Source organism: Podarcis muralis, chromosome 5 (genome assembly GCF_964188315.1).
Source record: "Podarcis muralis chromosome 5, rPodMur119.hap1.1, whole genome shotgun sequence".
NCBI classification, from domain to species: Eukaryota; Metazoa; Chordata; class Lepidosauria; order Squamata; family Lacertidae; genus Podarcis; species Podarcis muralis.
In genome coordinates this window covers 28605030-28726925 of record NC_135659.1, presented here as the reverse complement: position 1 = coordinate 28726925, position 121896 = coordinate 28605030, and the positions used below count along the sequence as shown (strand labels likewise).

At 44.5% G+C, this 121896-nt stretch overlaps 1 protein-coding gene across 2 annotated transcripts; it reads right to left on the bottom strand.

Moving 5' to 3' along the window:
- Window positions 1-14883: 14883 nt before the first annotated feature.
- On the bottom strand, window positions 14884-72936 carry SNX7 (sorting nexin 7). 2 transcript variants are annotated; one of them, XM_028732758.2, is made up of 9 exons: window positions 72689-72936; window positions 54922-55104; window positions 52378-52488; window positions 51690-51854; window positions 50194-50398; window positions 49378-49577; window positions 41391-41477; window positions 33627-33779; window positions 14884-14991 (listed from the first exon to the last, which is right to left on the bottom strand). In XM_028732758.2, exons 1-9 carry the CDS (start codon window positions 72872-72874, stop codon window positions 14938-14940), a joined length of 1344 nt encoding a protein of 447 aa, XP_028588591.2. In that variant the 5' UTR covers window positions 72875-72936; the 3' UTR covers window positions 14884-14937. The 2 variants fall into 2 exon arrangements, with proteins under 2 accessions (XP_028588591.2, XP_028588592.2); XM_028732759.2 differs by lacking the exon at window positions 14884-14991 and adding an exon at window positions 20202-20951 and having other exon boundaries at window positions 72689-72925.
- Window positions 72937-121896: the final 48960 nt, after the last annotated feature.

The window sequence follows — 121896 nt, the reverse complement described above, 5'->3', positions numbered from 1 at the left end:
TAGCATGTCAGACTGCACTTTATGGCCAAGCTGACAGATTTTGGCAGATAATGTTTCCTATTATGTTAATTACAGCCTAAACAATCCATGATTAGTGCTGGAGAATGAATTTTGGTTGTGAAATCTCCTCCTGCCTGAAATGTTTAGAAGCATATTTGATTGCTATACAACTCATTTTCCTAATTATCGCGTGCATCTCAAAACGCAGGCTTATGCCCGACTTCCATTCCAGCTGCCTTTACGACACGAAATGTGACAGCTATTTTTTCCTCAATGTCAGGTAAATTGCTAAAGTTTCTAAGCTTTTTCTAAGGTTTAATCTTGTCTGCTTTTTCTTATGTCTTCATTTATGCTGCAGAATCATTGATACCCCCCCCCCCCGATTTTACTGACTTCCAATTACAGAGGTTTCTGAACATAAACTTTGATTAATTTGTAGCAGTAACGAGAAATGCTATATCAAAAGACACCCACCTGCTTACTGACAAATATTGCAGTTCATTCGTGGTGCTTTTTCAGGAATCACCTGCTGTTTGGAGTTATCCATGACTAATGATCAAAATAAGATTTAATAGCAGGAACCAGTGAACGGGTCATGCAAAAGTACTGTGTGATTTAATAAATGATGCTCTTAAAAATGCACCAGCCATTTGAACCTAACATAAACATGTGGAACTTTTTTCAGATTGATGGTCACATTCCTGTGGGAGAGCTTTAGATGCATATTTTGCTAGTTAATATATGAAGGAGTTAAGGATCACAGAGTTCTAATTGCTAGAGTTGGTTCAGTTGGTTAAGCTCCACCCCCACCCCAGTGAGGGAGGAAGTGATTTTTTCTTATCTTCCTTTCCTCACTCTCTTTCTTTATGATGTAGCCATGGGGGGGGAGATGCACCTCTCAATAGCTCCCAGATTCAGACACATGTCTGAAGCTATCTTGCTGCATCTCTTGTATTAAGCTGCTGTGGGGCATGGCCTAGAGCCGTGGTTCCCAACATGGGGCACATGCCCCACAGGGGGACAATTTGATTTTTAAGGTGGGCAATTTGAGAATGACTTAGGAACAGTGAATGACCTTTTAGGCTTCTTCTACGTGAATAGGAGTTAACCTTTTGAATAATAAGAATTATATGTCGCAGGGGGCGGGCATCAGGATTTTAGAGATACTTAGGTGGGGCATGGCCCAAAAAAAAGGTTGGGAACCACTGGCCTAGAAAGAGGGTGGAAAGAGTCTCAAGGGCCAGCTAGAGGGCTACATTTGATCCCTGAACCAGAGATTCCCCACTCCTGCTGTTTTAACAGTCTTGGTTTGTAGAAGAAGAAGAAGAAGAAGATGATGATGAAGAAGAAGATGGTAATAGCAATAATACCCTACCCATCTGCCTGGGTTTCCCCAACCACTCTGGGTGGCTTACAGCATATAGAAAACATAGTAAAATATCAAACATAAAAAAACTTCCTGATACAGGGCTGCCTTCAGATGTCTTCTAAAAGTTATGTAGTCCTTTATCTCCTTGACATCTGATGGGAGGGCCTTCCACAGGGTGGGCGCCACTATTGAAAAGGCCTTCTGCCTGGTTCCCTGTAACTTCACTTCTCACAAGGAGGGCCCCAGAAGAAGACCCTCGGAGGAGGACCTCAGTGTCTGGGCTGAGCGATAGGGGTGGAGACCCTCCTTCAGGTATACTGGGCTGAGGCCGTTTAGGGCTTTAAAGGTCAGCACTAAAGGTATGCAAAGGTAGCTTTGCATGCACAGAACAAGATGAGTGCTCTAAATGTAATTGTACACGAAATATCACAATGTAACACATACTAATACTCTGATCGGCATGAGCTTAAACAACATTGTCTCTGGTCAGTCTTGAAGTGATATATACAAATGACTTTCAATGTCTCCATGTCCAAAAGTTCAACTATATTGTACTGAAGTCCAGAGTGCAGATTCTCTGTATTAAATCTTGTAGTTGAAAAACGGTGTACGAGGACTCTGATAACGAGACATCTAGGTAAAATCTCTGTTTCATCACCCTTCACCAGGTCAGCATTTCACCAGGAGCTGAGTGCGCTTGCAAGGCAGGAACTGACCTAATAGTTGAGCATTAAGTTGCCTGTATATGTAAGTGTAATATTTTAATATTTTTGATTATATTAGGTGGCATTTTGCATATAGGATTGTATTATATGAGTCATTAACAGCATGTCATGTATCATATAGCAATGTACTTGGACCGACCTGATGAAGGGTGACAGGCCTTTACAACAGGAATTTAATCCAATCAGTATTTGTTGATGTTTTCTGGACATTTTTAATGGTTATCTTTGTGGAATTTATTTGTACATGTTGCATTCAGCCTTGCTATATTTTTATGAAAGTGCAAATTATAAATTCATAAGTAAATAAGTAAACAAACTCCAATTTCCCTCAATGTTTAAGTAAAACAATGGCATTGATAGTTCTGTGATATGCCAATTTATTTATTCCATTGTACAGCAGATAAGACAAGGAATTGACTAAAGTTGTTGATTTGTGGTGTCACTGTTGAAAGCATAAAGGATGTAATTCTGTTGCAAGATGATGTTGATGGGACTTTAGCCATTGACTTCTTCCAAAGGTCACTGTAACTTGAAAGGATTATACATGACAGCATTTTAAACACCAGGATTTATAGGTTTATGCCTACAACTCAGAACCCGTCAAATTCTCAGTGATGCGTTGAGTTAAATAAGCTAACATTTGGCAAGGGAGTCCAAGAGCTGTACTTGAGGCTTGTGGGAGATTTCATGTCGCATGAATGCTGGAAAAGTTTCATAAATATCATGAAATTGTAAGGTGTGCTCTTGGAAAGGAGCAGGTGGGATTCATGACCCTTGAATAGCCTCAGTAAGCCAAGTAAATAAACCAAGGTACTATTGTCATTAGGGAAGCGGGTGGTGCTGTGGATTAAACCACAGAGCCTAGGACTTGCTGATAAGAAGGTCGGCGGTTCGAATCCCCGTGACGGGGTGAGCTCCCGTTGCTCGGTCCCTGCTCCTGCCAACTTAGCAGTTCGAAAGCACGTCAAAGTGCAAGTAGATAAATAGGCACCGCTCCGACGGGAAGGTAAACGGCATTTCCGTGCACTACTCTGGTTCGCCAGAAGCGGCTTAGTCATGCTGGCCACATGATAGCTGTACGCCGGGTCCCTCGGCCAATAAAGCGAGATGAGCGCCGAAACCCCAGAGTCGTCTGCGACTGGACTTAATGGTCAGGGGTCCTTTTACCTTTTTACAACCTGAGCATGAGATGGCAGGGCTCACAGCATTACCTTTACCTTACTATTGTCATTGTATACCCCCACTTGACTCTTTTTCTTCTAGGTCTGCCTATTTGCATGTTGAATGGAATTTAAGATGCTATCCTTTCAAATCTGCACTCCTGTGAATTTTGTGATAGGGTAAAAAACAACAACAAACATGAATTTAGGCAAAAATGCATCTCTTAGTTAGGGGGAAATGTGCAAATAATTCATATATTAATAGAAAACTACATGCAAAAAATACATGACTAAATCGCCTGGAGACATATGTGCAAAAGGCAATTTATAAATCCACAAACCAACAAATATTAGAGGAACTTGTTTGCTATAACATCCATATCAAGCAAAACTGCATACAAGCGGGTGTATCAGGTGAAATGCAGACTAAAATGCATTTTTGTGAGGACCTTGTTCAAACAAAATTTGCAAACTAACATGGAAATGTGGATAACTTTTATTAATTTCAACATACCAATTATTATACATTCCACAGAACTTCACGTCTTATACAATATTTTTGGACTTCCATCAGCACCTCTGATGATCCACCATTTTTATCATTTCTTCTGCATTTCTTAAATTCCTATTGCCTTTAATTATCTTAACTCACAATCCATATATATATATATATATATATATATATATATATATATATGGAAATGTGGATAACTTAAAATTGGAAAAATGAGAAACGGAGAGAAACCAAAACTGATTGATTGATTCAGCCAGCACTACCTGCAATTAATGATGCTAAACCACAGAAAGAGAGTAGTCTATGCAGGTGTTCTGCACTAAAAACAGGCCCCAGCATTTCTACTTCTTCTGCATGTATCTGGGCTGATCAGGTGAAACTACAGGATGGGGAGATGAATGTGAAGGTGAAGGTGAGAGATGTGAGAGACTTGGTGGAACCAAGAGAAGCCCAAGGGAAGAGTGCCAGTAGTGAAATGAAGCTGAAAAGGCTGAGATGTTGCTGATCCCGGGAGCCTGAGTGGGCTGAATGCAGAGACACTGCCTAAAGTTTGGGATTTCAATACTGCTTGATGAACAGCTACTGCAAAAAGTGGAGGAGAGAAGCGGGGTGGGGGTAGGGAGCTGGACAGAAAATTATATCGTTCCCCAATAAAGGCTCCCTCATCCAAAGGAGGTGTGTGAGAACCTCTCATGCCCAAGCTACTAAGCATTAGGAATTTTGTCATTGGGCCAACATTCAAGCCCGTTGGAGCCACATTCTTGGAGAAGGTTCTTGAGTCGACACTCTTGGGGGAAGCTGGTTTTCTAGATCCATTTCAGTTGGCATTTAGGCTTCATCCAGTTAAGAGCCAAAAGTAAGGGTCAATGGCATTGGTTGCCCTGTATGATGAGCTCTGTTGGGAGAGAGACAGGTGGAATATGTCCTTGTTAACTCTACTTGACCTCCCAGTGGCTTTTGATACCATCAACCATTATATCCTCCTGGAGCAGCTGTCCAACTTATTTTTTTTAATTAAGAATAATTTTTTATTAACTGACCAATCACATCAAATCAAACCAAATTACATAAATTCCAAATTACACAGCTGAATTTTAAATTTTTGTTGGGGGTACCCATATTTCAAGTTCCAAAGGGGATCCAATCAACTTCTTGCTTCTTACTGCTGTTTTAATGTCCACAAATCTAACCTTATGATGTTCACAGTACTATCCAGTCCTTTCTTATTGTTTTTCCACATCTCTTGTTGTTATTTTCATATATTTTTCATTTCTCTTTGTGACCTCTGATAGTCTCCGCAAGCTGGTTAGAACAGTTTGTAATCCTGCGTGGATATTTTTTTTTTATCCAGTAGCCATATCCAGACGTTTTCCATATAACATCACTTCCATACATCAAAACAGTCTTAGCGTCATTAATCTTCACCAATCTGCCTCCTTTCTCAAAACATCTGAGGAGATTCACCAGGAATGCAGTCTGAAAACAAGTCCGTTCCTCCTCTGGCTATAAATCCTTTGGCAAGATGACGACTCTGAATTAATTGCTGCGCCATTCCAAAAGCTCTGATTGCTTCCCGATCTTCATAAAGCATACTTTTGGTTAAAGTTTATCTCCACACAGACCTTAATCATCCTGCTTGGGTCAGTTCAACCGACGATTCTAATGAGGGGGGTTTCTTGTAAATCACATAGAAGGAAAGTAAAAAAGTCCCCCCCATTCAGTCCCGTTGTCAACATACCCAGCCTTTGGCGTATCTTCATCGTAAAATATTCCTGTTTCTCCAACCCGTCATCTTCTTTCTCAGAGGTCACTTAAATTAGCAGACTTCACTCCCCTTCTTCACTTGAAATATGTGCATTTGCTTCTTTTGTAATTAATTATTCCAAATTGCTGCAGCTAGTGCGCGATCAGAGACAGAGTCCAGGAGAGCCGAGGTCCACACGGGGGCATTCTGCCTAGGGCCCTCACCCCCTTCTTTCGAATTAGGGGATGATTTATGGGCACAGCAGGCAAGGGCAGTGTTCCCCATTTCCTTGGGGCAACAAGGGAGGCTGCCTACTCCCATAACAGCCTCTTAATTACCCCGTGTGGGTCGGAGAGATGGGATTGTCGGCCATCTTCCAATGCACCCCTAGTGGGCCCCCCCGTCCGACTTAGAGGTGAGTGGCACTGCTTTGCGGTGCTTCCAGTCCTACTTGGGTGTTTGCTTCTAGAAGATGATGCTTGTAGAGTGCTCTTCAGCCCTGGAGCCTTCAATGTGGGGTTCCTCAGGCTTCAGATTTATCCCCCCATGCTGTTCAGCATCTACATGAAACCACTGAGTGAACCCAGAACAAATGAAGGCCACACAATTTTTCTCCCAGCAGAGAAGCCAGTGTGAGGGCAGGGAGCCCTTCTGAACCATAGGGATATGCTTTTCGGTTGGGGGATAAGTATTTGTGAAACTGCAACGCTTTGGTGTCTTCAGTTTCTTTGCATGGAAGAAGGATGGGGAGAAAAGCAAAACAACTGGCTACAAACGATGACCTCTCATTTGCCACGCACCCCCATGACTTCCTAGCAGTCCTGCCAGGTTTCTTGGGCACCACTGCACATGGACAAATGAGAGCCAAATTACTTCTAATTCTTTTATGCAGGTGCAAATTGCTGGTGTTACTTTTCACCAGATTGGGAGCTTAATGGAACAATCCGTCAGATGCAAATCCATCCAGAGGCAACAGCACAGTTGGGGTGGCACTGCTTTTAGCCTAACCCACGTTATAGGAAATGCTAGGCTGCTATTAGTTTTGTATTCTACCTATAATACAAAACTAAAAGTTGTCATCCCTGCAGTGTGCTAAAATCAAGCTACCATCCCCATGCATTTTTTAAAAAGTACAAGAGATCTAGTTCAGATGTGCACACAATAATGCACCAGTTTTATTGACTCAATGGAGCAAAGCCGCAGATCAGAAGCGGACCAGAGCTTATTACACATTGTATGTCTAATGATTAGGTTTGGAAGATAGCATTTGGAAGCAACAAGTTCAGGAGAGTAATTTTGTTCTCACATGGCATTAAACTACCCAAAAGGGAAAATGCAGTGGAAGGGGAGAGCAAAGCATTTCCCCACAAACAATGAAATCAAATGATTTCTAATCTCCTGCCCCACTTTTTAGCATCCGGGGGGATTTCAGAAAATCGCCCAAATGTTCGGGATTTTGAGGTTTATTGCCTAAGAAAAGCTCAACAACTTTGAGTTTCCTTAAAAAAAAAAAAAAAAAAAAAGCCCAACACATTTTGCGTCCTGAATTTTACTTCTAAAAACATGGCAACCCTAACCCAGAGGTGCAAAGATCAGCATCCTGACCCAAATATGTACACCTAAGCTGGTATAGGCATACATAAATACTACCTGTTGAATTGAGAGCCTCCATTTCTGTGTTGTTGTTGTTATTATTATTATTATTATTATTATTATTATTGGAGCAAACAAGAATTAAGCCACATTATGTTGGATGAGACTTACTCCCAGGTAAGTGAGTACAGGATTTCAGCATGAATGACTTTTTAGAATACTACATTGACAGGGGGGCAACTTCTGTGCAACCAGCTGGGAAGATGATGGACAGTGACTGGGTCTATCCTTGTAAGGAAAAGAGCCCAGATGGGGAGCGGTTCTGTGCCATACAGCAGTTCCAGCTGTCACCTCTTCCCTCTCCCTTCTAGTTTATAGCATTGATGAATTAGCCCATTAATGAAAAGCAAATGTTAAAAACCCATGTAGCACTTAGCAAGCACCTCCAAGGGACACGGCTGGCCAACTCTCTCTCTCTCTCTCTCTCTCTCTCTCTCTCTCTCTCTCTCTCTCTCTCCTCTCATATTGGCATTTAAAATCACTTAGACAGATAAGACAGAAGCACCTAATAAAACGTGACATTTCATTTTATTATCTATATTTGTTAAGCAAGTTCTTAACAATCCATCTCGTTGCCGTCAGTGCTGCAAAACACTCCGATTCTGACAGGCGGCAGTTGGTACCAGCCCAAGATGATTTCCATGGGTCAAAAGTGGGAACTGAGGACAGATAAGTATTAATTGCAACCGTGTAACTAGGTTCTGTAGGATGTAAGAAGAGAGCATGTCATGAAAACTCAACCACAAAAATCCTAGCATGGGGATGACTCACTCTTGCCAAATTTATATCTAATCCAATGGAGTAAAAATCATTTTCATGTCTATGTTCTTGCTCATGCTGGTGAATTCGACTTTCCATGAGAGAGAGAGAGAGAGAGAGAGAGAGAGAGAGAGAGAGAAAGAAAGAAAGAAAGAAAGAAAGAAAGAAAGAAAGAAAGAAAGAAAGAAAGAAAGAAAGTATCGGGGGGGGGGGGAGGGAACTGAGGTTAAATCCTTGCTCAGATGTGATGAGTTTACTGGGTGAACATGAGCAAAGTCTCAGAAAAACAGGAATGTTAGGAGGAATGAATGAAACAATCACACATACACACGTCCTGTGTTTGTAAAAGGAAGGATCTGGGTAGGTAAAAATGTAAGCTGCCTTGATGACCTTAAGATGCGTATAAATGCTTTTAAATCAGGGTTTCCCAAACTTGGCTCACCAGCTGTTTTTGGACCACAACTCCCATCATTCCTAGATAGCAGAACCAGTGGTTAAGATGGTGGATGGGATTTGTAGTTCTAAAACAGCTGGAGTCCCAAGTTTGGGAAACCTGCTTTAAATCAATATAAACCATAACAGCACTAGCTTAGTTTCTCTGGCCCTTCCATGCAGTGATGATGTTGGAGAGAAATGCAGATGCTGGGGTGGTGGTGGGGGGTGGAGATCTTTCTTCCCACCACAGGGCTCAGCTTACATATCAGAGGTGTGGGCAATTAGATTGAGAAGCGCTCTATTCCCAATTTTGAAGATCTGGATATGCATGCTTGTTAGGCAGGAATTAGCCAGCAGTAGATAACACAAAGTAAGTGAAGTTAAATCTTCATTAGAAGAAAATCAGGAGCTGCACAGGAGTGCAGCACAGCATCTTTTCTTTGATAGGTCTTTATGGTGATAAAGCATTTACAGAGACTGGAGGTTCCTGCCTTGCTACAGCTGCTTGTCCCATCTGCTCCAGGCTTCTCTGCCCCCCAGCAATCTGAGACTGTGTCTGTGTGATGCTAACTACTCCCTTGCCCTCTTCATGCCTCTCCTGATTCTGGGGAGGGGAGCTTGTCACAGTGGGAGGGGGAGACACCTGTGACTCTTAACCTAGGGTTACCAGATGTCCCTGTTTCCGGGGGAAAGTCCCCAGATTTGCGAATAAGTCCCCGGACAAATTCCATCCCCAGAATGTCCCCGGATTTCATCTAATGTCCCGCAGCAGTGGCAGTCTCAGCAGCCTGGAGCAGTTGGCTCTGGCTGGCTTCAGGAGCTGCTCAGAAGTCCCCATATGAATGGAGGTTCAGGGGCTCTAAGATGCAGCTTCCGGTCTACCTCCACCTTCCCTGACCCCAGCAACTAAGCTGTGAAGGGAGGCTTCATGCTGCTTATCGGAGCAGCCTCCCAACTCCTACTTGCATGCAAGCAGGAGCGGGGCAGGGATCTCTCCCTTCCCAGCTGAGGGATCCCTGCCCCCTCCTGCTTGCACGCAAGTAGGAATGGGATTGGGAATGCTCCGATGGCCTCACCAACGCTGCTTGCGGCCCTCCTTCTCCGCCTTCCATGCCTGACCCACTGTGCACCGCTTCACCACCACCACTGAAGAACCAACAAGTCAGGGGCTGCCCAGGCTCATGGAGAAAGGAGATAGAAGCCTCGGAGGAAGGGGAAACATGGCAGTTGAGGTCAAGGCGGCAGCTGCCCCTCTGCCACTACCATCGCTGCAGCATCAACGTCCCGAACGTGTAGTATTTATTTATTTATTTAAAGTGTCCCCGGATTCATTGGAAAAAATCTGGTAACTTTATCTTAACCAGCCCGACTCAACTCTGCCTCTTGGCCTCCCTCATTCCACACTCCAGCCTCTGCCTCTGATTTTAAACTTCTCTCTGCCACAGAATCTCCCTGCTCACTAAGCCCTGTTTCCTCTTCAGCTTCTGATACCTCCTTGTCGACGTTTTCTCTTTTTGACCACTCGTTGTTGTCCCACCAGCTATCTCCGGGCTCTGAGCCTTCTTACCTTGGGGGTTCCCCAGCTGGTTTCTCCCACCTTTCCTCTGCGACCAACCAGTTCCTGACATCATATCAGAGAAGCATCTGTAGATGTTGGAACAATTGGTTTTGGAGGAATTTGCTGCCATCTCTAGTTTAATACAGGGACCAAAACTCTAAGAGAAGACTCTGTCGGAAGTTTGGCAGCCTACCTCTTTTAATTTATTAAGGAGAGGCTAAAACCTGATGCTAAAGCTCTGAAAATAGCAACACGTTTTTAAAACCAAAAAAGAAAATGAACATTTTAGCAGGGCACCCTGAAAGCATAATTGCTAGCATTGGTCAGGCTATACTTCTCTAAAGAAAACTGACTGTTAAGTGTCCGCCTTTTCTTTTCCCAGATCAGTCATGGCTGTGTTAGGCAGCAATCAAACCACTTAGCATTCATTTATGAGCTAAATTGGGAAAGTGGGAGCACCATGTCATTAGCCTTTTAATAGGAAACTAAATTGAAATCTGCCCGTCCAGTGCTTGAAATGTTACACAAAACATAGTTCAGATTAGGCAAGGATCCCTTCTGATGGAGGGTGAATGTGTGAAACCAAGTTAGAGGGGATATCAAGCATTACCTGGTGTTACGTAATACATTCACAGCCTGTCTGAAACTGTATTCTTGATGATTTCAGTTTTACTAGTTACAGATACACCTTCCCTTTTTCCTTAAGAAAACTGGGAGCTTGCAAGAAGGGAAAGTAGAGCTGATCTTACAAATCCTGTTTTTGCAGAATTTTGTCCATACATTTGCTGCACAGATAAGTCTTCAAATATTGCCTGAGTATGGGGTGCATTCAGGTGTGGGGAATATTGTGCTACTTTTCCTGATTGCAGTGTCTCATTTTCTCATGTCCCTTTCACACTGCTGTACCTGTTGCACTGTGGAACTAAGGCCTTTTGACTGACAAACTGGCATGTCTGCTAAAGTTCATTCATACCAGTGAGTGCCATATGGCGCAACAACGAACATCATTGGACAACGTTGCTACTCCCCCACCCTTTCTGCACATGTGTGCTTCTGTTTCCCCATGAGTCACCCATGAAATTGGCAGGAGAGAATTATATGCTGGTACGTCACCCCCAAAGTTGTGACATTACACTAACTTGCGCTAGACTCTACTAGATTTCCAGAAGTGGCTTTATGTTGCGTGAAAGCACAAATATAATGTGGAAAATTTCAGTTACAGTATACGAAACAAACTGCCATGTGAATGTAGCTTGAGTGCATTTGCCCCTGAAATATTATTATTATTACCTTGGAGATTAAAAAGAACTGCTAAGAACATAGGGGAAAATCATTTAAAAGCTCAAATATTGATAGAGTTAAATCATTGCATTTTGGAAGGCAATGATGCATTGGATAAAGCGTGTTCTCCCTGAAATGAGAGCATGTGTTGCGGTGGGGTCTGCCAAGCCAACCCTCTGTTGCCAGGCAGGTAAAAGTGAGCTGGCCTGGGGCAACGATTGGATGGCCGGGTTGCTGGGGTAAATTGCATGTTGCAATGTGGTGGGTGGGACCAAAGGTTTTAAATATTGGGGCACTCAGTTTTTGCTTTCTCTTTCGCTGAGTGCATCGGATTACCAGGCCGCCCGCCCTGAGTTCTGGTTGATCTTGCTATGGGGTCATCTGCTATTGGGGCAGGGGCCTAGTAGGAATTTTGTCCATTTGGCTGATTGGCTGCTGCCATTTGGTTTTTGCCTACTACTTAGCAATTCGTCACAACTTGTAAGGTTGCGGTTAGGCATTGGTTATAAAAATTGGTTGGAGGAGGGGTAAGGATAGGCTGGGCCTGCCCCTCCAATGGTGGTGTGGAAGGGAATTCCATTCAAGGAATCCAGGGGCTTGCCACAATTTCGTCCAATCCCTGAAATGGGACCAGGGCCGGCAAGCCCTGGGGAGCAGGTTGGGTGAGCGGTGAGGGCCTGTGACTCAGCTCCATTGCTCCCTAATATTGTTTTCCCTTCACTGGCTTCCGAGGGAGTTCGGAAGTCAGTTCTGCCCCAGGCGGGGGGACAGATAGTCTTAACCAATGCCTAAGCAACCACTCACAGATTATGTATTTTAATAAAGTTGTGGCCAAAATTACGCCAAAAACCTTAAACAAAAATTATGTGTGAATTGTGAATTATTTTGAGGGGTGGCTTGGGGACCTTGACACGCAAAACCCTGCATATAGAAATACAGATATCAAGGGAAATCCTTCTCCCTGACAAGCTGGTTTTCTATTTGCAGGGAGACCAGTCTGGAACATTCCAGATGCAGGCTTACCACCTGACTGAGCAGATACTAGGCTCCCGTCATTTGCTAGGAGGCTCTGTGCAGAAAAAGTTTCCAGGCCTGCCAACGAACTGTCAAACCTGGGACATGGAACGATAAATGAACCGCGTCTTTGCTATTACACAATGCCGCGTTCAACAAAACTGTTATGTAGCAGCAGCCAATGACAGTGGAAGAGGCTTAGGAAGAGATGGGAAATAGCAGTCATTTTGCAGCCCTGTCCTGTCTACGCTTCATCAAGCTAACAGCCGCGCAACATGTCAAGCGAATCCCCAAGAGAGTGGTGCTGTCTGTAGGATCCAGAACAGTCATTCAGCAGCACTGACAGGAAAAACTTCACCAAATGGAAAAGGGAAAGGGGAAAAAACAACCCACCAGCCAATCTAAGTTTGGATTTGATGCTCACATTGCATGCTGAGAAATTCAGTATCCATTCAGAAATGTCATTTTCATTTCATTTCTCACCGCCAGCATTTAGAGGTTGGGGTTTAATAACTACACTCTCTCCTGGCAGACTTTAAAATTGCTCACATTTCCCTCCCCTTTTTTATCCAGTTGGAGGTCAGAATTGAAACTGCCGTACATAACTTCTCCCTCTTCCTTCTGGATTGACTTGCTGGGGTGGATGGAGGGAGAGAAGGAGTTGAGATCATCATCCTAATTATAGGAATTTGGCCTTCTTTATAAACTGGAAGTTTTAAGTCGGTTTACAAGATCACAGTCTAAAATGTCATTCAGAAAACGAAAACAAGAAAACTTTGTGACCCTTGATGTTGAAAAGGGGTCTATAAATGTTGCGAAGAAATACCGGAAGCAAATACTACATGTTGTTTGCTTTTCTGCCAAGAACACTCACTGTTTCTTAGATTCTTTATGGGTCGCATTGATTTGGCCTGTGGTTTTTGTGGCTGGGACACTGAACAGGAACATTCTGTAGGGCGACATGTTGTCACCAAAATATATTATAAAAAATATAAAAAAAATTGTCCAGTAGCACCTTAGAGACCAACTAAGTTTGTTCTTGCTATAAGCTTTCGTGTGCACTTCTTCAGATACCTGCATGCACACGAATTGCATGCCATTGGTCCCATCACCTCCTGGCAAATAGAAGGGGAAGAAATGGAGGCAGTGAGAGATTTTACTTTCTTGGGCTCCATGATCACTGCAGATGGTAACAGCAGCCACGAAATTAAAAGACGCCTGCTTCTTGGGAGAAAAGCAATGACAAACCTAGACAGCATCTTAAAAAGCATAGACATCACCTTGCCAACAAAGGTCCATATAGTTAAAGCTATGGTTTTCCCAGGAGTGATGTATGGAAGTGAGAGCTGGACCATAAAAAAGGCTGATCGCCAAAGAATTGATGCTTTTGAATTATGGTGCTGGAGGAGACTCTTGAGAGTCCCATGGACTGCAAGAAGACCAAACCTTTCAATTCTTAAGGAAGTCAGCCCTGAGTGCTCACTGGAAGGACAGATCGTGAAGCTGAGGCTCCAATACTTTGGCCACCTCACGAGAAGAGAAGACTCCCTGGGAAAGACCCTGATGTTGGGAAAGATGGAGGGCACAAGGAGAAGGGGACGACAGAGGACGAGATAGTTGGACAGTGTTCTCGAAGCTACCAGCATGAGTTTGACCAAACTGCGGGAGGCAATGGAAGACAGGAGTGCCTGGCGTGCTCTGGTCCATGGGGTCATGAAGAGTCGGCACGACTAAACAACAACAACAACAAAGGTTGCTACTGGACAATTTTTTTTATCTTTTATATATATTTCAACTGTCAGGCCAACACGGCTACTTACCTGAATGTTGTCACTGGTCCCACTCGTGTGAACTTACCCCCAGTCGTAGTCAGAGGATCCATGTATTAAATAGAATGCTTGTTTTTGGACTTTTGTGAAATGTGCAAACTATTCCTTTGGTTCCCATCTGCAGAAGCGATGACTTCCAAGTTGCAGAAAAGTCAAAAGCATCACACAGCTCTTGACACTTTAGCTCGGAGGCGTTCTTTTGTACCCTTGCCCTGGTGGGGCTTCTGGCAACACAGTCCTCTCATTATAAGATTGCGGAGAAGAACTAATTGCGTGTGCAGCTCAAATCCATGTTGCCTCCGAGCCAAACACACAAGACTCTTGAAAATCTACATATCTTTCAACAAATCTACCACTGCCGGATGTTAGATCAATATTGAAAAGGACGCGTTTAAAGAACTTGAGCTGTAAATTGCAGGGACGCATGTCTCTCCTGGTTTCAGCACATGCGGGAAGGTCATAGTACTAAGCTGGCTGTACAAACCAATCATTTTCATCATCTGGTGCGAACCGCAAGCTCCAGCTCCCTGAGGGAATGGAACAGGAGAATTCCCATAGCAACCTTTGCATCACAAGACAAAATAGAACGAGAGACACAATATCCTTATATGAAGTAATTCAAACAAAAAGGATTCGGATGATTAAGTGGTAAGAGATCTTGACAAATACAAATTCAACTGGGAAGGAAATATTGGTTTTAAAACGAAAGGCTCCTAAATGGAATATTTGCATTAACTCTTTATTTATTTAAGCTGTCTTCAAACGCATTTCTTCAGAAGCAGTAAATACCGTTGCACCTTTAGGATACGATCATTTAGAAAGAAAAACACACACAATCCTGTGATTTCTGACTTCTTCAAGATGAAGATTCGGCCAATGCAGTAGGTGTTTTGCATTTATTTTGATCTGCTAACCTTTGGCCAACTTGTTCCTTTTGTACTTTGTAAACCCTGGAATTGCAAAGCATATGCACAAAGGAACATTTAAAAAACAAACAACTGTTTATCTCCCACGGCTCCCCCTCTCCTTTCCTCCTCTCCAGAAGCATCACTAACAAATATAGACAGATGGTTTAGCTGCTAGGGCTCAGTTCTGGTCCCAGGCCCAGCGAGTGACAAAGGGAGAGGAAGGAAGTGGGATCGTGTGGGTTTGTGGTGTGGGTGTCAGAACCAGCAAGGCCAGAGAATCACTATGCCTTTTATATGTTTCCATGGAGCAATTTGCCAAAATACATGGTAACAAGCGCATCGCTCAAGCTCCCTTCCTTCTGAGCCCTTCAAAGCACTGCTGTTTGCCGAAATCTTTGGAACAAAGAAAGCGGTGATCAGTTCGGGAAAATGATATCACATCTTTGAGCTGCAATTACCTGTGCAGTTTCTGTATGCCGTGAATTTGTTTTCATTTTTCCTCAAAGAAACACTGTCTGTTCCCTCATCTTGGGTGATGGCCAGCGAAACCCACACTGAAAGGATTCAATCACCTAGCTGATACCCATACCTAGCACACAGGGCTGGCTCACCTATGAGGCAAGGTGAGGTGAGCACCTCAGGCGGCAGGATCCAAAAGGGCAGCAGATCCGGCCTTCAAGGAGGTAAGGAAGAGGTACAGTAAAGGTAAAGGTAAGGGTACCCCTGCCCGTACGGGCCAGTCTTGCCAGACTCTAGGGTTGTGCACTCATCTCACTCTATAGGCCGGGAGCCAGCGCTGTCCGCAGACACTTCCGGGTCACGTGGCTAGCGTGACAAGCTGCATCTGGCGAGCCAGCACAGCACACGGAATGCCGTTTACCTTCCCGCTGGTAAGCGGTCCCTATTTATCTACTTGCACCCGGGGGTGCTTTCGAACTGCTAGGTTGGCAGGCGCTGGGACTGAACGACGGGAGCGCACCCCGCCGCGGGGATTCGAACCGCCGACCATGCAATCGGCAAGTCCTAGGCACTGAGGTTTTACCCACGGCGCCACCTGCGTCCCTAGGAAGAGGTACAGGGCTTCATACAAATAACACTAGCTGCTTCAGGAGTGGAGATGTTGCTCCAAATGTTGCTGGACTACACTGTCCCATCATTCTTGACCATGGGTAGGCAAACTAAGGCCCGGGGGCCGGATCCGGCCCAATTGCCTTCTAAATCCAGCCTGCGGACGGTCTGGGAATCAGCGTGTTTTTACATGAGTAGAATGTGTCCTTTAATTTAAAATGCATCTCTGGGTTATTTGTGGGGCATAGGTATTCGTTCATTTCCCGCCCCAAAAATATAGTCCGGCCCCCCACAAGGTCTGAGGGACAGTGGACCGGCCCCCTGCTGAAAAAGTTTGCTGACCCCTGTTCTTGACCACTGTTAGCTGGGGGTTGATGGGAACTGGAGTCCACCAATATCCAGAGGGCCACAGCTTCCCCATCCCTGATTTAAAGATTTGGGATTTTGAACAGCATAAGACTGGGGAAAGATAGAGGTGGTAATGAGACATGTTGGTCCCCCGTGTCACTTTCGAAATCTCCAGAAGCTTTGGAGTGGGTGGCTCCAGGACGATAGAAGCAGAGGGGAAGGAACTTTCTGAGAACTTATTTCATTTACCTTATGATCCAAGACTAATTTTAGACAATTCCTTCCTCTTTCAGCACCACCCTCGCTGCCATGCACCAATCCGCATTTCAAGGTTTGCAGTTCTTTATGCAATTATGCACACAGCCACATCAAAATTACTTTTTTTGTTTTTACGGAGTTTTATCAATGCACAAATGCAGATAAAAAATTTACAGCAGAGATAGAAAACCTTTAAGCAAATAGAAGGAGGTGAAAGATCGGGTGAGTGCTGCATGCTTTGTAAACATGCTCACATTTCATTGGATGCAGGATTGGACACACATCCTACCTTCTGTTCTGGAAGCTTCTAGAAGTGAATGTGATGGTGGCGGATGCAGGTGCCTTTCCCCCATTGACAAGGGGGGGATTTCTGTACCATTTTCTTTCCCTGTACTTTTCAATGTGTCGATATTCTATGTTAAGTTACAGCCCCATGGAAGCCATGTTCTGTCACACCCCAAGGCAACCATTTTGTGTCACGCCACAACTCCGCAGTCACCATTTTGTGACTGGCATCCATGGCACTTTCTTGATTCCAAATGGGCTCACTGTCCCCAAAATGTTGGCAAGCTCTACCTTATTGTAATGGAATTTCATTAAAATTTGCTTTTGGCATTTTATATCTTTTTTAAAAAAAAGTGTGTGGAGGTGGAACGATCACAGCCAAACATTCCCATCTGTGTCTCAGCTTCTTCTGCAACTGAGTGTTGGCATGCCTTGGGTTTCAAGGGAGAGGGGGGGAAATGTCCTGTTTTCATGTTTTTATAGTAATGAGCTGTGCAATATACACCATCCAATTACAGCTGTGTTTTGTGGAAGTACTTCAGCAAGTACTTCCACACTAGTCTGAAGCATCTTCATATAGACATAAGATGAACTTGCAGGATCAGGCCAATGCCTCATCTAGTCCAGCATTCTATTTTCCCAGTGGTCAGTCACAAGCCCGAAAGCAGTATCTGAGTGCAACAACATTGAAAGTTCCAAACTGTGGCAACTTTACATTTTATTTCCCACTATTGTCTTATCTGTGTTTCCTGGACCAGTATCTTCCTTTTTTTCTTTTTTCTTTTTTGAGAAATTGTGTAGCCATTTTATAACAGAAATGTTTTTCACTTTCTACTATGAGAAAATAAAAATAACTACCTCCAAAATGAAGGGTGTCGAAAGAAAGAAAGAAAGAAAGAAAGAAAGAAAGAAAGAAAGAAAGAAAGAAAGAAAAGACACAAGTGCTGTCTCTCTCTCTCTCCTGCCCTGCCCTAAGCAAGGCCTTTTTTTTTTTTTAGGAGTGAGGGTATTGGAAGTGACATACAGTGGTACCTCGGGTTACAGACGCTTCAGGTTACAGACTCCGCTAACCCAGAAATAGTACCTCCAGTTAAGAACTTTGCTTCAGGGTGAGAACAGAAATCGCGCTGTGGCAGCAGCGGGAGGCCCCATTAGCTAAAGTGGTGCTTCAGGTTAAGAACAGTTTCAGGTTAAGAACGGACCTCCGGAATGAATTAAGTTCTTAACCCGAGGTACCACTGTAGTTGCAACATCCTGTATTTTTCCCACTTGAAGAAACAGACCGTGTTTCAGTGTCTTTCCTCTCTCTGTGGTTTTCCTCCATCCCACAATAGGCAGTTTTAAAGTGTGTTGATAAAAGGCCAGAGTATTTTATTCAAACTTTTCTGGTAGCTACATAGCTTGTTTTTGTTCCTTGTGTTTCAGGCATAATTCTGATCATTCCAGCTGTACATATAATACCAATGGCACATTGGGAACCATCCCATCTTGTAGCCTCGACTGTACATTTCTATGCATGTTTACACAGAAATAAGGGTGGGCTCTTGTGATTTCTTATTCTTCCAATCTCAAATCAGTTCTCCACATTTCCACATCAGTAATGTGATACCTTGCTTTTAAAGTCCTCCCGAAAATTTATCCTAATATACAGGTTTGTGTGCAATATTGCTCACTATCCACAATTTTGGGAAAGCCTGTTTCTACTAAGACTTGTATATCCCCTAACATAAGGCATTTTTGTGTACAATATATGCATTTTTACCCTACCATATGCATTTTATTTTTATTTTTTACGTGTGACTTTAAAAAGTGTGACTTTAAAAGGATTGTGTTTTCAATCTGCGTATTGCTTCGGAAAGTGCAAATTTGCCTTTAAACCAAATCAAACTTATTCCCCATCCCTACTCAGAAGTAACTTCCACTTTGTTCAGTGAGGCCTGCTTCCAGGAAAGATTGCAGACGTCCTTCTGCTTCTGCCTCGTTTAAATAAAAATAAAAATAATTAAAACGGTTCACCTGCAGTCATCTAAAGAAAACAGGTAAAGCGTAAGGACATTTCCAGTCAAATAAGTAGGTGGCTGAGATGTTAACAGAGCACTTGGGATGCATGAGCTGTGGCCTGAGGGAAAACAAATGTTGACAACCAAGAATACTTAAAGAAATGAATCCCCTGAGACGGGGCTCAATGGGTGATAAATTGCCAGAAAGATTCCTCCTGAAAAGTAATATAAAGTATATAACCACATAATATGTATTGGGCGGGGTTAGTGGCATTTTGATGCCTCCATATAGTAAAACTATAAATGAATTATTGAAACAAGAAGTGTTTGGCAGACTTAACATAAGAGTATTAGAAGAAGGAAGATCATAGAATGGACAATATTGTGATGTGAAGGAGCTTTGTGTTCATGGGCTACTTGTGAGATTCTTCCTTCCATAATTTTCAGCTCGGTTGGATAAGGAAAGCAGAAGTACGAATTTTAAAAATGTAACACAAAAGGGACACCTCACTAGTGGGAGGATTAAAGCAAATGTGAAATGTGCTATGATGTAATCAACAAAAATGGCCATCTGCTCTTAGAAAACTACCATCGCCCATCACCTCCCAGATTTGTGCAACACACTAGGAAAACACCCCCCCCCCTTTTTAAAAAGGGAAAGAGTGTGTTCTTAACTTGCAGATTCAGAAGCGGTTTTCCTGGTGGGCTAGAGCCACAATGCCTAGCATCCCGGCAGCAGGTGGGAGGAAGAGGTGTGAGGGGGCTACCAGGGTCATCTAGTCCAACCCCCGGCAAGGCAGGAAGCTTTGTCCAATATGGGGCTCAAATCTATGAGATACAGAGTCTCATGCTTTACCAACCGAGCTAAGCTAGTGTTGCGGTTCCTACCCACCGGGAGAGAAGCTTCTGTGCAGATTAAAATTTACCATCAATTAATCACCACTTTAATTGGCTGATCTAGCAATAATGAAAGTGTACGAGCCTTGTTTATATTGATTAATATAGAATAACATCATTTGTTTCTGCGTGTGAGCATGCAAACACACACACACACACACACACAGAGTAGTCTGACAATCTAAAAATAAAAATAAAAAATTCCTGGTGTCAGACACGTTAGACTAATTGGTGTTGAATCTGCCGTTAGCGGCATCCGCATTCCATCTAGCGAAAGCTTGGCTGCAATGCATTTACCAAGAAAAGATTTCATTCAGTGATTGTTCTGAAGTTTTATAAATACCCAGAGCCAGTTAAACAGGCTGCACCAATGAGCATAAAGAGAGAGAGAGAAAATCCTCTTAATTTTTATTTATTAAAATGGAGCTATTTTTACATATTTAAAATATTTTATATCCAAATTACAGGGTATTTAAAAAGAAAAACCAGATAAATGCACAAAACTGGTAAAAATAAAAACAGATCTCTCTCTCTAACTCAGTTTGGATCCAGTGCTAAACCATGATTTGGTGTTATGCGTGTTAGAAGGTTTGCATTCTTCTTCCTCCAGCACAGCCATGAAGGAGAGTTTGGGCATTTTTGTTCCATTTTTGATTAACTGCGGCTTATCATCCAAACCCAACAAACCGTGTTGAATCTTAACTATGGTTAGCTGAAACAGACCAACTTCAAACCATGGTTTAATAACCAAATGATGCTTTTAACAAACCTTAGTTTAGGGTTATGGCATAATGTGGTTGATCAAAACCTTCCAATGTCTTCCAAGATCTCATCCTCATAACATTAACCATGGCTTAGCAATACATTCTAAACACTATCCTCACCTCCTCTATAGACCATGATTCAAAATATAGTCCAGGACTGTAGAATACCTGAGACTTCAATAGGTTTGTTTTCTACACGTTACAGAATCTTAACATGGAAAAATGGATTTGATCTCATAGGCAGATAACTTCTTTGGCTAGACATATTTCGGAAGAAGATTAAGGAACAGGTCCTTGCTGGCGGAAGTCAATGCTGATCTTCAGGTTCTTCCAAGCGAATGTCTGTTTGAGATGTCAAGAAGGACTCCCAGGTAGCAAGGCACTTAAAACAAGAGGGAGGAAATTAAATTGAAGTCTCGCAAACCTGTTCAAATGTCTTGATGTGCGTGTAATATAAAACAAGCAGTAGGGTGAAATGTTAGGACCCATTAATTTTCCTAAGAATAGCAATAATTTACGTCCATTTAAAAACCACGAGGAATGATGAGCAGGGCCACAGCTTATTCTGACAAGTAGCTGTTTTGCCCGTGTTCAGGAAATCGATTCCTGGTAACTGACTGCTTATTTTAGGTACTTTTAACTTGAAAAGGTCTGCACTGATTATTACAGTCTTGATCACACTACAATAAAAGGTCAACGAATACTGGCTCTATGGATGGCAGCTCTTTAGGCAAAGGATATACCGTATTTTTCGCTCTATAGGACGCACTTTTCCCCCTCCAAAAATGAAGGGGAAATGTGTGTGCGTCCTATGGGGCGAATGCAGGCTTTCGCTGAAGCCTGGAGAGCGAGAGGGGTCGGTGCGCACCGAACCCTCTCGCTCTCCAGGCTTCAGGAAGCTATCCGCAAGCCTTGCGAGCCTGGCAGGAGTTCCCGCGGGCTCGCACGGCTTGCGGGCAGCAGCCTGCAGCCCGAAGCACGGGGCGCCCTCCAGAGGGTGCCCCGTGCTTCGCGCAGGTGTCCGCAAGCCTTGCGAGCCTGGCAGGAGTTGCCGCTGGGCTCGCAAGACTTGCGGATAGCAGCCTGTTCTGGGGGCTGGGGTCAGGGGAAGCTTGGGCTTCCCCCGCCCTAGCCCCGCAGCTGGGGGGGGGGGGGAAATAAATTTATTTTATTCATTCCCCCCCCCAAAACGAGGTGCGCCCTATGGGCCAGTGCGCCCTATAGGGCGAAAAATACGGTAAAAAGGTCAGCTTGCCTTCCTCTCAAAAGCACAGGGGCCTACCACTTATTTATTTACAGGTTTTACACATTGCTCTTTAGTCATGAGGCACACAGGCTCATTCACAGATCTGCTTGCCTTGTACCTAGAAAGCACGGGTTCAAGCAGTTTTGTGCCTGTCCCGTGCTTTCTAGACACAGATCTGAGAGGTTTTGCCCTTTCCCCTCTGCTTTTACCCAGAAAATCTGCTCTCTAGTGCTAAATCAGAACAAACAGCAACTCATGGGAAATCCTATTGCTGTTTGTTCTGATTCAGTGCTAAACTGCGGGCTTTCCTGTTTGAATCTTTGAGCATCAATTGTGTGCAAGAAAAGGAGAATCGGCTAGGCAGGGAAATTGCTATTAATCTTGAATTGTTTTGAAGCTAGATGAAAGAAGATACTGGGGGATATTTAGTAAGCAGGAAAATTAGTCAAAATCTTAATAAAGAAGGACACTGAAAAATGATCAGGACTTTTTTTCAGCTGGAATTCAGTTCCAGCGCCTCTCAGATGGGAGCCATTGCCATTGTAAGAGAACAAGGGAGATGTTCATGGTGAGTTCCAATGCCACTATTTCTAGAAAAATAGTACTGGAAATGATTCTATGTAACCACATGGTATTATGATGAGGGCTGATCTGAAGATCTAAATAATTTTGATTGGTTCAGGATAATGATGTTGGGTTTCAATGGCTAAGATTGGTGAGCAAAAATCACGTGTCTAATAAGAAGCATTGCTTTCACTTGAAGCCGGCATTGCTTTCTTTTGGGATTATGGGAGGGATGTCTCCAGTGTAGGAACCCCTTTTAAATTTATCCAACAGTACAAGGTGCACTTGTACAAGGAACGTGGGTGGCGCTGTGGGTAAAACCTCAGCGCCTAGGACTTGCCGATCGTAGGGACGCGGGTGGTGCTGTGGGTAAAACCTCAGTGCCTAGGACTTGCCGATCGCATGGTAAGCGGTTTGAATCCCTACGGCGGGGTGAGCTCCCGTCGTTCGGTCCCAGCTCCTGCCCACCTAGCAGTTCGAAAGCACCCCGAAGTGCAAGTAGATAAATAGGTACTGCTTACTAGCGGGAAGGTAAACGGCGTTTCCGTGTGCGGCTCTGGCTCACCAGAGCTGCGATGTCACGCTGGCCACGTGACCCGGAAGTGTCTCCGGACAGCGCTGGCCCCCGGCCTCTTAAGTGAGATGGGCGCACAACCCTAGAGTTGGACATGACTAGCCCATACGGGCAGGGGTACCTTTACCTTTTACAAGGTGCACAGTTCAGCTTCTCATGAAACTGTTTCTAAATTAAAGACCAAGTTGGTTCCTAGCCCCGGTGGTTGTGAATACAGTGGAACCTCGGTTGTTGAACGCTTTGGAAGCTGAACAATTCGGAACCCAAACGCTGACAACCCAGAAGTGAATACTTCCATTTTCGAACGTGCCTCGGAAGTCAAACAGCTTCTGAGGCACGTTTCTCCATTTTTTAAAAGGAATTTGCCAACCAGCAATTGTGCCTTGGTTGTCGAACGTTTCAGAAGTCAAATGGTCTTCCGGAACGGATTACGTTCGACAACCGAGGTTTCACTGTACAGGATTTCAAGGTATTGCTAAGCAGATTGCCCTGTCTGCCCACCCCCCATGGGCAATGATTCTGTGCTAATGATTTTGAATACAGAAACAGAGGTGGCAGCAACTAAGAAATATACAACAGTGTGATCTTCCATGCATATAGTGGAGGTCCCAGCTGGACTACAGCCTCCAGTCCATCTGACTGTAAAGACAGACTGTGGATCAATTTTACAGTAGCCACAACTGTGGAAAGGGCTGCAATGTTGTCATGTAACACTGGCTAAGGGAACACTTTACTGCTCTCCAGCCAACAGAATGGAGCGAAAATGCACTGCACTGGATCAGAAACTACTTCACATTTGTAAATACTTCATAGAACTTGCTGATGCACCAGACAGGATTATGGTGTAATTATTGCAGTTGCTAATGATCTTTAGGCACAGCTGCACGCAAAATTAAAACACTTTCTGGGTTTCCCCCTATAGCTGATGTTCTGGTTTATATGTTGTAACTTGCAATGATATTCCCATGCAATATGTCATTCCAGGTAAGCTTCTTCCATTTCGCTTTGTGGTCGTTATCCTTTCCCTGTGACCCAGAACAGTTTTATGAGTAATTAGATCCGTAAATTACAAATCCAATCCCACACGTTGAAATTAAACTCCGTCTTAACATTTTACACTCCTTTGGTGAGTTTGTGCTAAAGGTCCTTTATCTGGAATCAACCACCTCCCCGTTCCGTGCTAAGGGAGCGGAATGGAATAATTTCAGAGTAGCTCAAATGAATGCCTCAAAAGTAATGTCACTTTTGCAGCTGATGTTTTTGCAGAAGAAAAGGCCTGGAGAGCCCGAGGCACAGAGACCTACTTTTGTATTCGTATGGTTAATTATATATCTTGTCAGCTGGAGCAGAGCTCTGATCTCCGACAACAAAATAAGCCACAGAAGGATCTGAATTTTGGAACACACATTTGGTTACATAAATGTGGATAAGCTTTAAAAATTGAATAACTTATGTAAGTAAAAGAGGCTCTAAATCTTTGTGTTGAAAGGCAGTGCTACACTGTTGCTTCAAAGGCGAGTCACTTACTGTGATTTTAATTTTAAAATGTCTTGCTTTGTCAGTTATAAACAAGAGCTGTTTTAATGTGCTTCTTCGAACCAATTCGGCTTCATACTTAAGCTGATGTCTACATGGTGTTCATCCTTGGTATTGCTTGTTCTTACAATGGTGCACCTGATTACTGCAATGGTTCCATATATTGCTGGATACCTACCTACCTACCTCCCTACCTATCTATCTAGGGACAGGTGGCACTGTGGGTTAAACCACAGAGCCTAGGACTTGCCGATCAGAAGATCAGCAGTTCGAATCCCCAAGACGGGGTGAGCTCCCGTTGCTCGGTCCCTGCTCCTGCCAACCTAGCAGTTCAAAAGCACGTCAAAGTGCAAGTAGATAAATAGGTACCGCTCCGGCGGGAAGGTAAACGGCGTTTCCGTGCGCTGCTCTGGTTTGCCAGAAGTGGCTTAGTCATGCTGGCCACATGACCTGGAAGTTGTACGCTGGCTCCCTCGGCCAATAAAGCGAGATGAGCGCCACAACTCTAGAGTCGGCCATGACTGGACCTAATGGTCAGGGGTCCCTTTACCTTATCTATCTATCATCTATCTATCTATCTATCTATCATCCATCTATCTATCTATCTATCTATCTATCTATCTATCTATCTATCTATCTATCTATCATCTATCTATCTATCTATCTATCTATCTATCTATCTATCATCTATCTATCATCTATCTCTATCTATCTATCTATCTATCTATCTATCATCTATCTATCTATCTATCTATCATCTATCTATCTATCTATCTTCTATATTGCTGGAGATATTGCATAGTACCTCCTGATCACTTGTCTCCTGGCTTGGAAGTTTCTGCCCAGAGCTTCCATCCTGTGGTCATGGAGAGCTGGCAGTCCCACAATCCTGACTTAGAAGATATAATAAACAAGGAGACAATGTCTGCCTCTGAGTATTCCTTAAGCTTTGACCCTTGAACAGTTAAGAATTATATGACCATTATATATTGTCTTAACTCTAAGGGAAGGGTGTAGAACTTTACTCCGCCCGAGGAATGCAATCCTTCTTGTCTAACCCTTTAGGGCCTACATGCCAGCGGTGGATATAGCCAAGGGAAGCGGGTGGCGCTGTGGTCTAAACCACTGAGCCTCTTGGGTTTGCCAATCGGAAGGTCGGTGGTTCAAATCCCCATGATGGAGTGAGCTCCTGCTGCCCTGTCTCAGCTTCTGTCAACCGAGCAGTTTGAAAGCACACCAGCGTAAGTAGATAAAAAGGTACTGCTGTGGCGGGAAGCTAAACAGCGTTTCCGTGCACTCTGGTTTCTGTCACGGTGTCCCGTTGCACCAGAAGTGGTTTATTCATGCTGGCCAGGTGACCCGGAAAGCTGTCTGTGGACAAACGTTGGCTGAAAGCGAGGTGAGTGTTACAACCCCATAGTCACCTTTGATTGGACTTAACCAGCTAGGGGTCCTTTACCATTACTTTACCTTATAGCCAAGGAGAAATGGATGTGGCTACCACCTCCTGCATATACAGGAGCCTCCCCACTCACATGCGATCAGCCCACACACGACTGCTGATGTGTGTGCGCTGGTTTTGGTGCTGAAAGGAGACAGGGCAGGAGTGGAGCAGGCTGGAACTGACTTGCTTGTGTCCCACTGTCGCACATGGCGACCCGGAACAGAACATCCATGTATACAAGGATTCCCATGTACTCACATGATTACATATAGCGGCCACTACCACAAAACTGCCCCCACATATTTTCTTCTTGAAGTCATGCTCTCCCTGCCCCCCCCCCCCCACTGTCCTGAGCTATTTTGCACCCGGACAAAGGAGAGCTTGATCTCTGCTCAGCTGTGAAGACTCAACAGGTACCAGTCACTTTCATTCAGCCTAACAATCCTCACAGGGTTGCTGTGAAGAGGAAGTGGGATAACCCTGTGTAGGCCACTCAGATGAAGGGCAGGTTATAAACCTTTTTATTTAAAAGAACAATTGGGTTAAATCCGATTTCTGCATGTGCAAGGTGAAGTATGAGGACTCTAAAACGAAGCTGTAGATAGGGGGCACTGTTTAAAAATCAGAAGGAACCAGAAGCACAAATCCCCCATTGGGTATTACTTCTAAAGTTATTGCTACCCCACCCCTAATAATAATAATAAAAAAAATTATTTATACCCCACCTTCCCCAGCCAAGACCAGGCTCAGGGCGGCTAACACCAAGTATAAAACAATTGGTTAAAATACAACTTAAAAACAAGATTAAAATACAACATTAAAATGTGGCCTCATTTCAGTAGAAACTCAAATAAAAAACTTTTTGGGGATGAAAACGTCAAATCTTCACCAAGGCCAACTATCCAGACTGGTCCTACGTGGGCCAGAAAAAAGCCAGGGAAGTCCCCAAATAGGAGTTCCATCAGAGAAGGAGAAAGGAAAAAGGAAAGAGGGGAAGGGGATCAAGTTGATTCCAAGCGAAAGGCCAGGCAGAACAACTCTGTCTTACAGGCCCTGCAGAAAGAAATCAGATCCTGCAGGGCCCTGGTCTCATGAGACAGAGTGTTCCACCAGGCTGGAACCAGTGTTGAAAAGGCCCTGGCTTTGGTTGAGGCTAATCTGACTTCCTTAGGGCCCGGGACCTCTAGGGTGTTGCTATTTATGGACCTTAAGGTCCTCTGCGGGTCATACCGGGAGAGCTGTTCCGTTCATGGGGTGTGGCTGCTGTCACATCCTGACAGCTTCTAGGAGCCACAGGTGAGAGCTGAGTGCAGGGTTGACACCAAAGGTGGACAAACTATCTCAGAAGCAGCATGAAGAAACCACCAGAGAAACTACCCCTCCTTTAACACCCCATACACAGGCTGGTGAGGGTAGCCAATGGGGTCTCAGACCCTCAGTGAGTTAGGGACTTCCCCTCCATGTGAAGACAGGCTCTGGCAGGTTGAGTGGGCGAGTGGTCAAGAAGGCAGGTTCTGCATGTGCTGTAGAGGGAGGTGAGGGGCAGAAGGGGCTCATCAACATGGGAAGGGAGCTCATCTAGGAGAAAGAAAACTCTGGTCCCAAACTTCCACTGCCTTGTGGGAGAAGAAGAGGCTAAGGAGTAAACCCTACACAAATCCGGAGTGGAGCTCCTAAAATGGTGACATGGCTCCTTGCATGCCTCCTTTGGCAACTCTTGCAGCCAAGCTGGTGCCAAATGTATTGCTCTCATTTCCTTTGGACCGCATCAGCGAGGCTAAGGGGGAGTCTTGTCATCTGGGCAGCCTGGGATCTCCATACACACTTCTGGGCTCACACCCTAGGGAGGTCACTTCAGTGACGCTAACACAGCAGTTTGACTTCACCCCCGGAGGCTCACTGTTGTGTTTTTTTTGAGACAGACAAATGCCAACAACCCCCAGGGCTGTGTACTCTCTCCTGTGCAAACTCCTCATTCTACAACATTCATCCCAGGCTATCATCTCTCCATGAAATGAGCAGTATATACAGGTAAGCCTTGCTTTTGAGTGCTACTGATTTCATCTCGACTTAAAACTGCTTGACACGTTTTTCTGGACGTACACCCCTTCCAGCAAGATGCTGCAATGGCTAATGAAGCTATCTCCCCCCAAAATGATGAATTAAACATTATAGATATGGAGCGCTATGGAGAACAGCAGAAAACTCATCTGTTCTTGTCGCAGGGGAAGCCCTGCTGATATGTGACAGTACAAACACAATAGTGGTGGTTACCTGCTGGTTTGTGAACAGCGTGCTGTTCTTTTGATTGTCAAGCAGGCTGCACTTGTGCATCCATGTTGTTTTTTTTATAATACCCACCATGGTGTGGGATTTGTGTGTGTGTCACGCACACGCACACACATTTAAAAGACACCTGCTACACAGCCTCCGAGGGATGCAGGCACAGCATTTGATTTCTCATTGTATGATTACTCCACACTTGGCAACTGGCAGCTGAATATCTGACTGATTACAATGAAAGGCATTGTGCTCCGCGAGGATACTGAAGTTCTGCCTGCGATGGTTCATTCATTGGTACATACAGGTTGCTGCTGTGTCGCAAACCAGTCTGTGGCCTAGCTGCCTTTTTCACTGAGCCAGAGGGGCAAATTCTCGATTGCCTCTGGATGGGTGCAATTGATACTGATCAGCAGTTGGCTTCTTCTGCAAATATATATCAAGTCAGTCTGCGTGTTTTCAATCTTTGCTTAGGGAAATGTCCACAATGCTAACGGTCTAAGTGGAGAATCATGCTCCTTACTCAGACATAAACAGGATTGTCGGCAATGTGAGAAGGGCCAGCACACCGTTCCCCCAAACTTGTGTCCCCAGCTGTTTTAGGACTACAGTTCCCATCATCTCTGATCACTGGGGTGCAATGGTGTCCACCTGAGAGGTGTCAGAACTGAGTTTCAGTGATTTCCGGCGGAGGGAGGGGAAGCCTGGGTTGTACTGATAGCAAAGGTAAAGGGACCCCTGACCATTAGGTCCAGTCGTGACCGACTCTGGGGCTGCGGCGCTTATCTCACTTTATTGGCCGAGGGAGCCAGCGTACAGCTTCCAGGTCATGTGGCCTGCATGACTGAACCACTTCTGGCGAACCAGAGCAGCGCATGGAAATGCCGTTTACCTTCCCGCTGGAGCGGTACCTATTTATCTACTTGCACTTTGATGTGCTTTCGAACTGCTAGGTTGGCAGGAGCAGGGACCGAACAACGGGAGCTCACCCCATTGCGGGGATTCGAACTGCTGACCTTCTGATCGGCAAGTCCTAGGCTTCGTGGTTTAACCCATAGCGCCACCCGCGTCCCTGGGGTTGTACTGCTAATCATTTAAAAAAATCTTATTGCTTGATAGTGCTAGTTGAAACCAGTGGGGCATTCGCCACACAGTCCAACAAAATGTTGATAGCATTCTGTATTGCTAGACCAGCTTTAGGCACCCAGAATAGAATTCCACTACATGGCAAAAAGAAAGCTTAGGTATCAATAGTTATGCATAGGAGGCGGACTTTTATCAAATCATTGGTCCTTCCAACTTAGTATTGTCCACACTCTCCAGTATTTCAGACAGGGGACATTTCCAGCTCTGGCTGGCGATGCCAGGACTGCTACAGTGTCAACAAAGCCCTGCAACTCATTGTAAGTCATTTCGCTCTGTGCAGATCAGTTTGCAGGTACGCTCTGTTGTTGAAGTACTTCATGCAGTGACAGCATTAATCTGGCTTAAGGAGGATAAGACGTGTTCTTCCATACTAGCTAAATGGGTCTCGACAGACTGACAGCAAAAATCCTCAGGCAAACGTACCTAAGAAAGCATGTGGAACAACTCTGAGGTCACATCTTCACCCCAGACTTAACAAAGGGGAAACAACGTTTCAGAAATACTTGTGTGAGATGATGGAATCCAAGGCAATAAAAGGAACAAAACACAAAGCAAAGGGGCCATTACAACCTCTTTGAACATCTCAGTGGGTTTGTGCCAAAGACACCCTTTAAAAAAAAATCTGTTTAATGTTTTACTGTGCTTATTGCTCTTAAATGTTCTTTGGATACCTTTAATTGCATTTAAATGCTTTAAACAGCATTTGTTTTTTCACTGGTGTGTTTGCCACCCTAGAGTCCTTTGAGAGGAAGGGCAGGATATAAATTTAATAAATGAAAATGTAATAAAAGGGGGAGGAGTGTCATCACCCAGAATACATGCCATGATTTTTGCATGCATTTGATACCAGCAGGTAAATGGAAGTGCAACATAGTGGCTAGGAGAATGAACCCTGAGTCACTGAATCACTGGTTCAAATCTCAGTCTACCTAAGAGGTCACTAGGTTTCTGTAGGCAAGGCTCAGCTCCCCATCTACACAAAGGGCACAATAAATTATGGTATACATGAGAAGGTTGATGGAGGGTTATGGAGACATCACTTCTGTGAGACGCAGGGATGGGCAAGCCTGCTGAGGCTCTCCTCAGATTGGTGCAGGAGCCCTCCAAAGTTTCCTGGAAATAAATGGTGGAATCACAAATAAATTTCCCCAGCCGTTCCTAAACTGTCTTGGAAAAGTGTCGCTCTATCCCCATGCCAGCACCCCACCGCTGCCCGGGCACACGCTTTTCATCTTCCCTTCCTCTAGCATCACTGGCAACCTGGAAGAAAAGCAAAAGAGAGCATTCCCCCCCTCCTTCTTTGTCACCCTGGTGAGATTCTGTGGGAGTATAGGTGACCCATCAAAAGCAGGAGGTGGTGGGGAAGCCAGAAATTCCATTCCAGCTTGGATTTTGATCTAAGCCAAAGAAAAATGTCAAGGCGTGTAGCATTCTCTCCTCTGTTTGAAGACAGTTCCCTGAGGCCCTGAAGTCTGACAATCTTTCCTGGCATGTCTAATGTGACAAACCTTTTAAAGGCAAAACTGGAGAACCTCTTTTTGGCCTGAGCAGTGGGTGTGGCCCAGAGTCGATGCCTCTCATGCATACCATATATATATATATATATGCGCGCGCGCGCACACACACACACACACACACACACACACACGCCCCCTTCCTTGCACATCCATGCAGATCAGCTGAGGAAGGGAGAGGGGATTAATATGCCTTAGCTCCTTCTCAAGTTATCAGTCTGATAGCCCAGTTCTGAGCAGTTGCACCTGCATATAAATGCTGGGGATGGGTTAGAGCAGATGTTGTTGGGACTCCAGCTCCCATTAGCTCCAGCCAGCATGGCCAATGGTTGGCGGTGATGGGAGCTGCCATATAACAACATCTGGAGAACCACAGGTTAGCCACCTTCAAATATCTTGAGAGCTGTGCACTGGCACTGCATCGTAATCATACTGGAGAGTTGGTGCAATGGTGGGCATTGAAAGGAGGCCACTGTCAGAATTCACAGAGATACTCAAAAGCAAATGCTTATGTTTGGGTTGCAGATCCTTTTTTCCTCCTACAAAAAACCCAAACTGCCTCAAGACAAGTCTGTGAACAGTCTAATAATTTTAGAGCACAACATTTGTATGACTAGCTTTGGGGCATGCATCTCTGATAGGAAAATCAAAAAGTCATGAGTGGATAGGAGGAAGCTAAGGAAATGTCAAGAAGCAGCAAAGCTTCAGATACGAGGAAGTGTTTTGATCTTAATTTATAGGAGCAGATTGCCAATGCCTCTCTTAGACAAATTTAAACAGACCTGATAATCAAGAGCTCTCTCTTTCTAATTACATTATGTTGAAAGCATTTGTAAATTCAGCACTGAGAGGTCAGATGAAAGCCATTCATATTAGGGAAAACCCATATTAGAATACAACAAGGTATAGAGAGTCTCTCTGTCTTTTTAAAGGAACTAATTAATATGGTGTTCTCAGTCAGAAAATATAGCATGGCTCCTTTTCAAGGTTGTTAAGGGGGAGAAAAAAAGAGTTGTGCCTTGTATGGCAATTTCATTTGTTCAAAGGCTCCATTCAATTGGTTTTATTCACAAAGAAAACTAGTTAAACTTACTTATTTCTGCAAAAAGCTTTTAGATGGCAAGGGGGTGCTACATTAAGGTTTCCTGTTGATCAGGTCCATAGCATTTTGCAGCAAACATTAGACATCCATGTAAGACATTCATAGTTAGATATCTTTTATGATATACTCCTTATTGCAGTGGTCACATCTGACCATCACACTAAACCACGGTTTACTGTGACCTGCAGGAGCAGAGACAAGCTACAACAAGCCTTGAGCTTTCATGCTCCTCTCTCCTCGTGTATGGCTGGTTGGAGGATCTCAGACGCTTTTAATTTCACTTTTGGTTAATCTAGTTTGCCGTGTTGCCTGGTATGACAAATTGTGGCTAATGTAAACATCTGGTCAGTTTCCAACAAGCCTACTCCAAACTGAAGCTGGCTTGTTAAAACTAATTCATACCTAAGGTGAACCGTAATTCCAGGAGCAAATGGCACGGCAAACTTTAGTCAACTAAAAGTGGAAGCAAAGGTTTTCACGCTCCTCCTCTTGGCTGCATGGGAAGAAGAGAGGGGAGATGAGGAGCATGCGAGTTCGAGGCTTCCTGCAATTTGTCCCTGCTCATATATGTCACGCAGAACCATAGTTTAGTGTGATGTGCGAATGCAGCCAATGGCTTTAAGAAAATAAAACAAGTGTGACCCTCTATCAGTCTATCCCCTCTTGACCTACCCCAGTGTCTTTAAAACAGTTTGACATTCAGAAGTTTAACAGGCAAAACTTTTTTTATTGTATGGAGATAAGAGATAGGACCCTTGTACCTACGGGACTGCCTCTCCCGGTATGCCCCACGGAGAGCCTCAAGGTCCATAAACACCCTAGTGGTCCCAGGCCCTAAGGAAGTTAGATTGGCTTCAACCAGAGCCAGGGCCTTTTCAACACTGGCTCTGACCTGGTGGAACGCTCTGCCTAATGAGACCAGGGCCCTGCAGGATCTGATTTCTTTCCGCAGGGCCTGTAAGACAGAGTTGTTCCGCCTGGCCTTTGGCTTGGAGTCAATTTGATTCCCTCCCCCTCTTTCTTTTTTCCTTTCTCCTCCTGTGATGAGGCTGCATTTTAATGTTTTGATGTTGCATTTTAATCTTGTTTTTTAAGTTGTATTTATTCAACTTGTTTTTATTATTGGTTGTTAGCCGCCCTGAGCCCGGCCTTGGCTGGAGAAGGCGGGGAATAAATAAAATTTATTATTGTTTATTATAGCTTAACTTGCTTGATCTCTTCGTGCTGGGTTGCTGTTTAAGGAAAAGGAACAGGTCCAATAAAAGAGGTGGCAGCTCTGCCTTGAAGCTGACACTAATTTCCATCTCAGCCACACCAATTTAAAATTGGCCTACTGATTAATCAACTAAAGCGCTCAGTGATGGATCTACTATTCAAACCTTGCCGTCTTCTTCTACACAGCCCCGGAAGGCAAAGTTTCCCTGTCTCAAACGCTTGCAGCTCTCTTGAAGCAAGATGCTTCCGTCCTTACACTTTGTAAAACAAGACTGCCCTCTGTTGACCGTCAACTCAGAAGCAGTTGGAGCTCACAGCAGCTAACTGAAAGGCTTATGTTGGAATATAAAGCTGCATTGCAAATGGTTTCTTTTCTTAGTGAACTGTACAGAGGAAGCAAACAATCCCACAACGCTTTTCTAAAAGTGCATCTTACCTGTTCATAATAGTGGATATTATTTTCTGCAACATCGCTAAAAGCCAGTTTCATATCAAGACGCATACTTTCTTTCCATCTATCCCAGTCAGCTTTCAGAGCATTATTGGCGCACTCTACTTTATCTTCAAGTTTTCCAATCTCTTCTGATAGCTAGACCAAGCAAACAAACAAAATCAGACTAAGTAACAGAGGGTGAAATCCCAATCAAGAACTCGGTAATGGAAACTTTGTTAGCATCAAAGCAAGGGCTTTCTTGCGTTTCTAGAATGCAGATGCAGGCAAGAGACCTTTTCTCTTGGCTGCAATTTTAAAAAACCCAACCTATTTTCCAGCAAACTCAGGTTCTTTGGAAGGTCAGTGATGGCTGACAAGTTTCCCTGAAGAACTGCTTGCCTATTGCATTCATGAATGAATTTCATGTCATTCGTAGCTGTGGTATAATGAGTTAGCTTTGTTCCCTTCTTACCAGGTAACACAAAGCAACTTATACGCCAAAATAATAAAAACCTAAGAACACAGCAATGCAGGAAGAAAGAGAGATAAAAACATAGCTAAACCAAAAGGCAGGACCAAATTTCCTGTCCCACTAAATGAGGAAGTGCCACTTTTCATGTTGTTGTTGTTTAGTCGTTTAGTCGTGTCCGACTCTTCGTGACCCCATGGACCAGAGAACGCCAGGCACTTCTGTCTTCCACTGCCTCCCGCAGTTTGGTCAGACTCATGTTCATAGCTTCGAAGACACTATCCAACCATCTCGTCCTCTGTTGTCCCCTTCTCCTTGTGCCCTCCATCTTTCCCAACATCAGGGTCTTTTCCAGGGAGTCTTCTCTTCTCATGAGGTGGCCAAAGTATTGGAGCCTCAGCTTCAGGATCTGTCCTTCCAGTGAGCACTCAGGGCTGATTTCCTTAAGAATGGATAGGTTTGATCTTCTTGCAGTCCATGGGACTCTCAAGAGTCTCCTCCAGCACCATAATTCAAAAGCATCAATTCTTCGGCGATCAGCCTTCTTTATGGTCCAGCTCTCACTTCCATACATCACTACTGGGAAAACCATAGCTTTTACTATACGGACCTTTGTTGGCAAGGTGAGTAGCCATCATTCTTCCCTCAACTTTTCCCTTTCTCTTCCAGACTGTGGCACTAACTGGAAGAGAGAAAAGGGTCACGTTCTCTGAGCAGGGTTCAGTCACATGGCCATTTTCAAAGTATTTCGCAGCTGAGCAAGTTTTTTCTTTTTTTTTAAAAAAGAAATAAATGAACAGGACACCTGTGCCACCTCCTCTCATTCCAAAATAAAGAACACAACCCACATCCTTGCCCCAAACAAAAACTTTTCACCCTAAGATCTTGAGGGGAGGCTTTCCTGCCCCAACGCAGAATGTTCACTAGACTTCTTATCGTTTTCTCTCGCCCTCCCTCTTCTTTCCTCCTCCTTACCTTTTCCCCCTTTCCTCTATGTTTTTATTTTATTTAGATTAACGTTGGATAAGAAAGATATCTGGTATTAAGTTTTATATCTATCTCTCTTTATAAGCGCTAATAAAATTTATTCAAAAAAAGAGAATGTTCACTACAGACTAATATGCACGCAAACAAACTTCTTTCTTTCTCTGACTGCTTCAGTAAGAGTGGAAACCAAAGAGATGTTGACACCTTCAAACAATTCTGGAATGGAGCTAAAGCAACTTGTGCATCCCTAAGATTTCTGGCTGTTGAAGGGAAAAAAGCTGACGACTCATGTTGGCCTCAGGTTTCCATGACAGGGATATATATCCTTGGAAGCTTATAGTGGTCATTGGGAGTAACAATCATTACATTTTTGCAGCGCTGACTTCCTGGTGGTTACCATAGTAACCACCTTGCTGCACCCGCTGCAGACAAGCTGCAATTACTTCCTGGTCGATTCTTGTTTACTGCCATGTAAGTTGACCAGGGCTCAGGTACCGTTAGCAGGGATGTGTAAGAGGCATTTTTTGGGCAGGCGACACTTGTTGTGTCATAAAGCCACTGAGATGAAGTGCACCTGCCAAAATGCTGTCTTCTCCACAGCTGTTCAAGGTATGAAAGCCCAGTTCCCATTCCTATTCTACCCAATTGCTTTATTACAGTGTCAGGTTGTATCTATCTATTTATCTATAATATATATCTATAATTTTTATTAAATTTTCTGTTTTACAATTTAAAATATTCATTTAAACATCCTTAAAAATATCAAGGACTTCCTTTCTTCTCTTTCCATGGTTCATTTTGCATATCATAAATCCCTGCATACTTTACAAAAACTAAACCATTCAGTATTCCATTACTGCATCATCAAAACTTATTTACATTGTTGTATTTATCTTAATGCTGCCAATGTTTTCAGGTATACATATTTCCCCCCCATATATTCAATAAACGTTTTCCAATCTTCTCTAAATGTTATGTTCTGCTTGTTCTCTTATTCTATATGTTAAGTCTGCAAACTGTGCATATTCTGTCAGCTTAAGTTGCCATTCTTCTTTAGTTGGGACCTCACTCGTTTTCCATTTTGGGGTTAACAAAACATGGGCTGCAGTAGTAGCATACATAAATAACCTTTTTTGACACATGGGAATTTCAGTCTTAATTATCCCCAACAAAAAGGACTCTGTTTTTTTTTTTGGGGGGGGGGGACTTTTAAACATTTTTTTTTACAATTCATTATGGATTATTTCCCAATACCCTTTTACCCTTTTACAAGTCCAGGGTTTTGTATCTGCCTCTTAGGTTGATGGGACTTGGGAGTTCCACATCTGGAGGGCCACAGGTTGCCCATCTTTGGTATGCACCAATGTTTCCCAAACTTGGGTCTCCAGCTGTTTTTGAACTACAGTTCCCATCATCCCTGACCACTGGTCCTGGTAGTTAAGGATGATGGGAGTTGTAGTCAAAAACAACAACTGGAAACCCAAGTTTGGGAAACACTGGTATACCCAATACTGAGCCAATTGAGGGGCCAACTGCGTATAAAGCAGCTTCATCGGTTCCTCCTTAGTTGGACCCCTTCAGTTCTGTCTTCATGTAACCCTGAGAGGTAGGTTGGGCTGAGAGAACGGGTCTAATCCAGGATTTCCTATTGACCTTCTTGGCTGAGTAGGACTGTGGACCCGGATCTTTATGGTCCAAGTCCCACGTTCTTTCTGAACTTGCAAACGTGCTCTTAAAGGAACCGATTGCAACGAAGGGTCAGCAAAGGGGCAATTCACAGCTGGCCCAAATTATGTGCTTCAGCTTGGAAGCTATTGCTATTTATCACACGGCCTATCGGATGAGATCCATTTTTCAGTCTTAGAAACGACTGCCAAAACTGTTCCCGGTCCCAATCTCCTCCCTCTTATCAGGCGTCACAGCTGACTTCCCTGCAGGAACGAATCGATGTCCCCTATAAAGACCAAGCGTTCTAGCCTTTTGTCAGCGCTAATGACCTGTTTGTGATTCCATTTCTCTGGCACAACTACTCTTCGCATTACATTCACGCTCATGCCACTCACTGTCAACATAATTTCTGGGTATCCGCTTTCAAAGGCAAGCTCAACCGGACAGTTGTGTTGTGCTCATTAAGGTCGATGAAAGCGCTGCCTACGAGAGAGAAAAGGGTGGGGGGTTGCTGAAGAGAGCCAGATTCCGTTCTGCACAGCAACCAAGATCTACAGAACCGGTTTTTGTGTACCCCAAACAAAGTCTTTCCTCGTCATGCGACTGTGCTATGGATTGGGAAGTCGCTGCCACAAATTTATTAGGAGGCCGTTCACAGCCTCAGCTCCCCATCCGCAAATTCATGGATAAGAAGAATCATTTTTATATGCAGTGCTTTTTTTCCTAAAAAAAATAATGTTTAGGGGTACTCTCATTTTTCTGTTTGTTTGTTTGGTCGTGTCTGAGTCTTCGTGACCCCATGGACCAGAGCACGCCAGGCACTCCTGTCTTCCACTGCCTCCTGCAGCTTGGTCAAACTCATGTTCGTAGCTTTGACAACACTGTCCAACCATCTCGTCCTCTGTCATCCCCTTCTCCTTGTGCCTTCAATCTTTCCCAACATCAGGGTCTTTCCCAGGGAGTCTTCTCTTCTCATGAGGTGGCCAAAGTACTGGAGCCTCAGCTTCAGGATCTGTCCTTCCAGTGAGCACTCAGGGCTGATTTCCTTCAGAATGGATAGGTCTGATTTTCTTGCAGTCCATGGGACTCTCCTCCAGCACCTACTCATATTGAAATACTGCCCCTCAATGAGGCCAAACTTAGATTCACAAAATGTTTAGGGGTATGCGTACCCCCAGAAAAAAAGCACTGTTTATATGATTTCTTTTTTGTTGGGGGCAGGAGTGAAAAAAAAGATGTCCCATATTCTGAATACTTGAAAGACAGATAGGCAACACAGAATTATAGAACTGTAGAGTTGGAAGGGACCCAAGGGTTATCTAGTCCAACCCCCTGCAATGCATGTGGTTCTCCAGATTTTGTTGGACTCCAGTTCTCATCAGCCCTATCCATCATGGCCAGAGAGGGCATGTCGGAGACTGGCTGGATGAGGAGGAGTGGTGGAAGCCGCCTGGCTGAAAGCTCCATGAGGCTGCCTCCCAGGAAGAACTTGGAGAGTAGTTTGATCCCAGCCACTGGCCAGACAAGAAGCAATTGCACAAGGCTTTGTTTTCTCCTCAGAAAAGAACACACAGATGCCACAACACTAAAAGCACCCTCCAGTCCTAGCATGCTTTGCTGCAGAGGCAAAGCTTCTAAAAGTGGCACAATTTGGAAGAAGATTGGAAGAAATTTAAAGAATATTTACAGAAATATTGTAAAATTAATGAATGTTAGAATGATGTTGGATGAAAAGTTATGTGGTTTTTAGCTATAATGCTATAAGGAGTATGAAAAAAAAGGACTATTAATAGACAAAAATTTAATGTTACATTATTTTAAGATTAAAGATTAGGATAAACAAAGAGGGGGAGGATTTGCTGAACTAAGAAATTGAACTGGAATACAAAAAGGGAGGTGTGAGGGGGTCCGGGAAATAAGCAAATGAAAGAAAGTGATGGAAAGATGGAATTGTTTTTTATCTATTTTTACTTTGTATTTTTCTTTTTTCTTTTTTCATTTTGTAAAATTCTAATAAATATCTTAAAAAAAAAAGTGGCACAATTTGGCCTCTGCTATCAGAGAAGAGACCAAAGGCTGCAGGAACAACAACAACAACAACAACAACAACAACAACAACAACAACAACAACAATTTATTTATACCCCGCCAATCTGGCTGGGTTTCCCCAGCCACTCTGGGGAACACAATATTAAAATACAGTGATGCATAAAACATTAAAAGCTTCCCTAAACAGGGCTGCCTTTAGAGGTCTTCTAAAAGTCTGGTAGTTGTTGTTCTCTTTGACATCTGGTGGGAGGGCGTTCCACAGGGCGGGTGCCACCACCGAGAAGGCCCTCTGCCTGGTTCCCTGTAACTTGGCTTCTCACAGTGAGGGAACTGCCAGAAGGCCCTCGGCACTGGACCTCAGTGTCCGGGTAGAACGATGGGGGTGGAGACACTCTTTCAGTGCCTTCCGGGAAGAATGCCATGGCAAGCAGGAGACCAACCTGGCTCCAGCCATTGTCTTGAAAATGAATGGCGCAGGGAATTTCCTTTCCTCATCCCAGCCAGCTCCAACCACCCTCTTCCACAAATCTAAGTGACCGAGGTGGGATTTAGGAAAGACGTGGTTTTGTCATTGCTCCAGAACCATACAGAGCTTCGTACACAAAGCGGTAAAGCAATTAGAAAGAAATCAGCAGCCTACTTGTGGACAGAAGAATAGGCATCTGATTGGCTACTGTGTGAACAGAACGCTGGACTTAGATAGGCTTTGGATTCTGATGTTCTTGTATGGTCATCACACCTAACGTGAGCAAGATGTGTTCTGCTTTTTTAACCGATTGAAGCTCTGCTGTCTAATGACTGTGTGACAGGCAGGTGTTGACAGGTGAAGCTTGTACTCACTGGAGAATGACTGTCCCTCAACTACTCTGTGATTGTGAGTTCCATTGCACGCTATCATGGTTAAGGCAATTTGGTGGTTTTGTGGAGCTTGATCATGGATCGCTCGTTTCACTCTGCTCCCATCTCTGCATTCCCTGAGAAATTTTGCAAGTCACAACAAAACTCTTTTACATTCCCCCTTATTCCTCAGATGTCTGGCCTGAGCAGCAACCTGCAGATTCATGACACGATTTCGATTTAGACAAATGCCAGCGACAACTCAGGGCTACAATGGAACACCCTTGAAGAAATGATACTTGTTTTTACCTGAACTCATTTTGCTTCCCTTGCCACTTTTCAGATGTTTTGTCCAAGCAGGAATCTCCAAACTTCCTTAGGACAAATCGGATGACAATTCTATCAGAAAGTGTTTTGTGTGTGTGCGCACGCTCAAGATAAAAATCTGAGATACAAGACCAGTACTGTGACATCATCTCTCTTTTGAGCACAGACTAGCAAACTGTACCTCCTGAATTGTTTTCCCCACAATAAAAGATGTAGTTGCTGGAGTGTGGAACTTAATTGGAAGCCAAGGTTCAAATCCATTGTTCCTGAAATGTGATTAGCTTGCAAACATGCGGGGAGGAAGAGGGATGGCAGCTAAGAGGGGAAGTTTGCATTCTTTTTCCAGACACCATCTGTAGATGGGAGGGGCAGTTTCCAACGATGCGCTTTTACATCCTTCCACAAAATTTGACTTAACAGATATCATCATTCAAGAGGTTTGTAAGATGTCATGGTGAAAGGAGAAAGTGGTCTGCTAAGTATGTTCAAGATCAGCACACCAAATACCTACAGTGGTACCTTGGTTCTTAAATGCCTTGGTACTCAAACAACTTGGAACCCAAACACTGCAAAGCTGGAAGTAAGTGTTCCGGTGTGCGAACTTTTTTCAGAAGCCGAATGTGCTCCATTTTGAGTGTTGTGCTTCCGTTTTGAGTGCCACACTTCCATTTTGAGTGCCACACTTCCGTTTTGAGTGTTACTCTGTCTGTCTGTTTTTGCTCTTTATTTTGCATTTTTGTTTGTGCGGCTCTTTTTTGTTTTGTTTTTGTGACTGTGTGGAACCCAGTTCAGCTACTGATTGATTGTGTGACTGCAGTACGTTGTGTATTGCTTTTGTTTTATGGATCAATGGTCTCGTTAGATAGTAACATTCATGTTAAATTGCTGTTTTAGGGGTTTGTTTTTAAAAGTCTGGAATGGATTAATCCATTTTGGATTACTTTCTATGGGAAAGCGCGCCTTGGTTTTGGAACGCTTTGCTTTTGGAACAGATTTCTGGAACGGATTAAGTTTGAGAACCAAGGTACCACTGTAAAGACACCACAATTTCTTCTCAACCCCATTCCAAGAAAACTAAACACTGGAACCCCTAGAGTCTTTCACCACTCAGAGATAGGAGTGCTTACAACAGCATAAGGGAAGGATAGAGTGTTGGGGCAGGAGCTGTAGATCAGTAGGCTCAATCCCTAGCTATTTCCAGTTTAAAGAGTCATTGTAGGAAAGATCTCCGTCAGTGATCCTTGAAGACCTCTAGCAGTAAAATTCGACAGTATACTGAGCTAGAGGGATGCATCCCAGGAAGGCTGAGCCCTGGTGCAAGCCCTTTGCCATCATGTTTCATTAGCACAGTTATGTGATGCGACTGCATCAATTTTTTAATTACAGCAAGAAGTACCCCATTATTATTTAGCAATGGTTGGCATACTCACCAGATCATTTTCTGCCTTTTTATTATATAGAGCGTCCACTTTGGAATCCAGCTCTGCTTGTATGTGGTCTCTTCTTTTCAAAACCCCCTGAATTGCAAAGCAGGAGAGAGAGAAAGAGAGTGAGAGAGAGAAAGAATGAGAGAGAGAGAGAGAGATAGCGAGCGAGAGAGAGAGATAGCAATACATATAACGGAGCAATGTTTCGTCCAGTTAAATAACTTATGAAAGGGAGCTCCCAACAAATATTTTCATTAGAAACTTGGAAGAAGAGACATTTCCGTCTCTTGTCCTATGAAATTGGCAGATTCACTACAGATAAAGGAAAGTACACAATGCATATTTAATTTAAGAAATCTGCTGCCAAAATAAATAATAATGTGATAATGGCTGCTAACTTGAACTTTTAAAAATGAGCACTAGACAAATCCGTTGAGGATACATCACATGGCAGCATACTCTGTCTCCATCAATTGGACAGGGGACTAAAAGCTACTGTGAGGCTGCCTGTGGGAGTCATATAGCCATGGTAAAGGCTTGTAATATTGCAGGGTGCCCCCTGACCTCGGCTGACCAGCACTCTGAGCTTTACAATGCATTGGAATGCATTGACCTTATAAGGAGTTATGTTCCCCCCCCCTCTGGGCAGTGTAACCCTATATCGTTTGTGGGTGGGTTAAAGCTTGACCGGATGAGGTAACGTGAGACTTTGGAATGCAGCCATGCGGCTGGACAGAACAAAGGATAATAAAAAGTGATCGGAGGAGAGGAGAAGTCTCAATGAGCTCTCTCTCTTATTATGGAATATTACTCGCTCTCTATGTCTTTATTTTATATTAAAGAAGTGCCACTTGTAACGGCTGGCCCGACAAGTGGTGCCCCGTGTGAGGCTGAATAATAATAAATATGACTGAGGTTTTTAAAAGAGAAAAAAAGAAGCAACTTAAGCAAACAGTCTGAGGCAGACTAAGAGGATTCTAACAGAAACTGTGAGAGGATTTTCGATCCAAGCAGTGGATATCATCGGCCCCCTACGTCCGGCAAGGATTGCAAAGCGCTGAAGCATCTTAAAAAAGATCCCAGGGTGAGTCCGATCCCTTTTCTTCTTTTTTTTATCAAGATTTTAGAGACATGGGTAGCTCCCTATCTTCTCCACAACAGAAATTTTTAAAAGACTTAAAATTTCTCCTCTCCTCCAACAAATTGGAAGTTCCTGATGGTGATGTGATACAGCTCATTCTGGCTATTGATGAACATTGTCCCTGTTTCCCTTTGAATGGAACATGGGAAATAAAACATTGGGACAAGATTGGTGAACATTTTCATGGGCTCCCCAGCAGTAGTGCTCGGATTTTAAATGCTTGGTGCAAGGTTCGATATGCTATGGGCTCTTTATCACCAAAAAATACCTCCCTGGCTGCATTGCCAACACAACCTTCAGCTTCTTTAATTCAGCCTGCTGTGCTGGCATCTGTTCCAATACTGGCTTTGCCTGCAGCCCCAGATCCCAAACCTCCGGACTACAGTTCCTCACCAGAGGACCCAATCCTGCAAAAATACAGTGGTCTGGCTGGAAATGACCCTGCTCTTTCTGCAGCAGGACCAGCTAGCCCTTTTCAACGTGCAGTCCTTGCCTGCTCCTTATCTCAGGATACCATGGCTTTCCCTGTTATTGTGCCCCCTGCTGGTGCTCCAGCAGGAACTCAAGCCCAACTGTTGGTTCCAGATGACATCAAGCTTTTGGCACGTACAGTTTTGCCCCCATCAGCTGGTGTATTGTTTGCTTATGAATGGGAAATCGCCTGTGGTTCTTATGCTCCTGCATTATTACAGCAACAAGCAAGAGGGAATAATCCTAATCTTACCCTCGCAGATGTGATGGATGCTATGATGGGGCATGGCCCCTTTGCTCAGGCTTCAGTACAAGCCACACTGCTGCAGATCTTATTGAGGGATACTGCTCTTGCTGCTCAACAAGCAATGAGAAAAATCCCGGAACCCACCAGTATCCAGTCTAGGTGGGGTTCAATCAGACAAGAACGGTGGCCTCCACCAAAAGAAAAATCCGCAGCACCAGCTTGTTTCTGAACAGCTTATTTCTGAACAATTGACTTTCGGCCACATTGAACCGTCTTCATCCCACTGGCACCAGCAGACAGGAACGGTTTGCTTTTATATTGCCAATATAACAATTTGCAGCCCAACCAGCGATGTCAGTGGATTGTCCTGCCTCACAGCATGTGGAACTCCCCTACACTTTGTCAGCATTTTATGGATGAAGCATCGAAACCTTTCCGCATGCGCCACCTAGAGGTGCTGAACACCAGCTGCATCTGACAGTATTTGCTACACCATTGTTGCCAACAGGAATTTGGCAAGAAGAAGACTATCTGCATTATAGAATGGTTACATCTACCACATACCCCTCCAAAAAACATTTATTCCGTAATTGAATCCACATCAGACATTATGATCAAAGGACGTCCACGTGCTATAGCTTTGAGCGGTTTTGATGTTGCATCAATTTATTTGCCTTTTTCACAGACTGAACAGCAGCATTTATTGATCACAAATGCTGCCGTGCAAATTGCCTTGGCAGATTTTATAGGTGTCATCAATTTTAACCCTCCAAAGGATGACCGTTTGACATTTTTGACACAGGTCATCTATGTTTTGGCTATCCCCTTGTCTCTCACACCTCTCCCCTCTGCACTAACCCTCTTCACGGATGGAACGAAAAGTAGGGGGGTGGTGACGTGGGAGGAGGGAGGAAAATGGAAATGTTATTTACCCCTGCACAGTCTTCTGCCCAGCGAGCTGAACTAGAGGCTGTGATTCTTGCCTTTCAATCCCTTCCTACTCAAACATTCAATCTTATTGTGGATACTCAGTATGTATATCGCCTTTTTGCTATTTTACCAGTATCTTATATAACTCCTTCCTTAGATTCTGACTTGTTTTCCTTGTTTCTTGCCCTGCAAGCCTTACTTCAGCACAGAGAGTTCCCTTATTATGTTGCACATCTTCGCTCCCACACATCGCACCCAGGGTATTTAGCAGAGGGTAATGCAAGAGCAGATGCAGCCTTGAAGAACATTTCTGCCTTTTCTCTCTTTTCTGATCCTATACTATGTCATAACACCTTTCATCTCCCTGCGAAAGCATTGGCTAAGCAGTTTTCTATTCCTTTGGCCCAAGCTAGGGATATTGTGTCCCAAGGTGCTTCCTGTTCCCAAGGATGGCGTGCGGCCGTGGCGAGCATCTTCAACCGCGGAAGCGCCTTCCTAACCATTTGCCTTGCCATCCTTTGCTGCACCGTTATACAAGGAAGAGAAGCAGACGATCTAGTCCAGTTGAAACCACCATATTTCACCTTATCAGCTGGCAAGCCGCTGTCATCAGAATCCTACTCTGGCTGGCAGCATCCACGGCTCAGCCACTCTCGAACTAGAAGAACAGTGTTGTTGAATAAGACTTTTAGGGGTGAAAATTATCATAAGATATGGAGGGATAATATTTTTGTACAAGATATGATTAAGTTTACCAGCTTATTGCATGCTTCTAAGTGTTGGGTGTTTATGCCTGCCTCCGTTTGTTTTCAAATTAAAGAGGGGAAAGAATCATGGGGCATATATCCAAACTGTCAATATACTTTGAAATTCATGTTTAATAGCTCTTGTTCTCTTACAGCGATACCAGTGCATGGTTATAAGCCAGAAAGGAAGCCTACCATGCAGCTTGTAATCAGAATTCTTATATTCTTGGCTTCCGGATGGAAGTTGGCTTTGACATTTATTGATTATAGTGATTATTATAGTAGTTATTTGCATTATTTTGTGTTGCTATATACAATGTATTCCTTCTTTAATTTCTGTATGTACTGCATGGTTCTCCAGTCCGCGGCCCGCTTCCGGTCTCACAAGAGTCGCCTATCGCTCTCGACATAACCATTGGTACTGATATATATGGCTCTGATTAAAATATAAAGAAAGAGGGCATGTGGGAGTCATATAGCCATGGTAAAGGCTTGTAATATTGCAGGGTGCCCCCTGACCTCGGCTGACCAGCACTCTGAGCTTTACAATGCATTGGAATGCATTGACCTTATAAGGAGTTATGTTCCCCCCCCCCTCTGGGCAGTGTAACCCTATATCGTTTGTGGGTGGGTTAAAGCTTGACCGGATGAGGTAACGTGAGACTTTGGAATGCAGCCATGCGGCTGGACAGAACAAAGGATAATAAAAAGTGATCGGAGGAGAGGAGAAGTCTCAATGAGCTCTCTCTCTTATTATGGAATATTACTCGCTCTCTATGTCTTTATTTTATATTAAAGAAGTGCCACTTGTAACGGCTGGCCCGACAGCTGCCTCCCAGGTGAAACAGTGGAGAGCAGCTTGATCCCAGCCACTGAACAGACAAGAAGCCATTTCACAAAGCTTCCCCCAACCCCGTCAGAAGAAAACAACAGCCAGCTCCAACCATCAGCTTCCCAGGGAGTGTGAAGCTGAAGGGAAGCACATTTTGGCCTCTGCCGTCAGAGAAGAGACCGAAGGCCACAGAGAAGCTGCACCCAAAGTCTCCCAGGAAGACTGCCATGGCAAGCAGGAGACCAACCTGGCTCCAGCCATCATCTTGAAAATGCAGAAATGGCGCAAGGAGTTTCCTCCCCTCATCCCTTCAAGAAAGAACATGCAGCTCCAACCTTTGTTTTCCTCTCCCCTCCTCATCCCCTTTCCCTTACCTATCACATTCATTAGACTGTAAGCACATGGGTTGTGACTGCCTTATTTTTAATCTCTGCAGAGTGCTTATACTTTGAGGCACTTTAGGGGCTAACTTGGGGCAAAATCCAAACCAGCAGGGCTGTACGGAGCGGCAGAGCCTTCCCCTGATATCCACAGTTCCCAGACATGTACAGTGGAACCTCAGGTTAAGTACTTAATTCGTTCCGGAGGTCCGTACTTAACCTGAAATAGTTCTTAACCTGAAGCACCACTTTAGCTAATGGGGCCTCCTGCTGCCGCCGCACCACCGGAGCACGATTTCTGTTCTCATCCTGAAGCAAAGTTCTTAACCTGAAGCACTATTTCTGGGTTAGCGGAGTCTGTAACCTGAAGCGTATGTAACCTGAGGTACCACTGTATAAGGAGAGTTTGTGTAACAGCAGCAGAGCTGCTTCAAAGCAAACACCCCCCCCCCCCCTATGCCTAAAATGGCTATTCAGGGCTACATTCTTGAGTGAATCCTGCCAAGTTGTGTACAGATGCCAGATATTTTGAGCAATTTTTCCTCTACTGCTGTGGAGGCTTCTACCTCCAATTTTCCTTTGATAGCTGCACAATCAGATTGGCCACAAGAATATACAGTACACAACACACACACACACACACACACACACACACACACACACACACACACAATTGCAGGCAGAATGGAGCTTTTCAAATTGCCCCCTTTGCTTTGAAAACGCTATGCCATTCCTGGTAAGTACCCTATAAGTAGAGGGGGTTCAGTTGTGATGAAAGCATATTGGATGTGATTCAGAGAAAAACAGACACATCAAAGTTCTCTTCATGCCACTGGAGTTTAAGCGCGTTTTACTCTGAGCTGCAGACCCACAAGCTCTGGCCCACCTTCCAAATAATCTTTTGCTTCTGATTTTCTCTCGCTAGAAAACAGTTATTGTGCATTGCTGCTCAAGAGAAATTGTACATCAGAGGTGGTGTTGAGGCCGGCAACCTTTAAGAGGTGAGAAAGTGAGGAGCGGAAGACAGTTTTCCACTCAAGATGCTGACTACGCTGACAGAAAACAGCACCCTTGAAACAAAGGTAAGGATTTTGCTCAGAGGAAACTTGAAGATACAGACAACCAGGGCTTTTTTTCAGCCATAAGTCACCAGAATTCGGTTCCGGCACCTCTCAGGTGGGGACCATTGCCATTGTAAGAGAACAAGGAAGGCGTTTATGATGACTTGTTGTCGTTGTTGTTGCTGTGATGATGACGATGATGATTAAACAACAACAATATTTTTTATTATTTATATCCCACCCATCTGGCTGGGTATCCCTAGCCACTCTGGGCGACTTACAGCATATATGGTTGACTTGTAAAGGGGACCCCTGACCATTAGGTCTAGTGGTGACCGACTCTAGGGTTGCGGCGCTCATCTCACTTTACTAGCCGAGGGAGCCGGAGTACAGCTTCCAGGTCATGCGGCCAGCATTCTGGCGAACCAGGGCAGTGCACGGAAACACCATTTACCTTCCCGCCGGAGCGATACCTATTTATCTACTTGCACTTTGACGTGCTTTCGAACTGCTAAGTTGGCAGGAGCAGGGACCAAGCAACGGGAGCTTACCCCGTCACGGGGATTTGAACCGCCGACCTTCTGATCGGCAAGTCCTAGGCTCTGTAGTTTAACCCACAGCGCCACCCGTGTCCCATGGTTGGCTTACAGCACATAATTAGTTAAATTTATATACTACCCTCAAGGTGGTTCTCAGGACAAAAACTCTAGCACTGCAGACAATGCAATGCTGGACTCACTGGATACTGACAACTCATCAGCACCCTATTACCTATAAAGTTTGCTTTCAGAGCTCAGAACCACTCAGGACTGGGAGGTGGTCTGGATAATATCCATGGACCCCAACCAATCCTGTGATTGTAGTAGAGGGACTGGTCAAACCAGCCTCTCCATAAGATAATGGCCTTAGCTGGCCCAGCTAAGTACCCCATTAGCATCTTGAAGAGTGGGCCATGTTGCCACAGAGACAAATGTGTGGGGCTTCCCCACTCACCTAGCTGAATGCCAGGTCATCAAAGAGTTGGAAAGCCAATAGACTAAAGCTGAAGAGACACAGTTGCTTGCCTCGGTTTGGCTTTAGGGAACTGCCTGGAAACTTAATGGGGAAGCAAGATCTGTTGAAGGGCTAATGCTGTGAGCCCTGCCATCTCATGCTCAGGTTGTAAAAAGGTGAAAGGACCCCTGACCATTAGGTCCAGTCGCGGACGACTCTGGGGTTGCGGCACTCATTTCGCTTTATTGGCTGAGGGAGCCGGCGTACAGCTTCCGGGTCATGTGGCCAGCATGACTAAGCTGCTTCTGGCGAACCAGAGCAGTGCAAGGAAACACCATTTATCTTCCTGCCGGAGTGGTACCTATTTATCTATTTGCACTTTGACATGCTTTCAAACTGCTAGGTTGGCAGGAGCAGGGACAATGAAACGGGAGCTCACCCCGTCGCGGGGATTCAAACCGCCGACCTTCTGATTGGCAAGCCTTAGGCTCTGTGGTTTAACCCACAGCGCCACCTGCGTCCCATCAAGGACATTAGGCCCACCCTAAACGGTTCCAGCCCTGTACACCTGAAGGAGCATCTCCACCCTTGTGATTCAGTTGAGATCCAGCACCTCTGAGGGTCTTCTGGCAGTTCCCTCACTGCAAGAAATAAAGTTACAGTGGCCTTCTTGGTAGTGGCACCTGCCCTGTGGAACGCCCTCCAGATGTCAAGGGAATAAAGACCCTCCATATGAAGGCAGTCCTCTATGTTTAACATTTGATGCTTTACTGTGTGGTGTTTTAATTTGTTGGAAGCTGCCCAGAGTGGCAGGGGCAACCCAGTCAGATAGGAGGCATATTGTTTTGATGATGATGATGATGATGCAGAATAAAAAGGCCAGATGCTCAGTCTCTTAAGCCAGGGGGTGGCCAGATCTTCAGGTATTGTTGGACTTCCAGCTCTCACCAACCCCAGGCAGCATGGCCAGTGGCAAGGGCTGACGGGAACTAATAGTCCAGCAACACCTAGAGAGCACCAGGCTGGCTGCCCTTACCCAAAGTATTGCATTGCCAACACCAGCTAAGAAAACACACTGACTGCAGTCATCTAACAGGCCGCTTACACTACAGCAATGCAATCAGAGGGAAGGGTGTTGAAAACAAGAGTCCATGACAGATGAATCCATGCAGTGCCTGTTCCATCTTACCGTTAATATTTCACTGTACAGCACATATTCATGCAGAGTAGGGAAGAGGCTTTCGGAGAGCCCTGCCATCTGTTTCTCAGTCGCCTTGCAGCACTTGTCGATGCAGCCTGCCACCCCTTTCAGCGTGTCCGCCAGGTCTACTTCGGATGCGGACCAAAGCGTGTGGATGGGGCCAAACTCCTTCAGCTCACAAAAATAGTCTTTAAAACGGGGAGAATGAGAGAGGAGAAGGGATTGGCATTTAAATTCCGTTTCTAAAATAAGAACCAGAATATTTTTTAAAATGTCTGTGACCAGGTCAGTCCCATTTGACAGGTGAGGAACACATAATTAGCTCAAGATATGGTCTTGAGTTCATGGCAGATAGTTCTTTAATTTCTATTTGGGACAAGTGGGGTCTGCAGCAAAATGTTGCAGTGTGACGTCTCACTGATCAGAATTCCAGCTACTCCGGTTCCATCACCCTCCCACCAGGTTTACGATTTACCCACCCTCAATAGTTAGTCAGCATTCTGAAAGCACTGAGCATGCTCGGTCCTCGTTGGACCGATTCTGCCTCCTCAACCCTAGGCTTTCTAAATATGTGTACTACTTTTCCAAAACTTGTGGCTCCTTCTTGTGTGACTAGTACCATTTTGATTACTTAAACATCCCTACTCAGAAAATGGAGATCATATTGGTATACATGAAGTTTAGAGAGGGAACAGAGGCCGGATTCTAATTTGCCCTACTGTGGGGATTCTGAAACCAGAAAGGAGGAAGAAACTGGAAGCCCACCAGAAATATACAAGAAAGTTGGCTTTCTTTTCCACCAACCTCTCTCTTCCCTGTAGACTCGGTGGGAGATTTTATCCAACAGATTGATTTTCTGGCTAAACACCTCCACGTGGTCCATCATTTCTGTAAATGCTTCTGGGCGGTTCTTCACGGGCGCTCCTCGCATCGACGACGCGACTGCTTTGACTGTTTGTCCCATTCTGCTGAGCAGACCAGGCCCCTGCTTCTTGTGAGATGAAAGTTCCTAAAAATTAAGGGATGAAATCAAGCTTTGACTTGGGTGAGTTGTTGTTTACGTACTTAAAAAAAACGATGTAGTAAAAACCCAAGTTCACATCACAGTCCATATGAAACATGACCAACCTTTGTTCCCACCGCTGATGCCAAAATTGATCTGCTAACTCACACTCTACTAAGGTATAACCTCTGGCGGTTCCTGCATTGTGAAAAGTGAGGTTGAAGGGAACCAGGCAAAGGGCCTTCTCAGTGGTCGCGCCTGCCCTGTGGAACACCCTCCCACCAGATGTCAAGGAAATAAACAACTATCTGACATCTGAAGGCAGCCCTGTATAGGGAGGTTTTGAATGTTTGACATCTTACTGTGTTTTAATTTGTTGGCAGCCTCCCAGTGTGGCTTGGGTAACCCAATCAGATGAGAAGCATATAACTATTACCTATTACAGTCATACCTCTGGTTGCGAATGTGATCCGTGCGGGAGGCATGTTCGCAACCCACAACGTTTGCAGTCTGAAGCGCTGTGTCTACGCACGTGTGTGACGCGATTCGGCGCTTCTGCGCATGCACAAGCGCCGAAAACGAGAAGTAACCCGTTCCGGTACTTCCAGGTTTGGTGCGGTTCGCAACCCAAAAACGGACAACCCGCAGCATTCGTAACCCAAGGTATGACTGTAATAATAATAATAATAATAATAATAATAATAATAATAATAATAATTCTCATGTCTTTTTCCTCTTGTGTTCCTTGTTTTGTCCAGTGCTTTCAATGACTTCTTTAAAAGCATGGCTTTGTCTATAACCCCCACTTAAGTAAAAATAAACTGGTGCCTATAAATATTCAAAGGCATTCCCATAACGCAATTCCCATTTGATACTCCAACTAAGCTTTCTGAGAAGATGTGTTGTTTCATAGTGGCTTTCCTAAGGTCCTAGGCTCTTTCCCTGACTATTCCATAAAAAACGAAAACACAGGGTAGACGCAACAGGGTATTTTTGATCTGGACTGTATCCGGACAGAAGCAAGGAGGAGATCTTTTGCTCTGAATGAGCAAACAGGGAGTTCTCTCTGTCTGCTTTCTCTCAGTTTTGGTCTGCAGAGAACGTGGAAGGGTGCAGGAGAAGAAAAGAGGTGTCTGAAGTTAGTGCACAACCTCTCCCCAATTACAATCCTGGGGGAAAGGAGGAGGAATAGTCTGAACTCATCCTAACCCAGTTAGATAGGTACCTATTTCAGTCAGACTTGACAAATCTTACTTTTATGATAACCACCACAACAATATAAAATAAGAATCTTTACCCAGGCTTGTGCAGTAAGAAAAATTTTGAGGTCCTCATTAAAAGTTAAAGTGGGATGATCAGCAATCCGGTTTAAAAATTTATGCAGTGCTTTCTTTCTCCTTTCAATGAATTCTTCATTAAATCGTTCCACAACTCCTTTCATTATGAATTTTTCAGGCAATGGCTAAGGCAGAAAGATAATGGAAGGGAAAACACAGTTTTATAAGTGCATGTATATGTAAACAGCCATTCTAAAAATATTGGTCTGCTTTGGATGTAACCCGAAACCATAGTTTATAGTGTCACAAGAATGAGGCTAGGTGATTCAATGGGCTCACATTCTCCTCCTCCTCCTCTGGCATGGCTTGCTTTCATTTAAGATTTGGGCTTTTTGCATTATTCTAACTGTGATTCATCTAAAATAAAAGCAGAGGCTCAAAGGGTGAGAGGAGGGGGGTAGCCCAAGGCTCACTTAGGCTTATCTTCAAAACATTAGAACATGGTTTAGTGTTACATGCGAACCAAGTCAAAATAAAATATGCAGTGGTTTCATTATTAGAACAAATATGAGGGAGAGGACACACTGCAGAAAAAGAACAGTTACCACTTATCACTCTTAAGAAATCAGTTTAGCCCATCCAATGTGCTTTTTCTCTTCTTTCAATCTCAGCTTTCTGCCTAACAAAACAAGAGTTGATGAGACCTACAGGAACGATGAGAGTTGGGTGTGCTTCCTCAAGCCTTCCCTTTAACCAAAGGAAATCTTGATAGCGTCGTCTAACTTCATACTCACTGGAGTCGAATTCACCACGCATTGTCTAGAAAACATACAGAAGACAGTCAAATGATGCATATGTCAAAAAGGCCTTCAGGCACTCATGGTGTATAATGGCTATTTGGCGGAGAGAATGAGTGTTTTAAAAGCAAACAGTGCATGATTATTGAGTAGCCACTATGAATGGGACTTCCGCTTCGGCACAGAGGTCCTTTTGTATCCGAAGAACTGCACACAGCCAGATCAGAACTACAATTCCTGACTCTGAGCATGAGCTAGGTTCATGAGATCATTCAGTCTTACTGAAGCACGGATTAGCACAGATTGTATTTACAGCATGCTCTGAAGACGTCTAAGCTTTAAGCAGCCTTTTGAGAAGAACCTGCAGAGAAGAATCTAAAATGGGTGGCATCTTCTTGTGCACCGGGGAACAAGCTCATCCCTGTCCCCCTTGAATACAACTGGACTGACTTCCAAGCAAATATGCGTAAGATCAAGCTGCCTATCCTCGCCTTCACTTAGACTAGATGATCCTCGAGGTCCCTTCCAACTCTATGATCTAAGCTGGTCCTTAGAAACTCAGCACTTCTCAGGGAGACTTCAAAACTGACTGGTTGTATGGGTTTTTTTTAATTTAAAAAATGGGCAAAGTACATTTCAGTGCAGCCACAAATATATTCCTATATTCATCACCCCTCGTTTTAAGATTGTCATGTAACTGCCAGACAAACGTGTGTCTGTATGTGTATAGGAGAAATATCTGTGAAAGGTTATAAAGCATAATCACAAGGCAGGAATATGTGTGTGTAGAACTGTAGATATAGATGTAGGGGTGTGCGTTTGTGTGTATGTATGTATGCAGAAGGTAACTATCATAAACTGGCAGGCAGCCTTGCCAAACCACTTCCTTGTTATCTTTCCATTCATATGAATAGCTTTGGCCAGGACACCCCATGGGATTTCTGACTATTTATTTATTCATTTTTCTTTTTCATTCATTACACACATCTCAATTTCTTAACATTTATTATATATTCCTCCCTTCCAGGGCTTCCCCCAACTTCTGCTTCCGGTTTGTTTCTCTTTTCACCCACTTTGCCATCTCCTAACAGAAAAAGTTATTAATAACATAACATCAAGCCTAAAAACTTAAAAATAAAATTAAATACACTATAATATTTCACTATTTTCTAAACATTTTCTAATACTAATAATCTGAATGTTTATTTAAATCCTGCCATCAAGTCTATTGACATTCTTTGTTTCTGCAAATATAATATAAATGGTTCCCATTCTTTTTCAAAGTCACTGTTGTCTTTTTCTCTAAATCTATCTGTCATTTTTGCCAGTTCTGCATAGTTCATCAACTTCTCTTGCCATTGTTCTTTAGTTGGTATTTCTCCAGTCTTCCAATTTTGTGCAATCAACATTCTTGCTGACCGTTCCCTACCCCCCCCCCCAGCAGAATCGCATGCTATATCACACACAGCTTTTGAAACCCCCCTTATTTGGGGGTAAAAAAACCCCCTTCAACATTATTCTTATTTCAAAAAGTCTGTCACATGGCTGTTGGAAAAGCCCAAGCCCAAAGCCCTCTCAGGTAGGAGTAGCTGCCCCCCAGGTAAAGTCTTGGATTCCCATCAGTCCCAGTGGTGAGGGATGATGGGAGCTATAGTCTGACAACATCTGGCTTCCTCTAAGGCAGGGGTAGGTATCCTAAGGCCCATGGGCAACAAGCAGCCCACAGGGGTCATTTAACCAGCCCACGAGCTGCTCCTGAACCAAGTCGCCCGCTCAGTGAGTCCCTGTGAGCTGCGCTAAACTGGCGTGGGGACTCACTCCCGTGGTGCCGGAAATTGCGTCTACATATATGCAGATGCCGGAAATCACGTCTGCGCAGATGCAGATGCTGGAAATCTGCACAGAGGCCGGAAATCGCGTGCGCACTCAGGCACGCAATCCAGCCCACACAGAGATCTCTGCTGGAGTGAACCGGCGCATGCGAGGTAAACCTTGCCAACCCCTGCTCTAAGGCAAGCGGAACAGACATGCTTCTTTCTCGCCAAGTACCACACAGTGGGTTAAACCACAGAGCCTAGAACTTGCCGATCAGAAGGTCGGCAGTTCGAATCCCTGTGACGGGGTGAGCTCCCGTTGCTCGGTCCCTGCTCCTGCCAAACTAGCAGTTCAAAAGCATGTCAAAGTGCAAGTAGATAAATAGGTACCTCTCCGGCGGGAGGGTAAATGGCATTTCCGTGCGCTGCTCTGGTTCGCCAGAAGCGGCTTAGTCTTGCTGGTCAGTAAAGCGAGATGAGCACCGCAACCCCAGAGTCAGTCATGACTGGACCTAATGGTCAGGGGTCCCTTTACCCTTTACCTTACGTTACCTTACCACATAACACCTGCGACATCGGTACCAGCTGCAAAGTTTAATTTAAATGGCCAAAGCGGAAATTTGCGGCAATAGGAAACTAACCTTTGTAACAACTCTGTAAGTGATGAACGTCTCTAGGGCAGTGATGTGGCTTTCTGGATCGTCAACTGTAACGAAAAGATCCTTTAATTCCGGTTCATCGTCAAATTTGTACTGGTTGATCATCGAAGACGGGGATGTGGGCATCAAGGGACTGAATGAATTGACCTCGGTGAGGGAGGCATCCTGTGGACAAAACAAGGCATTTTAAAGAATTGCCACTTACACCAAAAAGATACAACTTGCTTGTTGTCATCAGAGCTCGTAGTGACTCCTATATTATATCATTGATTTATTATGACAAATCAATGATATAATATAGGTGTCACTACTAGCTCTGATGACAACAAGTAAGTTGTATGACAACTTGTTTTACAACAAGTAAGTTGTATCTAGTTTGTGAGGCTAAAATATAGCCAAGGGTTGTACCTCATCTGTGGGACTTTCACCATAATCCAAAGGAATGTATCATAATCACGACACTACCAGTCTTCAGGACTGTGAGGAAAAGGGAGCATTGACAAGTACTAACCAGAACCATTCCTACCTTAGGCAGCTATTTTTGAATGTCATGGAAAGTAAGCAAATGGTGAATTATCTCGGCCTGAATCCAAGCAGTGCAAGGGTTTACAATATTAATAGAAAAGGCCATTGCACATTGAGAAGAGGCTGTAACTGCTGCTTCTCGCTCACCTCAGGGTTTAACAGAGGCCCCTGTGGAGAGGTGACAGTTGGAGGAGGGAGGAACCACCGCTGGGAACTGGATGATGGCAGAGGTAGTTTTAGGGTAGTGCGACCAACTGGGTGCCCCACTGCGGGGGGGGGGGGGTCCACAAGAATGCTGCAGAATGGGGTGGGGTGTGGAATGCTAGATTTTAGCATCAAACAGGGCGCCGCTGAAATTTGAGAGCCCAAAGTCTGCCACCGATGATGATGCAACGCAGGTCTGTGGAACCTTTGGCCTTCCAGATGTTACTAAACTACAACTCCCATCTTCCTTGGCCATTTGCCATGCTTGATGGGAGCTGTAGTTCAGCAACAGTTGCAGGAGCAAGGATTCTCCAGCCTGGGTCTTGTATGGCACTGTAAGATGGCTCAATGTGCGATTTAATGGCTCCTAATGGGAACCATTGGGGATGCGGGTGGCGCTGTGGGTAAAAGCCTCAGCGCCTAGGGCTTGCCGATCGAAAGGTCGGCAGTTCGAACCCCCGCAGTAGGGTGCGCTCCTGTTGCTCGGTCCCAGCGCCTGCCAACCTAGCAGTTCGAAAGCACCCCCAGGTGCAAGTAGATAAATAGGGACCACTTACTAGCAGGAAGGTAAACGGCGTTTCCGTGTGCGGCTCTGGCTCGCCAGAGCAGCGATGTCACGCTGGCCACGTGACCCGGAAGTGTCTCCGGACAGCGCTGGCCCCCGGCCTATAGAGTGAGATGAGCGCACAACCTTAGAGTCTGTCAAGACTGGCCCGTACGGGCAGGGGTACCTTTACCTTACCTTTACCTTTAATGGGAACCATTAACACTTGAAGATTAAATTATTGACTCACTTCTCTCTGCTTAACTGCTTTTTCCATATATAATAAAATATTTTTTCTCAGGCTTTCTCAAAACACTTCTCCAGCATTGCATCCCTGCCCCCTGCGCTGGCACACCAGTCTCAAGTAGCTGTTTTTTTATTGTCAGGCAACACCCAGATCCACAATGGCAATCGCCTTGAAAACTGGCTACTCAGTTATCAATGAAGCAGCAAAAGGGGGGGGGGGACATATCAATCAAGCAGCAAGGCACAATAGCTTTTATTGCCGTGAAAATGCCCTTCAAGTCTGGGATGACTGTGGTGCTTTCCCTGATTTCCAAAGGTCATGCATCTCTGCCTTTTTGTTTCTTTTCGAGCAACAGAACCCCTTTGTACAAAGGAAGCTTAACTTTGCACTGGAAACCACATTTTTACAATGGCTAAAGTGCCAGTATTCCATGCTTCTTTTCCTGGCAGATCATTAAAAGATATAAATTGCTAAGTCACACAAAAAGGTGACTTTGCATCCCGAAAAACTCTCTGAGCTGCCATGGGAGCCTTTCTTTGCATTGAATACTGAGTGGTTGTTTTTAACTTTTCTGTCCCATAAACACAAATCACTGCCTCTCTAGGATTAGATTTAGATAACCAATGTGGCTAAGGGAATGATCCATAGATTCGGAAGTCCCTGGTGCAGTTCTTCACCTTTGCCACAAACCACATGGGATGTACTTCAACAAACTACCTTCTCTCATGTCATATGCAACATGGATAAAATAAGGGTCACACTAGGTAAAGGTAAAGGTACCCCTGCCCGTACGGGCCAGTCTTGACAGACTCTAGGGTTGTGCGCCCATCTCACTCAAGAGGCCGGGGGCCAGCGCTGTCCGGAGACACTTCCGGGTCACGTGGCCAGCGAGCCAGAGCCGCACACGGAAACGCCGTTTACCTTCCCGCTAGTAAGCGGTCCCTATTTATCTACTTGCACCCGGGAGTGCTTTCGAACTGCTAGGTTGGCAGGCGCTGGGACCGAACAACGGAAGCGCACCCCGCCACGGGGATTTGAACCACTGACCTTTCGATCGGCAAGCCCTAGGCGCTGAGGCTTTTACCCACAGCGCCACCCGCGTCCCACTAAGGGTCACACTAGATGTGACTTTATGCATGTCATCCAGAATAATGCTTAGGCAGATCACATCTTTTTTCTTTATAAAGTGCAGCCACAAGGCCCATTCCCAAACTTGATCAGGACCAAAATACTTCAATCTTTTCCCCATGTCAGTTTCTCACCAGAAACCCTCCTTCCAAAGCTGTATCTTAATATATGGATGCTCACTCCCCAATATGTATCGTGATGCTTATCTGAGCCCAATTGAACTGGTAGGATGTTTTTGCTGTGTTTTTTAGAAATGTAGATTGAGATGTGCATAATCTTCTAGGTGTTAAGTACAATTAGTTGACTGGCAAAACAGTTGGGCTGGGTATATATTTTATTATGTCTATATCCCATCTTTCTTCCATCATGGAACCACATCTTGCATTACAATATCTCAAAAAGGTCTATCCAGCCCTAGTGAAAGCACAAATCTGAATGCTATTCCATCTTGCAAGTTCTGGTTGTTTCACAGAGTACTCGCCTTCTGCTTTTGGTACATTTGATCCGCCATAAATGGCTTCAAGGGTTTTTCAATGTATTTTTCAACATCATTTTCTCTTGTTATAGATAATGTAGTTTGTTTGTGCCTCTCTTCAAGTACTTTTTAAAAAATGCTCTTTCCTTTTGTCTCTGTGTGTAGACTTTTGCCCTGTCTTTGGCCTCATATGCAGTATACATTTAAAGCAGTATTCTAACACTGCATACATTTAAATGGTTTATCCCCTGTGTGAGCCCATTGATGCTTTCTATGGGTTTCTCACTGAAGGTCCTTCCACATTGCAAACGTTTATCTGGTTTCTCCCCTGTGTGAGTTCATTGATGGTAAGTAAGGGAAATACAAAAAAACAAAACAAAAAACACTTCTCTTTCTGTTTGTCTCTGTATGAGTTTGTAGACGTACAGTAAGTTCTGACTCCTGAAGCTCTTTGCATATTTGATGCATCTAAATGGTTTATCCCATATGCAAGTTTGTTGATGTGAAGAAGCCAACCCTGACTGAAACCCTTTCAGCCTTCCATTCATCTAAATAGTTTGTCCTGTGTGAGTCTGTTGATGTTTCTTAAGTGTTCTACTCTCACTCTTTCCATGCTCCATACATTTAAATGGTTTCTCCTGTGTGTGGTGGTTTCTCTTTGTCGATGTGAAGTTAGTTGTGCACACTGACTGTAGCAGATTCCACATTCCAGACATTTAAGTGGTTTGTTATTCCGAATAAAACTACACATGGCCCCCCACAATTCCGGCCGTCTTCTCCATTGTCTGCTTTCAATTTCTCCTGGGCAACCAACATCTCTGTATTTATATTTTTCAAGCAAGCAAATGAGCTCAGACTTGGGTATCAGAGTCTCTCCAGATGTCTCTAAGGCTCCTGGGTGTGAAATCTCAGAGGTTGTGGAGAGGGGCCCAGTTAACAGCCTGACTGGGTCAACCATCCACCTTCCTCCTTCCATTCAGATTCAGCCTCATCTTTCCTGAGGAGCAAAGAATCTAAAACAAGTTGTAGATTCCCAGGTGGACCCATGGCTGGACTCCACATAAGGCAGTGTCCTGTGTTTGGATCCTTCAACCTCCAATGCAGCAGCAGCAGTTTCAGCTTGCCCTGGGCATGGTGAGGGGGGTGGAATTTAGCTTCCAGGGAAGAACAGAGGCTGGGAGGAATTGAAACTCCCCCTTTTTAGGGGTCCCTCTCCAGGATGAGTCACAGATTCCTGAGAAGATGGGAGAAGCCAAGCCAGCCTGGGAGCCCCTCCAGAGATTTTCCTACCAGCACCCCAGATGGAGAGATTCCCCAAAAAGCCACACCTCTCTCCCCACCCCTGCCTAGCTGGGATTCTCTCCCTGGGGATCCACTCAGCCCCCTCAGAGTCTGACCTACGCCCAATGGCCCCATTTGGCACAGCTCACCCCTCAATTATTTTAAGTTTTGATGCCTGCCTTCCTACTTAAACCTCTCTGCTGTGCCTTAACTGTCCTCACTGCCATGATACCTCCCTCTCATCATTCAGATCACTTACTCCTTTGTACCACTCCATTCACCAGCTTTCTCCTGCTTGTCAACTTCGCACTAAGCTTCTTATGCTTACTTTCAAGTATTTCCGTGGTCTTCCTTATCTAGATCTAGGGTCTTGTCTTTCTTTGTCTGCTGCTGCATGACACTTGTACAGCAAAGCTTCCAATCTAAAACCTAAACCTCACAGAACCCTTTATATTTCGCAGTGGGAGCACAGCTTGGAAATTTAGATATCTATACCAAAAGTGGGTTTGAAACCATTAAACAAAATTTTTTGGCAACACTTTTAGTTATGTTCCAGTATTTATAATGTCGTATGTTAGCCCTGGACTCTTTTGGGAGAAAAGGTAGAATCTAAATCAAACGGGTAATAAATCATCATCTATTTACCCTGGAATTTTCTTACTAGCCTTCAGTCTCTTTCCCCACCCTTTATTTTTCTGTCCTGCTCCCCTGGCACTGTGTCTTTAAACTGTAAGCCTACAGGTGGATCTGCTTAATTTTAATATTACTTAAAAGTGATTTGCTCTTTCACTAGTAATTTGCCGCAGTTTATCAAACCCATCAGCTTGCATGTGTCTTCTGCTATCACACAAATGGGGGGTGGGTAATGGAATAGAAACTTAAATATTTTTATTGGCTCAACTTCAGTGATGCTTCACATAATAATAATAATAATAATAATAATAATAATAATAATAATAATAATTTATTTATTTATACCCTACCATCTGGCTGGGTTTCCCCAGCCACTCTGGGCGGCTCCCAACAGAATATTAAAAACACGATAAAACATCAAACAGGGTTGCCTTCAGATGTCTTCTAAAAGTCAGATAGTTGTTTATTTCCTTGACATCTGATGGGAGGGACTTCTCGCAGTGAGGGAACCACCAGAACGGCCCTTGGAGCTGGACCTCAGTGTCCGGGCTGAACGATGGGGGTGGAGACGCTCCTTCAGGTATACTGGACCGAGGCCGTTTAGGGCTTTAAAGGTCAGCACCAACACTTTGAATTGCGCTTGGAAACATCCTGGGAGCCAATGTAGGTCTCAAGACCGGTGTTATATGGTCTCGGCAGCCACTCCCAGTCACCAGTCTGGCTGCTGCATTTTGGATTAGTTGTAGTTTCTGGGTCACCTTCAAAGGTGACCCACGTAGAGCACATTGTAGTAGTCCATGCAGGAGATAACTAGAGCATGCACCACTGTGGAGAGACAGTCTGCAGGCAGGTAGGGTCTCAGCCTGCGTACCAGATGGAGCTGGTAGACAGCCTCCCCGGACACAGAATTAACCTGCGCCTCCATGGACAGCTGTGAGTCCAAAATGGCTGAATACCTGGCCCTTCAGGGGCACAGTTACCCCATTCAGGACATGGATATAACACATTTTGGGCACAATCCTCTGATCCCTGAGATGGCATTCCAAAGGCCATAGGAGATTGTGGATCTCCCTCTCTGTGGGTGGAAAGGGAGGCCCATCCCAGACACACGGAAAGAACCACCCACATTGCTCCTCTGCTATCAGCCCTCCAATGGTAGAGAGGAAATGTGAGGGCAGTTCTGAGAGTTGGGGTGGCTTTGCATCCTCCTGTTCCCCCGACCTGCTTCCAGAACGAACCCTGGAACTGGCATGCTTCGTCCCCTTCCAGCTCTTCTACCTTCCAACCTGACGTACGCAAAACCAGCAGGGCTTCTGGCCGTTCCTGTGCCACAAATAATCTCTGAACCACCCTCATGACTTCCTTCTGCCCGAGGGCACACTGACACCATGCTTTTCGAGCACATGGCTTCCTCCAAAGAAGCTTGGGAACTGTAGTTTAAGGATGCTGGAAAATGGGACTCAGATATGCATGCCTTGAGTGCTTCACCATCAAACTCCTTACTGCCTTTAATCAGGTCTTTTTTCAACCGGAACTCGCCGGAACTTAGTTCCGGCGCCTGTCAGGTGGGTGCCATTGCCACTGTAAGAGAAACAAGGGGGGCATTCATGGTGAGTTCCGGCACCTCTTTTTCTAGAAAAACAGCACTGCCTTTAAATATATAAGTTTCATATACAGTGGTACCTCAGGTTAAGAACTTAATTCGTTCTGGAGGTCCGTTCTTAACCTGAAACTGTTCTTAACCTGAGGTACTACTATAGCTAATGGGGCCTCCCGCTGCCGCCACACGATTTCTGTTCTCATCCTGAAGCAAAGTTCTTAACCTGAGGTACTATTTATGGGTTAGCGGAGTCTGTAACCTGAAGCGTCTGTAACCCAAGGTACCACTGTACTCATATCCTACAGATGGGTGATCTAAGTCTGAAAGAACTGCTGAAAGCCACACAGCAAAGTGAGTTTATGGCAGAGGTGAAATTTAAACTGGTAACTTTAAATTTCATAATATATACTCTTAGCTGCAGAGCCACACTGGCTCCAAAGGCAGAAAAGGGATAAATTGGCATAAGTTGTTCCCCGGTGCCAGCTAGATTTCAAAGCAGATGTCTGACACAGATAAACCATAAAAGCAGCCCTCTGCAGAGCAGTTTTGTAACCTTTTAAAACATATTAGTCAAAGTTCTTTATACAGAATATAAAAGTCTGGGGATCTAATGCCTATCAGGAATGATGACAAAGGGTGATGGCCTACATTATTATCTTCCAAGGCACCTTCCAAGCTTTCTAAACACCAGGGGCACCATTAGGCCACACAGCCAGGTAGTTGCTAAAATCACATGTGCTTTATGTTTATGCTTTGAGTAATAATCTGGATTATTACACTTGACAGTTTTAAGATTCTCATTTTTCACCATTTAGGGAGCTGTTTTATTTCCATTGTGCAAGCTGCGAAAAATGATATATGAAGTCAATTTAGCTCCAGGTACTCATGCACTAGAAAAAATAATGTTTTGGTTAGGCAGCAAACTTTGCAGATGAATACATAGAGGGGGCATGGAAGCGGAGGAATTTCCTTCATATTAATATTGATTTCATAGGAAATCTTTTAATAATGTTCGTAAAAACCGGTTTATGGAAATAAAATAAAAAGTAAATACTGACCAGGAAACAATGAGAAGGCTGCTTCCCATTCAATATCGCTATACCACAGTGTACCAATATCAGAAAATGGTATTTTGACGCAGGAATGGCTAAAAATCATAGTGAAGACTTAGTGAAGATGGGAAGCTAGCGACTCCCATCAGCCTCAGTGAGCATGGTCAACGGTTAAGGATGATGGGTATTGTAGTCAGTGTTAGAAACTCAGATATATAAGCTAGGTGCCAAATGGCTCCTTAAACAGGGTTATAGTAGAAAAAGAAGAAGAAGAAGAGGAGGAGGAGGAGGAAGAAGAGTTTGGATTTGATATCCCGCCTTTCACTCCCTTTAAGGAGTCTCAAAGCAGCTAACAATTTCCTTTCCCTTCCTCCCCCACAACAAACACTCTGTGAGGTGAGTGGGGCTGAGAGACTTTAGAGAAGTGTGAGTAGCCCAAGGTCACCCAGCAGCTGCATGTGGAGGAGTGGGGACGCGAACCCGGTTACCCAGATTACGAGCCTACCGCTCTTAACCACTACACCACACTGGCTCTCATAGTAGCCAAAATAGTAGCCACATAGTAGCCAAAAAGGATTGCTTAGTTGGCATTTGGGGGCCAGGCAGCTCGAAAGTTGCAATTTTCAATACGACGTTTTGGTTCCTGAAATTCATTCCAATTGTGCAGATAAAAGATAACTGATAGAATTCCACAGGCTGTGGTATTAGTGTGTGAAAACGGTCAAGATCCAAGGATGTACCGTGCCATATTAGAAGAAAAAAAAGTTGTTTTGATGAATTGGAAGAGCCGCAAAAAGATCCCATTGAGCACATGGGTTGACAACATGGACAGACTAGTTACATATGAATGAATTGCATATCAACGCAAATTAAGAATGGATAAATATGAAGAAATCTGGAAGAAATACTTAAGTGATAAGGCGGACAGTGGTGGGAAGTAGGGGGAGAAGAGGGGGAAAAATATTGTTAAAAGGGTGTAATTATAGGTATATCAGTACAGTGGTACCTCAGGTTAAGTACTTAATTCGTTCCGAAGGTCTGTACGTAACCTGAAACTGTTCTTAACCTGAAGCACCACTTTAGCTAATGGGGCCTCCCGCTGCTGCCGCACCGCCGGAGCACGATTTCTGTTCTCATCCTGAAGCAAAGTTCTTAACCTGAAGCACTATTTCTGGGTTAGCGGAGTCTGTAACCTGAAGCGTATGTAACCTGAGGTACCACTGTACTCAAATCTGAATTGTTAAATTGTATTATTAGTGTTGTTGTGGTTTTTGTTGTATGTGTTTTTTGTGGTTGCTGTCGGTATTAAAAAAAGAATAAATACATTTTTTTAAAAAAAGATCCAAGGATCCCCAAGCATGCACCTCCAGATGGTGGAGATGTCAGGCGCCATCCTAGCACCTGGACATTTTCACTTGCTTGTAAGTGGCTGATAACCAGGGCAAAATGCACCTGGAGTCTGCCAAATTTTGGGTGCTGGCTGTAGTCTCATGCATCTGGAGAATGCCAAGATGGGGAAGGTTCCTATTAATTTCTATGGAGGCTCTCACAATCTGGGACTCCTTGCGTGCAACACACAAATTTGTTCAAAGTGTGGGGAAGGGTGTGATTTGCAGAGGGATGGCTAAGGAGAAGAAATGAAGCTCTCTCTCTCCTCTCTCTCTCTCTCTCTCACACACACACACACACACACACACCTATTTCAGCCCATCCACTTCCCCCAAATTCACTTGACAGAATCTGCTCCTGTTCTGAAGGACTTTGGAATCAGCATATTCAAGTATTAAATTGTTGCCTTCCAGTGTTTACCCCATCGCCACCCAAAGAGGATTCTGTACACAGAGCAGAAGCAGAAATATTATTTCAGCATTAGCCGGATGTATTTTTAAACATTAGGAGAAGTGTACAATTCATAAATGATTCATTAATGCCTCTTAGGCGTCTATTCAGGAGCAAATCTAGCAGTCAAATCTAAGATGCTGACATTTGGATTTTTCACTCCATAAATTTCTGTCATAAACAGATCTGTGAACACGGGTTTTCAAGAATGAAAAATGTGTGTCGTCTCCTACAGCTGCTCTGTGAATGCTCTTCTGCTTAATTTGGAGATAGGCAGCAGGGGTTGAATGTTTGCCATTTCAAACAGCTGGTTTTGAACCAGTAACTGGCGAAGTACCGTAGCCTGGAACAGTTTTACCTCACAGATTGATCATGGAAGTAACATAATTCTTTTGTGTTCCAAGGTGCCACCTTCTGATTGCCAAATTCTCTCATGCCCCAAATGGCTTTAATTCTGGCCATACGAACAGTCTTCTACAAACTTCCTGCCTCAGGACAGCCATCGGTCATAAATATCCTGCTCATGATTTCAAATTTCCTCTGCCACATGGCTCTTTAGGGTTTTGTTTTTGCTCCTTTCCCAACTGACAGGCTTGCCTTTACACTCTTTTCTCAATATTTCCCATTCTTCTGCCCTGAAGCATAGACAATTACTTGGACAACCAAGGTTAACATGACCCTACACAAATACACACAACTGTGCAAGGGGGTTGTGGGTAATGTGAACTAATCCCACCACACATACCAATGCGCCTGGTCACTACACACACGCCTGCCATCCACAGGTTTGGAGCACACTGAAAGGGACTTGAATTATTGCGCACACAGCTCTTCCACACAAAGGAACACTCTGGCCTCATCTAGATTCCCCTTTAAAGCCCTAAATGGCCTCGGCCCTGTATACTTGAAGGAGCGTCTCCACTCCCATCCTTGAGCCTGGACACTGAGGTCCAGCTCCGAGGACCTTCTGGAGGTTCCCTCATTGCGAGAAGGAAGTTACAGGGAACCAGGCAGAGGGCCTTCTCGGCAGTGGTGCCCTCCCCTCAGATGTCAAAGAGATAAATAACTATGCAGCTTTAAGAAGACATCTGAAGGCACTTTTTAATGTTTTATTATGCCTTAAATTTGCTGGAAAAAGGGACGTGGGTGGCACTGTGGGTTAAACCACAGAGCCTAGGACTTGCCGATCAGAAGGTCGGCGGTATGAATCCCAGCGACGGGGTGAGCTCCCATTGCTCGGTCCCTGCTCCTGCCAACCTAGAAGTTCGAAAGCACATCAAAGTGCAAGTAGATAAATAGGTACCACTCCAGCGGGAAGGTAAACAGCATTTCCGTAGGCTGCTCTGGTTCGCCAGAAACTGCTTAGTCATGCTGGCCACATGACCCAGAAACTGTACGCCGGCTCCCTCGGCCAATAAAGCGAGATGAGCGCCACAACCCCAGAGTCGGCCATGACTGGACCTAATGGTCAGGGGTTCCTTTACCTTTACCTAAATTTGTTGGAAGCCACCCAGAGTGCCTGGGGCAACCCAGTCAAATGGGTGGGGTACAAATAAAATAATAACAACAACAATAATAATAATAGCCTGCACTAGATGACGCTTGTGGTTCCTTCCAATTTTACAACTCTATGATTCTATGTTCTTTTAATGCATGAGGGGTTGCCAGGAAAACCCCTCCATGACTTCTCTTTGGCCTATTTGAGCATGGCAGTGTTCAGATGCTAACAACCAGTAGCCTGCCTGCTCACTAAACCTATGTGCACATTATCAGCTGAACACACAGCGAGATCGTCCCCAGGCCCTTCTCCATCTCAAGTCACACTTGCACATTGCTGTGCATAGCAGGGATGCATTCACTGAATACACACGTTGGCTGCTTGGCTTCTTCACCTCCGCAACTCACCTCGACTCATATGCACGAAGCTGTCATACGTGCATGTGCAAAGTCTGCCTCAAATGTATACACCTCAAAGTGAATGTGCCCTATACCTTCAAATCAGATGGAAACTGGCCTAAGGGAAAATGCACAAGATAGCAGTGTTTATCAAGGAACTACGACAGGCTTCCTCAAACTCAGCCCTCCAGATGTTTTGAGACTACAGTTCCCATCATCCCTGACCACTGGTCCTGCTAGCTAGGGATCATGGGAGTTGTGGGCCAAAAACAGCTGGAGGGCCAAGGTTGAGGAAGCCTGAACTACGAGATATAGATGTGGATTGTGGCTAGTATCATGGCTTCAAATACCAGAGGTGGGAGTGCACTGGAGCCAGAATAAAACAGAAACATGTACACAGCCTAAGAGCTTCTAGGGAAGTTCTCCTTTGCGTCTCTTCAATATCTGAATTTCACTTAGTTTGGATATAGGAGATGGCCTTCTCAGTGGCTTGGGAATTCTCTCCCTAGGAAGACCTGTCTCACTTGCTTCTAAAGACCTTCTGAAGACCAAAGTACAGCTTTCTCTTCTATCAGGCAATTTTTTTCTGCCAATTTGTGAAATATTCTACATTTCCAGTTTTCTTTACTTGATTCATATCTGTCTGCTGTTTTATCTTAAACTTGTTTCTGGGCTTTATATTTTTTTAATTGTATATCATGAAGCTGTACCTAAATCTATTTGTAAGCCAGCTCAGTTTCTTCTTTTAATGGAAAGGAAGGGTAGAAATAGTTTAACATATAAATAATAACAATAAAATAGTTACAGACTGACCTGACTTGACCCAGGCTAGTGCCGCAGGCATTCCTACCTAGTGGCAGGGCTCCTGACGTTTGGATCAGAGAAAGAGATTCAAATGCACATGCTGCCATTTAACAAACTCGAGAAATACAAAACGACTGTTAGACACTAATTTCTTCATAATGAAATATGCCATGATTCATTTAGGCCATGAGCCTTTCAAACCAAACTCTGACCTTAAAAACTAAAATCTTTGCCTGAGAATATATAACAGTGGTGGTTACCACTTTAGAATGTACAAAGCACCCTTAAATGTGCTGTGGGAGGGGGATTATTGGTTTGTTATTGTTCTTACTTTTACTATGTATTCTGAGGTTCTTTTTTGTAATTTTATACTGAGATCTGCGGATGGAGGGCAGTACAGTGGTACCTTGGTTCTCAAACACCTTGGTATTCAAACAACTTGGAACCCAAACACTGCAAACCTAGAAGTAAGTGTTCCAGTTTGCAAACTTTTTTCGTAGGCCGAGTGTGCTCCATTTTGAGTGCCACACTTCTGTTTTGAATGCCACACTTCCGTTTTGAGTGTTACACTGGGGTCTGTCTGTTTTTGCTATTTATTTTGCGTTTTTGTATTTGTGGCTCTTTTGTTTTGTTTTAGTGACTGTGGAACCCGGTTCAGCTACTGATTGATTGATTGTGTGACTGCAGTACATTGTTTATTGCTTTCATTTTATGGATTGATGGTCTCGTTAGAGAGTAAATTCATGTTAAATTGCTGTTTTAGGGGTTGTTTTTAAAAGTCTGGAACGGATTAATCCATTTTGCATGACTTTGTATGGGAAAGTGCACCTTGGTTTCGGAATGCTTTGGTTTTGGAACGGACTTCCGGAACAGATTAAGTTTGAGAACCAAGATATCACTGTATACAAATTTCTGAGATCTGCAGATGAAGGCTGGTATATAATTTCACTTACTGACTAAAGAAGTATCAACAACAACAATAATACAAAGCACCAGGCTATAACCCTTAGGAAGGAACACAGTCAGGCCACTGGTCCATCAAGTTCAGTATTGTCTACAGTGGTACCTCAGGTTACATACGCTTCAGGTTACATATGCTTCAGGTTACAGACTCCGCTAACCCAGAAATATTACCTCGGGTTAAGAACTTAGCTTCAGGATGAGAACAGAAACCGTGCTCTGGCAGCGCGGCAGCAGCAGGAGGCCCCATTAGCTCAAGTGGTGCTTCAGGTTAAGAACAGTTTCAGGTTAAGAACGGACCTCCAGAACGAATTAAGTACTTAACCCGAGGTACCACTGTACTTGGATTGGCAGCCACTCTCCAGAATTTCAGTTAGGGAATCTCCCTCAGAGCTACCTAACATGGAGGTTAGATTGTATCAAGTCATCAATGTGCATTCCTCCTTATTTGTTTGTGGGGAGGTTATATGCTATCTGCATTTGTCCTTCCTCATTCGCCAGCAGGGCGTTTATACACCCTCCTGTTAATTGTGGCATTTGGCCCAGAAATAGAGGCAACGACCAATTTATGCACGTCTAATTGACGTGCGACCGCCTCATTGCACTGAACCCGGAAGCAAGTTTTAAAATGGCAAAATAGCCCAGAAAGGGCAAGAAAGGCACATAAACAGTGCCTAGCAATCTCCCCAGCCTTTGCAAGTGCAATCCCAGGAGCCCTTCAACCAATTGTTGAGGCCTGTGGAGAGTTTGAGTTTGAGCAAAGAGGTTTGGAGGGAACGATTGCCAGTATTTGTGCCCGGCTGGTAAGTGCTGCTGGTTTTTAAGGGGTTTTTCAAGGGTTTCCAAAGGGTGTTTGCAGGATCTGCCAATGGTGTTTCACTGCATGTGTGGTGCCTCAGAACATAACCCCCGCATGAGATGGGAGTTGCCTGTTCCTCGCTTAGTCTTCTTCAGATCCACATGCAACAGCTCCCTTTCCGTGCAACATTAGAGACCCCCATCACTCAAGTCCTATTGTGGAGCAGGGAGTCTATTTCATCACTATGGTCAATGGAGCAGGCAGAAGCCACTCCAAGACTATCCCCTCTTCCAAGTGGCAGTGCATGAAATAAACCCTTTCCTAAACTGCAAGAAGGAGGGAAGGTAGGTGCTTCGTGAAGTTGTGCTTAGCCATCAAGTAGGTGGGAGCTTTTATATCCCTGTTGTCTTTGTCCATGGAGTTTTCTTGGCAGGGATACTGGAGTGGCTTGCCGGTTCCTGCTCCAGGTGGATCACGATTGGTCAAAACTCTCCACTATGACCTGTCCATCTCGGGTGGCCCTGCACGGCATAGCTCATAGCTTCTCTGAGTTATTTAAGCCCCTTTGCCATGGCAAGGCAGTGATCCACGAAGGGGAAGTGAGAGCTGGACCATAAAGAAGGCTGATCGCCGAAGAATTGATGCTTTTGAATTATGGTGCTGGAGGAGACTCTTGAAAGTTCCATGGACTGCAAGAAGATCAAACCTATCCATTCTGAAGGAAATCAGCCCTGAGTGCTCACTGGAAGGACAGATCCTGAAGCTGAGACTCTAATACTTTGGCCACCTCATGAGAAGAGAAGACTCCCTGGAAAAGACCCTGAAGTTGGGAAAGATAGAGGGCACAAGGAGAAGGGGACGACAGAGGACAAGATGGTTGGACGGTGTTCTCTAAGCTACCAGCATGAATTTGACCAAACTGCACGAGGCAGTGGAAGACAGGAGTGCCTGGCGTGCTCTGGTCCATAGGGTCACGAAGAGTCGGACATGACTAAACGACTAAACAACAGGTGGGAGCAGCACAAGAGATTTGTAATTGCTTCTGCTTGCTTCAAAGCCCAGAGCACGATGGAGCATCCTTCCTGTACCCCATATTTTTGGCTGCAAACCAGACTTGGGAGAGAGAAGCAGTCAGTGGTGGCCACAAATTACAGCTGATTAGTGAACCAAAAGGCAAGATTTGTGGATCCTTGCTAGAACACTTGGAGCTATGCAGAATGGTGGGATGTGGATTGGGAAGAGGTGGGTTCTAATCCTGGAATAAGCTCATAAAGATCACTCAATGGTCTTGGGCAGACATAGGCAAACTCGGCCCTCCAGATGTTCTGGGACTACAACTCCCATCATCCCTGACCACTGGCCCTGTTAGCTAGGGATGATGGGAGTTGTAGTCCCAAAACATCTGGAGGGCCGAGTTTGCCTATGCCTGGTCTTGGGTAAGTCACTCATCCCTTTCACGAGAATAACTTGCACCAGAAAAAAATAAATGGAATAATCCCATTTCTTCCACACTTAACTTCTGGGAAAGACCATGAGTTTTCAGAAGTCCTAAACGGCCTTGGCTCTGTATACCTGAAGGAGCGTCTCCACCCCCATCATTCAGCCCGGAGATTGAGGTCCAGCTCCGAGGGCCTTCTGGCAGCTCCCACACTGCAAAAAGTGAGGTTACAGGGAACCCGAGAGGGGGCCTTCTCAGTGGTGGCGCCCATCCTGTGGAATGCCCTCGCATCAAATGTTAATGAGATGAGTAATTATATAATGTTCAGGAAACATCCGAAGGCAGCCCAGTATAGGGAAGCTTTTTAATGTTTGATGTTTTATTTTGTTTTTATATGTTCCGGTAGCTGCACAGAGTGGCTGGGTCAACCCTGTCAGATGGGTGAGATTATTATTATTATTATTATTTACAAAGTATGATTATTTGAAAGAACTCATGGCGTAAATTAGGGACACTGCAGAGTCTCCACACCCTCCTCTCATGTCTACTAGATATGGAGAAAGAACATGATGCTCCTGATCCAATGTGATACGCACCACCAATTATTAAAGCAAGGAGAAAATTAGTCATCACAAGAAGTCTGCTTCCCACAGTCTCATGGCAAGTATAAAGTATCCTTCAAAGCCCCTCCTGACCTATGTTGTTTGCAGGTATCTTTTGCAACATGTAACTGACACAACAATAGTGCACACTAGTGGTGGATTTATACTGGGTCATCCACACATCATTTCATTTTATTAGTTGTTCTGAATGCTTTCTCAGTGTTATCACATCATTGCCATCTGGTGGGGCATTCCTGCACTATAGCACAGCAAAAGCAAGGGGAAAATAAAAAATAAAACCGGAACATTTGTGGTATAAAAAGTTATGGGATGTACACTGATTGGAAATGAAACTATAACCACATTGGCATCATACATTTAAAGCGCTAAAGCACTTTAAGCAATCATGGCTTCCTGCAAGGAATTCTGGGAAATGTAGTTTGTAAAGGGAGAAGAGGGTTGTTACAACACCCCTAATGCCCTCCCAGAGCTGCAATTCCCAGAGTTCTGTGGCAAGAGAAACTGACAGCTAAACTGTAGCTCTGCAGTTGAGGGCAGGGGAGAATAGGAGCCTTCTCAGCACCCTTAACAAACTACACTTCCCAGAATTCTTTGGGGACTGTTGAAAGTGGTACCATAGCACTATAAAGGTATGATGTGAATGTGGCCTATATCCTCCCTGAAAAGTTTGCAGGCACAAACAAGTGTCAGAAGCAGGGTTGCATGCAACTGCCCTGATAACCATCATGAGCACCAATCTTCACGAACAGGCCAGAAAAGGGACACTCGACACCTCACCACTTCCATGGGCTGCGATGGCTGAGCAGTCTTAGGAAGGGTAATCAGGGCAACATGAATTTTTGTTCCGAAAAGGATGCCTGAAGTTTGCTTGGGTCCAAATTCATTTGCAGAGTTCTGTGGCATTAAAAAGAACCCCCCACATCAGGGACGGGGTGGGGTGGGGTGGGAAATCTCCTATGGCCATCCTTGTGCTTCTGATCTCCGATGACCCTCAGCCACACCTAGCATGGCCAATCAGGGATCCTGGGGACACCAGTTCCTCATCCCTGTGGGTTGGGAAAATCAAAGGCATAGGTCACCCTTTATGCCAGCAGCAGACTCAGCGATGCCCTGCACCAGGAGGGAACCTGCACACCCAACCTTGAAACCTAGAGTTGGAAGGGACCCCCTGCGAGGCAGGAACCTTTCTCCCGACGTAGGAATCGAACCCACGACCGTGAGAGGAAGAGCCTCATGGTTCCGTGGGCGGCGCTGTCTCCCCGCCCCTTTCTCGCCTTCCTGCCAAGGGCGGGGATGCTAACCTTCCCTGCTGATGCGGGCGGACCGGAGGAGCGCTTGGCAAAACTTCTCGGAGTCCCCCAGCCTTCCACCGACAAGGAGGGCGCGAGGCAGAGAGGGGCCCGGACGGGGCGAGTCGCCTACCCTTCTTGTCCCGGTCCCCTCATCACAAGCCTGTTGGTCGGGTTGTGGGGGTGGATGCGGGAAAAATAAAGAGAAAGAGAACTTTTTCTTCCCAGCCGGCCAACTTCAGGGCAAAGGGCGGCGGGATCTGGGTGGAGCGCCTTGCGCTTGGAGGTGGGGAGGAGAGCGGGGGCGTCCCGTCGGGGGACGGCTCCGCTTGCCTCCACCCCCAGGGAAGCCAAGGGGGCTGGCAGGCTCCCCGGGAGCCCCGGGGAAAGAGGGATTCCCCCTTCCTTCTACCTTGCTGAACACTTCCAGGTCCTCGTCGTCGTCGAACTCCAGCAGCTCCGCGGGCACGGGGCGATCCGGGTCCGGGGGCCACGTCGGCGGCTCGGTAGGGGCGGCAGCCTGCCCGCCGCCAGGGGGAAGGCAGGAGGAGGCGATCGGCGGCGGAGGCGAGCCGGGCGCGCAGCGATCAGCCTCCATCCCTCCCTCCCTCCGTCCCTCTCCGGCTGGTGTGCGCGCCCCGCCCGGGAGGCGGGCACGATCCCCGGCGGGCGCCCCTCCTCTCGGCGCCGCAATTGGTCGCCGGAGCGCTTCTCCAGCCCTTTCCTGCCACTGCGCAGGACTGGAGGAGGGCGCGGGGCGGCCGGGAAGGAGCCCGAGGGGTCCCCGTGGAAGGGATCCACGCAGAACGCGAGACGAGATCAGCCCCGGCACCTATTCTCCGTGCCCGGCGCGCGCCCAGCCTTACACCTTAAGGAGGGTGGGAGAGGAAATAGGCGGGGGCAGCTATACCCGGATTGCGCCTGGCTGGGTTTCAGGGTTTCGCGCACGCACCTCTCTGACTCTCTCTCTCTCTCTCTCTCTCTCTCTCTCTCTCTCTCTCTCTCTCTCTCTCTCTTTCTGTGTGTGTGTGTGAGAGAGAGAGAGAGGGGGGGGGCAGAGCAGCAGTCAGTAGTTCAACAGGTGAAGGCTGGCTGTCACGCGGCAGTTAAAGCACACGAGAGATGATTGGGAAGAAGGGAATGCCAAGGTCTTGGGCTGGCAGAGGAACAGCAAAGGCGTTTTGGGTTATGTGGCTCTGTCAAACTTTTGAGTCCCCTCCCTCCAGTGCATGTCCTAGGAAACACCAGTTTGATGCCTTGTAGGATAAAAACTGCAACGACCTGCAACTTTTATTCATTTTAGCTTTTAATTAATGAAGCCCAAAATAATGAAAATGATAGATATAGATATAGGTACAGTGGTATCTCAGGTTACATACGCTTCAGGTTACAGACTCCGCTAACCCAGAAATAGTGCTTCAGGTTAAGAACTTTGCTTCAGGATGAGAACAGAAATCGTGCTCTGGCAGCACGGCAGCAGCAGGAGGCCCCATTAGCTAAAGTGGTGCTTCAGGTTAAGAACAGTTTCAGGTTAAGAACAGACCTCCGGATCGAATTAGGTACTTAACCCGAGGTACCACTGTATATTGATGCTTTTGAATTACGGTGTTGGAGGAGACTCTTGAGGGTCCCATGGACTGCAAAAAGATCAAACCTCTCCACTCTGAAGGAAATCAGCCCTGAGGACAGATCCTGAAGCTGAGGCTCCAATACTTTGGCCACCTCATGAGAAGAGAAGACTCCCTGGAAAAGACCCTGATGTTGGGAAAGATGGAGGGCACAAGGAGAAGGGGACGACAGAAGACGAGATGGTTGGACAGTGTTCTTGAAGCTACCAGCATGAGTTTGACCAAACTGCAGGAGGCAGTGGAAGACAGGAGTGCCTGGCGTGCTCTGGTCCATGGGGTCACAAAGAGTCGGACACAACTAAACTACTAAACAACAACAACAACATTGTGTGTGTGTACACAATGTTGCTTTTCAAGACCAATACATAATCACTACACACAAACACAGTTTTACAGGGAAAACAGAATTAAAAACAGTTTTACTCTGCCCCACAAACCTGATTTGAAAGATGTGTCTTCACACTGTATCTTTAGGCCAGGGGTTGGGACCATTTGGGGCTCCGGTGGGTCTGATCCCTGCCCACCCCTAATGGGCCAACTTGGACAAGTGGGGGGGGGGTTGTTAGGTTGTTCTTGTTCTTATTTTTATTATGTATTTTGTGGTTTTATCTTGTGAACCGCCCTGAGACCTGCGGGTTTAGGGCAGTATACAAATTTAATACATAATAAGAATACTAATAATAACGTGGGCAGGACCATTCACCCATCAATCATCTGATGTCAGAAGCACTTCCCAAACGCTCAGCAATCAGATGCTTGTCAGGCGCTTGCACTTAAGAGTCCTGAGTCTAGAAGGGAGTTCCATAAAGGAAGCAACTCTTCCCTGTGCCACCACCACACACCCCATGCTTGGGAGCCTCCCCAGCAGTGTCTATTATTATTATTATTATTATTATTATTATTATTATTATTATTATATTAGTTGACAAAGTCAGGGACGCGGGCGGCGCTGTGGTCTAAATCACTGAGCCTCTTGGGCTTGCCGATCAGAAGGTTGGCAGGTCGAATCCCCGCGTTTGAAACCATGCCAGTGCAAGTAGATAAATAGGTATTGGAGAATAGATGCTGGGGAAGGTAAACAGCATTTCTGCGCTCTCTGGCTTCCGTCACAGTGTCCCATTGCACCAGAGGCAGTTTAGTCATGCCGGCCACATGATCCAGAAAGCTGTTTGTGGACAAATGCCGGCTCCCTCAGCCTGAAAGCGAGATGAGCACTGCAAGCCCATAGTCGCCTTTGGCTGGATGTAACCGTCCAGGGGTCCTATTACTACTACTACTAGTACTATTACTACTATTTTAAGGAGCCTGGGGTGGCAAGACACAGGCTGGCAGATAATCAAAGAGTTGCTCCTTCTGGTACTTGTGACTTTACAAGTTAGCAACAAAACATTGAATTGGGGCCGGTAGCATATCAGGAGCAATTGCAGTTTGAGTAGGACTGGTTTTATATGGCCTGAATGGAAGCACCACTCACAAGTTTGATTGGTTTCCTGCAAAGTTTCCCCATAAGTAAACGAAGTCAATATCCCAATGCTATTACATGATTATTGCATTATTATTAATAGTATTAATTCATATTTTTTATTTATGCATTTTGTACAACTTTTATTCCTTTTCCTAGGACTTCCCAGTCCATTTCTCCATGTCCTTCTAAGCAAACCTTAGTCAGCTGCATATCTCAATATTCCAGCCGTTTCCCTCTCAAATCTTCCTTTATTTTATGTTAACTGCTGCCAAATGTTAACTCCTACTTGTAGGTTAAATTGAATAAGGTACCCTCTACGATATTCTCCAAAACACTTCCACTCTTATCTGTGACTCATCCTTGTTTCTTAGTTTCGTGGTCATTGTTAGAAGTTTTGTGTATTCTATCTTTTTATTCTGTCAGGTTTCTTTCGCAGATACCTCTTTTCCTTTCCACTTTTTCGCATATACCACCCCATAGAAGTATTAATTCAATTTATAGCCCACTCTTCCTCCTGAAGGAGCCAAAGGTGGCAAACACATCAATAAGCAAACATTTCTTTTTAAAAAATTCTAAAAGCAGGTAAAATCAGTTACTGTATTTTTCGCTCTATAAGACGCACCCGACCATAAGATGCACCTAGTTTTAGAGGAGAAGAACAAGGGAAAAAAATGTTCTCTCCCTCTCTGCTCAGCGCCTCTCCAGCAAAGCGGGAGGAGAAATGGAAGGGGCTCCGTTTCTCCTGACGCTTCGCTGAAGGGGCGCTGCACAGAGTGGGAAAGATGCACAGCGGCTCTCCAGCAAAGCGAAGGCAGGAGAGCAAGAGGGATCAATCCCTCTTGATACTCCTGGCTTCAGCGAAATACTCCTGGCTTCAGCGAAAGCAACGTGAAGCCTCTGGAGGCTTCCAGTGGCTATCCCTGAAGCCAGGAGAGCAAGAAGGGTCGGTGCGTTGCTTTCGCTGAAGCCATGGAGCCTGCATTCACTCCATAAGACGCACACACATTTCCCCTTACTTTTTAGGAGGGGAAAAGTGTGTCTTATAGAGTGAAAAATACGGTATCTCATGGTTTCCAGGAAGAGTGTCTCAGCCATTAAATGTCTGGGCAACCAGAAATGTTGATACATTTCTCCTGCATTTCAGTAATGATAGAGGCAGATACATCTCACCAGGGAGGGCAATCTGCAAATGGGGAACCACCACTGAGACTAGTGGAAGGTTTTTATATATGCTGTGTTTTTATATAAGCTGTAAGTGGCTGGGGAAGCCCAGCCAGATGGGTGGTGTATAAATAATAAAATGGTTGTTGTTATTTCTTTGGAGGGTGACTGTGCAGTTATGCCATTGCTACAGACTCACTGTTGTGTAATTTCTTTATTGTTTTCACCACAGTTCATTCTAGATATCACATTGGGAAATTAGCCTTCCTGACAGAAGTCCAGCCTTTTGCATCAGACACCTATGGCCCACACATCAAAGGCTTGTGTGTTCATGTTTCCAAGTGACTGGCTGTGAACTGAAATACCCAGCTTTGCATTTTTGGAGTGCCAGTAGTGACATTTTTTTTAATCTTCTCTGCATAGCTCAGGCCACGATTTGTGCTATCTGAAGCATCTCTGAATAAACAAAGCATCCGACTGTAGGATTTAAACCTCTAATCCTGCCGTCAGAAGGATGGCTTACGTGAACATTGGCTTTTCATTCTGGAATGCTATGCACTCATCTTAAAAGACTGGAACTTGAATAGCTGCCGGATACATCAGTGTTACAATGTTTGTTAACTCTGGCATAATCACAGTTTATGATGTGCTGGGATACGATTCAATTCTATTTTCTATTTTATTATATTAAATTATAGGCCACTTTTCAAACAAAATGTTTCCCAGAGAGGTTAGCAGAAATATACACAAATATAGAAGCAAGATAGTACTTGTCTCCAAGTACGATAGCACCACAAAATATTGTTGCATGTCACCCTAATCTCTGAGTGGTGAGTGGCGCTTACCCAGGATTCGTGTTTCTTTTTTTGAAATGAGGCACAGCAGAGACTGTTGTGGCTTTAGGATATATGGTTTATTTATACACATATACAACCTGAGCATGGAATGGAGGGGTTCACAGCATTAACACCCCCAAAGGATCTTGTTTCTCCCTTAGCTACAGCCTTGGATTCAAGCTGAAAGCAAACATCAGACAAGGGCAACTGAGATGATCAAGGGTCTGGAAACAAAGCCATATGAGGAACGGTTGAAGGAGCTGGGTATGTTTACCCTGGAAAAGAAGTGACCAAGAGGAGATATGATAGCTGTCTTCAAATATTTTGTGGGCTGTCACATGGAAGAGAGAGCAAGCTTGTTTTCTCCTGCTCTGGAGGGTAGGACTCGAACCAATGGCTTCAAGTTGCAAGAAAGGAGTTTCCGACTAAGAATCAGAAAAAAACCTTTTGACTATAAGAGCTGTTAAACAGTGGAACAGACTCCCTCCAGCGGTTGTGGACTCTCCTTCCTTGGTGGTATGTAAACAGAGATTGGATGCTTTAGTTGAGATTCATGCATTGCAGAGGGTTGGACTAGATGACCCTGGGGCAGTGCCAGATTTATGTATAGGCTAAGTAGGCTGAAGCCTAGGGCCTCTAAATCTAGGGGGCCTCACCAGCCCATCCGCTCCCCAGCAGGCAGTCTCCCCTCTCCCAAAATTGCAAACCCAAGACTTCATGCGAGGGCAGAGCAACTTGGGCCTCTAAATCTAGGGGGCCTCACCAGCCTGCCCTCTTCCCAGTGCCACAGTCTCCCCTCTCCCAAAATTGCAAACCCAAAACTTCATGCAAGGGCAGGGCAATTCAGGCCCAGCAAGTCAGGGCTAGCCAGTGAGGCACAACTTGAATTTTTTTGGGGGGAGGGGTAGGGCCCCAGTTCACAGCCAAAGTCTGCAAAATCTTATAGATATACAGTGGTACCTCAGGTTACATACGCTTCAGGTTACAGACTCCGCTAACCCAGAAATAGTGCTTCAGGTTAAGAACTTTGCTTCAGGATGAGAACAGAAATTGCTCAGTGGCGGCGTAGCAGCAGCAGGAGGCCCCATTAGCTAAAGTGGTGCTTCAGGTTAAGAACAGTTTCAGGTTAAGTACGGACCTCCAGAACGAATTAAGTACTTAACCTGAGGTAAAGGTACCCCTGCCCGTACGGGCCAGTCTTGACAGACTCTAGGGTTGTGCGCTCATCTCACTCTAGAGGCCGGGAGCCAGCGCTGTCCGCAGACACTTCCGGGTCACGTGGTCAGTGTGACGAAGCTGCTCCGGCGAACCGGCACCAGAGCAGCACACGGAACGCCGTTTACCTTCCCGCTAGAAAGCGGTACCTATTTATCTACTTGCACTTAATTGTGCTTTCGAACTGCTAGGTGGGCAGGAGCTGGGACCGAACGACGGGAGCTTACCCTGCCGCAGGGATTCGAACCGCCGACCATGTGATCGGCAAGTCGTAGGCGCTGAGATTTTACCCACAGTGCCACCCGCATCCCGGGTAACCCGGGTAACCTGAGGTACCACTGTAAATAAAATCCATCTAGATTTCCCTGGTCTGGGGGGCCCCTTAAGACCAGCACACGGTGCCCGATTTGGCCAATTGCCTTAAGGTCAGCCCTGATGAGACTGTGCAGGGGTTGGACTGACAAGCCCTGCACTTTCTAGGTTCCTGGTGTCACTATTCAGAGTACAGACTCAAGGACTTGTTATGGAAATAAAGGGGGGCACTTATTGGAAATCAGTTTTGTCACCTCCCCCCCAAACCCCGAGACAATGAGCCTAGCCACTTTTTATTCACAGTCACATAAGTACTACACTAAAGCATGGCCACAAACCTGTACGTTCAACCGCTGAAATATACACCCAATATGTAGCAATTGATATTTATGTTACTGCTTTATGAATGAACACTGTGTTTTATGAATGGACTCTGTATTTTGTGAATTACCTAAGAGCCAGCAATAGGGAGCTCTAGAATCTGACAGCTAACGAATTGAGTACTAACAAACAACGGCCCCTATTGCTGAAAGCAGATAAAAACCAGGAGGGAATGCTTCAGCTCAGCCTTTGCACTGTTGACTGAACACCCTCTGCTGTGCAGATAATGGAGAAAGCTTGTAAATTGTATCCCTTCTGGCATCCTGGCCATCTCTATTATGCTGGTGTAAACCCTGTAAACACCAGAAGCCCAGAATAGCAGCAAATAAAATCCGTTCATACGTCAGTGACAGATAAGACATGTCAACCAGTTCTTCCCAAGTCTTCCTAAATTATAAAGCTCCAAAATACAGGCCAAAAGAGAACAGGTCTGGGAAGAGCGAGGCATACAATGGACACCACCAGTGAAAAGGGCCTGCTCCGTGTAGCTCCTGCCCTGTCATTTGATAGGGTGCCCACTTGCCCTCCTTCTTGACATGGGATGCTCTCTATTGGAGCCTCCAGGTCCAGTACAAAGACCATAAGAAGGGAGAGCAGCGACCTTGAAGTTCCAAACAGCTGTTATTCAAGCAAGCAAGCACACAGGTCACCTTTGTCACAGTCAGGATGCCTATGTCCTGGCCAGGCCTGCGCCCAATCTTGTTTTTGTACAATCTTGTTTGTTCTCAGTAACCAAAATTCTATTATCAACATATACAAGCAGAAAAGTTGTTTTCCTTCATTTGCAAGGAATCGTACAAAACAAAGTGGCACTAATAAAGAAAAGTTCCAGGGTGGCAACAGAAAGCAAACTAAAAATGCTTTTGCAGTTCATCAGAACTATCCAGCAATATTGTTATAGGAAAACTGGTGCTATTAATCCTTCTAGTTGGTTAATTGGTTTGGCAACTTCCATGCACATGACGTGTGATGCTAATTATTTCCCCCAAGAGTTAAATGATAACTAATCAGAGGCAGCTACAGTCACAAATGGAAACAAAATATCTGTGATAGGAAGAGGAGCAGGTTTCCTCAAGTGTGTTGCAGGTAGAAATACTGTTTGTAATGAAGTGAGAGCAGTAGCTGCTCGAATTAACAAATAAGAAAGTTTTGAGAATTTACATGCTAGATTGAAATTGAATAATTCATTGAGAAGGGGATGGTAAGAAAAACACTGGGGCCTAATTTGAATAATAGAATGGGCAATCTCCTCCTTTATTTCCACACTGTGGCTGCAGACCAAATCACCTGTCAGGAGAGCTATGAGATTCAGGTGAGGGTCATATGCCTTGTCAATCCCAGCAGGTATATAACAGGAAGACCCGGCCTGCCCACTCTATTATTCTCTCTCACTTTTGTCTTTCTAACAGAGCCCCTATCACCTTTCCTTTGTTTTTTGAATGACCCATCAAGCCAGGCCATCTCCAGAACACAGGAAGCTAGCCTGGCTTATTTAGCTTTTAACACTTGCTGGGTTCATAGCACCCAGTTTAACACTTCAGACTATGATTAAATTCTAACACTTACTGGATCAAGGAATGTATAGTGGTCTGTCACCCACAAACTCATAACAATATGAGTAGTGGTGCCATATTGGACTGGGCAACAGGGAGAAGAGCACACCTGATCTGAATCTAGCATCCATCTCCCCTTTGATCCAGATAAGACAAGATAAGATGTACATCCACAACCCAGGACAAAGAGGGAAACATACAAATCAGGCTATATAGCTCATGTTCATCTCATGTTCAAAGCCAACATCTGTGCCGTGTTTCAATATCATTAACAGAGGAATGAAACTATTAAGGTCTGATCAACAAATGCTCCTGCTGGAGATTCTGTTGACTGATTAAATTGATTAGGATGAACATTAAAGGATTTTTAATAATGATAACAGTCACTTCACAACAGGGGCAAATTAACTGATCTGTTAGAGAACCATCTTTGGTACAGTTCCAGAATTTCAAAACCATCAGCATCCCCATCCTTACACAATTCAAACAAATGAAAATTTTGATTTATAGCCTTGGTTGTTCCACAAGGAGGCCCCCAAAATGATATATTTACCTTGATTATATTTACTGATTTCTATTCATTAGCATTTGAGAAATATAGGATTTGAGTTCGCTCAAAGGCTAGATTTCCAGTGATCGTGGGCAAAAGTGCAGTGTTCTGTGTAGTTCATTGACTCTCCATGTAGTGAATTCTGCAAAATAGTAAAAATGCAGCAGAAATAAAGACCGCAAAATAACTTTGTCTGGATCACACACAGGCAACTCTACACCCCAGCAATACAATTACCATGCCAAAAACAAACAAAAACCCACCTGAATTCTGCGGCATGTGGAAATCATAAAATTGTACGGGTTGCATTTTTCAATAGCAAATAGACTTGCTGGGTGCTGTGTTCTAAATTTAGTGCTTTTAACCTGCACTGATTTCAGTGTGGATATGAGCTATGTGCTCTCCCTCCTGACATCAGTTGGACTTAGGACAGATAAAAATGAGGGAGATGTGTTTATGATGAGGAAGGTACGTTCTTTATTTAGAAAGGATTTTATAAACTTCCTTCTCTCAAAACATCAGGGTGGTGAATGACAACATAAAGGTAAAGGCACCCCTGACCATTAGGTCCAGTCATGACCAACTCTGGGGTTGCGGCACTGATCTCGCTTTATTGTCCGAGGGAGCCAGCGTACAGCTTCTGGGTCATGTGGCCAGCATGACTAAGCTGCTTCTGGTGAACCAGATCAGCACACAGAAACGCCATTTACCTTCCCGCCGGAGCGGTACCTATTTATCTACTTGCACTTTGACGTGCTTTTGAACTGCTAGGTGGGCAGGAGCAGGGACCAAGCAACGGGATCTCACCCCGTCATGGGGATTCAAACCGCCAACCTTCTGATCGGCAAGTCCTAGGCTCTGTGGTTTAACCCACAGCGCCACCTGCGTCCCTGAATGACAACGTAGAAGCATTTAAATGAATGCAAAGCAATTATTGGATCGTCCTGACATATTTTTCCTTCAAGGCAGGAGAGGGGAGGGGAAGTTCTGATAAAGATCTGATCAATGGAACTTGGAAAAGCCACACCATTTTTCAGTTCAAAAACACTCCCAAGTCTTCTTTGAGCCCCACAGGATAAAAATTTAGATACTATGCTATCTGCATTGTGCTTTGATTTTTTTCTCTTTCTTTAGCAGACGTAATAAAGGTAAAGGTACCCCTGCCCGTACGGGCCAGTCTTGACAGACTCTAGGGTTGTGCGCCCATCTCACTCAAGAGGCCGGGGGCCAGCGCTGTCCGCAGACACTTCTGGGTCACGTGGCCAGCGTGACATCGCTGCTCTGGCGAGCCAGAGCCGCACACGGAAACGCCGTTTACCTTCCTGCTAGTAAGCGGTCCCTATTTATCTACTTGCACTCGAGAGTGCTTTCGAACTGCTAGGTTGGCAGGCGCTGGGACCGAACAATGGGAGCGCACCCCACCGCGGGGATTCAAACCGCCGACCTTTCGATCGGCAAGCCCTAGGCACTGAGGCTTTTACCCACAGCGCCACCCGCATCCCTAGCAAAGGTAATAGCTGCCTCTTTTTGAGGGTGCAGGCATTTGGTCAGCCTCCCCAAGGCTACTTTGAAGACAGGGAAATATTCCCTCAAATCCCTTTGGAGGCCAAGGAAACACTTAAATTTGGCTAGATGAGGAACTCCTTTGTTTTAAAGAGTTGCCCTGGAAAACTAGCTCTGTAATCTGCTGTTAGGTATGTGTTCCCCAATTCAGTGTGTGTGTGTGTGTGTGTGAGAGAGAGAGAGAGAGAGAGAGAGAGAGAGAGAAGACACAAGAAAGAGAATATGAATATATACCCATTTTGTGAAAAAGAATACCGGTAAACTTTTAATCGTAACTTTTTAAAGGCCTACAATGCATTTTATCAAACTAGACACCAGTTGCTTCAGTTAAATTTTGCGTTCTAATAGGAGGAAATACCTCTCTATTTGCAATAATCTGGACAAGTGTTTACTGGAATGATTTCTGCTACAATTGCAGAAAGCACCTGGGGAAGTGTAAAAACAACAACAGCAACGGCAGCCTAAGAGCTAGCACTGAACGCTGAGGAATTTTACATTAAAGCCTGCATTCCTTACTGTGGCAAAAGCAAAACACTTTCCTCAACAATTTCACATTCGCTTGTTTCTGGCAATTTAGACTAAGTAGAAAATATTGGTGGACATTTTACCTGCCAGTTTTCATTTCTGTCACTTTTAACCCACTAACCCAGCTTCTCGCTTTAAAGGCATCAGCTGTTTTCTGAATGCACTTTCCCCTCCCAGCAAATGGGGCACATTTCAGCCAGGCAATTCTTTCCAGAATGTTGAAACAAAATATTTAGGTGACTCATACGGAACCAAACTCTGAGTGTTCCTTGGCTACCTGTCCATTTACTCGTTTTTTGCAGCTTTTTTTGTACATGCAACCTGTGCATGTTATTTTCTTGTAATGTATCTCTGGATCATTCAGGGCCATCATGTATTGTACAGTGGTACTTGTACAGACGCTTCAGGTTACAGACTCCGCTAACCCAGAAATAGTGCTTCGGGTTAAGAACTTTGCTCCAGGATAAGAACAGAAATTGCGCAGCGGCGGCGCGGGTACAGCGAGAGGCCCCATTAGCTAAAGTCGTACCTCAGGTTAAGAACAGTTTCAGGTTAAGAACAGACCTCCAGAACGAATTAAGTTCTTAACCTGATGTACCACTGTATAGGCTGTTGAATCCAAACAGCAGTACTAGTCCTACAGGAGATTGTAGCCTATAAATGGCTGCTCAGAGATTCCTTCCCCCTTCTCTCCACGTTGTGGCTCTTTTTTCCGCCACCCACCCACTTCGTCAGTGTTCAGTTTCTCATAGCAATAGTGAAAAATATGTTGGATATGGGGACGTGGGTGGTGCTGTGGGTTAAACCACAGAGCCTAGGGCTTGCTGATCAGAAGGTCGGCGGTTCGAAGTCCTGTGACGGTTTGAGCTACCGTTGCTCGGTCCCTGCTCCTGCCAACCTAGCAGTTCAAAAGCACATCGAAGTGCAAGTAGATAAATAGGTACCGTTCCGGCGGGAAGGTAAACGGTGTTTCCGTGCGCTGCTCTGGTTCGCCAGAAGCGGCTTAGTCATGCTGGCCACATGACCCCGAAGCTGTATGCCGGCTCCCTCGGCCAATAAAGAGAGATGAGTGCCACAACCGCAGAGTCAGTCACGACTGGACCTAATGGTCAGGGGTCCCTTTACCTTTACGATGGATAGCTCAGTTGGTTAGAGCATGGTGCTGGTAAATGCCAAGGTTGCAGGTTTGATCTGCATATCGGACAGCTGCCTGTTCCTGCATTCTAGGGGGTAGGCAAACTAAAGCCTGGGGGCTGGATCTGGCCCAATTGCCTTCTAAATCCAGCCCGCAGACTGTCCGGGAATCAGCATGTTTTTACATGAGTAGAAGGTGTGCTTTTATTTAAAATGCATCTCTGGGTTATTTGTGGGGCATAGGAATTTGTTCAACCCCCCCAATATAATCTGCCCCCCACAAGGTCTGAGGGACAGTGGACTGGCCCCCTGCTGAAAATGTTTGCTGACCCCTGGACTAGATGATTGTCAGGGTCCCAACTCTACAATTATTATTATTAGAGGATGAGCCAGGGCTGGATTTAGGTTTGATGAGGCCCTAAGCTGTGGGTAAAAGCCTCAGCGCCTAGGGCTTGCCGATCGAAAGGTCGGCGGTTCGAATCCCCGCGGCGGGGTGCGCTCCCACTGCTCGGTCCCAGCGCCTGCCAACCTAGCAGTTCGAAAGCACCCCCGGGTGCAAGTAGATAAATAGGGACCGCTTACTGGCAGGAAGGTAAACGGCGTTTCCGTGTGCGGCTCTGTCTCGCCAGAGCAGCGATGTCACGCTGGCCACGTGACCCGGAAGTGTCTCCGGACAGCGCTGGCCCGCGGCCTCTTGAGTGAGATGGGTGCACAACCCTAGAGTCTGTCAAGACTGGCCCGTACGGGCAGGGGTCCCTTTACCTTTTTAAGCTAATGAAGGTAATGGGGCCCTTTATATGTTCAGCTGTCCTTTGTCAACAACAAATTGTCGCTGTTTTTTGTGTGTTGAATATATGGCTATATGGTAATTTATGGACCTAACAGGTATCTAAAGCCATTTGCACATTGCACATAACAAATAGGAGCCTACACAACACAAAACACTGTTGCTGTATGTAGGTTTTATTTTATTTGTTTTTTATCTTATATTTTGGAAATGTACATCCAGGTTTTTTTCCCTTTAACTTTTTTGGGGGTGGGGCCCTAAACTATAGCTTGTTTAGCTTATACATAAATCCGGCACTGGGATGAGCAAGCAAGCAACAACACTGCAAGAGATGCTTTCTCTAAATGGCTGTACTATCTGTCAGGACCAACAACTACTACAGTCATTCAAAGGCTTCTGATCAATGGCGGCTCATTCATAGGCATCTGTGTGCACCTTCTCTTGCAATTTTGAAAATAATCTTCAAGCACAATACTGTTGTAAATATTTGGCTCATCACAAAGATTTCAGAAGGAGGTAAAACTAATTTTCTGCTTATTTTCAAAGAAAGGGGTAGAAACTAGATAACCTGCTCTGGAAATATCCCCCAGACTTGTTGCACTGTGTTGCCTTTATCCAGTACTTTATATAGTTTACATAATGTGAATCTGTGCTTTTATTTGAGTTTGCAAAATGCTTGATTATTATTATTTTTTTGAAAAAGCTTTGTGATTCATCCTCTAGCTATCTTACAGCGACTGAGAATAGTTCTTAAAAGGTTTGCAGATTTGATCTAATGGGATTCAGTCAAAATGATTAGCCTTCCTCATTTGCCTTTTCCGGAATAGAAAAGTTCTGATATTATTATGTAAAATATTTATATCCTGTTTCTCTCTGCGCTTGAAGTAGTGTTATGGTTTTAATTACTGGAAGCTAACAGAGCAAGTCTAAAATAATGAAATTATTAAAAAGCAGCAACAAAAGAGAAAAATATGCTTTGGGCAGGAAAATAAAACTACTCAAAGCTGAGCAGACTAGATCCACAACTCCTTAAAAGGTTAACCCCGCAAACAAACCCGATCTGGCACTACTGGCCAAATGCTCCACAAAATAAATGGGTCTTTCACTTTTCCTCTAAAGGCCAGGAAGCATATCCTTTGATAAACCTGGAAGGATATTTCTCACAGTCTTGTAATCTTGACTGATTGTAGTGTCCATTCAAGAACTTGCTTTTAGATAATCTCTCTCTTTCTCTCTCAACTTTGCTCTTTGGAGCCTTTGGTTTTAGCTGTAGAAGCCAAAAACTTTTCCATCAATAACAAGTGCCATCAAAAGTTAGCTTAGGCAGGCTGCCAAAATATATAACCGCTAAAGCTCTGTGCTGAGACACAGTCCCTGAAAGGAGACAAGTTGAGGCAAGCACCTGCCTCTTTTGACTGAAAGTGATTTAGGTCAGATTGAAGAGGTTTGTCTATGGTGCTGGTGCAATTAATTTTGGAAATTGCATCTACCTCCAAAACCAGTCCCAGCACTGTTGCTTTTAGGAATTAATGAAATACCGTAAAGATCAGAAAGAGATATCCATTCCTTCAGTCTGAGATGCAACTCTATGCACGCTTACTTTGAATTAAGTCCCATGAAGTCAATGGAGTTTGTTTCAAAAAAATGTGCAAAATATCAGGTTGTGGAATGCTCTCCCCAGAGAGGTTTGTCCAGTGCCTTCAATATATATTTCTAGGCACCAGGCAAAAACATTCTTCTTCAACCAGGCCTTGGGCTGATTAATATTCTACAGCCTTTTAAATGTGTTTATGGAAGAGTTTACTGTTTTGTTGCTTCTGTTATAACTATTTATTTGTGCTCTTGTGTTTTCATCTTGTGAACTGCCATGAGATCTTTTGGTGAAGGGCAGTACAGTGGTACCTTGGGTTACAGACGCTTCAGGTTACAGGCTCCGCTAACCCAGAAATATTACCTTGGGTTAAGAACTTTGCTTCAAGATGAGAACAGAAATTGTGCTCTGGTGGCACGGCGGCAGCAGGAGGCCCCATTAGCTAAAGTGGTCTTCAGGTTAAGAACAGTTTCAGGTTAAGAACCGACCTCTGGAACGAATTAAGTACTTAACCCGAGGTACCACTGTATATAAATTTGATAAAGAAATAAGACATATTATCTCGAGCATCCAACCTGAGCCGACTAAAGGAACATCAAAGCAATTAAAAATGAAGGCTGCAACCTTTAATCAATTAATCAATGTGATTGCTCGATTGAGTTGTCTCTTTGCAAGTAACGTTTGCCCAGCCAATTCATTTCACTCCCGTTTAAACAGTCAAAAGCCTTATTAAGGTCTCCAGTGGGGATTTGGTATCTGTGATGCAACTTTAGAATCTGGACCCCCAGGTTTCATGGATGAGCTATCAAATGGAAAATAATCCTCAATATAGATTCCCAGCAAGTCAGAAACAGAACAGCTTTGCTTTCCAGCTGAGTATTGGAACTCAAGTCTACTGAGCAAAACTGCAAGCCTGTAGCCATTGCACATAAAATTGCTCTGTGCAGGCGTTGGTGGTACCATTTGTGTGTGTTGTATTTTATAGGTGCTTTGAGTTGCTGAGTCTGGACTGCCTTTCTAGTGTTGGAGGCTAAGATGTTCACGAAGCAGATGAATGCATCTGGCTGTTATGATGACCAGATGGGTGACAGTACTCCAGATTCTGAGTTCTGATTTATACACAACAGTAATGTGTCACAGAGTATCTGTTCCACATTTGTAATAACTCTTATCATTTAGTGTGGCAGCCCCTGAACGTTGGAACTCCCTGCTTATTGATATCAAGCAGGAGCCATCACAGTATCCTTTTGGGTACCTGCTAAACACATTCTTGTAGACAAGGGATTGAGGAATGGAGTGATCATTCTGTAAAATTATGACAGTGGCCAAAGCTGTATCGTAACTTTTGAATACAGTGGTACCTCAGGTTAAGCACTTAATTTGTTCCGGAGGTCCGTTCTTAACCTGAAACTGTTCTTAACCTGAAGCACCACTTTAGCTAATGGAGCCTCTTGCTGCTGCCACGCCGCTGGAGCACAATTTCTGTTCTCATCCTGAAGCAAAGTTCTTAACCTGAAGCACTATTTCTGGGTTAGCAGAGTGTGTAACCTGAAGCGTATGTAGCCTGAAGCGTATGTAACCTGAGATACCACTGTACAGTGGTACCTCTGGTTGCAAATAGGATCCGTTCTGGAGGCAACATGAAAGGAACGCAACCCACAGCTATGCAGCGGTGCATGCGTGGGTTGCAATTTGCCGCTTCTGCGCATGCGCATGATGTCATTTTGCGCTTCTGCGCATGTGCGAGCAGCAAAACCCAGGAGTAACCCTTTCCAGTACTTCCGGGTCGCCACGGGACGCAACCTGAAAAAATGTAACATGAAGCAAACGTAACATGAGGTATGACTGTAAATGTGTTTTAATAAAATAAAGTAGGCAAGCCTACCCAGATGCTTACGAAGCTTAGGTAATTTTAATCTGTTTTAGTATTTAAACCTTTGTATGTTTTAAAGCAGGGTTGTGAAATTTTTCTAGATTTTATTTTATCTTTTTGTAAACCTCTTTGAGGGTTTAGGGTTTTAATTCACAATCAAGCGGCGTAAGATTTTATGAAATAAATGAATAGTGTGGTCAGTGCCCCTGAGCTATGAGTATTTCTTGTGCATGGGTGGAAAGGTACCATTGTGGCTACGTAAGCTGCAAAGCCACTCACACCCTGGAATTTGAAAATAAAAAGAAATGTGTTTTTGTTCTTTTGTCGCTTCGTTCTTGTAGGGTTGGTTGGTTTCTGTATCAGTTTCTATTCTTTTCCCTGTCCCCTCCTCTCCCTTGTAGCCACTTGCAACCCTTAAAAAAAGCATTTCTGGTGTGTGTATATGGGGGGGAGGTGTATGCCCCAAGCAATATGGGAGAATTAAATAAACTCATGGAGGGAAAGACTATCAGTGGCTTTTGCTCTTGTTGGCTAGATATTGCCTCTAGTACTGTATGAGAGGTAGCATCCCTCGGAATACCAGTAGCTGGAGAGCACAAACCAGAGAGAGTTGTGGCACTGAGGCCCTGCTTTTGGGCTTCTCAGTGCCAGATTTACGTATAAGCTAAACAAGCTATGGGGGACGCTGGTGGCACTGTGGGTTAAACCACAGAGCCTAGGCCTTGCCGATCAGAAGGTCGGCGGTTCAAATCCCCGCGGCGGGGTGAGCGCCCATTGCTCGGTCCCTGCTCCTGCCAACCTAGCAGTTCGAAAGCATGTCAAAGTGCAAGTAGATAAATAGGTACCACTCCGGCGGGAAGGTAAACGGTGTTTCCGTGCGCTGCTCTGGTTCACCAGAAGCGGCTTAGTCATGCTGGCCACATGACCCGGAAGCTGTACGCCGGCTCCCTTGGCCAATAAAGCGAGATGAGCACCGCAATCCCAGAGTCAGCCACGACTGGACCTAATGTTCAGGGGTCCCTTTACTTTTACTTTTAAACAAGCTATAGCTTAGGACCCCACTCTTTTGGGGCCCCCCAAAAAATTTTAAGGGAAAAAACGCCTGGATGCACATTTCCAAAATATGATAAAAAACAAAATAAAACCTACATATAGCAACAGTGTTTTGTGTTGTGTTGGCTCCTATGATGTAAGTAATGGGCCCCGCGTATTAGCCTGCTCCCTGAAATATCACTGGTTTGCTCATTTCTATATATAGGCTGCCTACATTCTGCATGGACTGTAAATTACCATATAGCATATATTCAACACAAAAAACAGCGACAATTTGTTGTTGACAGCTGTACATATAAAGGGCCCCATTACATTCAGTAGCTTAGGGCCTCATCAAACCTAAACCTGGCCCTGGGCTTTGTATAGGCATCTAGTTGGCAATTGTGACAACACAATGCTGGAGCTCTTCTTATGTTCCTGTGGGTCTGGAGTTGTGGGAGGAGGGAGGAATCGTCCAAAAGGAAGCTTGGATCTTAAAACAAGCCAAGGGATTTCACAGAAGGAAAGCTAACTTTCTTTCTTCTCACAGGGAGGCAGATGGGCCAGCCACAATGTACATCTGAGATGGCACAAACGGTGCCTGATATCTGCATTAATAGGGAGACCACCTTTCAAAACTAAGTCTGAGAACTGCAGAGCTGAGTAAACTCCATTTTTAACTGTACGGTTCTGCCATTCTTATCTCCGAAGTTAAGACTGTGTGTTTTTCTGCTCTGCTGAGCTCCTGCAGCCTAAAAGACTAATGCATTTCTTCTATATCATATCACTTAAGACAGCAAATGGATATCTACTATATCACACTCTTCCCCTCAACCTGCAGGCTTCTTAGCTCCTGTATTTGATTTTGATTTTTTTTTTTTTAGCTCTGCAGGAAGTCTTCTTTAAATGCATTTAACACTATATGCTGAAGAAAGGGCCACTTTTAGGGTTTTTGCCCCCTAAATTGGAGAAAATAGGAGGGAATTCTAATACATTGGTCTGTTTTGTTTTTGTGAAAAATTCATGTAGCTGTTTTTAATATACAGTGGTACCTCGGTTTTCGAGCGTCTCAGAAGCTGAACGTTTTGGTTTTTGAACACCAAAAACCTGGAAGTAAATGCTTCCATTTTTGAACGCACCTCAAAAGTTGAACGGCTTCTGCTGCATCCCCCCCCCCAATTTTCTCCATTGAAACTGCAGACCACCCTTTGCGCCTCGGTTTTTGAATGTTTCGGAAGCCAAATGGTCTTCCGGAATGGATTACGTTCGAAAACCAAGGTACCACTGTATCACCAAGAAGAGGTGTGTTAGTACACTGTTTGAAAACATTCTTTTCCCATCAGCCCCAGCCAACATGGCCAATGTTGAGGGATGATGGCAAACCGTAGTCCAAAACATCTCAAGAGCACCTTGTTGAGATTGATCTAGGTAATTGGCTTCATCCAGACACATTTGAATGAACATGATTGGAATCTAAAACAAGTCACAGAAAATCCCATGGACTTTATGCACTCCCTTTTCCAATGATCCACTTGGCCCTTTTCCTGGGATAAGGAAACTCTGTGTTTCATTTGGGATAGCTCACCAGGATGAATTAGTGGCAGGGGTCACCCATGCTTATCTGCTGTACTGCATGCTCTTATAAACTCTTAATCACACTATTGCAACATGCTCTGCCCTTGAGGACAGCCCAGAGGCTTCAGGTGGTGCAGAATGCGGCAATCAGGTTGTTGACGTGCCACACAATCAGATGTTATTACACATGCCCTGAAGAATCTGCACTGGATGCCTAAATCTAAGATGTTGACCTGATAGCCAAATGGTGGAAGGGAGATAAAATACCAACTAAAATGGAGTGGCAGGCAAAATAATTCGAATATGTAGAATTGGCAAGGATGACGGGAAAAAATAGGAACCAGACAAACCAAAGGTTTAACAAAGACTGGGATATATACGGATTATATTTAAAGGAACATTGTTCGTATATGAAATCTTTGACATGCTTTGATTAACTTCTGCAGTGTTATATGCTACAAAGATTATAGGCAATTTATGATAAGTTAAAGGTCATACAATATGCAGTCAATAAGGAAACAAAGGACCCATATTGAGGAAGATGGAAGTCTCAATGTATGGAAGAACTTTATTTTACAGTGGTACCTCGCAAGACGAATGCCTCGCAAGACGGAAAACTCGCAAGACAAAAGGGTTTTTTGTTTTTTGAGCTGCTTCGCAAGACGAATTTCCCTATGGGCTTACTTCGCAAGACGAAAACGTCTTGCAAGTTTGTTTCCTTTTTCTTAAAACCATTAATACCCAGGGTGCATTGCTTGAAGAGGTGCAGTTGCGACTTGACTTCGAGGAGCAACTCATAGCACGCGGTGTGGTAGCCTTTTTTGAGGTTTTTGAAGACTTTGGCGATTTTGGAAGCTTTTCCAGAACTTCTTTTGCAGCCATTTGGTAAGTTAAACTTTTAAAACTTTTTTTGGGGTTTTTGGATTTTGGGTTGGGGTGTTTGGAATTCAAGGACTTGGTGTTGGGGAGGGGTTTGCAAGAATCTGGAAGCTTGTGTGTTTTTTTCTGCATTTTTATGATTTTTTGTGACCATTGGGGCACTCTGCTGTTGTTAAAAAACAAGATTTCTGGGTTTGGATTTCTGTGTGGTGGGTGGCTGGGGGGGGTCAGGGGATTGTTGAGAAGGGGTTTGCAAGAATCTGGAAGCTTGTGTGTTTTCTGGGAGGTTTGGTGCTTTTGAATTTTTTGGATGTGAAGCACTGATTTTTTTTGGGGGGGGTTGCGAAGGTAGGAGCTGTGCTGCCATGGGGCCCAAGAAGACTGCTGCTGCAGAGGCCGGCGAGAAGAAGAAGGAGAAGGTTACGCTGGAAATGAAGAAGGAGATCATCCGGAAGCACGACGGTGGAATGCGTGTGACAGACCTCACCAGGGGGTACGGGAGGAATCCATCGACCATCGGGACCATCCTGAAGATGAGGGAGAAGATCATGGGCCTGGAGGTCACAGAGGAGGACATCAGCGAGCTGGTGGAGGAGCACGACCATGAGCTGACCACCCAGGAGCTGGTCGAACTGCAGGCAGAGGCTGCGCAGGAGCAGGCCTCGCTGGAAGAGGAGGAAGCAAGTGAGGAACGGCTGTCCTCCAAAGAACTGAGGGACATTTGCCAGAAGTGGAAAGATGTGCAGGCTTTTGCACAGTGGCACCACCCTGACAAGGACCTGACACGTGACCTTGCGAACACTTTTGATATGAGGGTCATGTCGTCTTTCAAGGATGTATGTACAGTACACTTTGGTGATTTTTAAATGCTTTTCTGTCATGTTTAGAAACTTAAATTATTGTTCCTTCAATTTTTGAAATGCTCTTTACAGTATGTGTGACTTTAAAGAGCACTTAATAAACTCTTTTTGTACCAAATTTGGCTTTGTTTGGACTTTTTTTGACCATAGGAACGCATTAATTGATTTTCAATGCATTCCTATGGGAAACCGTGCTTCGCAAGACGAAAAATTCGCAAGACGAAAAAACTTGCAGAACGAATTAATTTCGTCTTGCGAGGCACCACTGTATATGTAACATTTTCTTTGTATTTGATGCAATTTGTTTTTTTCTTTTCTTCTTTTTGTGGTGAATGGATTCAATATTTAAAACCAATAAAGATTAAATTGCAAACTTAAGATGTTGATGTTGAGTTATAAAGTCTAACATAGGCTGGGACCCAAGGTTTTAAAGAAGCAACTTTCCTATTAGCCACCAGCTCACGCGGGTGGTGCTGTGGTCTAAACCACAGAGCCTAGGGCTTGCCGATCAGAAGGTCGACGGTTTGAATCCCTGCGACGGGGTGAGCTCCCGTTGCTCAGTCCCAACTGCTGCCAACCTAGCAGTTCGAAAACATGTCAAAGTGCAAGTAGATAAATAGGTACCGCTCCGGCGAGAAGGTAAACAGCGTTTCCGTGCGCTGCTCTGGTTTCGCCAGAAGTGGCTTAGTCATGCTGGCCACATGACCCGGAAGCTGTACGCCGGTTCCCTCGGCCAATAAAGCGAGATGAGTGCCGCAACCCCAGAGTCATCCGCGATTGGACCTAAAGGTCAGGGGTCCCTTTACTTTTACCATGCTTAAGATCTGCAGGAGAGGCTCCGCTTAGCCCCATGAAGATTCACAGTTTATGGGAAAACAGCATTGAGCATGACTTTCTCTGATGCGGCACTGATACATTTGTTTTATCAGGCCTATGGAACTGGTTGAGAACTTGACTGCTTCTAAATTGTTGGAAACCCAAGCTCTATGAACTTGACTGTACTAGCTTAATTTTATTATTTAGCATTTTTTCTGTTTTTTTCCTTGAAATTTTCTTTTCCTCCATAAAGGGTGCAGGTCTCCATTCTCTAAACATACACCACAGACTACCTTGATTAAAAAATCTTATCCCTCGTTCTTTATATATTTATATTATTTGATTTATTCTAAGGGCATTTGGGTGATCTTTTCTGCACTGAGAACTCCTGGTTATTTTATTAATCTCTACCCCAACCAAGAGCTCACTTCTGAATTAATCTTGGTAGTTCTGCCTGAAACAGCCACGCAGCCTAAGTTTCAAATCACCAGTGTTAAATCAACATTGTTTCCCAGTCTCTCCTCATCTATTTGTCAACTAGATAAGCCCCACCATCTCCAGCCGCGATGTCCTATTATCCACAGCTCTGACTGTTTCCTTCCACAGACTTTCATCAACTCCCACAGAGGTTCTATACCCGGAGACATGTGCTGTCGCTCTCCACGCCACTTTTTAGCTCTGCCACTTGCAGAGACATTCTTAGACAACTAATAATTCTAAAAACGGAGCAGTGTCGTGGGTCTCCACTTTGCCTGGGATGTGGCGCTGGGAACCTAGGCAGACGTTGGGATGCAAAACACTTCTTACCATCTCAAGAGATCAAACGGATGTGAGGATCCAAAAACTCAGGATATCAGGGGAATATCAGAGTTGGCGTAGCTCAACAGCCAAGAGAGTGCTCAACACCATTTTAAAGTTCTCTGCAGGAAACTGGGAGGAAGAAGTCACTAGACTAGCTGTTTACTTGCTAGCAGCTCAACTAGGAATCAGCTCAAAAAGACTGCAGGTGGCAAACACTGGGGTGGGTGAGATTCTGCAAACTTCTATATGCTTTCGGATAAGCCTCAGATACTGGACTTGGTGGAGAAGGGTATCTGTGTCAATCTCTGTCAATTTCAGTTTCCCTTTTAGCAGTCTAAAGTTCACTTCTCCACATTCCCACCTCAGGAAGCAAGGTGAAAATTTATCAGCGTTTAAGTGCGAAATTCTCTTAATAGTCACACGTTTATATGCTATTTTACCCAGTATACACATCTATGCAAATAAATTTCTCCATATCTAACATTATTTTTAATGTTATCTTGCTAACACGTGCATTTTAATCCACAATTTACCCTAGCAAATGTATTTTTGTGCACATTACTTAGCAGAAGAAATGGGCTTCAAAATTTGGAGATGACCATAGAATGATAAAATTGTAGAGTTGGAAGGGACAATGAGGATCAACTAGCAATGCAGAAATCTTTTGTCCAACGTAGGGCTTGAACCTTGAGATTAAGAGTGAGGCTCTACCAACTGAGCTATGCTTCACTCTGATTAATTAGATTCCCCCCCCCCCCCATGCACTCTTCACTATGAGCTCCCAGGGTGGGTAACAATAATTTAAATTTGCAATATTAAAAACTGGTAAGATCGATGACAGCCACAATAACAGGGTGGGTTCTAAAAATATAGATCTCAGTTGTCAAAGGTCAAGGTAAGAAGGTGCCTCATTGGCATAAGATGGAAACTGCAAAATGAAGGTGCCAAACGCACAATTTAGGGGCTGCCACAGAGAAGGCCCTCGTGCTCTGGTCCATGGGGTCACAAAGAGTCGGACACGACTAAACAACTAAACACAAACAACAAATAACGTCCAAGAAGGTCTGAAGAGGGAGTCCTTCAGATATTGAGGCCTAAGAGGTTTATACAGAGGTATTCCAATTCCATGATAATTTTACTCACATTTTTTGTACTCTTTCCCATTTTATTTTATTTTTTTATGAGGGGGCGACTAGAACTGTACACAGCACTGAAAATGTGCCTGCAGCAGCTCTTTACAAAGAAAAATAGATTTCCAATGCCTTATCCCCCACCCCCCAAGTTCTATTTGTTTCAATTGAGCCTTTCATCATATTTGTTTTATTTTTACTTTTAACTGGAGATACTCTTGAAACATTGTTGAAAATGGTATCAGCATTCTTTGTTTCCAGGAACCAATGTGGAAAACCCTTCAGCAATTAAAAAATAAACAAGAAGGAGCGAGGCAGATGCAGAGAAACAACCCAAGGGTGTTTAGAGCTGCGTTGAAATGCTTGCAAATACATTTCTTCCCCTCCCTCTTTAAAGATTTTCCTCCACAATTTTTCTCTCTTCAGAAAAACACAAGATGCCGATTCCCTCTGCACCCCCACTGCTGCCGCCCAAGGCTTTTTGCTATGTTGCAGCTGTGATCTGATAAAATAAATGACACTTCTAGGGACCCATGTCCTTAGTAACAGTTATAATAGAGATTCTAATGTGCAATAATATTCAAATGAATATTAAAACGCCACAAAGAAATAATAAAATCACAGCTGTGCCACTATAGAAAAAAAAGTGTCATGGATTCGCAAGGAGTAGAATTGAGCCCTGCTCATAGTTCTGCCTGGATACCTGCACTGGAGCGCAGCCAAAGTTGTAGAGAGCTGAGGGGAATGGAAGTGGGGGAAGGGGTCTGGCCACAAGAAACCAAATGAGTGCCCTGCAGGAGCCAAGAAGGGCAGAGAAGAGTCCCATTACCCAGCCTGTTGTTTACTTCCCAGCTCCATCTTTCCCTTATGCTGTTGTAAGCACTCCTATGTCTGAGTGGTGAAAGACTCTAGGGGTTCCAGTGTTTAGTTTTCTTGGAATGGGGTTGAGAAGAAATTGTGGTGTCTTTAGGATACAGTGGTCCCTTGGTTCTCAAACTTAATCCGTTCTGGAAGTCCATTCCAAAACCAAATCATTCCAAAACCAACGCACGCTTTCCCATAGAAAGTAATGCAAAATGGATCAATCCGTTCCATTATTTAAAAATGACCGCTAAAACAGCAATTTAACATGAATTTTACTCTCTAACAAGACCATTGATCCATAAAATGAAAGCAATAAACAATGCACTGCAGTCACACAATCAATCAATCAATCAATCAATCAGTAGCTGAACTGGGTTCCACACGGTCACAAAAACAAAACAAAAAAGCCGCAAATACAAAAACGCAAAATAAACAGCAAAGACAGACCTCAGGGTAACACTCAAAACGGAATTGTGGTATTCAAAATGAAAGTGTGGCACTCAAAACCAAAAGCATAACATTCAAAATGGAGCATGTTTGGCTTGTGGAAAAAGTTTGCATACCAGAACACTTACTTCTGGGTTTGCAGTGTTTGAGTTCCAAGTTGTTTGAGTACCAAAGTGTTTGAGAATCAAGGTACCACTGTATATTGTTTTATTTACACATATATACAACCTATGCATAGGATAGAAGGGTTCAAGGCAGTGGCGTGTGGTCAATGGACTAGAGGCACTAGTCTAGTCCCCTAAATGTTCCTAGTAAATTAGAGCATTAAAGCCTAGCGCCTCCTTTCCAAAGCCTAGGAAGCTTCTGCCCAGCTTGTGTGTGTGTGTGTGTGTGTGTGTGTGTGTGTGTGTAGAATTGTGATGGTCACATGTGCAACACTGTCCCTCTCCACCTCTATTGCCTTTGCAAGCTGGTGCCTCTGGCCCTAACTGTTCCCCTATGAAAAATTTCACTACTGGATCGAGGTATTTACAATCTAGCAGATTTCCCTTCCCCAATCCAGGGATACTCCAAGATGCAGTCCAGCGCAGAACAAGACATGCCTCTGGGTCTCCAACTTCTATTACACACAGTTTATTGTTCTCGTTCCCATGCTAACACAGTATCTAGCCAGGTGAGGTGGGGAAAGACCTACTCATTTGTCTCTATGGCAACAGTGGAACTTCTTTGGACATGTAAATGGTGGTACTTAATTGGCCAGCTAAAGTAATTGTCTCACAAAGGAACCGGTCTGAGCAGTTTAGCAGGTTTTCTCTTATAGATTCTGACTTCACTGATACAGAATCACAAGCTTGGAAGGGACCCATGAGTATTATACAGACTGAGCCCCCAAACCTTTAGTAATATACACTAATAGTGAACTCATAATAACATACGGCTGGATCAGGCCATAGCCATTGCGGCTAGGCATCATCCATAGCTTTATCATCCATTAGTTTGTTTAATCTTTTTAGAAAAACCCTTCTGGAGCATCCCAAAAGTTCACCAGTACAGAGTGATTTCATATCTCTGTGCCTAGACCCTTATGTTGCCAAAGTAGCACCCATTTGGGAGGTATTAAAATACTTGGGAAATTCAAAGGTTAGCAGAAGTTTAAAAAATAAATAAATCTTTGGACAAAAGAAAAAAAATCCCTAGCAGGGAATGGGAAAGAACAGTCCATTTTCAGTGGTCATCAGGGAATGAATGGACTGTTCTTTCCCATTCCCTGCTAGGGATTTTTTTTCTTTTGTCCAAAGATTTATTTATTTTTTTAAACTTTTTAAACTTATGTTGCCTAGACCCTTATGTTGCCTACACAGCTTGAAGTAGTACAGCCCAGAATAAAATGTTACCACTTATTTCTGAGTTTCAAGTAAAAGTTGCTCGGCTCAAGTTGCTGCAACTCAGGAGCTTAAACATCTGTGGTGGATGGAGGTGATGGGGCCCACACATCCCATCTCGACCAGATCCACATCTTAAGCCCAGAATGAAGGGTGTGTTTCTCAGTCTAACTCTGACTCCGAATGCCTTCCTTCACAGATGAAGAGGCCAGTGATTAATAAATGATTACTTTTGCTGGAGATAATTCAGGGCACTAGATAGGAAAGGCATTAAATGCATATCTGCCCCTCTGCACTAAATTTCCTTGTCAAAACAAGAAATCAATATGAAGTTCTCATCACCATAATTCATTTCTATAGCTCCTTCAATGTGCTGGACAGTCAATACTCTGTTTGTCCTCAAAACAACCCCACATAAGATGAAGTCACATTTATTCCCATTTTACAGCTTAAAGGTTGAGTCTGAAAGACAGAGAGCGACTTAAATCTTGTCCCCAAGTAACATGAGCTGTATGGCCAAAGTGGAACCAAACCAGCCATTTTGCACTAAAACTCCCAGCATCCCTGGCTGTGCCTGATGGGATTTGTAGTCCAAAATACCTGGGGGCACCTGGATGGCAATGACCAATCTACATAATACCTTCCTGGTTCAGTTTGTTAGGACTCCTCCGAACTGGAATGTTGGTTTTATGGGTGTGTTCTGCAGCATGGCATTGATACCATACTATTGCATTTTTGGTGGGTTTATGCTGGACTGTCCACACATCATTCTGCTTTATTTGTTGCTCTGCAATGCTGTCCAGAGGGGCATCCATGTGCTATAGTGCCACAATGAGGGACATTTGTCATATGAGAACTTACATGCTTTCCAATTGGAAATGAAATTGTATTCCCAGCCCAACATTTTGGCAGGTGCTAGCAGTATTGAAAGTGGTATTGTTTATAACCACCCAGATACTGCCATGAGATCAAATAATCATGAATGAGTAATAAATGGGACCTATCCTTAGTCAGGGGACGCGGGTGGCGCTGTGGGTAAAACCTCAGCGCCTAGGACTTGCTGATTGTCAGGTCGGCGGTTTGAATCCCCGCGGCGGGGTGCGCTCCTGTTGCTCGGTCCCAGCGCCTGCCAACCTAGCAGTTCGAAAGCACCCCCGGAGGCAAGTAGATAAATAGGGACCGCTTACTAGCGGGAAGGTAAACGGTGTTTCTGTGTGCTGTGCTGGCTCGCCAGATGCAGCTTGTCACGCTGGCCACGTGACCCGGAAGTGTCTGCGGACAGCGCTGGACCCGGCCTCTTAAGTGAGATGGGCGCACAACCCTAGAGTCGGACACGACTGGCCCGTACGGGCAGGGGTACCTTTACCTTTACTATCCTTAGTTATAATCAAAATAGAACATAGGCTACATATCTACAACAGATATTCTCTTTTTATTGTCTTCCTTCCCCACCCCTCACTAAACTCACTGTTATGGCCTTGAAGTGAGGAAGGGTAAAAAATGAACAAAACTAAAACTAAAACTAATAAAAAGATTGATGGGCAAGGTTGCATGCTGTATGGCTATTTGAGGAAGAAAGATTCTGAGCCATGACTTGACGAATGTATTTTTAGAACCTCTGGTTATTCATATGTACTGATTAAGTTTACATAAGCTTTCCGCGCAAGCCAGCCTTGGTTAATGTGAGACAAAATGCCTAAAATGTATCCCAGAGGAATTTTCTCCAGAAAGTTGTGAATTGTAAAAAAAAGGAAGATTCTTAAAACATTGCTAACATCTGCCATTTTGATCCTGAAAAAAAAACAACACTTGCCAGCTCCTCCAGAGTTAAAATATTTGTCCTGAATATGTGTGAATATTCCTAAACCAGGGATGCTCAGCTGCTGTATCCTGTATTATTGTGGGCTTCTAGATCTTGATCCGCACAGAACAAGAGAGATGGAGAGTGAGACCTAGGGGTGGGAGGGAGAGAAAGTGAGAGAGAGATACCTTATACTGAGTCACACCATTGGTCCATCAAGCTCAGTATTGACTGGCAGTGGCTTTCCAGAATTTCACACAGGGGATCTTCTCAGCCCTACCTGGAGATGCTAAGGATTGGACCTGGCATGCAAATGTCCTGTCATTGAGTTTTGGGCCATTTCTCAATCGTGCTATACAATCCTTCAATGCCTGCTGCACTCACTTTTGACTCCAGTTCTGTCCATGTCGGTTCTGGGTCCTTCTTTCATCAGCTCTAGCTCTGTTAGATGTAGCCCCATGACTTTCCCCATGAATCACAGCCGTTCATAGGAACAAGAGTAAGTTCCCCATCTTCCCTTTTAATTGTGGTTTAGGAGCAACAAGTCTTTTGATGGGTTTTTGCTGCAGATTCCATTCTCTTCCCAATAACAAAGTCTGCACTACCTAGAAACAAGCATTACCAATATATTACACTAGCAGTCATGTAGCTGGTGCATAGCTGTCAATGTTTTCCTTTTTTTTAAGGGAAATTCAGAATAGGATTCCTCGCAAGAAAAGAGAAAAGTGGACAGCTATGAGCTGGTGTTGCTCAGGCATTCGAAGAAACCCCTACATCAGTGCCATTTTGAAATCAATGGCTAAAATCTGTGTCTATTTGAAAGGCTCATTCCATCATATTGATTCAAAATGGTCTCCAGTTGTATCCAAATAGAATAAGAATAAGTTGCATATCTGACTGGGTTGCCCCAGCCACTCTGGGCTGCTTCCAACACATTTAGAAACATAATAAAACATCAAACATTAAAAACTTCCTGATACAGGGCTGCCTTCAGATGTCTTCTAACAGTTGTATAGTTAGTTATCTCCTTGACATCTGATGGGAGGGTGTTCCACAAGGTGGGCGCCACTGCCAAGAAGGCCTCTGCCTGGTTCCATATAGCTTCACTCCTCAGAGGGAGGAAGTCACTGCAAACAAGATGAAAACGTGTTCTTTGATCTTAGGAAATTCTATGCAAATTTTTGTGGAAGCCAGTGCCATTTTGAATGGTGCTGTCCACCATCTTGGCTCACAATAGCATCCAATCACATCACAACATTGACAAAATCCTGCTCCGAGATCTCAGGAACCTTCATCCAAAATCAGGTGATGGTATTTTAATTGGTGTCCAAATACATAGAGAACAAACAACTTTCCGAAATACTGTATTTTTTGCACCATAACACTCACTTTTTTCCTCCTAGAAAGTAAGGGGAAATGTCTGTGCGTGTTATGGAGCGAATGCCTACGGGTGGCGGGGGGGGGTCTCCTGCAGTCGTGAGCAGAGGATCCATGGTTCCCCTTCCTTCCCTCCTCCGTGGCTCGCTTTGAAACAGCAAAGCGGGAGAGGAGCCGCTTACACAGATGTTTTAAAGCAACCGTGCTCTGTGTCCCTCTCTCCTCCCCACTCAGCTCGCTAAATAGCAGCAAAGCTTTTCAGCTCTCTAAGATGGGGAGGAGGGAGAGAAGCAGAGCCTGCTTGTTTTAAAGGAGCAAAGCAGGAGAGGAGAGGAGCCTTCTCCCCTTATACCCCTCTTCTGCATTATTAGCAGCATCCTTCTCCACACACCCCTCTCGTGCTCCTTGTCCCTTGAGTGCTTTTCCTTCCCTCCCCACTTAAAACGTGGTTACAAAGCACGGATCCACATGGATCCTCAGGATTTTTGCATTGGGCTACCCCAAACTCACCATCAGATCACATGTCTGTGGCCACAGCATGAACCACAAAAATCATACATCCACTGTTTCGTTTAGAATATTTTTTTTCTTGTTTTCCTCCTCTAAAAACTATGTGCGTGTTATGGTCAGGTGCGTGTTATAGAGCGAAAAATACGGTAGTTGATACAAAATGCAAAAGGGATGTCTTATTAATGTGTGGACCACCTCCTCCTTTTACTTATGCATGGTGTGAGCAACCTTTTTACTGTTCTTTGATTGAAATTTAACAGGGTTCAGATAAATTGCCTCTGGAATGTGCATGAATCTGGCTCAGAGGCCACTAGATTACATCTCCTCTTCTAAACCATCATTACAACCACTCATTATAATAGCGGGCTCTACTTTTCAGCTAATCTCTGGTGGTGGGGGAATCTCTGTGTGAAAGATCCATTTCTGTTTGTATAGTTGTCGAGAATCTACGTGTGTCAAATTATGTCTTCTGTAATCCTTAATGGGATAGACTGGAGCGTTTTTCAGAGTCAGCATCACACTCACTTGGAAAACATCTACTTATGTTACTGTCTGTAACAGGATCAAACTTTTATGGCAAATCTAAAGAGTTGCCATGGCAATTCCAATTGTTGCTTTTCTTCTTCTGCACTGTACTCTGACATTCTGCTGTAAAGCCGCGATTATGAAGAAACACACACCACCAGAAAAGGAAACTTTTTCTTACATCCAAAGAATTGTGGGGTGTGCGTATGTAATGTTTTCTGATAAATCAGCTTTTTTCATTAGATGTTTTCTGTTGCTTGGTGCTTGGTTCTTCTCATAGATTTGTATTGTTTTAAAATTTTTACTATCATCTGTTGCCTATGGGCTCAACCTTCACCAAATCCAGATTCACAGAAAGATATAAGAAAAGTCCTCATCGGAATAGAGAAAGAACTGAACGACGAAGCAAGATGGCATGTTACAGACATGTAGCATTTAATGTGTCTGCTTTTTGCTGTCTAAATAGCAGCCATAGTGGGAGGGGTCATGGGAAGCAGCCCTATGGCAGTCCTGATTAAAAAATAGCTTCACCACTATTCCTCTCCACAAAACTTCCCTTGGTACTGAGATCACAAAGCTTAAGGGATTCAGCTCATGTTTTAGTTGCACAACCTCTCAGGTTCAATTCTAGGTATTTCCAGGTTGGGCTGGGAGGGTCAGCTGCCCGAAATCCTGGAAAACAAACATGTTGACAACACTGCGCTAGGTGGACCAATCGTCTGAGTCGATATAAGGCAGCTTCCTGACTGGAAGCTGTTTACAGACAGGGAGGACCTGGCTATTTTGTCAATGTGTTCTAAGGATGACCGTGACAGCATGCAGAGTGCCAGCACAATGGAAGGATTCTTGGGGATGAATGCAGACATCATGAAAATCAAATTACTGTGTAATAAGGGGAGGGCTGTGTTGCTCTGGCTCTCTTTTCATTAATAGTAGCATTGACAGATCTCAAGTTCAATCTCACCAGCAGTACATTATTATTTTTCCTCTGCGAAATGAAGGCGTAATAAGGTCCTTAATTTACCAGGGTAGCGGGTGGAGGGTGGAATAGCTGCTGAGCCACAGTAGCCATATATCTTTTCAGACAGTATGAAGATATAACACCCCCCCACACACACCCTGTGATTCGGAAATCCTTGCAAGCAGTTGCATCTGCAGACCTGTGAAGCTCCAGTTCTACGAGGTCTGGTTAGGAAATGGGGAGGACCCCTAGCTTGTGGGTAGAGCAGATTCTTTGTGTATACAGTGGTACCTCGGGTTACAGATGCTTCAGGTTACAGACTCCGCTAACCCAGAAATAGTACCTCAGGTTAAGAACTTTGCTTCAGGTTGAGAACGGAAATCATGCGGCAGCAGCAGGAGGCCCCATTAGCTAAAGTGGTACCTCAGGTTAAGAATAGTTTCAGGTTAAGAATGAACCTCTGGAATGAATTAAGTTCTTAACCCGAGGTACCACTGTATAAGGTTGCAGCCTCGAGGTCTGACATCTCAAGGTAGAACAGATGTGTGAAATCTGTTTCTGAGACATGGGGGGTGGGATGGTTGCTGCCAATCAGGGTGACCAATAGTTGTCTACTCTAGATGGACCAATGGACAGGCTTCACGAGGGCTACTTCGAATGGATGTTCCTGGTGGTGGGATAGCACAGCTATGACACTTCCCGATCCCCTGTGAGCCTCTCTGCCATAATGAGCTGTAAAATTTGTGGCAGACCCATCTCTGGATCCAGGTCGGTATTTTAAGCACAGCTTAGTCCATCCCAGGGCTAATACTAGACTAAAAGGAATCTTGTGGCAGCCTGTGCTTGAAAGCAAGGAAGGAACACAAACATTAAACTATCTATTTGTTGCGCTTAGGCCACATACCCACTGTTATGCATTCAGTGGTCTGTGTTTGCCTGAGCTTGAGTCTGGACTAAGGATTCTGGGCCCCTGTGTTCTGATTCAATACATGATATCCAATCACAGAACCTATCAGGATTTGGGCCTCTGCCATTGGCCCTTAAACTCTGAGTCATGATTCACAGCTTGGAAGTTTAGACAGCCAATCATGTTGGGAGTGGGAGTAGCCCAGGCCTTCAGAAATGTATACAAGCAGTTATTTTGCCCCTGTTGTCCAGTTCTGTAGTTCAATAAAGGTTCTTGCTGTTAGCACTGTGTCTTGCCCACACTTCACACACCATACATTTAAAGCATTCTGAAGCCACTTTAAACATCCACGGCTTCACTTCTGCAAAGAATTCTGGGAGCTTTAGTTGGTTACAGGTACCGAGAGTTGTTAGGAGACGCCCGAGGTGTAATTCTGAGACTGGTTCAATGATCAAACCCTCTTCCGAGGGAATGCTGGGAATTGTAGTTCTTTCTCCTAACAAATCTCAGCACCCTTAGCAAATAACAGCTCCCATGATTTTTTTTAAAAATTAAATATTGGTATCATAGTGTTTAAATGTATTCGTTAATGTGGCCTTAATCTGCATCCAGATTCTCTCTCCCTCCCTCCACCTCTGAGAGTCCCAGCCCACGAACACAAAATAACACATCCTAAATGCTTCAGGAGTTATGTGGAATTTACAGTGGGGGCTGGTCTCCGAGTTTCTGTTTGAGTTTCTCAACCCTGTGCAATATGATTTAGCAGTTGTCGGTGGAAGCTAGGCCATTAAGAGTGAATTGGACACTGCCCCACCAACCTCTACGTGCCCTCAGCCAGCCAGTTTCTCAGGCCTGCCTTCTTGCAGTTCATCCAGAGGGTGGCTTTGACTGACTCTGGCTGCACCTACTGTTGGTCTCTACTTCCGGCCCTAACAGTCTTAGTAGCAGGGGCGGCACATACCGTTTTGCTGCTTGTGGCAAACAGGAAGTGCCGCCCTGCTCTGCCACGCCACCCGCCCTGCTGCGTCAACTGCTGACACCATTGCTGGACCACTCGCCTCCACTGGCGCTACTTCTGCAACGCCCGCCGCTCTGATTTCCAGTGAGATCGCATGAGATCTCACCAAAATCTTACGAGATCTCTTAGATCTTGTGAGATCTTGTTCAGAATCGGTGCCAATGCTGGCATCACATCTCCACTGGTCCATGGGGAAGCCATTAGGGGGAACTCAGGCTGCCCGAGGCAGCTGTTTCATCCTGCCTCATGAGTGAGCCGGCCCTGTTCTGCAGGCACCAGCTACTAGTGATGGAACAGATTCCTTTCTAGTACCAAGAGGAAAAAGCATATTGAGGTAAACTTGCTTCAGGATGGGTCTGAAAGGCCCTCAGAGCTGTACTGCATCCCCAGTAACTCAGAACCGCTCGCCAAGCTCTCCCAATCATCCTACATTTAGAATTAGTGGCTCAGCCAACAGCCCAAACGAACAGCAGGAGTGCAGAAAATGGATGCCATTGTCACTTTCCAAATAATGCCATTTCCACAAGAAAAATCACAGCACAGGGGGGGAAAACCCCCAACATGATTGAAGTTCAGCCTTCATTTATTTGGAATCAAGGGCTTACAAGCTGTTTGGCAACCTGCCCGGCTCTGCCTCCCCAAGCCCCCTCGTTGCTAAAACATCTCATTGGTTTCAGGAGGAACAGATTTCAAAGGCCTGTTAAAAGGTGTAATGATGCACAGCTTTAGAAATGATTATTTTAAATCACTTTGTTTTATGGAATGGGCTCCCCCCAATATTTATAGCGCACGGTTTCCTTCCAGCCTCCTCTCTCGCCTTCCAGCAAAGCAATCCATCCCAGAGACATCCACTAGATGGAAGTGTTGTATAAGGACGGCCAGCCTGGTGCCTTTTCGGCTTTTAACATCAACTAATTTGCCTCCCAAACATATATGTGTATAATTAGACACTGTCAGTGTCTTTCTTTTAAAATAAGTTTAACATTCCTAATTGGCTATATCTGATAAGCTGAAAATCACTTTAATTGGGTAAAGTTATGCTACCAGTTAAGAATATTGGGGGGTGGGGTGGGGGGAGAAGGGGACATATTTATATCTACTCTCACACAGTTTATTCACTGTTTTTTCAGGGGGGGGGGGGTTTCTGTAAGAGAGAGAGAGAGAGAGAGAGAGAGAGAGAGAGAGAGAGAGAGAGATCAGCGTATCAGTTTAAAATTGGCATTCTTTTCAATAGGAATGACATAAGCGATTGCATTTTCATTGGCTCTGCTGTGCAGATTCTGGGAATGTATCACTTAATAATAATAACAATAATAAAATTAAAATAAACAAGCCCAGCACCAGCCCTACAGAAATGAATGGGATTTGATCAAGACCTCTGCTATCTTTATTCACAAGTCCCATGCATTTTACTTTGGTTTGTAGAGGAGTCTTTCCCAGTGGATTGAAGCTTCATGTCAACAATTTCTCTCCCCAACCCCGAAACCCCTTTCCTCTCCTGTGCCACTTATTTTGCAATTAGATCCACATATATACTCAGCATCAACAAGGAAGCAATCTATTCAAGAGGCAAATATCAGCTTTCGCTCCATAGCCCTACGCAGACAAATACAGTCTTCCAAATGGCACTTAATGTCAATAACTTCTGTCTAAAATGATTTGCAATACAAAATCCAGTTAGGAAACTCTGGGTTATAATTTTTTTTAAACACACACACACACACACACACACACACACCCCTTTCCAGTGGCCTTCATGGAAGAACTGAGCTGCCTTCCAAACAGATTTCCTAAACACCCTGAAATGCAGCTTTTAACAAAGTCTCATCTCTAGTAAAATAACACATTTTATCGTTAACGGTTCAATAAGACAAAACCTCTCTCTCTCTCTCTCTCTCGTGTGTGTGCATGTGTGTGTAAGTGGTGTATTCAACAAACATATTTAGCCGATATCATGTGAGGGGCTAAATGGGGAAGGCAACCCTCTGTCTGTTATGCCAAATATACCTGAGAATGAATTGATGGAGGTCCCTTAGAAGCAAAATGGATCTCTCTCCTAGTGGCAAGTCTGTGAGGGAAAGAACAGCAAGAGGGAGAAGAAAGAGGGGTGCTAGTTGTAAGTAGGGCTGCAACACTATTGGCAATACTGAAAATGCAATCTGGCACAATTATGCTTTCCATTGACAAAAGAAGTCAATGAACATGTTTGGTCCCTTCCTAGTTAATTGCCATGGCCTACTTGCTGCAAAGGGACGTGGGTGGCGCTGTGGGTAAAAGCCTCAGCGCCTAGGACTTGCCGATCGCATGGTCGGCGGTTTGAATCCCCGCGGCGGGGTGCGCTCCCGTTGTTCGGTCCTAGCGCCTGCCAACCTAGCAGTTCGAAAGCACCCCCGGGTGCAAGTAGATAAATAGGGACCACTTACTGGCGGGAAGGTAAACGGCGTTTCCGTGTGCTGCGCTGGCTCGCCAGATGCAGCTCGTCACGCTGGCCACGTGACCCGGAAGTGTCTGCGGACAGCGCTAGCCCCCGGCCTCTTAAGTGAGATGGGCGCACAACCCTAGAGTCGGACACGACTGGCCCGTACGGGCAGGGGTACCTTTACCTTTACTTTACTTGCTGCAAAGCATCTTCTCAAGCACTGCTTCCACAAAGCAGAGAATGGAATTGTCTAGCCTTGGAACTGCTAGACACCTGGATTCCATTTCCCCTGCACATTTTAGACCAGTACACACCTGTGCAAAGGCAAGTGGGTTATTCTAGATGAGTCTCCTCCTACCTGGTGCCTCTAGAGGTTTTGAACTACAGAGCTCAGTCCAGCCAGACCGCTGAAGAGCACCAGACAGGAAAATACTGCTCTAGATGTGTATGTGCCCTTCTTTTACTAGAAAATTAGCACTGCATATTCAGAAGGACATACTGTATTTTTTGTTCTATAAGATGCACTAGACCACAAGACACACCTAGTTTTTGGAGGAGGAAAACAAGAAAAAATATATTCTGAATCTCAGAAGCCAGAACAGCAAGAGGGATCGCTGTGCAGTGAAAGCAGCAATCCCTCTTATTGTTCTGGCTTCTGGGATAGCTGCACAGCCTGCATTCGCTCGATAAGACGCACACACATTTCCCCTTACTTTTTCGGAGGAAAAAAGTGAGTCTTATAGAGCAAAAAAATGCGGTGCTTTGCTGGTGTCAGTGGGGAGAAGTCATGTAAAGTCTGAGCAGTGAGCATAGACATATTGTTTATCTGTGCAATTTGTGTACTGCCCTTCATAGGGCAGGTTACAATTAAAGGTTAAAATGCAATCAACAATGACAGTGAACGAGTGTGATAGAACCGTAAGGTCAGGTGCACACCCAACATTTAAAGCACACTTAAAGCACACAGCTTCACCCAAAGAACCCTCACAGAGATATACCGTAACTCCCAACACCCTTAACAAACCATTGTCGCAAGGATTCTTTGGAGGAAGCTGTGGGCTTTAAATGTGTATGGTGTATGGTGTGGACTTGCTGATGATGTATGATGTATGGTGAATATGATGATGTATGATGTATGATGTATGGTGTATGGTGTGGACCTGCCCTCCAAGACCTAAGAGGTGAGGACAATTTTTACATTTCCCCCTCATGTTTAAAATAGGTGTCAGGTTAGCCTTTCCGGGGAGGGAGTTCCACAGAGGGGGTGTTACAGCAGAAAATACCTTTTTTCTTGTCAATACTCACCTCACCTCAGATGGCAGGGGCACCTGAGGTAGATCACCAGCAAATGATGGAGACCTGGAAGACCTGCTCCCTGCCTTGTAGGCCTTTTTTCACTTGGCCTGGGAGGGTGGGGCCTGGACTGACTCCAGCTACAAAAGCTGAGGCTGCTGAAGAGGCTGGAGACCATCCTGGCTGTCTCTTGGAGCAGATCCAGGGCATTGCACTTGAATATCTAGAGTCACCACCTGCCATGAACCACCATTGGCAGGCCTGGCAGCAACAGCAGCTGATATGAGCTATACCTATAGCATTTTATTCTCTTGTTAATTATCCATTTTTAAATGACCCATTTTTAAATTTCATATTTGATTTCTTTTAGTAATGGTTAGATTATATGGTTAACTTTGCTGTGTTATATGTGCATCCTGTAATTGACCTCCTTTGCAATGTTTTATTTTGAAATCTTTAAGATAATATTTTACTTTCCTGTTAATTATGTTGCTTTGATCGTATACTTTACCTTTGACTTTCTTCAGTAATGTTTTATTCTAGATTGCCTTATTTGATGCTTTAATGTAGGTTGTAAATGCTTTGAAGATGTAAGTGGTATATGGTCAACCACAGTGTTTTGAATTGGTCTTAGGCAATAGACCGGCAGTCACTACAGTTCTTTAAACACTGATACATTGCTAGCAAGCCGTCTCAGTCACAAATCTCCCAGCCACATGCTATATTGTACAGGTCCGAACTGGTCAGCCCCAAGTACAATGCACCGCAGAAGCTTAAAATAGTTGATTGTCTGTTGTTGTTGTTGTTTAGTCGTTTAGTCGTGTCCGACTCTTCATGACCCCATGGACCAGAGCACGCCGTTGATTGTCTAATACCAGACAAAAACAGACCCTCCAAGCATCCCTATTTTCCAGGGACAGTTCTGAATTGACAGAAGCCATCCCAGTTTCTGATTTGATCCCGGAACATTCTGCTTTTCCTTAGGACATTCCTGTTTTCATAGAATAAATGTTGGAGGGTATGGCAAGACAGCCCTATTTTCATGGGAGAAATGTTGGAGGGGAAAGAAGTTACACCCTTGTGCAAATTAATTGAAACAAACAATGTAGTTTATTGTACAAAACTCACATATACATGTACAAAACTCACAAATACGTATATTAGTAATAGATATGACCTCCAACATTTTTAAGCAGCATTTGAAGATGGTTTGGCATGGAGTCTACTAGTTTCGAACAGTCACTGTTGATTTTTGGATCCCTGTATCACACGTTAATCAGCACCTGAATGAGCTTCTCCATAGTCGTACAGTCTACAGCACGGAGGCGACTTTTGCATATAGCCCACAAATTCTCAATGGGATTTACGTCTGGGGAATTCCCTGGCCAATCAAGTACTTGTATTTGCTGCTCTGTCATGAATTTCTTCATCACTTTTAATATGTGACAGGGGGCTAGGTCCTGCTGCAATATCCCAGTACCATCAGGATACCTCTTTTACAGCTCTGGAATAACTGTCTTTCGTAGAACCTCAATATATTGTGGCGAGCGCATAATTCCTTCTATTGGTGGCAGGCTTCCGACACCATAATGATCAACTGACTTTTCATGTTCGTTTTGAGCACAGGATTATGAGTAAGATAGAAAACATGCTTTGTTTCAATTAATTTGCACAAGGGTGTATGTGACCCGCAAGCCAAGGAGATAAGTACATAACTATACAACCTTTAGAAAAGATCTGAAGGCAGATATGTATAGGGAAGGTTTTTTTAAAAAATATTTAATGTTTTAGTATGTTTTTATATACATCGGAAGCCACCCAGAGTGTCTGGGGCAACCCAGTCAGATGGGCAGGGTATAAATAATAATAACAAAATAACAAGAATAACAAGAACAACAATAATTGAATAGGGTGTCCCTATTTTCATTGGAGAAATGTGGGAGGGTGTGCAAGAAGCCTATGTTAAATGGAGCAGTAGGTTTTTCCAGAGGCCTCCAGCTCTTGTGGATTTCACTCCAGCTCACAGGACAGACGACATTATTGTTGATAGGTCCTTATCAGTTTTAGGCATAGGCAGCACCCATCAGTAAGGGTGCTCATCTAGAAAACAACAGCAACAAAACTCCAAACTGGCTAGTTCATAAGCCGCAAAACAGCTTTAGGGAAAGGGAACCGAAATGCTTCGTGAAAACTATTAAGTACAAATCATGCGCTGGCGTCTGGTCTGGGAGTAGAAAATCGCACTGGCACAAGGGCATCTTGAGCAGAGGGCCTAATCTCTTATGTAAAATCTATGCAATATGATAATGCAGTTGTATTGAATATTCAGTTTTGATAGGTAACCTTTGAAATAAATTGGAATATTCTTTTCTCCTACTCTGCCACACACCAAGAAAGCATAAACAATAATCTTATAAAGGTCACCTGTACAGTAAGCACTTAGAACTTATGGCAAGTAGAGTGTAGGGCTATTAAAAGACCTTTGGGGGGGGATGGGGAGAAGTTAAGTCTGTTTTCTCTCTTTCCATGGTTGTCTTTCATCTGCATTGACTCCAAATGAGCCTTTCTCAGACTCTGTGGACTTGGCTATGCAACCTTTATAGCCATTGGCTCAAGCCAACCTTTCTAATGTGTTTGCATTGTTTAGAGTGACTAACAGAAGCAAACCAATGAAATCTCAAAATCATCTATGCATTGGCCACACGTAGTACATGGAGAAGGGTCTCCTCAGCAGTTGTTGTCCATCAATATGTGGTGGCCCATACATTAGCAACCCTTGCTTTGAATTGGGTCTGGCAGTGAATTGGTACCAGCGTAGCTGTTTCAATATCTGCACAATAGGTTCCCACCAGTGCTTTGAAGGTAGTGGGGAGAGTGGTGGCTGAGCAGGAATTCCTGGAGGATATGAATTATTAGGAGCCTTTTCAGTCTGGTTTTAGGAACAGTTCTGGGACCGAATCAGCTTTGGTTGCCATGAGATATCAAAAATAGATCAAGGAGAGTGAAACTCTGCTTCTGTTTCTTGATACCTCGGTGGCTTTTGATACTATTGATCGTGGTATCGTCATGGATTGACTCTGGATGTGGTCATTTAGAATTTGGGGGCAAAATGTCATCAGTGTGTTGATGACACACAGCTCTCCTTCTCCATGCCATTTGAGTCAGGAGAGGCTGTGTATGATCTGGACTGTTGTATGGGTGCAGTGGTGGAGTAGCTGCAGGTTAATAAGCTGAGCTTGAACCCTGGGAAGAAAGAATTATTCTGGGTTGGTGGCTTCTATGTCCATGAGATGGTCCATTTGCCTGTTCTGGATGAGGTTGCACTCCCTCTGAAAGAACAGGTTTAGTGTTTGAAGGTGCTTCTGGATCCATCTTTGACACTGGAGGCTGTGGTAGTCTCAGTGGCTAGGGGTGCCTTCTACCAGCTACACCTGGTATGCCAGCTATGGCCGTTCTTGGACAGGAACACTCTTGCCATGTCAATTCATGCATTCGTAGCCTCAAAAGTTGATCACTGCAATGTACTGTATATGGGGCTACACTTGGACCTGGTCTGAAGTCTCCAGTTGGTGCGAAACACTGCAGCTAGACTGTGAGTATATAGACCATCAAAAGCACATAACTCCAATGCTGAAAAACTTGCACCGGCTGTATGCTAGTAGGTCAGGTTCAAGGTTCTTGTAGTACAGTGGTACCTCGGGTTAAGAACTTAATTCGTTCCGGAGGTCTGTTCTTAACCTGAGACTTTTCTTAATCTGAAGCACCACTTTAGCTAATGGGGCCTCCCGCTGCCACTGCGCAGTTTCTGTTCTCACCCTGAAGCAAAGTTCTTAACCCGAGGTACTATTTATGGGTTAGTGGAGTCTGTAACCTGAAGCATCTGTAACTTGAAGCATCTGTAACCCGAGGTACCACTGTAATTTACAAGGCCTTTAAGAGCTCAGGTCCTAGATACCTCAATGATCATCTATATTCCTGCCCAGTCAGTGAGGTACTCAGGGCAGTCACTGGTGGTGGTCTTCTATGGCTCAGATGTATGGTTCTTAACCCCCAGGAGCTGTGTGTTCAGTATTATGGGCCCAGTTTTATGAAACACTTTTCCAGTTGTGAGAAGGATCCTCCGTTTGAGGCTGTAGCGGCGATGGAGGGATCCCACCGCTGTCCGTACTGTGCTCGAGCGGCGCCAGCAGCAAACCACTATGCACAGCGTCGTTACGTACAGCGCATGTATGTGACGCAGCACATGCGTTGTACATAGTGGTTTGCCGCTGGGGCCGGGATCCTCTGCTCGCAGCTGCAGCCACGAATGGAGGATCTTCCACATGCAGCTGCGGCGGCGCGATGGCTGCTCGCACCGCCGCTAGCCCCTGTGGGGTGCCTTCTTGTCACCCCCCAGACATGGTGCCCGGGGCACACCGCCCCCCTGCTGCCCATTGCAACACCACTGGGTGTTCCTCCTCACTTAAGCCCTGCCCAGGTGAACTACTCCCATATTCCATCTATGCATGAGTCATGTCTGCTAGCCCTGACATCACATGGTCCAATTAGCTCTACTCACTGACATTATTGCATTTATTCATTGTTTTATATGAAAAGATGTCTCAAAACAGCATAAACAGATAAAATGCAAAATGGCTAAAAACAAATAAAAAATAATATAACAAGGGGGAGAAAATCAATAAACAAAGTTCCTCAAAGAGCTCATCCAACCATACTGTAAAAATGACAAATCCTACCTCACCCCACTAAAATATGCACAGCAAAGAACAAAATCATACCAACATATGATACAAGCATCACAAACAAAAGGAATGTCTTAACCTGGTACCTGAAAGCTGAAAAAGATGGTGCCAGGCCTGTTTCCTTGAGGAAGGCATTCCACAAATGCAGAGCCACCGTTGAGGAAGCCCATTCTCATATTTCTATGCTTCACACTTCTCTCAGTGGGGGCACACAGAGAAAGTACACATCACCCCTGAGTACCATACAGACATCTTCAGGAAGGGAGCCTTTGCACATACAGCTGTATTCACAATGGCTCCCTTCCTGCAGCCATTTTTTTGCTGTATGGAGGGATGCTAGTGGTAAGAGGCTACTTGGAGTGCATGACATTGTGGATGGAGCTAACTGGTAAAGCCCCATGACCTGCTCCCATCTTGATAACACATGCGATCAGTTCACCTGAATAAGCCTTTCTTCAGCTTAAAATCTAGTATACAGGTTTCTTCAGGGCCGGTTCCCCTCCCCTTTGCAAACTACTCTTGTATTCTACCTGCTGGGTCTTTTGGCTTTTCAGTTATAGGGAAGAAAACCTCGATCAATACCCTTTTCTATTTTCAGACTTCTATTACTTTAAGGAAATCCACAGCTGCCTTGCTGACAGTCAGCATTGGGGAAAATTCATTCCCTCTTGTAATGACATCAGAGGACAACCCTCAGCAGGCTAAGTGAGGTCTACCTAATGCCATTAATACTTGCAGTACACCATGAATGTGCATGGCATTCAGAGAGAGAGAGAGAGAGAGGGAGAGAGGGAGAGGGTTTTCTTAAACTCTCAGTATTCTCTGTTCTTTCAGAAGAAAAGCAAAATGCTTCATTTGGGTGGATCCATTCTACTGGCACAAAGCCATGCTCATCTGACTAAAGCAGAGATATTTTAAGGTGTTTTTCTTCTTGCTAGTGATAGTATAGAATCTTAGAATTGTGGCGTTGGAAGGGACCATGAGGGTCACCTAATCCAACCCCTCTTATGAAGGGATATTTTTGCCCAGGATCCTGAGATTAAGCGTCTCATGCTCTACCATCTAAGCTACCCCTGATAACAACGCATAGCGGAACTACGAAACTCCCTGCTTCGAGTTGTAGCAGTGTCTGCCAACTGAGAGGGCTTTAAAAGGGGATTGGACAAATTTAAGAGTCCTGTTCTTACATTCTGAAATTCTGTCCTTGGAAGGGGTGCAGAGCCCTGCTTTCTGGCTCCCCTCTATCCCACCCCCACCATACATTGTGTAAGAAGGTCTGAATCAGGATTGTTTAGGTGAATGTGCTTATGCAACAGGTCCCACTTTCCAAAAACCATGCGTTTCCTGGAAATTGTTTTTAAGCGAACGTTTGCATAATGAGTTGGCCATTTCTATTGATTCCTATGAGAAAATTTCCAATGTGTTCCTGACAATGGAAATTTGACCCCTGCAAAACCAACCTTTATAAAGTACAGAACAGTACAGTTCTTTTCCTCAGGCAATCAAATAAAAATATGCTCTGTTTGGATATCTGAATTGGCGGCGAGTATAGCTACGTTTTGGTAACAATTCCTTGTGTTTGGATGTGTGAATTTTCGCATAGCGTGTGTTTGGAAAGCGAGACCAGCATGCAGTCCTCCCCACAAAGGTGATCTCAAGGAAGATCGAAACCATGCTCAGTCAGTTGTTGGGGAAGATGAGCAAGAGAGGAGTTGTATGCTAATGTCCTGCTCATGGGCTCCCCCTAGGGATTTGGCGGGCCATTGCAGGATTCTGAACTTAAGAGACCTTTGATTTCATCCCACAGTGCTCTTCTTATGTCTATGTGTTAACTGGAGAACAATTTTTTTAAAATGTGCAAGTCCACAAAGCAGTTTCATGCCATTTAGTTATTTTTATTGTAATTATTTGATTCATTAGTGGGATGAAAGGTGGGATATAGGGCTACAAATCATTAGATTAATTGACTAACACTGTAAACCTATATAGGTTGACGTGGGAAAAAGAAAAGGAAGAAGAAGAAGAAGAAGAAGAAGAAGAAGAAGAAGAAGAAGAAGAGTAGTAGTAGTAGTAGTAGTAGTCTGGATTTGATATCCCGCTTTATCACTACCCGAAGGAGTCTCAAAGCGGCTATCAATCTCCTTTCCCTTCCTCCCCCACAACAAACACTCTGTGAGGTGAGTGGGGCTGAGAGACTTCAGAGAAGTGTGACTAGCCCAAGGTCACCCAGCAGCTGCATGTGTAGGAGCGGGGACGTGAACCCGGTTCCCCAGATTACGAGTCTACTGCTCTTAACCACTACACCACACTGGCCAAGTCCCTTTGAACTCAGTGGGGCTTACTTTTGAGTAGATATGCAGCTACATGTTTACATATATGTATATACACTCAGAGGTAAGCCTTTCTATGTTTAACAGGGCTTACTTATGGGGAAAAGTGTGTGGGTTTGCGGCATAAAGCTTTGGTAATTTAATTCATGAGGGCTAGTTTTAATATGTGGAGCTGAGATGTAAGGGCTCACTTGTTTATTTTTGAGGCTATTGTGGCTTGATAGTATTACCGTAGCAGGGAATGGAAAATCAAACAATACTAAAGATGACCTTTCCTTTTCACAATGAGTGGTTACCTACAATCTAATAAACAAACACTATCTCACATTTTTGCCGGTATCTCAGAAATGAACCCATATGGGATTTTGGTAGTACACAAATTTATTTAAATCAAATGGAGTAATTCAGTGGATAGAGTTCAGAGCAGTAATGGACTGAGTGGGGCTGAATTCTGAATAGACGCACAATGGGATGGTGCCATTAGAATGCAGCCTATACATGTTCACTCAGGACAGGACTAATAATAATAATAATAATAATAATAATAATAATAATAATAATAATTTATTATTTATACCCCGCCCATCTGGCTGAGTTTCCCCAGCCACTCTGGGCGGCTCCCAATCAGTGTTAAAAACAGTACAGCGTTACATACTAAAAACTTCCCTGAACAGGGCTGCCTTAAGATGTCTTCTGAATGTCAGGTAATTATTTATCTCTTTGACATCTGATGGGAGGGCGTTCCACAGGGCGGGCGCCACTACCGAGAAGGCCCTCTGTCTGGTTCCCTGTAACCTCACTTCTCGCAATGAGGGAACCGTCAGAAGGCCCCCGGCGCTGGATCTCAGTGTCCGGGCTGAACGATGGGGGTGGAGACGCTCCTTCAGGTATACAGGACCGAGGCCGTTTAGGGCTTTAATGGTCAGCACCAACACTTTGAATCGTGCTCGGAAACGTACTGGGAGCCAATGCAGATCTCTCAGAACCGGTGTTATGTGGTCCCGGCGGCCACTCCCAGTCACCAGTCTAGCTGCCACATTCTGGATTAATTGCAGTTTCCGGGTCACCTTCAAAGGTAGCCCCACGTAGAGCGCATTGCAGTAGTCCAAGCGTGAGATAACTAGAGCATGCACCACTCTGGCGAGACAGTTCGCGGGCAGGTAGGGTCTTAGCCTGCGTACCAGGTGGAGCTGGTAGACAGCTGCCCTGGACACAGAGTTAACCTGCGCCTCCATGGACAGCTGTGAGTCCAAAATGACTCCCAGGTTGTGCACCTGGTCCTTCAGGGGCACAGTTACCCCATTCAAGACCAGGGAATCCCCCACACCAACCCACTCCCTGTCCCCCCAAAACAGTACTTCTGTCTTGTCAGGATTCAACCTCAATCTGTTAGCCGCCATCCATCCTCCAACCGCCTCCAGGCACTCACACAGGACCTTCACTGCCTTCACTGGTTCTGATTTAAAGGAGAGGTAGAGCTGGGTGTCATCTGCATACTGATGAACACCCAGTCCAAACCCCCTGATGATCTCTCCCAGCGGCTTCATATAGAGACTTACTGAAGATAGTGAGTATTCCATCTGAGTAATCATGCCTTGGGTTGCGTTGTTGTTGTTGTACCTTTTATCAAAGATCACAGGGTGGTTTACAGCATGAGATCAATCCACAGCCCCAGTTAGAAAAGAAAACTTGAACACATTACAGTGGTACCTTGGGTTATGGACGCTTCAGGTTACATACGCTTCAGATTACAGACTCCGCTAACCCAGAAATAGTACCTCGGGTTAAGAACTTTGCTTCAGAATGAGAACAGAAATCGCACAGCGGTGGCAGGGCGGCAGCGGGAGGCCCTATTAGCTAAAGTGGTACCTCAGGTTAAGAACAGTTTCAGGTTAAGAACAGACCTCCAGAACGAATTATGTTCTTAACCCGAGGTACCACTGTACTGAGCTATTGAAACAAAACAAATCACTCATGTAGATAGTCAGTGACAGGAAATGGGGTGGCTTTTCCCTGTTTCTCTTTCTCTGCTACATAACATTTAGTCAGGACACTGAGGATGCTCAGTCCTCATTGGGCTTAGGAGTTCCCCCCAAATATTTTTTGTATTTCTGCAAAACCTGGGGTTCCTGAGCCTGCCAATACCTCCCGTGTGTGTGTGTGAATGGTTCCATTATGATGACACAAAGATAGGCATTGAATTCATTTTTAGTATTGTTATGAATTGCGGTGGACGGATTGCCCTAAATTCTTAATTTAGTAAATGGTAGAATTTAGCTAACATCTGTAGTATTAAGGGAAGATGAGAGGTGCAGTGTAAAAAATACAGGCTGAGCCAGTTTTCCTGTTCAGCTGATGGCGGAGTCATTACCCTGACAAAAGGTGGGACATTTGGCATCAGACAAAAAGCAGGTGGAGTATCTCCCCCAGCTATGAGTTAGTTAGCAAAAGACAATAGCAGAGTTGGGGGAGGGAAGTGGCCAGGGTTCCGGAGGAGGGGGGATGATGTCATCATGGGAAGAAAAATGCAATTTTTACATAAGGCTGCAGTTGCAGTTGGAGCAAGGGATTTTGGAAAGAAGAAGAAGGGAGGGGCAGAATCCCATGTGTGCTGGCTAGGAGAGACTGGGGAACATGCCTTGCTTCTGCTGTGGACTCAAGCTTGCTGAAGCTATGATGTGAGCAATAAGAGACACTCTTGGGATGTAATGTTCTGCACTCCCTCCCTCAAAACTCAGGGGTAAATATGTGTAAATAAACCATATTTCTTAATGACATGGCAGTCTCTGCCATGCATCATTCCAAAGGAACACAAACCCTGGTTAAGTGCCAAGACCCCTGGAATCTCATACACTGCTTGGCAGAGATTGAAGTGGCCAGTAACAATATATAGGATTGTAGATTCAGTTTGTAGCCATGTTGGTCTGTCGTGACCTCTGCTTCAGAGTGTCTGAAGAAGTGTGTATACACACGAAAGCTCATACCTAGGAAGCTTATACTTAGTTAGTCTTTAAGGTGCTACTGGAACACCTTTCAATAATTTCCCCCCCATCTTTCATCATTGTTATTTATATAGGATTGTGTTTGCTTCCATTGGCTAAAAGAAAGGTTGCCTTCTTTGCCATTAAACAATGGCAGGGCTACTTCAGAACAAAGGGATTCAGCACGCATTGGTTAGAGAAAGACTTGCACCCGGATGTTTGTGTGTGTATATACCGTATATATATGCATGCGCAGAGAGTGTCTCTGTTTCCTTTCTGAAACACTGGAAGGGGTATGCTGTTGAAGACAAAGCATTTGAATATGTGGGAGAAATTGCACACGAGAATGGTACCATCAGCAGAGAATAGGATTAAGTCGCCTATCCCTCCTTTCTCCATCTTCAGCAAGATTTGGCAATGCGAACATGCTCAGGTGCTCACTGGGTTTTTTGTGTGTGCAAAGACATAAACTTGGACCAGCTAGCCTCACATCCAGCCAGCTTGTCATTCAACATGTGCATTCAAGATGCTACACATCATTGCTAATCTCCAGTGGTTGGGGAGGAGTGGGCTGGGAGCGGGAGGAAGAGCAGGAATATAAATCTTTCTGCTTATGCAAAGCAAGTCTCCTGGCACCTGAAAATGCAAAAGGGCTTGAGCATCATGGAAATAATAGCTGCACTCAAGACTCGGTCCACACAAGCTTTGCGCAGGTGGTCCTATGTTTGTTACCTGGGCATCTGCCGAGATAAATCGCCCTCACATTGCATGGGTGGACCATCACCAGCTGAAGTTAAAAGTTTGTGTAGCTGTTGTGAACAGAGCCTGGGACACTGGCAAAGGGTCACAGGTATCCCTTCATCCTTTCTGAGACCCTACGGGACAGATTCACATTTTAAAAAATTATTTTTGCTATGTAAAATAAAGAAAGGTGTGTAGCTTGGGAATCACCAAACTAGGAAAGGAAAGGGGGGGGGGGAATATAGCCCTGAGGTGGTGGGTTTTGTTTACACAATTTCATTCTTCCAGGAAAGCAGCTCATGGATGTTTGTGTGTTGACGGGAGGAAAATGTGTGGAAAGGGACAAAGATTGGATCATGCTGCATATATTTTACATATATTATGGGTAAGGATGGGCACATCTGTCAACTTCATTTTCTTTTGGTTTCTCGTTTTTCCTGCCTTTAAGTTCACATTTCCACATTCCCAATCAGTTTGTGATTTTTTTTTTTAATTCCTCATGAAAATGCATTAGCATTTTAGTTCAAACATCTCCTAATATACACATGTTTGCATGCCATTTTGCCTAATATACACATTTTTGCAAAGGACTTTTCCTTAATATAATGCATTTTTGTATGTGATTTTCATCAACGTATGCATCCCCCAACCCCCAACCCCCACTTTACCCTGCTACTTTCATTCTTCCACACATTACCTAGAACAACTGCATTGCAAAATGGGGGGAAGGTGCATATTTCAAAGGATAGATGTGTTTCAGCTCATATATAGTTTCGGAAAGTGCAAATTAGGGAGTTTTGCCTAGGCAAACTGAATGGAATTTCTCCCCATCCCTAATTTTGAGCACAGACCTATTAGCATCTCTATAGGTTCACCCACACCCAGTTATGGTTCAGACCCAGTTTTTGTAACCTTCCCTCTATATTTAATGAGCACCTTTACAAGAACAACAACCAAAGACAAACAGGCAGAAACAAAGACAGAGAAGCTGGAGGGACAAAGGAAGTGGCTTTCTGATGACCAAAAGGGCCAGGCTGCTGCCACTCTTTACAGTCAGCATCCCATTGAGACAATGCAACATGTGCCATATGAAGCACGTGCAACAAAAGGTGTGAATTTACATATCACAAAATAATGTGGAAAACACTTTTGCTAAAGGAGGATAACATTTTGGATCTATTCCAGATACCTTTATTGTTGTTTAATTTCAGCACGAGTCCTGTATTTCCCCAGCCTAGTGTCAAAGGTAATAATCTTAGCAGACAAGAGACAGCATACACAACTAAAATTGCAGAGCTCAATTATTCTGTTTACTAGTGGGGTTAAAGTCCTGTTTTCCATCTGAGCGAATTGTGAAGGCTGAGACTTTTACCCTTCAACCTTTGAAAGTGCAGCAGCTTCAGTCCTAGATTTTAATACTTAATTTGGTCTATGGCGCTGGGAGATGTTGGGGAGGTATGAGGGAAGAGCTAGATAAGAGTTGTTCAGAATGAATGCATTCCTTGTGTTCACAGATGCACAAAAGGGTATGGCTCTGTGGAGCACAATGCCACAATTTGCTTATTCAAAAACAGAACAAAATGGAAACAATCACAATTAAAGAACTGGAATACAAAGAGGCGGGAGATGCAGGAGAATGAGATGAGAAGAGTCCA

Coding starts and splice junctions, on each gene's coding strand:
- SNX7 (XM_028732759.2), bottom strand. CDS start 72,874: ATGGAGGCTGATCGCTGCGCGCCCGGCTCGCCTCCGCCGCCGATCGCC. Junction 50,399..51,689: donor TTCTTACTGCACAAGCCTGG/GTAAAGATTCTT, acceptor CTTAATTTTTAG/GAACTTTCATCTCACAAGAA. Junction 41,478..49,377: donor TGTACAGTGAAATATTAACG/GTAAGATGGAAC, acceptor TTTGCAATTCAG/GGGGTTTTGAAAAGAAGAGA.